The sequence below is a fragment of the Microchirus variegatus genome (genome assembly GCF_963457635.1).
Source record: "Microchirus variegatus genome assembly, chromosome: 1".
In the NCBI taxonomy this organism is placed as follows: domain Eukaryota; kingdom Metazoa; phylum Chordata; class Actinopteri; order Pleuronectiformes; family Soleidae; genus Microchirus; species Microchirus variegatus.
In genome coordinates, this window is record NC_139802.1 from 33,652,086 (window position 1) to 33,768,344 (window position 116,259).

The 116,259-nt window shown below is 40.5% G+C and overlaps 10 protein-coding genes across 12 annotated transcripts; 5 read left to right on the forward strand and 5 right to left on the reverse strand.

Annotated features, from left to right (window-relative positions):
* Positions 1–427: 427 nt before the first annotated feature.
* LOC310932122 (poly(rC)-binding protein 3-like) lies at positions 428–8,050 on the forward strand (the record flags this gene model as incomplete). 2 transcript variants are annotated; one of them, XM_083895414.1, is made up of 12 exons in its annotated part: positions 428–502; positions 614–637; positions 729–761; positions 857–973; positions 1,829–1,960; positions 2,540–2,668; positions 3,723–3,866; positions 5,040–5,081; positions 6,202–6,277; positions 6,750–6,802; positions 7,267–7,436; positions 7,996–8,050. In XM_083895414.1, 12 exons carry the CDS (start codon positions 428–430, stop codon positions 8,048–8,050), a joined length of 1,050 nt encoding a protein of 349 aa, XP_083751540.1. The 2 variants fall into 2 exon arrangements, with proteins under 2 accessions (XP_083751540.1, XP_083751541.1); XM_083895415.1 differs by having other exon boundaries at positions 3,723–3,797; positions 6,199–6,277.
* Positions 8,051–19,276: 11,226 nt separating this feature from the next.
* LOC310924492 (leucine-rich repeat-containing protein 3-like) lies at positions 19,277–20,065 on the forward strand (the record flags this gene model as incomplete). The annotated part of the gene is made up of 1 exon (XM_083886243.1): positions 19,277–20,065. One exon carries the CDS (start codon positions 19,277–19,279, stop codon positions 20,063–20,065), a length of 789 nt encoding a protein of 262 aa, XP_083742369.1.
* A 2,828-nt stretch (positions 20,066–22,893) lies between these two features.
* On the reverse strand, positions 22,894–36,498 carry atp7b (ATPase copper transporting beta; the record flags this gene model as incomplete). Its single annotated transcript, XM_083901467.1, is given in 22 exon segments — positions 22,894–23,094; positions 23,098–23,167; positions 23,237–23,339; positions 23,727–23,844; positions 23,918–24,121; positions 24,257–24,399; positions 24,481–24,621; positions 24,839–25,028; positions 25,119–25,301; positions 25,574–25,768; positions 25,844–25,978; positions 26,195–26,349; positions 26,576–26,703; positions 26,804–26,895; positions 27,343–27,576; positions 27,903–28,086; positions 29,138–29,211; positions 29,302–29,463; positions 29,551–29,714; positions 29,890–30,135; positions 32,109–32,880; positions 36,379–36,498. Coding segments are annotated over 22 exon segments (4,014 nt in total).
* Positions 36,499–37,612: 1,114 nt separating this feature from the next.
* eed (embryonic ectoderm development) lies at positions 37,613–42,038 on the reverse strand. Its single transcript, XM_083901279.1, has 12 exons — positions 41,913–42,038; positions 41,100–41,252; positions 40,921–41,013; positions 40,505–40,570; positions 40,096–40,221; positions 39,807–39,888; positions 39,438–39,529; positions 39,050–39,183; positions 38,844–38,949; positions 38,588–38,746; positions 38,352–38,425; positions 37,613–38,064 (listed from the first exon to the last, which is right to left on the reverse strand). Exons 1-12 carry the CDS (start codon positions 42,030–42,032, stop codon positions 37,938–37,940), a joined length of 1,332 nt encoding a protein of 443 aa, XP_083757405.1. The 5' UTR covers positions 42,033–42,038; the 3' UTR covers positions 37,613–37,937.
* Positions 42,039–42,451: 413 nt separating this feature from the next.
* pwp2h (PWP2 small subunit processome component) lies at positions 42,452–48,831 on the reverse strand (the record flags this gene model as incomplete). The annotated part of the gene is made up of 21 exons (XM_083901581.1): positions 42,452–42,620; positions 42,977–43,051; positions 43,145–43,295; positions 43,745–43,963; positions 44,048–44,113; positions 44,255–44,363; positions 44,654–44,801; positions 44,889–45,069; positions 45,158–45,308; positions 45,390–45,537; positions 45,632–45,780; positions 45,989–46,125; positions 46,288–46,358; positions 46,445–46,588; positions 46,732–46,958; positions 47,243–47,378; positions 47,475–47,618; positions 47,825–47,924; positions 48,016–48,110; positions 48,344–48,456; positions 48,814–48,831. 21 exons carry the CDS (start codon positions 48,829–48,831, stop codon positions 42,452–42,454), a joined length of 2,751 nt encoding a protein of 916 aa, XP_083757707.1.
* A 974-nt stretch (positions 48,832–49,805) lies between these two features.
* pjvk (pejvakin) lies at positions 49,806–53,603 on the reverse strand (the record flags this gene model as incomplete). Its single annotated transcript, XM_083889633.1, has 6 exons — positions 49,806–50,107; positions 50,187–50,330; positions 50,749–50,866; positions 51,529–51,670; positions 52,087–52,282; positions 53,393–53,603. 6 exons carry the CDS (start codon positions 53,601–53,603, stop codon positions 49,806–49,808), a joined length of 1,113 nt encoding a protein of 370 aa, XP_083745759.1.
* A 19,570-nt stretch (positions 53,604–73,173) lies between these two features.
* LOC310937429 (uncharacterized protein) lies at positions 73,174–78,915 on the forward strand (the record flags this gene model as incomplete). Its single annotated transcript, XM_083901702.1, has 22 exons — positions 73,174–73,194; positions 73,311–73,418; positions 73,522–73,575; positions 73,859–73,912; positions 74,046–74,099; positions 74,199–74,252; positions 74,363–74,470; positions 74,582–74,635; positions 74,738–74,791; positions 74,881–75,042; positions 75,124–75,231; positions 75,363–75,470; positions 75,688–75,741; positions 75,890–75,997; positions 76,076–76,129; positions 76,218–76,325; positions 76,407–76,460; positions 76,551–76,658; positions 76,893–77,244; positions 77,369–77,559; positions 77,664–77,906; positions 78,157–78,915. The coding sequence occupies 22 exons, from the start codon at positions 73,174–73,176 to the stop codon at positions 78,301–78,303; spliced, it is 2,358 nt and encodes a 785-aa protein (XP_083757828.1). The 3' UTR covers positions 78,304–78,915.
* Positions 78,916–86,893: 7,978 nt separating this feature from the next.
* Positions 86,894–96,403, reverse strand: LOC310929065 (calcitonin gene-related peptide type 1 receptor-like). Of its 2 annotated transcripts, XM_083891766.1 has the most exons (13): positions 96,340–96,403; positions 94,523–94,585; positions 93,006–93,144; positions 92,791–92,901; positions 92,105–92,223; positions 91,923–92,014; positions 90,357–90,483; positions 90,117–90,270; positions 89,698–89,758; positions 89,548–89,611; positions 89,170–89,388; positions 89,012–89,053; positions 86,894–88,735 (listed from the first exon to the last, which is right to left on the reverse strand). In XM_083891766.1, exons 2-13 carry the CDS (start codon positions 94,583–94,585, stop codon positions 88,547–88,549), a joined length of 1,380 nt encoding a protein of 459 aa, XP_083747892.1. In that variant the 5' UTR covers positions 96,340–96,403; the 3' UTR covers positions 86,894–88,546. The 2 variants fall into 2 exon arrangements, with proteins under 2 accessions (XP_083747892.1, XP_083747891.1); XM_083891765.1 differs by having other exon boundaries at positions 91,923–92,223.
* A 768-nt stretch (positions 96,404–97,171) lies between these two features.
* On the forward strand, positions 97,172–100,816 carry ccdc28a (coiled-coil domain containing 28A). Its single transcript, XM_083900596.1, has 5 exons — positions 97,172–97,409; positions 97,529–97,710; positions 98,003–98,157; positions 98,458–98,480; positions 99,081–100,816. The coding sequence occupies exons 1-5, from the start codon at positions 97,258–97,260 to the stop codon at positions 99,133–99,135; spliced, it is 567 nt and encodes a 188-aa protein (XP_083756722.1). The 5' UTR covers positions 97,172–97,257; the 3' UTR covers positions 99,136–100,816.
* Positions 100,817–102,006: 1,190 nt separating this feature from the next.
* ect2l (epithelial cell transforming 2 like) lies at positions 102,007–110,388 on the forward strand (the record flags this gene model as incomplete). The annotated part of the gene is made up of 21 exons (XM_083901815.1): positions 102,007–102,144; positions 103,033–103,145; positions 103,249–103,411; positions 103,489–103,747; positions 103,995–104,208; positions 104,427–104,562; positions 104,662–104,827; positions 104,950–105,078; positions 105,160–105,252; positions 105,862–106,068; positions 106,200–106,303; positions 106,728–106,865; positions 106,967–107,053; positions 107,255–107,364; positions 107,815–107,962; positions 108,076–108,149; positions 108,344–108,500; positions 109,694–109,759; positions 109,836–109,924; positions 110,005–110,177; positions 110,255–110,388. 21 exons carry the CDS (start codon positions 102,007–102,009, stop codon positions 110,386–110,388), a joined length of 2,898 nt encoding a protein of 965 aa, XP_083757941.1.
* Between the last annotated feature and the right edge of the window lie 5,871 nt (positions 110,389–116,259).

Sequence of the window (116,259 nt, forward strand, 5' to 3'; positions counted from 1 at the left end):
GGACAAAAGTATTGGGACGCCTGATCATTACACCTCCTTTTGCAGCTATAGGAGCTTCCACACTTCTAGGAAGACTTCCCTCAGAATTTTGAAATGTTTCTATGGGAATTTGCTTTGGATGTGTGTGATGTGTTTGGGGGCAGTCATGGTACCCAACCTCCATTGCTCCCCGGGCACCCGAGCGCTATATTTTGAAAAAGGGTTTGGCCATATCACCCTGCATAAAACCCACACTTTAGCGATTAAGGAGATTAAAATTTGATTCTGCCCTTGCACACTTAGCAGCTTATCAGACGTATCCGAGTTATTTTTTTAATTTTTTTTATCCATTTATTTAATCCTGCAGGTGATTGGCTGACTCCACCATCGCTTTCGCGGCGGCCCTTGAACTCTTCTCTCACGTGACCACGCCCCCTCATTCCTTCAAATGGAGCCCATCAAGGTCCAGTCAGAGGGTGGACTGAATGTGACCCTCACCATCAGGCTGCTGATGCATGGCAAGGTAACAGTGATCATAATAATAATAAAAATAGACACTGAAAACAGTTAAACTAAATGGGGGATTTAAAAAATAAAAAAATCCACCTTACTGTATCGTTTTGTGTTTCTGCAGGAGGTCGGAAGCATCATAGGAAAGGTATTTACCACCAATACAAGACAGACTGTGTAACGCATTATTAAAATCTGGAAATACAACTATCTGATTATGTATTTGCTTTTTCCTCCAGAAAGGAGAAACTGTGAAGAAAATGCGTGAGGACGTAAGTTAAACCACAAGTTTTGCACACATTCTATGTTTGTTATAGCTCTATTATTGCTCATAACGGTGTTCCATTTTGTTGTTTTATCCCAACAGAGCGGCGCTCGCATCAATATCTCTGAGGGGAACTGCCCTGAACGGATAGTCACCATCACCGGGCCAACAGATGCCATTTTCAAAGCCTTTGCAATGATCGCCTACAAGTTTGAGGAGGTAAAAATGTTATGTTTTAGATAAACTTTTTTTTTTTATTCCAATCAATCTTGTTCAGCACTTTTTAAACACATGAGGAAACAACCGACAGAGAAAGACTGATGAATCCATTTATAGAAAAATACCAATAAAAAAACAAAATAAAAGTAGGTGGCTTTTAAGGTTCAACTATGTTGGCACACATTGTTTTATTGTAATCTGACTGCTTTAGTGATTATCATCGTGTGTGTGCATGTATACTGTATATTCTATTTATTTGACCATGGGTTGCAGCTTTAGAAATACAATAACTTCTACTACTACCAATAATAATGAAAAATTAGAAAAAAAATTACATACAATTATGTACAATACCCCAAAGCAAAACAGACTAAAATATATAAAAACGCTGTAAAAATGTTCTATTACAACTTAAAATGTTATTATACTGTAATCACTATCAGGAACATGCATTTGATGGTGGTTGGTATATTTAGCTTTAGTGCAACAGCAACAAAACAAACTAAAAGTAAAGTGCAATTGAGCTAAAGTGCAGAAGCTGAGTAAATGCTTTCATTCCACAAATAGTGTGCTAAGCTTGCCTGCACTGACTCATTCCTACATGGAATACAAAGCAGGCTTGGCTCTGTTATGTAGGACAACAATGAGCTGATGTAACCTTGCAGTGTTTTTTTTTGAAAGTGGGCCAGTTGTGTGTTTTAATTTGGACGCTATATCAGTGTCAGGACAAAGCGAGCCAAAGTGTCTCCGAAACCACTACAAATTAAATGGTGCATATAGAGGCCAACACTACGAAAAGGCAAAAAAGTATGATGATCTGATGAAAATGTGGACTTTATCTCTTTATCAATTCAGGACATAATCAATTCCATGAGCAACAGCCCTGCCACCAGTAAACCCCCAGTCACCCTGCGGCTTGTTGTCCCAGCCAGCCAGTGTGGCTCACTCATCGGCAAAGGAGGATCCAAAATCAAAGAAATGAGAGAGGTAACATGAAAATAAATTATTCATGTGCTAAAACTGTAATCCTGCTTCTTTTATCCTCAATATTTACCATGCGAAATGGAATTATGTTGGATATAGTAAAGGCTTGGGCTCATAAGAGCACGTTGGGTGCCTTTGGCATTCTTGGTACTGGTAGACGCTTTAGTCACCCTCTTGTCCAACCAGTAAGAGGACTGTTTTCCCAGACTCCTCCCCCTTTTATAAACACCACATCTGTTGCTTCATCAGAGGCTCGATTCATAATGGTGTGAGATTTCACTACCAGACCATGACCCCTTGCACTGATCTGCACTCTCCCTCCCTCACCCCACTTCTTGGCATTTTTTTTCAAAATTAGGCATTGGGTGCAATAAGTTACCCTTTTGTATCATAAAATCAAATGAATATTATGACCATGCATATAGTTCCCATTCTAAATATCGGTCAATATACTGTAGTTTGCTTTAGTTACTTTTAAGTGTTTTTAATGCAAAACTCATTTTATACATGTTGAATTGATCCAAATTAGAAGGAAAGCAGGGTCAATAAAATGAACAATTCATGTCTTCTGCTCACCTCCAGTCCACAGGAGCTCAGGTCCAGGTTGCGGGTGACATGCTTCCCAACTCCACTGAGAGAGCAGTGACGATCTCAGGAGCTCCAGAAGCCATCATCCAGTGTGTCAAACAGATTTGTGTGGTGATGCTTGAGGTATAGTATGAAGGAAGGAAATGTCAATAACAATAAATGTGTTATGTAAGTGAAACCACAGGTACACTGATTTGCTTCTAGTGAGGCCTGGTGTTAATCTGTTATCTGTCCTGAAGGATCACAGCTCTATTAACGCTGCTGTGACATGGAACAGGATAGATGTTCATACCAAGTCTAAATGGGGACATTGTTGACTCATTTGGAGACAAAATACAACATAAGCAGCTGGAATTTGTCATTTTTAAATTGTTACTATACATTAATACTGCTTGACCGATTACTTAACAAATATCACAACAGAAGAGTAGGAGATGCATCATTATTGCTGTTGTATTGATGGCTTTCAATAACATTTAATAGAAATCCTATAATTTATCATATATTTTTTAATACACTGATCTTTGGGGTGACGTTGATTTACAGTATAAAAGAAAAATATAGCTAATGTGAGAAAATGTCACATTTGTCAAGGATCTGATTGTAAATACAATTCACCCATGAGATGAACACCCCAGGTGCTTAATTAGCCGTTTTTGACATCTGGGGTGTTGCTTTTCCCTCCCTACAGCTCTGTTATTGTGGAACTGCAGAAACCATCCTATTCTGTTTCTGGCTCCATGTCCACATTACGATGGATTTAATGAAATGGCTTTAAACTTTTCTAGTTGTCTCTCTCTCCGTCTTGCACCATTAATTTTAACTATCTGCACAGCCAGTTCTCCATTGGGCCTTCATGATGGCACCAACCATGGATGCTAGGACATGTGTGACGTGAGTGTAAGTCTCAAGAGTATTGATGATGTAAGTCATCATAATCCAGTTGAAAGTGATGTTTCAGCTCAATCCAAGATGATCTTGTCAGCATGAACACACGGCGAAGAGCACTTTTGTTTTGTTTTTTTGTCAGACTCTTTTCCCTAAGGCACAATTCCTTCTGGTCTCACTTTATGCAAAACACCGTTCTCTTTCTTTATATTCCTCTTTCTTTCTGCTCTAACACTTTTCTCCACATCTCCCCTACTTCTTCTGATCCCCCCCCCCCTTTATTCTCCAGTCCCCACCGAAAGGTGCCACCATCCCCTACCGCCCCAAGCCTGCCTCCACCCCTGTCATTTTTTCAGGTGGCCAGGTAAGAGCAGACCCACTGGGGGCGTCCACAGCCAACCTCAGCCTCTTACTGCAGCACCAACCACTGCCTGTTAGTGTCGCATCAGGTTTTACTCACTTGTTTTCCCCTCCCTTCCCTCACTCTCTTACAAACTCCCAAACCTGACGAGCATGAACCCATCCCTGCTGTTTACTGCCCCTTCACTGTTGTCCGTCACGCACAGCAGAACTGGGATAAATGACATTAGTTTGGGGTTATTTTGATATTCTGCTTCCCACTTCTTAAAGATGACAAAGTGTGCAGAAGGTAGTGACTAAATTACAGCCATATCTGTAACTACTTGTTTTCATTTTATTTCTTTTTTTTAATGACAAAACACAAGAAAGTCTTCCATGTCCCAAGTGATGGGGCATCACTGGGAAATAAACCAACTAACCTGTTAATTGAGGAAGACGGTGGTGGACAGATCCTCCAATGACAGAACATCATGTTAAACCTAAACAAAAAAGCTGAAAAAAAAAAAACATCTTTAACCTTCATTCTTAATATTGGGGTAGTATTGCATATACACATGAAGTACAGTGAATTTAAAAGTACTATACACTCTAATCTCTACTCTATAAAATTGACCAAAAATAATTATTTTAATAAGACTAAGAATAAGATTTGTTGACTCACACATGCAAATTCTGCATTGAGGGAAATTCAACAGGTAAACAAACAGTACAGAGCAGGTTTGGCTGAGGAGGCTAATAACACAATGGGGACATCTAGTGGGCTGGATGAGCATTACAGGAAGCAAGGCAGTTTCATTTGTATAGTACTTTTTTTTTACACAGACTGATAGACAATGAAATTTGTGACATGACAAAAACTCGGTCTCAGCTGATGGCATGACATTTAGCTCGGTTCTGAACTCTGTGGTGTTTAAAAGGTGAAGTCACATGACTCCTCCCTAGGCCACTCCCCCCCCCCCCTCCCCATCACTTCCTCACTGTCCGCGTTGTCCCTTATTGATTTTGTTCAACTGGATCTGACTGATAAATGTAGGGACTCTGTGGTGCATGACTCTCTTGTAATAAAATATTTTTAAAAAAAGACTATGATTGCTCTTGTAGACATGTTATTAATGCTAAATAAATAAAACATTTATTACATTACATGCTCTTACAGAGCATTTAGTTTCACCTAGACAGAATTAGATGTTTGTGTTGCAGAATTCATTTGCTTGATAACAATAACCTCTCCACCTCATGTTTTCAGGCTTATACCATTCAAGGACAGTACGCCATCCCTCATCCAGACGTGAGTGCTAACCTCGTGAGGCAGTCCACACTGCATCCCCATTTCTCTCTTCTGTCTAAGAGTTGCAGGCTTGTTTTCCTCACTCGTTCCTCCCTTATTAATATTGATTTTAATATTAATAAAAAAAACTCAATTTGATGTGTAATTCCTATATCTTCACTCGTTTGACTCTTGCCTCTCTGTCCTGTCATTTAAACCTCATGGGGCTTGGCCTGCTGGCGTAACAATCAAGTTCAGAACAGAAAACCGGCTTTAAATTGGGTACTGAATCACAGCAGGTGCTGGACTATGTTTATGGGCCACAAGTATTTGGAGATGATGTGCAGATGACCATACGTTAATGGGATGTTGCATGAGGTACTGACACATTATTAGCTCTGACTTAATCAATTGTGCTGAACTGGTCTGTGACACGTCACACTCATCACAATCTAAACCTGCTTTATCCTATACTATCTGAAGAATATGTTTGCCACTATCGCACCCTTCTCCGTCTAACCACTCACTCTCCTCTCTACTGCTGCCTGATTTGGTTAGTGTGTGCCACTATGATAAATCCAAATAAAGGATTATCAAGATTTGTCAGACGGAAGAAGCAGTGCATCAACAGCTCTCGTGGCTTTTAAAAAGTGAGCAGATTGCACAGTTCAGTTTCAGAAGTGAGTGGCCACATATTGTTATGTCATAGACTTGAGCAGGTATTGCATTCTTAGGTATGCCTTTTGTGCAGTGGTTAAGGTCAGCTTTTTCTTCAGTGTTATGAGTGAGTGTCCAGGCCCAAGGCTGGTTCAAAGAAACAGGCAAAGTCACTAATGATGATGCGAAAATATCTCATGGAATTGTATCTAACCTAACATGAGATGCAATCATGAGCACGCTTGGTAAACTATCTACAGTCAGAAATGAGCCAAGTCCTTCATGAGCTCCTCCTTATCATTCTTTTTTAAAAGTTCTCTCTTGATCTCCGTCTTCCTCCTTCATCTGTCTCTGTTGTTACATCTCCTCAGAGCCTCTCTTGTAGCATTTCGGACAGACCATGTGTGTGCGCGTGTTTCTGTGCGAGTGTGTTTTCAATGACGGCCTCATAGCTCTGCTGTCCTCCTCCTCCCCCCCTCAGCAGTTGAGCAAGCTCCACCAGTTGGCTATGCAGCAAACCCCCTTTACCCCCCTTGGACAGACCACCCCTGCCTTCCCCGGTACGTACCCACCTACACGACCACCCTTTATTTTCACCAAAAAGCTCCTTCTCTTGTTTTTACCTGTAGAGACAAACACTTTCTCTTCCTCCTCTTTCTCTCTCACTCTTCTTCTCCGGTCTCTGTCCTATCTCTCTCTCTTCTCGTCGTTCTCCTCCTATTGGTTTCTGTGGTGTACTGCCATTGACATGGCCTGCTGGTGGTCTGCTCTTGTTGATGTTGAGGTTTCTTTTTGTTCTTCTGTCGTGTTTTTTTTTTCCTTTCTTTCGAAACGTATTTTTACAGTCCAAGCTTAATTTTTGATTTGATATTGTCAGGTTTTTGAAGGCTCTGCTCAGTGCTGAGCCAGATGTTCCAGTGCCACATATATGCTACTGGCCAATAGACTAGAAGAGGGAAAAGTCCCAAACTCTATTTTATGTCCTTTCTTCCTTCCCTCCTCTCTCTGTCTGATTCCTGTGTTCAGCAGCAGGTCTGGATGCCAGTAACCAGGCCAGTACTCATGAACTCACCATTCCCAATGATGTGAGTACATTTGTCGGAATAACAACAAGGTTTCTGAGTGCTTGTGTATAATTAGTTCAATTTCCCCTTGAAGCAAATGGGACAAGAGTTTTTATATACACTGCCTGGCCAAAAAAAAAGGGTCAAACGGTGTTAATATTTTGTTGGACCACATTGAGCTTTGATTACGGCACTCATTCGCTGTGGCATTGTTTCAATAAGCTTCTGCAATGTCACAAGATTTATTTCCGTCCAGTGTTGCATTCATTTTTTTGAATCCTAGCATCATCATCTTGGAATATGCCTTTGCCATCGGGGAAGAACAAATTACAAACTGCAGCAACCCCAGACCATAGCACTGCTCCCACAGGCTTGTACAGTAGGCACAAGGCATGATGGGTGCAGGTGGCGACTGTTTTTTGACCAGGCAGTGTATAGCTCATGTATTCTAGCCATCCTAAGTCCAACCCACATTTTCTTCCCAGCTAATAGGCTGCATAATCGGACGCCAGGGAACCAAAATCAACGAGATCCGCCAGATGTCTGGGGCACAGATCAAAATTGCTAACGCCATGGAAGGGTCATCGGAGCGCCAGATCACCATCACAGGGACCCCCGCCAATATCAGCCTGGCCCAGTACCTCATCAATGCAAGGTCAGAAAATAGTGGTGTCTGTATTAGGCCTGGTTTAAAACAGTCGTGTTCCATGTGACATAAATGTTGTCATCCGTCCATGTCTGCAACAATGCCTGGAGAACATTCGTGGTACACACGAACGTCTACCTTTTATCCCACAGACTGTATGAAAGAGATAACAAAGAAGAAGGTAACCATGGTGGCTTGCATGTGCAACCCATTGCTCAAAGAAAACCGTTTCATACAAATGTGGTCAAACTCCTGGAGAGAAATTGCCTCGACTGAAATGGAAAGTGAGAGAGTTTGCAAAACATTGACCCATCCATCCATCTTCTACTGCTTTCATCTACTACTGCTCGCTATAGTGGCCTTCACAGACCAGAAATGATTTGTTTTAGCTACCGTCCTTAAATCTTGCTTCAAAGTGCAAAAGCACCCTCAAGCAGATTTGTAAGTTCGAGCTGCTGTAAAAACACGGAGCCACAAGATGGCAGGCTCCATACAACCCCATGTTGCCCCATGGGCATTTACTGTGAAAAGAGTTAGATCAACCTGATTCTTCACTATCCCCCTTTAGGTTCAGAGATGTGGCGGCAATGTGGAATGACCCATCATCCATGACCACATCCTAAAATCCCTGACTGGCTCCTCCATTCGGCCTTTTCCAATGACTGACCACCACGGACAACCCCGATACAGCCCTTCGGACTCTGGCTTTGGCTCTCTGAAAAACCTGATAACCTTCCTGTCCTGGGACAGTTGGGTGCTCATCTCTATTTTCAGGAAGCCAAAAGATATATATATATAAAAAAAAAAGAATTACAAAAAAAAAGAAATCTCTGTTGACTAGTTTTTTAGAGAACTGTTGAAGCATGTTGAATGTTTATTAGGAACAACTTATGTGTTCAGTTTCTTTCGTCTTTTTCTATCTATTACTTTCTCTTTCTCTCTGTCAGTGCTGCGTGATAGAACATCATTTTAAAGTATTACAATGTACTTACTCGTAAAAGGTTGAACTCTTTGTAGAACGTAGGTATTTGAATTTTACAGCTGCTCAGTGATGCTATCGGCAGAGTGTGTGGGGATGTTGCCAAACGATCGAATCTAATAATGTATTCTGGAGAGGAAAAAAAAAACCACATTTATGCGTTTGACCTAATTTACATCTTTGTCTACTTACAAATGTACCCAAGACTATTTGCTGCATCACATGACCCTTTTAAGCCAATGGTACCACTCCTCGAGCCTCCCACCTTCTTTACCTGTATTTACATTATTGCTTATACTGCATGTTGTTAAGTGTTGTGCCAGTGTGTATTTGAGGAAGCCTGGTCAGTGTACATGTTCCTTCAAATATTATTATATTTTTGTGCTCCTGTTCTTTTCCACAAACTTTTTCAACATTCTTGGCCATTCACGTCGAGTCCTACTCCTTTGCCCAGATGAAAAACTTTCCAACAAATAGCCTCCCTCCCTCAACATGGGATCAATAGTATATAGATGCATGAATGGGAATTAGTGAAAATCAGCAGTGAAAACACTGACTGGAATTTTTCAATGATTGTTTACTCGCTTAATATTATACTGTATTTGTTTTGTACAAGGACTATTGTGACTTGGCACATTAGTCAACTATGCGGCGCTCATGCAATAGACGATATACTAAACACTTTACTCTGGACTGCCTCTGAAGTGGGAGGAAGTGGTTGGATCCATACATTTCTGTTTCTTCCCCTTGAAAGTATTCACTATAGGTGACATGCAAAAAAAATAATAATAAACAAATAAGGAAGCTTTTGAGGGACAAAAACAAGGGGGAAAAGCCGAATTGTAATGACAAAGCGGCCTAAGAGTTTGGACAAAGGCGATTTTTTTGGGGCCATGGAATGTTCAGAGGTTCATTGGGGGAACCCATGGGGCCTGGGCGGACGTGATTAACTCAGTCTCTTCACGATTGTTTTTTTTTTTTTTTCGTTGTCATTCAGATGATTTGATGCTTTAGGTTTGAATGTCTTTTTATTGTCGCAACTTCATTGTTTTGTTGTTTTTTGAGAAAGGACAGGTTGGATGAGAATTCCTACTTTGCTGGGGAAAAAAACTAGCATGTATTTATTCATGGTGTGGTGATGCACATGTGACTTTTTGTTCATTGACCATGAAAGTTTAGTTGTGGTGTATTTCATTTGAGAGGGAGGAGTGGATGATATTTGGTGTGATTTCGTGTTCTACTCATGAGGATGCTCTATTGAACAAGCTTTCGGTGTTGACGCATACAAACAGCTGTTGAATGTTAAAGTCAAATCACATCTCGTGTCCAACACAGCAACACTTCCTTTACTTCATAGTTATTTTGTTTTATTTCAAAGAACCTATGCTGAACCTAAAGGCAAAGTCTGACATTTTGAGAGGGGTGCTTAGACTTGAGGGTAGGAGTTATATACGATACTCAGCCAGCAGCCACTATATTTACACCTGTGCCAAAATGTCAGGTTTTTCCTGTTTGGATTTGGTTTGTTGGCATAGATGTAATGATGTAAATGGATCAAATGCTGTATCAGTAAACTGAGCGAGGCATAATGATTATTCTGCAATAATTCTTACATTTTGATGTAAACTCAAGTAGTAGTTGATAGCAGTGTGCGTTTCTTTATAATTTCAGTTGTCATTGCTTGTACTTCAGTGGGAAAGGGCCGTCACTTTTTATACAAAGTTCAGATACGTTTGCACTTGGAGGGGAATTTAAAATGAAAATATTTTTAAAACCTGATCAATTAATAAATACAGCCTAGAAGAGCATGGACTGTCCCACATCGTCCAGCAGAGGGTGCTGCGAGCATAGCTTGGCCTTTGCACAGAAATGTTGCATTGTATTGCTGTGAAAATTGAAGACAATCTAAAATGTCCGACTGACAAATCCTGCACCTGTTAGAATTGCAGTGTCACATTATTTGTTCAAACATAACTTTGGGGGGAAAGTGACAGCCCTAATGGGAATGTCTACCTAATTAACTGATTTTTTATTTTTTTTAAAAAGGTAGCTAATGCCCAAGAGGGCTTTTTTTTTTCTGGAACAGAACATCCTCAAGGGTATTAAAGCTATTATACAACAGCTGTAGTGCATGTGTACCATTGAAATGTTTGCTTCAAAAAAAATGCAAATCAACAATTGCTAATTACTAATTAGCATGCGCATTCTGCAAATTGTTGTGGCGTAATGGGAATTTGATCACTAAGCAGGGATATTGAGTTGCAAGTGATGGCAGTGTGATTTTAATAACATCGATATTCATGTATTACTCAGTGTTTGAAACCTGTATTTACATTTGTGTAGGCTATACATGCCTGAGCATACTATGATTTTTTTTAACAACCTGCAACAAATGCAATAATAGGGTGCAATGTGCAATTGTGCAATTATTTATTTAATTAATTTAGTTACTAGCATAAGAGATGTGTAGCTTGCTGAAAAAAAATGCTATTTTTAACTTTACCACTTAACGTGTGGCAGCAACTGCAGGAAAAAAAAGGAACAACTAGAAATTTCTTTTTTTTCCATCTTTTGTTTGTGTGTGTTGCAGTTTGGAGGAACAAGTGCAAGTACTTTCACTTGATTTATTTGCTATGTGCAGATCTATATTAGTTGTGAGTAATAACATAGGTTTTTAATTTCAAAGTGTTAGTAAGTATAAAAAACTAATAAAGTTTCTTTTTTTTTTCTTTCTGTGACTTGGTTGTCTCTGGTGTGTATACTATCTAATTCATTCTACACAATAAAACAATTAACTACCATCCACTTCTGTAAGAATATTCCGTATTGGAAGCTTTCCATGGAAATTTAACTGGGAATATAGGGTAATGTAATCAAAATATATAATATGTGCATAAAAGCATAAATATAAGTACCAGGTGAAAATACACGTAAAATAAAGTCAGACTTAAATTGTACTAAATTTAATTTCTCAAAGTGAGTAGAAGTCAAGCCACCACTGGCTAATGTCCAGAAAAAATATCTTGTACACAGCAAAATAAGATCACAGTGTCAGTAACATTGCGAAATTCAGGCTTGTGCATTTTGGAGGTTGAAGGTTTGGAGGAGACCCATTTTATGCTCTGTCGGCTTAAAGAGTTGGATATTTTTTAAATTGATGGATGGCAGAAAGACACGGAATACACTTTAATGCTAAAAACTAGCTACATGTTAAACCGGAAACTGGCCAACTAATGAGCTGAAAGTGCATCACCATCCCCCGAGTGGAGCAGATGCAAAAACCAATTCATTCATCAATTCCCCATGAGTGCTTGTATGCTGTGTCAAGGGCAGCAGCAGAGTTGAGCGACGACAGCTTGATTGTGCATGTAAACACTGAAAGTTCTCGACGCTTCACAGCAGCAGACCGTATAGACAGTAGCGGGTCGTTTTCCTTATAGTCGCCCACAGCCACAAAATAAATGTCACTTTAAAATCACACACAGAGTGAAGGTAACAGCTAAAAGCCTCTGCAGTGATTTTACCACCTTGATATGAACTGACCCGCCTTTTACCTGCCAAGTACTTTTGCAAAGCACTTGGCAGGTAAAAGCAGTAAAAGAGTTGACAGCTCTCAGGAGAACTCTCTTTTGCATTATTAAGGTATGCATCCATGTGGGATTATTGAATTTTTTTTAAAGCTCACCCTCAGGAGATGTTTGGGGAAAACACGATGTTCGGTGCCTGGGTCACAGTAACCTCCGTCTGTCTTGACATAAAAGAAATCACTCCCTTTGTGTAGCATGGGAATGTCACAAGGCAACATAAGATCTAAATGCCATCATACAGAGAGTTGTGTTGCGCTGATCGGCCAGGAGATGTGAGCTTTCATACTGGAGATATCCAGGCTTGCTGTTTTGGTAAATATGGTCAGATTCTAGGGTGGATTCTTTTTTTTTCTTTTTTTTGATGAGTGTCAGTAAGCTGTCTGAGAAATTGGACGATAGGCAGGATAACATTGTTGGCTGAGGTCCAGTGTAGAGCTTTGCAGTGTGGCAGCAGAGTTCACTGGGTTACCACTGCAGCTGATTGCTAGCCTGAGTGAAGATGCAGACAAATAAAGGGATGTGGTGACACGCTCTCAAAAGCAGAACCTTTCACTTTTTTATGACATCAGTGTTGATGAGACTGGTGCACTTTGAAGGATTTCAGGATTTCCCGTGAGAGCAGGATGACACATGACTCTCAGACAGCACAATAAGCCTCAGCTGAACATTTTCAATAGTCAGAGGTGATGATAAATGAGTTTGGAACAGCCGGACAGTACATGATTATTTGCACTACTAGTTCGTAGCTCATAAAAAAATGTTTGACTCATTAAAATCTACTCCATATTGTATACATCATGTGACTTAATCTTCTACCTAAACCCAATTCTCACTGTACTGAATGGGTTTTTTGACCAGTGGGAAGGGTGTTTAATTGGCCTTTACTCTTAGGTCAAATGACTGTAATCAGTGTGGGTTTCAGTTGCACGTATATCGCTACGAAAGCTTGAAGCAACCCTTACTTACAACTTAAAAAATTAACCAACTTACTAAATTATAACCTTGATCTGCACCAAGGACATCAGCAAATCATGTGATGTATATGATGCACAGACGCTTCTGTCCTCACTCAGTTTACCTTGAGCTCTTCCAAAAATATGAAGTCATGCTCTGCGCTGGCTTGAAATTAAAGTTGGAGTGGATCCATGCTGTCACTCAGCATTGCTGTAAGCCTCCAACAGACAACCTTCCCTATAATGCAAAGGGCTAATGTCCAACAAAAAGGAGACAAATCTAAAAGCTGCTGCAAATGTCTTGAAGTAGCAAGTGCTTAGAGTCTTGTCAGATGATATTGCGGCCGCTGGATGTGCAGTGCTGCTGTTTCCTTGCTTATGAATGAACACAAGTGGAAACAAAATCCAATGTCAGAAGAAGTCTTTGCAGCATAAGAACATCATCAAATTGACTGAGTGGGGCTGTTTTCAGAAAGTCACTTTGCAAAAGTCACCTGAGGTAAAGAGGAAGACGACCCAGGTGGGACAGAATAATGAATCACAATGCTTTCCCTAAACTGGATGGAGCCATACGATTCTGAAGAGGAATCTGTTAAAGCAAAACTATGCAGCATTAGGATAAGGGTGGGTGATCTTAAAATGATATATCAATATTAGTGATGATATTTCACAGAACTTCACAATAAAAGTTTGTCGATATGGGTCTAGGGGACACGAGTTGAGACCTCTAATGTAGAGTGTTTAGTTAAAATACAGTTTAATACAAGTTGGAGAATAACAAATATTTGTTTGTTATAAGAAAAAACATCTGACTGTCAATAAAATAAATGATTCTGCAAAACTGGAAACTGCACACGGCTGCAATTTAATCGCACCAATGCTTTCGGGTGGACTTTGCACAAGTACACCTTCACAGGTCTTTTGTCACAGTGGGAGTAATGGGCTGCATATTTCAGTCCCCCATCAGGTTGCAGGACAGCAGTAATCAATGTATTTGAAGGACAGTGAGACAAGCGGGGACGCAGCATGAGAACCATTACTAAAATAGGATTCAGGACTTTGAGTTTCAGGTGTGTCCTTGAAGACAAAATGACCAGTCACAAGTTTTACACTTGTTAAATATTAGCATTCATATGGGGATGTATATACTATTATAGGCCTGCATTAATATAATTAGAAAATGTGCATGCTCACGAACATTACTATAAGTATACTGACAATTTAATAAAAACATTAAGGTGAGTTATGTTTTAATCTTGGCTGAACAGTTTTTTTTTTTTAGTTTAGACGACAATGCAATTATGATACAGCTGACTAAGATAAGTCTGAGTTTTGGAGGAGCACTCCATTCATTCAAGGTTTTCCTCCTCTTGAGAATAAGAGGGAGAAACAGGACACTTCCACTCACACACACACACACACACACACTGACAGACACTGCTGCTACAAAGCTGCACCGACGGGAGGTTTCATGCCAACGTTTAAGCGTTGGACACTGAACTGGCTTCTCTCTCTGTATTTTTACCGGAGACTCGCCTGTGTTTTACACAGGTTAAATCACCTGTGTGTTGACTTATTACTGGATGTCAGGTGGAACAAATTAATCTCCGTGGAGATGCACCGTTATGTGAACAGGACAGAGGGGAGCTCTGAGGTAAGTGTCACCTCAAATAATCTAACCTCACTTTTCTTTTTTACTCTTTATCTCACCAGGAGGGAGTTCAGTGATCTGTAAGCTAACACAGATTAAGGTCATTAATGTATATTACAAGAGGAACATTTGAACAAAGTAGTGTAAATGTGTTGTTTGGTTGATCTTCTACTGAAAATGCAACTTCTTACTAAAGAGCATTTATATTGATCAAGTATTGGAATGTGTGACAGTTGAAATTTGTGTGCCTAAGGGCAAAAATGTTGTGGTAAGCTGTGTTTACAGAGCACCAGACTCTAGAATAGAAGATTTCAGTGAATACATGGGGAGAAAGTTCTCAGACCTTAACCATAAGAGGGTGTTTATCTGTGGTGATGTAAATATTGACCTACTCAATCCAAAACAGAATATGGTAATTGATGACTTCACTAATACTATGTATGCGCTGGGCTTTCAACCTTTGATTACGAGGCCAAGCAGGATAACCACACACAGTGCTACCTTAATCGACAACATCTTCACGAATGCCATAGAGAACAACATAACTAAGGGAATCTTGGTCAATGACATAAGTGACCATTTGCCAATATTTGCAAATTACGACTGGAAACAAGCAGTGGGGCGGCCTCAGCTCAAAGACACTTATGTAAGGGTCAGGACTGAGGACAAAATTAATGAATTAAACAATGAACTACTTAACCAAAACTGGGACAATGTCTATAAGGAGAAAGAGATAAATGGTGCATATGACTGTTTTGTGAGAACATTTGCAATGCTGTATGACAAATTTTGCCCAGTGCTGAAAAGGCACACAAATCAAACACGGGGAAAGAATCCATGGATGACGAAATCTCTGATAAACGCTTGCAAGAAAAAAAACAATCTTTACAAGCAATTCATTCAGCAAAGGACTGATACCACTGAGAGGCGATACAAACTGTATAAAAACAAACTGAATGCCGTCCTTCGGGACTGCAAGAAGGAGTATTATGGAAAAGTACTGGCAGAAAACAGAAATTGCACTAAGAAACTGTGGGAGATTCTGAACAATGTAACTACGAATAAGAATGTTAAACAGGGCTATCCTGTGTATTTTAATGATAATGGTAAACAAGAAAGCAATATGGGAATCATAAGTCAAGAATTTAATAAGTTCTTTGTAAATGTGGGTGCAGAGTTAGCCAAGGCCATACCAAATTCTCAGCTACCCTGGAATCATTTAGATAAAGAAGCTAACAGGAACGTTAACTCCCTGTTCCTTTCGCCGGTGGACGAGACGGAGATACGACACCTGGTCGCTGGGTGCAAAGACAAAACATCCACTGATGTGAACAACTTCGATATGAAGCTTATCAAGAGAGTATTAGATGGAATAGTGGCTCCTCTAACGTATGTTTGTAATCTCTCCTTTCAAACAGGGAGATTTCCTGACAATATGAAAACTGCAAAAGTTTTGCCCCTGTTCAAAAAAGGTGACGTTCATGAGTTCACAAATTACCGACCAGTCTCAATATTACCACAACTTTCTAAAATTCTAGAGAAACTTTATAACAATAGGTTGGACAAATTCATCAACAAACACGGTCTGTTGGATGACAGCCAATATGGATTCAGAAGCAACCACTCGACTGCTCTGGCCTTGACCGAATCAATGGAAACAGTTACTGAAGCGATTGACCATAAATTGCATACCATAGGGATATTTATTGACCTGAAAAAAGCATTTGATACGATTAACCATGAGATCCTGATGGCAAAACTAGAGAGATATGGTATTAGAGGTATAGCACTAGAGTGGGTTAAGAGCTACTTAAGCAATAGATCCCAATACGTCAAGATAGGTGATGAAGTGTCGGACTGCTTGGACATAGTCTGTGGGGTTCCACAGGGATCAGTTCTGGGCCCAAAACTGTTTATACTATATATAAATGACATATGCAGAGTGTCTAATATTCTGAAATTAATATTGTTCGCTGATGACACAAATATCTTCTGCTCTGGGGATGATCTGAATCAACTAGTGGAAACAGTCAATAATGAAATGGCCAAACTTCAAGAATGGTTCAACATAAATAAATTATCACTGAACTTAGAGAAGACTAAATACATGTTATATGGGAAGAAAGGTCATAAGAAGAGTATCAATATTCATGTTAACGGGGTGGGAATTGAACGAGTTAAGGAACACAAAGTATTGGGCGTGATTATTGATGAAATGTTAAGTTGGAAACCGTATATCAGACAGTTGAAAACTAAACTAGCTAGGAGTGTGTCCATATTATGGAGGGTGCAGAAGCTCCTAAACCGTGATGCTCTCTACTTATTATACTGTACACTGATCTCTCCTCACCTACACTACTGTGCTGAAATTTGGGGTCACACATATAAAACGAGTACGCACCCACTGCTGATACTACAGAAAAGAGCTCTAAGAATTATACATTATGCCGGATACAGAGAACATACAAATCAACTATTTATCGAATCGAAAATACTGAAACTCGATGATATAATACGCTATCGTGATGCTCAGTTTATGTACAGGGCGGCTAACCATGGCCTCCCTCACAACCTTCAGATGCTTCTCCAAACCAGGGAGAGGGGACTCCACCTAAGGGGGAACTTAGTTTTCAGACAGAAAAAAGTGCGGACAACGCTAAGGTCTTTCACAATGTCGGTCTCTGGGGTTAAGCTGTGGAACAATCTTGATGATGAGGTCAAGACCTCAGCTACACTGAGAATGTTTAAAAAAAAGTATGTAAACATGATTGTGGCTGGGTACAGGGCGTCCCAACCAGACTGTGGATGAAGTCATGGTCAAATGTCTGTTGACACTATACTGAGATGTTATGATGAATGCCTTATGTAACTTGTGAAGTATAAAGCTGTGTTCCAAAACCGAACCGTTCAAACATTACAACGCTGCCCTAACTTGCAATGGAACTGCTGAGCTGGTCACTGAACGCAATTGACCGGATTTTTTCTACGCGAAAAGCGGGCTCTGATGAACCTGAATGTCCTGGAGGGACATTCCCGGCTGGTTACACTAGAGATGCATGGGGGAAATGGCAAATCTCATGCCTGGCTGCACTAGACATAGAGGATGTCGAAGATGTGTACATATTCACATTCATGATAATTGGAATGTTATCCTTGGCATGTGGAATGTACATCCAGATTCGGAGGCAGAGGAAGGCCTCCATGGAGCAGCTTGAGACGAGGGTGGACATCGCCACGATTAAGAATGCCGTGATGGGGTTGCGCACCGACAACTCCGCAATTCGAGACTGCGTGGTACAGATGGGAGTGGATGCAGCCAAACGAGATGAGCTGGTGAAACTAAGCGCGGTGAGAGCTATGCGAGAGAGGGATGAATAAATCGGCGGAACCGAGGCAACAACTTGAGACTGTGATCGCTCGTGATGGTTCGACAGGGACACATGTACGGCCGTGCATGTAGTCTGTTGACTGCCTTGAGATGAACTGCAGCCTTATGCTATTGTTGCTGCGACGTCCAAAATGTCGAAAGTTAACATGGAAAAAAAGAAAAAAAAAAAAGAAAAAGTAATAAAATTGTATGGGTAATGGGGGCGGGACTAGATAAGCTTTGCTTCTCCCGCTGTCCCTTTCGGTCATGTGTATGAATATAAATGATGATGTATGCAGATGTTGATTACTTGTCATGCCCGAAATAAACGATTCATTCATTCATTCATTCATTCATTCATTCATTCATTCATTTTTAAATAATAGCAATAAATAGTTGATTTCAGCACAAATATATTTACAATAGTCTCAATAATGAATTGTCCTCTTTTCCTGCAGTGGTGAAGTCAGACATTCATCTTTATCAGGAAGTTGCTCGTCAGCTGTTCTTTGGGTTGCTCTCCTCCATCATACTGTTATCTCACAGACTGCTTTTAAATTTGATTGCAAAATGCGGTTTCCAGATGAGCCCGCACCTTGTTAATGGTGTGTCATATTCACACCGGGACTAAAGGGAGCTCTACTATAGAAACACACCATTATTATGTTAAGGTTGAATTTTACTAAGGAAGACTGAGACAAGGGGAGGGTATAATGGGATTATAACTTAAAGCAGCAAATGCATGCAGCATAAAACGAAACAAAAACATTCCTCAATGTGAATACTTTGAGTTGACTTTCCATTTTCTTAATGTCACCAGGTTTCTTCAAACCGCAGTAAAACACTCCCTCCATTGCTGAAACCATGAATCAATCTGCTCTTTGGACACAGATACAAGCCTTTGGACTGCTGATGTGTTGGACGCTAGCTGAGCTTTCTATTACTGTTGATATCACAATCGAAGAATCATTTTCATGAGAATGATGGGAACGAGACTTTACTCCAAAACCTAAGCCCTGTATGACGCAGATGGATTTCTTCAGTACTTTTACAGGACATTGGAAAAACATGATGCGGTGGCGAGCTGAATTACTGTATGTACATGTTCAACTACACCCAAACTGGTTCAGTTCTTGTCCTCTGGCTTTTGACTTGAGGCTAGTGTGTTTTTGACTGACAAGGGAGGCAGAATTGGTAAATGGGGTTAAGTTCACCTCTATACTCATTCACTAAATTAACCAAGCTGCAGCTTGAAATTTACTTCCTAGACTGTGTCATGTCTCATCAAAACCTACAGCCTGAGCATCCACTAATGGGAGCCTCTCAGTGCTGTAGGTCACCCATGAAACCTCCCTCCTGTTCTCTGTTCTTTGTGGGAATTTTGTGGCTCCTGGCGACCATCATGACTGCATGTTCGTGCCCTACATCCTGTCACTGCACAGACAGAAATGGCGTGGTGGTGCAGTGCACCTCGCGCAACTTGGAGAACATTCCCCCCGACCTGCCCAAGGACACCGTCGTTCTGCTTCTCTCATCTAATCGCATCAGACACATCACGAAGGAGGCGTTCGCAGACCTCCACCTCCTCAAGGAGCTGGACTTATCTCACAATGCTATCGAGAGTGTGGAGGCTGGCGCCTTCCAGGGGATTTCAGAGGGACTACGCTCCTTGGATCTTTCAAACAACCACCTCACTAGCCTCCCCAAGGACGCATTCGTTAAGCTTCATGCTCCTGTCCGCCTCTCCCACAACCCCTGGCACTGTGAGTGCTCTTTGCAGGAGGTGCTGAGAGAGCTGAGGCTAGACCCAGAGACAGTCAACGAGGTCAGTTGCCACTCATCGGTGCAGGAGGAGTACGTGGGACAGAAGGTGATCCAGGTCCTGGACTCAGGCATCAACTTCTGCAACTTCCACCACAAGACGACAGATGTGGCCATGTTTGTGGCCATGTTCTGCTGGTTCTCCATGGTCACGGCTTACGTCATTTACTACATCAAGCACAACCAGGAGGAGGCCAGGAGGCACATGGAGTACCTGAAGTCACTGCCCAGTACCTCCTACATCAGCAAGGACTATGACACAGCCAGCAGTGTGTTCTAGACTGAGTTTGTGAAGAATTATTCCACAATAACAATGAATACAGTCGAACATGCACCTGTGAATACAGATGATGCACCATTGAATATGTTTACAGCATATAGGATGCACTGATAAGAGACATCTCTGCAGCAAGCGATAAAAACTTGCTCTGTGATAAATGCAGCACAAGGACTTTAGGAAGAGGTTTTGAAAAAAAAAATGTCATGAAGTACTGGATTAAAAGTCACAGCACACTTTGTAAAATTGTGAAATAAACTTTTAGCAATGTAACTCTAAATGTATAACCATGATTTTTCACTCCGTTAATATAATTAATTAATATTGATATAATTTGTATTATCAACCGTTTCTACTTACTCAGTCTCTGGTTGTTCACAGGTGCCAGTGCAGATAGACCACCATCACTCACTTCCTGTTTTGTTGATGAAACCTGAAAATTGGACAAATGGAGCCATTACAAGAGGTTTAAGAATGTGTCAATGTAAAGAAAGTGATGTAATAACAATTGATGCAATTAAAATGTTAATTTAATGTATGTTACAGTATTTTGAGAAAATGTTCCAACTTCTCTAGATTTTTTTACTTTTTTATTATTATTATTAGCCTTTGTGTGAGGTTCATTGGATTTGTGACCACGTCAGTTCATTATATGGACACAAAACTACGGCTTGTCTTGTCTTACTTGCATCTTCCCAGAGCAGAACTCTCAAACCTTTTGTGTGCTTCGTTTCTGAAGCTGACCTCGTCGTCTCAAAAACAAAACCTGTATTATTCCACTTGCCTGACATTCAGTACCTTAATTATGCACTGCAGTGTTTTGTCTTATAATGATTTGGTATCATTATAAGCTGCAAACAGCTGAGGTCAGTCCACAATGACACTTCATTATAACCTCTTACTGTTAAAGTCAGGATATAACATTCTCCAGTAACTAATTGGTTACTGCTCCACACCATCACTGCTTCATAATGAAGTCAATAGGACAGTTGCTTCATGTCAGTAAACTGTGGTTGTATTATTTTACATTCTTATACTAAAATGACATCTAGTGGCATTGGTTTATGAGGTTAATTTGTTCTCTTTTTCTATATAATGTTTTTGTAAGACACAGAAATGTACACAGACACGTTTTAGACACAGGGTGGCAGCACTGAGCCCTGTTAGGTTTTTTTTTTTTTTTTTACCGCGAAGTGCATTCTGGGTTGTTTATCGTCGTTTTTCCTTTTGCTGCAGGTGGCTAGAAAATTGCAAAGTTTGTAACGGACACTTTTTAAAGCAAAAGACTAAAAAATAAATAAATAAATAAAAACACACACACATGGTGAAAAATATTGTACACTGGAACTTACCTGCTTCTGAAGCGACCTGCGAACATGGTCATTGATAGAGAATGGAAATTTGTTTCAGGATGTAAACACGCTAGGCGTCAACCAAGGTTAGCAGCTAACTTCTGTTCCAAGTGAGGAAAACCCGTTTTTGTGTCCCTGTGTGTGTGTCAATTCCCGCTGACTAACTGAAGCCCACCTTCTGTATCTTCACTTACAACACGGACCCTTCGGTGAAATAGGAAACAAAAAGAGGCATAGTGTGTTTACATACGTACATAAAGAGTGAACACCAGCTGTAGCCAGTCAGGTTAATGACCCTTACATGGCTAATTAGTTCCATTTCTTAAAACCCATTGGGGTGGGTAAATGGGTTTTAAAAAAGGAGTTAGTAAAAGTAAAATTTAAATAGTTTAAAACAAGGGGTGTCAAATTATCGCGTTAATTGCGATTAATATTAACAAATTACAGTCATATTTAGCGCGTTATGTTTTTCTTGTTACTGTACAGTCAGCTAATAAAGCCGGATTCTCTTCAGCAAAAACGGCCTGTCATTTGTGTGCCACCACGTAAAAGTTAACACGAGCACAGCTCAACATACACGTGAGGTTTAAACATCCCGTCTTTACTTACATGAGAAGCTTTAATTGAAAATAAATATGTTTATCTTAGATGACATGACAGGTGTTTTTTTTAATCCCCCTTCCCTTTCAATTGTGTGGGAGAATCTCCGTCGCCTTCAGTATTTAAACTCAAATGTATAGTTTGTCAGTTGTGGTGGCCAACAATTACACTCGGCACATTTAAGAGACAATGCGCCACTTTACTTTCATGATACATACACTAAAAAAAGTGCATTTGTACAGCAGTAAATTAGAATTTGTGATAAGTAAAACCTACCTTTCACGGAGCTGTCGCTCATTCGTTGTGACATCAAAAAGCAACACGCTGTGAAACGGTGTCACGTTTTATAAAACGGATGGTAGATGGGCAAAAATAGTCTTTCATTATTTAAAATAATAATAATAATAAAAAAAAAAAAACTTCTGTGACAGCTTTACATCGTGTTACAGTATTTTCCGTATGGATTAGGGACTGAATACAGTGGAGATGCTGATAATTAAGCACAGGTGAATCTAATTACATATCAGGGACAGACACAGTGGAAGGCACAGGAAGTAAAGCTGGACATGGTGAACACACAAGGAAATATTACAAAATAAAACAGGATACAGAAAAACTAGAGGAAAAAGTTAAAACAGGAAATGTCCACATACAGAAAAGTGACCCAGGGCCCGTGTGAAAGTTCAGAGGTCATAATGACACACATATTATCAATGTTGAGTCCTCAGATTCATGAGCTGAAGATAGATGTGGGTGATGTCCCTGTGCACAATTATCCTTGTCTCTTTGCATAAATACATAGAAATATGACACAAATAGCCATTGCTGAATGTAAACATGAAGTGCAGGCAGAAACCACTTCTTCCCTTTTGCTCTTAGCTACACATTACAGTCCTCTGCAGTCTGGTGGTCCAAGAGGGAGCAGCTGTCCTGTTGCCCCTGGTGGACAGAGTTAATGGACGCCCCCTGCTTGGAGAGGGAAGGCGGTGTCCTGCTGCTTTGATTCAGCTGTTCCCGAGCTGAGCTGGTGGGGAGAGCTGGGCTCCGCCGCCGGCCCTCCAGCCCCAAGTACGTGCTGATCTAAGAGGACCTGAGGCTCTTCATCTGACCTCTCGCACGTACCTTATGCAGCTCCACAGAGGTTTTCTTATACCTGGAGGGAATCATATTCATTTATTCAGTGATTCTAATACAGAGACTGCTGTGATGTACACAAACTCACGTTCGTAGCAGCAAAGACGACAGAACGACAGAAACGGACGAGGCGGCCATCGCGGCCGAGCCCATCCAGGGTTGGAGCACCAGGCCAACAGGCATGAATACGCCTGCAATCAACAACAGGAAGCAACAGCCCTTTCATATTTGATTCAGTGGAAAGCCGTTAAAGCTGTAGTACATAACCTTTGGTGATTTTTGATGTTATTGATAGTTCTTTTACTATAAAGAGTTTTTTATTGTGTGAAGTACTTTGGGTTGCATTGCTTTGTATGAAAAGTGCTATAAAAAATCAAATTGGATTGATTGAGTGAAAGATTTAATGAGATAAATCCAATATTCTGTTTCCATTCGTACAAATGTACATCACCCACCTACAGTGGCCATCTGAGCTCAACACTTTGTAATAGATATCCTACACAGAATTCTTAATAGGCAGGAAATACAACAGTGCAGATGTTAAGTTGTGATAGTGGCAGAACATAATTGGTCTTTACCGGCAGCAATTGGTATCCCCAGGAGGTTGTAAATGAGAGCGAAGACAAAGTTGATCCTGATCCTCCGCACCGTTTTCTTCGACAGCTCGATACTCGCCACCACATCCAGCAGATCGCTCTGAACAGAAACCTTCGAGTGAGACACCTTGAAACACGTCACCGCATCGATGTGTCGACTCGGCGTCACTCACTCTGATCAGGACGATATCTGCCGCCTCTATAGCCACGTCTGTTCCCGTGCCGATGGCAATGCCGACATTGGCCTGCGCGAGCGCGGGCGAGTCGTTGACGCCGTCTCCCACCATGGCTACACGCAGGCCTTTTTCCTGCAGCTCCTGCACTTTAGCCACCTTGTGTGATGGCAGCACCTCTGCATACACCTTCTTGATCCCCACCTGAGATGAACCAAAAATTTTTAACCTTGTAACATAAATCTTTTCAGTATTTTATACATTTGCTAAAAACTAGGGCTGAAAGGTATTGATATAATTCTATTAAAAGACACCCTTCACTTCAATATTTAGTTTTACCTGTGCAGCAATGGCCTTAGCCGTGCGCCTGTTGTCCCCCGTGATCATCACCACCTCGATGCCCTTGCTGTTGAGCGTGTGCACCGCTAACGCTGCCTCTGCCTTCACCGTGTCAGCAATAGCGAACATGGCACACAGCACACCTGCAGAGAGAACACAGAGAAAACTTACTACGGGTCCAGAGAACGAGGGAGTGGATTTTTTCTGCAGGTTTGAATCCTCACCATCTATAGCCACCAAGATGGCTGTCTGCCCTTTCGTCTCATGGCTGCTCATGGCGGCGTCAATGTCTGCTCCAATGTGGTGACCGTTCCTCCTCATCCACTCTCTGTTCCCGATCAGGACTGAGTAGGAGAATGACTCATCTGTAAGCAAAAACACCAAAAACAAAATTTTGCAAGTCAAATATGTACAATAATGGAATTTCTTTTAAGTTTTTTCCATTCCATTCCATTATTTAAGCTACCAAGAAAAAAGATTCTTTGCATAACTGCAATATCTTGTATAAATCTTGTATAATTTATAAATTGGAATTATGTGCTTGACTGCAACCTGGAGATGGACAGAAACTGAGTAACTCACAGAGAGCTGTAGATGGCGACTCAACATTAGAGAAAAGGCTGCTTTCATCTGTGGTGGCTCCTGGAAGCAGAAAATGCTCCTCGCTCTGCTGCTGAAGAAGACGCTCCACGTTGGACACTCGGCAGCTGATCCCACAGCCGGGCACCGCCTGGAAGTCCTGGCAGTAGCCCAGCATGTCACAGCCCAGCTCCTGTCACGTGATGTCGCAACTGCGGTCATTGTGTCTGCTTTAGAAAGCACAGCATTGCTAAATACACCTTTAAAATGCGCAAAACATCACCTCTTTGCAGTGTTTAGCAACCGCCATGCCCAGCGGGTGCTCGCTGCTGGCCTCCGCAGTGCCGACCACTGCCAAGATCTTTCTCAGGGGCATGCGGGCCATCTCCCACAACACCAACACGCGGGTCACCTGCGGCACCCCGTTAGTGATGGTACCGGTCTTGTCAAACATCACCACACCAATCTGAGGGAGCAAGATTCATGGTTCCACCTTAATAATATACTAAATGTCTCATTAAATGTCCCATTAAAGATCCAGTTTTTTATAATAAACCAAGTGGCAACCGGTCATTATGTCACCCATAAGAACCTGAACGCCCGTTTTGAAGCATTGATGTTTGTTATATCATCAATTTACCTCTAAACGTCCGCACCATATTGATCCATTCATCCATTTAAGTACAAAAGCTGCTTTTAAAGGTAAAAATATTATTATTGGTATTTGGTAGCCACTACCTTATGGGCCATCTCCAGAGGCTCGCCTCCTTTAATGAGGATCCCGTTCTGAGCTCCAACTCCTGTGCCCACCATGACAGCAGTTGGGGTCGCCAAGCCCAGAGAGCAGGGGCAAGCAATGGACAGAACAGTGATGGATGCCTGGAAGGCGAAGCGGACGATGACTTCCGCCTTGGAGATGTTCTGGTTATAACCCTGCAGGGGAGAAATATTGCTCACACAGGAGAATTTGCATCGTTTGTGAGTATGTGTGTATGTGTGTGTTCATACCGGGAAGTTCTCCTTCACAATATCAAAATTGACAAATCCGATTGCAATCCAGGCCAAAAGTGTGAGCAGAGACACGAGAACAATGAAGGGGACAAAGAAGCCACTGATTCTGTCTGCAAACTGTTGGATGGGAGCCTGAGGGACCACAAGAGGGCAGTAGAGTTCACTGTAAATGTACAATCAAGCATCCACTGTAAGCACACTGATAATGTAATACATAATGAGGCATCACGGTCTTGTGTTTCAGTTAAAAATGTATGGAAAAGTGAAATTCTGCTCCCGATTCCACTCCCAGTTTCTATGTAAATGGAACGCAGCATAATAACATCATAAACAAAGCCTCTTTCTCACCTTGGAGGTTTGAGCCTCCTCCACCAGTTTGACAATTTGAGACAGAGTTGTGTCGTCACCGACATGCGTCGCCTCCACCATAAGAGCACCGTGAGCGTTGATGGAGCCGGCAATCACCAAACTCCCCACCTTCTTACTAACAGGCATGGGCTCACCTGGCAAAGAGGTAAAAAACAAAAAAGAACAGGTCTAGTAAGGGTACAAACACCCATCACATTTATTTGTATTATTATTATTATGGTATATTAAAGTACATCCTAATATTTTTTGTCCCTATTTCCTGTATTGCTGTGGTGTATGTCCTTACAATTGTACTCTTTAGTCTATTATCAAATCTACCATGGTGTATTTTAAAAAAATAAATAAATAACAGCTCCACACCTGTGATCAAGGACTCATCTGCCATGGAGCTCCCCTCAATCACTTTCCCATCTACAGGGAACTTCCCTCCTGGGCCGACCTTCACGATGTCGCCCCGCTGGACCAGCTCCACCACCACCTGCTCCTCCCTGACACATAAACACATTTCAACGCCAGTACAATGATGTGTTCATGTTTTGTTTTATTAAATACTGATGTTAATGTTATTTACTGTATCTTGTGTCTCACTTGATGATGGTGAGGTCAGGTCCCAGAGTCACCACTGTGGCATCAGTGGCCTGAAGTGACATGAGTTTGGCCAAAGCCTCGGAGGTTTTACTCTGCAAAAACAACAACAATACAAGTATTCACCCTTGTGCAGCCTTGGGCTCCTTTGAAGCTTTTTCACCTTGTACATTAATTGTAAAGTATGTTGTTCACCATACATATTTCAATAAACATATAGCACATATCGTTGCAATTTATTTTAGTTCAACTCACTTCTTGTTTAATTGTTGACTGTCACGTGTGTGGTTTGGAGTTCATACTGAACACAAAGCTATTTTGTCTCTATTTTCTGATTTATTCTAAAAAGGAGACTGAGAAATAATGTCATGTGACCATTACAGCATTGCTGAAACAACAGATCTATTGGTAGTTTAAGACTTTTTGCACAATATATATACAAAATAGATTAATTCAGAAACAGCCCTGATTTAAAATCATTTTAGAGAAATCCCTAAGCATTTGACAGGGTAAAATTAATGTGAATTTCAGTATATATATACCTTTGCAACATGCTCCAACCAGCGACCCAGAGCTATGAACACAAACAGCATGGGCGGAGTGTCAAAAAAGGTGACAGGGCTCTGGCTGGCTCGCTCAGCCATGGCTACAACGAGGACCACGCAGGAGTAGATGTAGGCGATGGACGTGGCTAACACGATGAGAACGTCCATGTTGGCGGTGCGGTGTTTTAACGAGCGGTACGCCTGAATGTAGAAGTAGCGTCCTCCGAAAATCTGGAGAGATGGAGAGAAAAACAGACTTGGACTTTAGGGCCCCTTGGGCATGATAGGCCCATTCGGTAATCCATCCTTGCGTGGAAACACAGTTATATGGAGCGCATTAATAAGGATTGTGTGAACATTTTATGTTCTGAAGTTACATACTACAGCTTTAAAGTCCAATCTTAAGACACTAAATGTCTCTCATGCTGAGCAAGGTCGTGCCAAGAAATCCAGTGTCAACTTACGTACAATCACAAGAAACAAAAGGGCCATTCATGCGTTCGAAAACCAACCTCTTAAAGAAAGTCATGTGACGCCAGGGTCACCTGTTCCCATACCTGCACAGGTGTACAGAGAAGAAAGAAGGCCAGGTTGAGGAGAGAGAGGCCCGGCAACAGGTTCTGATCCTCCGGCATGGAGCCTCCATGTTCCTGATGCTGACTGTCCATAATCATCATGTAGATCATCAGGCCCATGGCGGGCAGGCCAAAAACAAGGCTGAACAAGAAGGAGCTCTTCCATCTGCAACATATTACAACTGTCTTTTTTTCTGTTTTCTCCTTCTAATTGTTTTATTTTGTGTATATCATTGTTATTTTGTTTTATACACTATGTAAATGGATTCATTGGGATAAAGGGGTAGCGTAAATAATATTCTTATTCTTTCTGCTCCTTTTCATTCAAGACTTGGACAATTTTGTGTTTATATTAAATAGTTTTTTTTTTGTTTTATTTGTGAATTGAATGAAATAAATAAACTTAACTAAACCAGGTTGACTGCCTTTAAAAACAAGAAAATATAACCACTATTAGGGGAAAATTACTTGAAACAAGTCAAATTATCTTAAAGGGACACTGTGTAGTATTTATGGGTTTATATAACCCAAAATCCACTTTTTTATACATATTATGTGCTCCTGCATTGTCTAGTCGCTGTATAATAGTTTTTGTTTCATTTTCGTAGTGTTTCAAAAAGTCATGTAAAATAACATGGTCGCGGGCCGCGGTTGCATAGCCACTGTTAGCAGCGAGACGCCATGTTTCTATCGGAGCCTGTAAGGACAAACGCGAGAGTACAAATCAAGCGTCTCTTTACTTGTAGCGGAAGTCCCGCCTCCTCTCTCTCCGCTTCGTCGGCTACGGCCGCGGTAGCTCGCCCTCTCCCTCGCCTCACGAACCTCATCTGCTGACACGGAGAAAGGCGACGAGGACGACATTTGACCGGCTGCGGATACCGTAGCGCTCAGGGAAGGGAGGGGGTGAGCAGATTTTGTAAATTTCAGCCTCTCCTCTAGATGGCACTATAATCTACTTACTTCACCTTTAAGTATCTTCAGCCTTAATAAGTAAATATGTCCAAAAAACTGTGTGATTAGATAAATATACTGAATTCAAGTCATGCTTGACAGGATATGGCAGGTTTGAACGGTAAATTATACAACTTCTATCTATAACTATAAATCGGCAAGTTGAGATTACTTTTACTTTTTATGTTAGAAGGTGAGCTTTTAAGTTCAGTCAACGTATTATTCATAGCAGTGGTGAAAAGGTCACTTTTATGTGTTGTACTTGCTGTCTAATTTCTTCAGCGTGGTCGAGGTTGGTCTTGAAGCCCGCCTTCACCAGACTGGCCTCAAATCCAAGTCCCTAAAGTAAGAAACAAGATGTCACATGATGGGTTTTAAAACAAAAGGAGGCCTATGATTAAATCGTTTTTTTTTAAAACGTGAGAGTTACCTGAATGATCCTGATTATATCTCTAGCTCCAAGCACTTCTGGGTTAAACTGAATCTGTGCTTTTTTGGTGGCAAGCGCAACGCTGGCTCTGAGGATCCCTTCGGTTGTGGTGAGCTTGGACTCGATGTTGTGCACACACGATGCACATGTCATGCCTGTTACCTGGAAGCAAAAGAAGAATGAAAATGAAGTTGCTTGATTCATTTTTGGAACGCAGAAAATCAGCAAACAGATAATCCTCAGACTCACTTCAAGGTCGAGTTTCCCGTGTGTCACTGCATTGTCCTCCATCAGTTTGGCCCCAAAGCCCAAGTCTTCAATGAGCTGAGTCACAGTAGCAGCATCTGTGATGGCTGAGTCATATTTGACCTCTGCCTTTCCAGCCATTAGTGACACCAACACTGAAATGATTCCTACAGGAGAATGTGAGAGTGACAGTAAATGTAGCTTTGTTTCTTTGTTTCAATTGAGTTATGAGGAGAACCATCTCTGAACATGTGTGGAACCTTGAAGCAGATGCACTACAGCAGCAGAAGCCCACACTGGGAGCCACTCCTGCCTTTTTAAAGGTCATCAAATTAAACGTACCCTTGTGTTTGAGCAGGTTCCTCTCGATGTTGGACACACAGGAAGCACAGGTCATTCCCATGACACAAATGAAGCATTTTTGTACGCTGGCATCAGTGGAGTCATACTGCGAGCTTGCGGGCATCATCTGTGATCCAGTGCCGTTACTGACTCCAGCCTTAGTGGGTGACAGCAAATCAGGACGCTGAGATGGTCCAGAGCTTACAGGACTGGACTTTTCATGGTTCTGGAAACTCTTCACAGGTTCTGGAGAGACAAAAGGACATCCGCCGAAGAAAGACAAAACACAGGATTTTAAAACAGTCAAACGAGTTGATAAGTAACTCGATACGTGGGCTTTGATTCAATTCAGGAACAATACATTTAAGGTTGTGTGACGTCAGCTACCAGAGCTCTATATTGGAGTTGTGAGAGCTCAGACATTTTTTTCAGCTGATATTGAGCCTTTATCGAACATTACTATACTATCTAAAATCATTTGTGTTCACGATATTTCCTCATAAACAAAGACCTTCCATCCACATAAGCTGGTGTGAAATGCCTCCACATATCGAATGCTGTGGGTAGCATTTTTATTGTTAAATAAGATGGCAAATAATTTGAGTAAAAAACACAAATGTAACACAATGCACAGATATATAGATAGTTAGCTGAATAAATGGAATTGTATTCAAAATATTTAACAGGTGGCAGAAGAAATAGCATCATATTCAAGGTAGCTAGCCCCAAGATAAGCTAGCCTCTTCAATTGAATGGTGCTAGCTAGCTTACATGTAGCATATCTGGTTTGCCAGCTAGTTAGCTACTGTAAAACATGTTGATGTAATAGTTTCTTAAAGTGTAAAAGCTTAGTTTTAAATATCTACCTCATTATATCATAATACTTACTCGACTTTGTGTAGTATGTGGGCTCAGTATAGTGTAGCTTCATCTGTGATGTCATGTGATCAAGGAATGCACTACGGAAGCCCTAAAGGGTCATACATACTGTACACACATTGTATTTCCTTCGTTTTCCTGTGATAACGAGATAATATCCTACGTTTAAGGTGATAACAAGATTTTTTTCCTCCGTTTTCTCGTGATAACGAGATATTTTATAATGCGATATGTATTATCTCATTATCACAGGAAAACAGAGGAAAATGATCTAGTTATCATGAGAAAACAGAGGAAATAAAAATTCCATAATGCACAGTGTAGGTAGGGTAGTTTTTAATTTCATTTTAAATTGCTGTAAAATGTATAGATTTTAAGAAATCCTAATCTTGTGTGTTGAGGTTTAGGATGAGAACCTATGAGAAAACACCCACTTTTGTTTGATCAACAAACCTCAGTTTGAACTCCAGCACAGATTGTAGGTCAAACGTTAATATTTAATCAACTCATCCTGACCTTGACGTCTTAAATTGCACACGTCTTGGCAAGCTGCTACTGCTGTGAAGAGCCCTTCCAAGTCATGCTGGAGTGTATACTTGTCAGGTTTCCGTGGCAACCAGTGAGAAACTGAAGTGGCTTGCTTTACTGACTCACAGCAGTGTGCAGACCAAACACACGTGACTATTTATCTTTGCACGTGATTTTTACTCAACGCATTTTGTTTATTTACTCGTCCACGCGAGGTTAAAAAAGCTGTAGCACTCCTTATTGTGCGTTAAATAAAATAACATACAGGAATTAAGGGACACGTAATACATCAGATTAATGTTGACATCTGAGAGGGCAGCTAACAATGGCTGCTTTTTTTTATCTTGAGGCAAAGCTGAAAAACCAGTTCAGTACTTGTGTTTCTAAAATATACTCCATCTAATGATTTTCTTCTCAATCTATTCACAGTTCATCCCAAATCCTATAACTATAACACAAGGTCATTTGATAATCTTCACCTCAATTTTTTCAGAACCAAATTTCTCAGAGAAACTCAAAGCCAGTCATTGCGCCACCTAATGGCAACAGGAAGTACGCATTCAGTAGCAAACATTGACTAATTGACGTTTTCAGGGTGTGGTCTACATTTATTTAACTTTTTAAATGTAATAAGCCAACTGTTTATTAAAAAAAGGGTTTTGGGACATGATGCTATCCCATCCTCCCCAAGGAACTTATCTCTGCTATAGTTCAATTCAGTAAGTTCCCTCAAGGCATTAATAATGTATTTCTGATTCATATTCCCATTGACTAATTGTAACTAAAATCCAACCTTTCTGAAAGATGCCTACCTTGAAGCGAAGCGTCAAATCCCATGTCCTCAATTGCAGCTCTGAGCTTCTCCGCCTCTGTCAGATAGGGGTCAAAGGTGATCGTTCCCTTTTCCTGCTCCAGTGACACAGATATGGATTGGACACCGGCCAATTGAGAGATTCTCCCCTCTATGGACTGCACGCAGGACTTGCAGGTCATCCCTACAATCCAAACACTTACAGTCTGAGTTGACCTGGCCAAGGTGTCAATCTGCCAGCAGCTTACGTCCTCAGAGGACATGTCCTCGCTTAATAAACTGGTGTCAAACCCCATGTCCTCTATCTTTTCTCTCAGTGTCTGTTGTGTGATCAGAAGAGGCTGGAATACGATCAGTGCGACACAGTTCTGAAGAGAAACCTGAACGTGTGAGACTCCCGGCAGCTCAGCAACGCGCTCCTCGATGGAGCGTACGCAGGAGTGGCAGGTCATGCCGTCCACCTTAATCTGCACCGCTGCCTCCACACCGTGTCTCAGGTCCCGCAGCTGCGCGACGATCCCCGCGGTCGTGATGACCGAACCATCGTAGACCACTTTGGCTAATTGTCTGGGCAAAGACAAGCTGACGGCGTGAACTCCCTTCAGGATGGAGATTCTGGTCTCAACAGCTCGGGCCTGTGGCTCAGTGCTGAGTCCCAGGAGTCGTAATGTCACTCTGGAGGAAGCTTTGGGTGGAGGGCAGAGCTCACTCTGACTCCCATATTCGTAGGCCAAGTTGTTAAAGCCTTGTTTCTGAACATCAGTGCAATTACCCTTTAAAAAAAGAATAAAAAGTGTTAGTTTTAAGTCAAATTATATCTCAGGAAATGAATGATTTCCCCTTTACTTAGGGGGAAAACTGCAAATCCTCCTCACCATAAAACAACACAACAGTTTGTATTAAACAACAAATACATGTGTGTAAGGATAACGCTTCTGTTTTCGTCATAAGGGAATTAGTTTTAGTTGCAAAAACATGATATAAGTGAAGTCTCAGGTAGAGTTTTGCGATAATTCACTGTGTTGTATTAATATAATGTTTAGGCACCCTTTGACGTATAGGTCATTGTGTTAATATTAGACCAGAGGGGGTTATGGAAATATATATTTTACCAAAATGTAAATCCTCCAAATGTCAACACCAAAAATGTGCATGATAAATCTAAAGGGAAGCTCAGCAGCACCACTAAGATGAAAATTCAACCATTAAATAAACTAACAGAACATTTTTTGGAACCTCCCACCACTTAGTAAGAAGATGCTCAAGTATTTCATATTTGTACAGCATAAGAAAGTGGTTAGTTGGATTAAATTGGACGATTAAGTTCACAGAATCGAGAGAATTTTAGATGTTTCAGAACGAGAAAGCAGCATCCAGCGTGGCTGTTTTTCTTTCCATCGTGAGAACAAGCAGCAAATCACGGTTCAGCCTCTCGAGACAAGCTGCACTTGACCTCATTAAGCTACAAAAAGAGAGACGGTTGCATTTGAACGGTGTAAAAATCGAGCTTTGATGACTTGGCAGCGACTCCTTTTGAACCTAAACTGAGTCCAGAATTTGCCAGGGCCAGTTTGGGATTTAAAAACACACACACACACACACACACACACACACACACACACACACACACACACACACACACACACACACACACTCACACTCACACACACACACACACACACACACACATGACTCCATGTGACTCCACATAAGCCTCCCAACGTGACTCTTCAGTAAAAAAAAAAAAGTGTCCTGTACTCCAAAGAGCTGAGCTGATCTGAGTGCAGCAGATCTCAAAAGGAGCAAAAGAAGGTCATTTAAATAACGTGCCGTTAAAGAGCAAGAGTTTCTTAAAGAAATACAACAAAACTGTTAAATGTGTGTCATACAAAGAGAGTTCTGGTTACAGTGAGACAAACATCAATGCTGAGTTCATGATCTTTGCTCAACTGTTCAAAGTGCAACACTTCTCCTAAAAAAAAAAAAAAGCCGCTTCCGACTGTCCTCTGTTTCTGTTGTTTTCATAACTTCACTTTCTACTTTCTTTATCCTCCATGTGTGAGTGAAATTCATAACACACTTGGTCGGTCTTAAGCATAATCAACAAACAAAAGCCTGAAGGTCAAAGGTCGCATTTGGGACACTAAAACACAGCTCTAATACAGCTCTATCTAAAATAATGAAGAAAAACTGGGTGCGAAAGAGAAAGAAAACACATTTTTATTAAACAGTACAGTCCTGTCTGATATAAATGTTATTAAAACTTTACTACTACTACTACTAAAATACAAAATAAACATTTTATTATTGCGCTTAGATCTAATCTCCTTTGAGGGAGTTCATATTTAGATTTGTACAACAAACCAAAATGAGGAATTGGATTTGAAGTGGACCATTTTCTAATGTACAGATTACTAGATTATTAATAGATAACTAGATATTTTACATGTTACATGTTCACTGTTTATGGCGTTTAAATACAAGCAGCCCATTTTACTATTTACACACAAAAATCTATTCATTCATCGCCGATTGCTGCCCCTGGTTTGACAATGAGCTACCTTTTGTTGACTTAAGCTATTTTACACTAAACCAGTTTGACTTCACGTAACATCTTATGAGAAATAAAAATGAGGTTCCTTTGTGTGAATATACAAACTTGTTTTAATTTTAATCAACACTTCTTGTATATCTTTTTGGCAAATGTAAAATGTGTAAAATGTAAGTCAGAGATGATGATTTAAAAAAAAAAAAATTACAGCAAGAATAAACCTGACTTTTTTTAAAGGTTGATCTTCATGTATCTGGCGCCAAATAATTGAGTTTCATTGGGATTCACACGATTACATTATATCCATATGGATTTTGTGCAGACGAGCATAAACAAACAAGTGCCTTCACCCTTTGTACCCTGAGTTCAATACAAATGTCACATGAGTACCTGCGTACAACTGCCACATATATATATGTATATATACATATATATATACAAAAATGTGGATCATGAAGCACAAACATCAGCATATAATGTATAGAGGATTTTAGGGCTTAATTAAAGTGTGTATAGACAAATGAGTGACGAAACAGAGACTTGAATGTCACAATCATGGGTTATTTTGTGTGTCAAAACACGAGTATGATGACATTCTGGGATGTAGTAGTTCAACTTAGGGCTGTAAGAAAATATTGATTCACTAAAACATTGAATACATCATTGCGTGCTATTCTACCAATTATTATAAGTCATGTATGATGCATTTTTTAAATAATAATAAGTCATATATATGTAGAAACTAAATATAAAACACATGTAACCTTGTCTCCCCAGCAACCAGTTGTGACATCAACCATAACAACTTGATTTGATGAGTGCCATTTTCCCATAGAGTTTCATTCAAACAAAGTTTTAGCCCCCTGGTGGCAATTCAGCATATTGTTACTTCCGAGTTGGCTTCAGGGAGGGAGGAAACCAGATAACTACTTCAACTTCATCTTCAACCTTGTTATATTGTCTCCCAGGGGAACAATACAAACTGTAAGTGTACTGTGCTGTGTGTTAATATGATTTTAAAATGATAAGCATAAGCTGGTTTACTTGCTTAAGCTACTTTACACTAGGCTGGTTTGGTGTAAATAACACAACTATAACAATGTAATTTATAGTATTACATTTGTATCAATACTAGTAAAGTACTGACAACTCTGGTGGATTTAACATAGGGCCCTATAAAGGCTTGGGCCGGCCCTGGACGCATCATACAAATGACTTATGGCGCTTTTCTGCTACACAATTGTAGCACAACTTGACTCAGCTTGACTAAACTCAATTATTCTGCTTTTCCATGACTGACGGCATCTGGTACCTGGTAAAATGTGATGTCGATAGATTGCCGGGCCACTGATTGGTCGTCGCTGGAAGAGTTGTGATCGCGATGTGCGACGCAAAGAATAAAACCGAGCAAAGTCGAACAGAAGTGAGTTAAGCAGCCTTAAAACTCCTGAATTAATCTTTTTAATTCAATGATTCTAATGATTCAGTTAAACCAAAAACAAAGCAGAGCTGGGCTGAATCGTTCAAGACCAAACAGGTATTAAAAAAAGCATTAAAGACAACAGATCGCCTAAGTTACACATTGCAGCTTTAGGTCGGTCACAAAAAAATAATCTCAATATGACTTTTGTGCCATATTTTGCAGCTCTATAATCCAAACTGTATGCAGAGACGAGGCAAAGTAAAACTTCATAATAAGTTTGAGTCAGTCAGACTGTACCTGACAGAGACAGTCCTGCGCGCAGTGGAGTCCACAGGTGCGCTCCGGCTCACAGCAGCACTCCACCATGAGGATCTTCTCCCCGGAGGACGCATTTTTAGGAGACTTCGGTGAAAACATTGTTGGTGCAGCAGCAGCGACCGCTTTAGCGTCGTCTATTGGTTTATCTTGTCAAAAGTTAGAGGGACAAAGTCCGAGTGTGACACACGGAGAGTGGCACGGAACGAGTGCGCACTCCAGCCTCGCGCTCTCTCTCTCTCCGTCTGTGTGTGTGTGTATGGTCACCTTTTAGGGCCTCCTCTGTCATAAACACTGACCTTATCAAGACCAGTAGTCCTCATGGAGACCAAAACCTGGTCCTAATGAGACAGAACCTTTTTTCTGAGTTTGGATTTGGTGCCTCCCTTTCACCACCTGTGCTTCCAAAATGACATACAAAACAGACATTTTTTAAACTGTGTGTATTCTTTTGAATCACTTTTATTGTCGTTATAGCTTACTGCCTCAATATTCCAGAAAAATATTTTTTTTGTTGAAAAACAAGTATGTTAGTGTCTCCTCAATTTCTATATGACAAAAATGTTTGTTTTCTCTCCTTTTCCACACATTATCGGCTGCGGTGGTTAGGTTAAGGTCAGAGTTAAGCATTAACCGGTTATGTTAAAGGTTAGGGATTACACTTCCAGGGATATTCAGTTACAATCTCAGTTGGGCCACATTTTCAAACCAAGAAATTTAGCTCGATCAGACATTTCCAGACAAATCTATGTATGACACATCAAAATATGAGGCACTAGCAATAATATGTCCTACTTTGAAATCATAAATATGTACTTTAAAAAAATCCACTTTATTGACTTCACTTAAAAGACTTTCACTATTAACATTCAACAAATGAGGCAAGAACATGTGTCTGTAGTGGTGGGAGAAACCAAGCAAACACTGAGGTTGTTAAAAAAAAAGATGAATTGTGGAATGACTGACACAAATAAGTTAAAAAATAACTTATGCAACTTGAATGTGGCACATCTACATCGAAATCTGTCCTTTATGTTGCCAAAACCATAATTTAGCTTGTCAGAATATAACAATAAAAAAAACAACTATCATTTCATCCTCAGTTTAAAAACTAATTCCAACCAAAATGACAATAATCTGACTTTATTGATTAATTTACAAATGAGACAAGAAACTAGAAGGCACACAGAGGAGATGAAGCTCTGCTGATGCTGATTATTTCACCAACATGCTGTTACAATTCCTGTTCCTGAAAAGTACGGAAATTAAATGGAAATTATAACATTAAGTTTGATAAAAAAACTCAATTTTTCTTTATTTTTGTGGCTCGATAATGTTCATCTGAAGGGGGAAAAACTGTCGGATGGTGGCTGTCGTTTCATCAAACTTTTCCTTTAAATCTTCTTAGAAATTTGTGTTTTTGTTTGTAGGAAAAAAACCAGAAAATGAGATCCTGTACAACAGCGAAACACATCAGGTGGAGTAAAAACGGGAGAAGCAGCATTTTTTGTTTCTGTTTGTTTTCAGTCTAAAAGGCGTCGCTAGCGTTGTCGATCCCAGCGCCAGATGGAAGCGTCGTCGCACACGGCGATCAAAATACTGCTGTCGCGACTGAAGCTGGTTTGACGGATGGCCGACACACATTTAGGGAGGGTCAGCGTGATGCACCTGCAGACAAAAATACATGTCTTTAGTACTTTACAACCCTCTAGTGGACAACTTGAGAACCTTTTCCATCTATGGTCCCAGCTCGCCTCGCCTCGGCACAGTTTAGGTCGGATTTCCACTACAAAATAGTACCCACTCAACGTGGACGGAGTCATCACTGCACAGAAGTACTGTAGAGTTGCACTGTGTGGTTTTATTAAACCCTAACCCATAACAACATATTTAATGAAGAAATACACAGTTAAACTGAACTGAACAAATTACAGTAACTTTGTTATTGCACTTACTTTGCTTTGTGAGGATCTTCCACTTCGAGGTCCCACACGTAAAGCTTCCCCACCTGGTTTCCTAAAGCTAGCATCTGTAAATTAGCATCACAACAGAGAGGATGTCAGAAAAGTGGCTAAAAAAACAACAACCAAACACCTGATGTGAGAATTTTAGCATCATGACTGCACCTGAAAATATTTTAGTAAATGGAACAGGTGGAAAAGGTATTTGAGATAAGAACAGGTGATCTGACCTTCTGCCAGAAGTCCATGGAGAAGCGCATGTACCAGATGTCACACTGGCTGTACTCAAAGCGACCCAGAATCGTCACATTTGACTCATTTGGCTTAATGTGATCGATGTCGTCCTCCATTTTTCCCGGTTTCCAGCACACAATGGCATTTTCACAAGACTGCAGTGACAGGAAAGTAAAGACGATTACAGATAAGTACATGTTGGATTTGAATGAACACATTTTTTACACATAATTATAGTAATTAATAACTTGCCTTGGATAGAATAAGGTCTCCCAGCCACCGCACACAGTCCACATAGTTTCTATGGATGTCTCGTGTTGAGAAGTCAGGGAAGTGAATTTTCTCTGAGACAAAAGGCCTGCAGGGACAAAAAAAGAGACAAATTAAATCATGTTTTTTATTTTTTTAAATTTAGGAAGATTTTGTGAGCATTTCTACAGATGAGACTGGAAAAATACCTGTTGGTCTTTGAGGGGTTGTACTCGTACGACCCACGTATGGCTTTCTGCATTCTCTCCGAATTGATACGCCAAAGTTTGAGGGAGTGATCCATCCCACACGTCATTATCTTCTCACCAAGCAAATCAAAGTCCTAGAGTGGAATAGAAAAGAAACAAAAATAAAATGAGGAAGTGTGACAATTTGAAGGATTGTCTGTTTTGTTCTATAAAAGGTCATCATTTCATTTATTCACAGTGAAATAACTCTCATTCTGTTGTTCATGATACATTGACTGTTCAGAGTACAAGGTTCAGAGTGATGTTGAATCCTCCCTTGCTGAAGTTGCAGTTATTGTATGAAGTTTATAGACGTGGTTGATGCGAGGTTCGATTTCACAATACTGACCGCGCTCAGGACTTCGTCTCGATGACCCTCCACGCCACCGAATATCGCCACTAACGTGTCTGTCTGTATGTTCCATAGACGGAGGGCGTGGTCTGCGAGGAAAAGGGAACAAAATGACATCTTACAGTTAACATGGCCTTTATCAAAGACATAAATCATAATTAAGGAACCACATGACAATCACATGGTAATAAAAGCAGCTTTACAGTTACATTTTCACATGAACAAGTGGGACCTACTTCTTTCCTGCAATGAAGACGACCACTCATCATGCGTGATAGCATTTTTGTGGTGTTTAATAATAAAGTTGTCAAAGTCAGTGTTATATTAGAAAGCATGTTTAATTGCATTTGATGTGTTAAGTTTTACCTTTGCTGACGGACAGGAGGAGATTTGGATCCCGCGGGTGAAACTTGAGCTCATTGATGGCATTTCCATGTCCTACATAATGCTGGACAAGTCAATAAAAACTGTTATTATAGACATGGTCTTGATTTTGTCATTAAATTCTATGAAACGATAACAGCACCAGTGCAGAAATGGAGGGAATTCCAGTGTTTCTATCAAAATTGGTATTTAATTATGGTAAAAAGGCGAGTAAATTCTGAGATATCAGGAAAACAAACAATTAACTCTGAGAAAAACTGATTAAAAGTACCTTAATGCACTGCATTGTAATGTGGTTGATCACTCGGATGATGCCGCGGGATCCGGCTACAGCCAGCAGTGGGTGACTTGTGTTGGTGTCGTAGGTCCAGGCACACGTATAGAAGTTCTCCTCTGCCTTTTTGCGCACATGTAGTCAAAGAAATCAAAACAAAACGCTCCCTTTTGATGTTTTAAATAACTATAGAACATTTTTGCAAATTAACATAAATACACAAACCCATAGGCTTACGTCTACCAACAAAAGACTGACAGACTTACACGGCTGGTTGGCAATCATTGATTTTAGCTTAACAAGGAACGATATACAGGTTACATTGGTTTCTGGGTTATATAACAGCTGCTGTAAACTAAAATATATGTGACATGATAGAAGAGATTCCAAGCGAGTGAAAGGATACATCTGCATCGACGTACGACTGCAAGAGTCTGATTTCTCCCTGTGAGTGGCATTCATATAAAGTTACCTGATGAAGAGAAACCACAGGTTAGTTATGGAAAGATACAGATTTCTAATCAGAAAAAAATCCATGAGAAGCCGCACATTAAAGAGGAGGGGCACCTTCAATATTTTAAAGTAAAACTAAGAAATAACCTTAATCAAATAAATTAGTATGGAAAAACTTTTAGCGACAGCAGTATATATCAAATTATCAAAAATTGATCCGACTGAATAAATCACATTATGACATATAATAACAATAACATTTTGGTTATGCAGACAGCCCGTGCATGCAAAGCAGAATTTATGTGTTTTTATTTCGTAATTTAAAAAAAAAGAAGAAGAAAGAAACAAGTAGTGATAATGGGGCTGTACCCTGTTACTCCCAACTGTGGCAAATACCAGAGGGTCTCCCTCCTTACTGTGCCAGTTAAACTGGACTCCAAACAGCGGCTGACCATGATCCTCCTGTAAAAACAAAAACCCCTTTATGATGTCCACAGCAATGATGAGATGGAAAAGAAATGAACATACTGCTTTGTGGACACACATACCCTTAGGCTGTTGACACATTTAAAAGAGTATCTGCACTTTTTATACTTCCACTTGCCCTTGCCCCAGCTCTTCCTGCCCGGGGCATTGGCAGTGTTTGTGGGTGTGTCTGGGCGCTCAGTGTTGGTGCCACTCTCAACGCTGACAGCATCATCCTGCAGGGTTAAAAAAATAAAAATAAAAGTTTTTTTTGCAACTCAAAATACTACCTTATTTAAAGTATCCTATTCCACACTCAATACAGAGGACCTGTAGCTTTCCTGCTAAGTGCTTTGAAACTAATGACTGAGCTTATCAACAATTGATAAGTTATTTTTGACAATTGAATGTCTATACATGCACATTATTTAACATATCTTCCTATTTTTGCCTAAATACATTAATGTTTAGGTCCCACAGTTTCAAGAACGGAAATGAGGCACATTTGCCTGGCCACCATTAAATACACGCCTCTTCATCGTATTCATTTTTAATAAATCTGGCACAATGCACATTTCAATTAGCCCCTACTGCTAAAGCCAACTTGAGTTTACACGTGAAGTGTTGCTGTATGAACCGAACTGAAGCAACATTAACGCTTATACGTAAAATTAAATAAGCACATATATCGCCGTGTGAAGAGCACTCTGTCGAGATGTGTATAACTGGTTTAAGTAAAGTTTGAACAGCTGGCTGATATCTATAATGATGAACAAAGCTGCTAGCTTACCGCTTTAGCTAACCGGCTACCTGAGCACAATGCTAGCCGGCTAGCATGTATGTATGTATATATGGGACATTTGTCACTTGTAAAACAACAAGGGTTAATATCTTACATTCTCGTCTCCCGATAAATCTGGGTTACTGTTCTCGTCACTGCTTAGTTTTTGTTTTTTCGCTGGTATCTCTTTTCCCGCTTGAGAGGGGGACTCGGACATGTTCTTGTTTTCCCTCATTTTGGATCAAATTCCGCCTTTTCCGCTTTGCTGCCGCAATGATTGCTGGGTAGCGTAGTTTGACTAGATCTCAGTTGTAGTTCAGCTGAATCGGTCACATTCACGTAGAAATACCGTATACCTTCTTAAAAAACATTTATTATAAAAATTATATTATAATATTTATTGTGGGACACAGTAACTCCATTAAATAGTTTCCTATGTACTTAAATGGACCAAATTCCCAAGAAATTTACATTTTTACACTACTTGAGCACCATTTGCTTATACACGGTACTGTTTAAGTAAATAAAAAACAAACAAACACAAAAGTACATATATTTACATAAAAATTTATTTAAAAAAACAGACATTTTGTATCTTTTACAGTCCAACATTATTATTCTGGGATGATAAATGGGGTGGATGTCTCAGTGGCATCAGGACACAATCATTTCCGCATCCCCAAAGGAGGCTTCGCTCATCTCCTCAGAGACGAGTCCTTCATCATCATCCTCCTCCTCCACCTCCCCCTCAGCTGCTCTCTTTACACCCCTCTGCTTCGACAGGGCCACAGTGTAACGGATGTTGTACATATTGAAGTCACACCTGTACAGAGAAAATGAGAATTTACTACAAATCCAACAAGGCAAAAATCTTTCTTCAAGAGCATAGTGACAGAGTCTGAGGTGGACTTTCAATCTGATCAGTAATTTGAGCATTTTCCATTTCTCTACATGCTCCTAAAATACATTGACCTAGTCTACAGCTGTGTTTTTAATAAACATACTGATAAATCAACATCTAAATAGTGTAAAAAAAAAATCCCAATATTCTGTTCACAACATCTAAGGTGGTTTTAGACTTTGGTACACTCCACATACTGTAATTTAATATACATCTCTTTATTATTATTTAGGTTCAAATGAGACAATGCGGGTCAATGTTAAAATGTTGTTACTTACAGTTTGGTCAGGTTGTCATAGTGTCTCTGGATGCTCTTCTGCAGGGCCTGCAGTGTGGGCAGTATGGCTCCTGACCTGCACATCAATGCAAATATATGAATCACACTCAATACGACAGTATACAATACTTAGTGCAATGTGTCCCCTGGCCCTTGTGCATTTCCATACCTGTTCTTGAGTTTCTGTCCGTGAAGCATGAGAAGGTTCTGGGCCCAGGTCATGAAGAACTGCAGGTGACCCGACTTCTCCAGACACGCTGCCACAAACCCTAGCAGCTTTTCCACGTAAATGTCAGGAAGAGAGCTGCAGACCACCGGGACTGGAGGAACAACATGGGCCAATTTAGAGCTTTCAGGCATTTTCATCATCCAAGTTAAAACAATTCATGGATGTCACTTTTTTACCCAAGCAGAGGGCACTATGATTTCAGCTTGACTTGAGATAAATTTGAAAAAAAAAATACATTGATATTATGTTGTGATGGCCATCATATAGAAAATAGTCTATCAGTTTGCTGGGTGAGTCTCAGCCCAGGAAGTAAAAATGCATTGCATAGCCACCAAAGGGGAATGCCACTTGACATTTTAAACATTTTCCAAAATAGTTTATCATCTCAATCACTTGTTTCATAATATGTCATTTCATTATCAGATAGAAAAAGATGACTAAACACTGCAAATATGAGCAGACACTGTGAGTTACAGTATGCACCATCCAAAACAGTGACAGCCCTAATGCACATGTTGTTTGAAGGTTTGGTTCACTCACTCTGCTCGTGTGGCACCGCTTCCAGCACCTCCTGCTTCAGGGCCTTTTCATTGAGTCTGAAGGCCAAGACGATGGCTGACGCCCACTCCTGAAGGCGCAGCTGCTTGCGTATGCTCACCGGCGTCACATCCATGTCGAGATCGTAGGGGTCAAACACCATGGAGCCGTCGAGGGAGTAGACCAGCAGGCCCTCGGTGGTGGTGGCTGCCCAGCTGCGACCTGGGAGAAGATGGAGACGCTTTGTTAACAACTGAACTTTTCATCTCATTTGCAGGGGGTCAAGGTTGTAGCTCAGACACCTACCAGTTGGGGAGAACCGCAGCAAGCTGACTCTGATCTCTGGCTTGAAGTGACGAGAGCTCATGTCACCTTTACAGACCAGCAGAGAGAAATACATTCAAGTTATAAAGAGAAATCATGATCCACATGTATAGGTGCACTATTTCCTGTGTCACAGCCACAGAATCTTCCACGTGTGCCTGAAATAAGCAAATGAAGGTAGTGTCATACCTTTCCTGACTCCAGGGAGGCTAATGTTGATTCCGTCCCCGTCTCCAGCTCCCTCGTCCACCAGAGCCAGGCTGCCAAACGCAGTCATTTTCCGCCTGTCCAGGAACTCCTGGAGGGAAATAGAGACATGAGGTTTGAGACCAATCTTATTCCACTAAAAAACAAACGCTGTTGGAAAAACTTCAGCCTATTTTTCCATTGCTGTTTCTCATTAGTAGAATACTCTAAACGTAATCAGCTTCCTGTTTACAACAACCCATTGTTGGTTGTGTTTGTGTGGCTAGAGATGACATCTGATATGGAACTGAACAGCTCAGCTCGTCATTTTTATATAAATGTATTTAATAAAATATGGATGTTGCCTGACACTTCACATTGAACGAAAGCTAATGATTTTACCTCCATGGCATCGAAGGAGAGGTTGGAGGAGATTTCAAACTTCTTCGTGAGCATCTGCTCCTTGATGTTATAGATGCACACAAACTTGGACTGACCTCCGGCCAAGATGGACTCCCCGTCCGCAGAGTAGCACAGACACGTAAAGGACCTAAATAGAGGGGGGAACATAAATAAATCCAACGAGCGGAAACACGGAGATCAGGTGAGGACGGTTGGTGCGACCCTGTCCACTCACTTGCCCTTGGCGGACTGTTTGGCTGTGATTTTATCAGTCTCTTTGCGGCCCGTCTCCAGGTCGTGGCGTCCGACCACGGAGCTGGTTTGCGTGGCTGTGTGTGGGTTCCAGAAGGAGACCTCGCCGTTCAGAGTGGCCACGGCCAACTCCTGACCGTCAGGGCGGTAAGTCACGGACAGGCCTGGGACAAATGTCAATCTATATTCAAAGCTCTTCTAACAAGGTTTAATCCCAGTTGATTTGACCAGGAAGTACTGGGAGATATTTACCGTCAGCAGTTAGAGGAATTGTTTCCTTGACCTGCCAGCTGTCCAACATGTCCCAAAGCCGCACTGTTCGATCCCATGACACGCTGGCGAGGATTGACTGGACGGGACTGAAACACAGGCAGCTTACTGGACCCTCATGACCCCCAAGGACCTGATTAATCACAAGGCAATTACATACACTGTCCATTGACTTACAAGAGATGAAGATACGTAAAAATGAGTCTGTAAATACCTCCAGCAGTCTGCCTGTTTGCATGGACCAGAGGAAGATCTCAAACGAATCCTGGGCTCCTGCGCTCACCAGTTCTCCACTGTTGTCGACTGCCAGGGTGGAGAACTGTGCAGGGCGAGGAGAGGTGAATGTCCTGAAGTTTCGGTATCTAGAAATCAAGCAACGGCAAATCTCAGTATACCACAAATTTCTCTTTTTCTCAGCGTCGGGGAACAATCAAACCAAATCCGGCTTCAGCTCACCTGTGCAGGTCGTATGCTCTCACCGTGCCATCGAGTGAAGCGCTGACAATGACGAAACCGCTGGAGGTGAATGTGACGCTGGCGACGCTGCTGGTGTGCTCGGTAAAAGTGACGAAGCAAAGGCCGCTGTTGGTGTTCCACACTTTGATCTGAAGGGAATAAAAACAGTCAGACATCAGATATGAAGTGTTAGGTCACACATGTGCTGCTCCGTTTACTTTTATTATAAAAACACTATTATCGCATTTCCTTGTTCTAGTTGTCTGTTTGCAGAATTTGCGTCAGAATCTATGTATCAATAACTGGGCCTGAAATGAGCTTCCCCTTTCTCAAAGACAAGCAACCGCCACTGCTCACTTTGCCATCGTCTCCTCCTGTTACGATGTACTGTCCGTCCGGCGAGTAGGCCAACGAGGCCATGTTGTTGAAGTGTCCCTGTTGCTTGAAGACGTACGACTCGCTCTGCCACTCCCACACCAGCAGCTGACCCATGCCTGAAACAAATGCACCCACAACACGATAAAGCTGTGCCTGCTGCAATAGGAAACAATTTATCTAATGAAGTACAGAGCAAAAGAATATAATATATGTTTTCTGATTATGAACAGGAACATAGTCAGTGAGACAGTATTCAAGATCCAAAACCGACTTCTTACCTGAGCAGCCAAAGCCAATCCAGTCTCCAGAGCTGTTTATAGCCACCGAAGCAATTCTCTGGTCTGAAATACTAGAAGAAAAACATTCAGTAAAAAAAAAAAAAAAAAATTCCAGTCATTTTCTTCCTTCTCCGTCATCTGTGAACATTTCTCTCACCTGAGGGAATGAATCAGGTTGAATTCTGGAAGCTCGTGCAGGTGGAAAATGCCAGAGGCAAATCCAGTGACAAGGATGTGAGTAGGCTTGTGGAAGGCTGCGGAGGTCAAATGGTTAAAATCACCCTCCTTGTTGAAGAAATGTCTTAGAGAGCAGAGGCAAAAAAAGAGATATTTGTACATTTGTGTGATCACACAGGCCCCAAAGCTTTAATAAACAGAAAAAGACAATATGATGCATTTCAGTACAAATACCGACACTGCTATGAGAGTTGAGATGCTTCTTACTTGCTCAACTGCTTGTATCGCACATTCTTCGTCTTTTTCTCTTTGGGGAGTTCAGCTTTCCCTCTGATCACCTCTCCCTCCAGCTGCTCCTCTTCCTCCTCCTCTTCACCTTCATCACGCTGTCTCAGTGGCTCAGGTTTGTCCCGACTCCTGCTCAGGACAAGGCCATCCAGCTCAGTGTCGCTCTCCCAGATGCAAAGCGTCCCGTCCTGGCTCACCGTGTACAGCTAGAAATGCAGGTTAAATTCAGGCAGTCGGGGTCACTATATACGTATGTTTTGTAAGTATACTTACTAAAATTGAGCTAAAGGCTACATTCATACTATACTTCATTAAAAAAAAATTGATAAGCACAAACATCTCCAAACAGTGCATAGAAACAATCTGTATGCAGCTTTAAATCTCGATATATGTCGTATCTTGCTCAATTTAAATCTTAAAAAAAACAGAACAAACATTGAAAATGAAGTAGTATGAATCACAAAGTAGTGGAAGGAAGAAATTAACTCACATCCAGGCTGTCCTTCTCAAAGAAACAGCCCACAATCAGGTCCTTGTGTCCACCCAGGGAGTAGTAGATGAGGTTGGACCAGCGCTCTGCACCAAACACCCATGTCGACATGTCTTTGCTACCCACCACAAAACACCTGATGGAAAAAAAAATATTACACAACCATGATTTTCTCTCAGTTACAGGCTGAGACACAATATGCCACAACCTGCTTTTTTCAATTTTCACTCACTTGGAGTCATCTGTCCAGTCAATACAGGTGGTTTCATCATAGGGACCATAGTAGCTCTTGTCCAACACGAAGGCATTGTACTCCCGCTGCTTCCCGGGAGCATGGTACATCAGAGCCACATTCTCCTTTGTGACAACAAACTTCCTAAGAGGGATGAATACATAGACAAACAGCTGTGGTAAAGCATCTATAAACTAATTTATGTAACTTTGCATCACATCATCACTTAAACTTTAAATTATTATTTTGTGTTGTATTAACATAATTTTACATAAGAGTAACCACAGTGTATGGCTTTATTGAGCATTTATTTTACATGACGACACCAGTGCTGTGTAAACCCCACTCACCTGCCATCAGGTGAGAAGCGGACGCTGCTCACATGCTTGTGAAAGTGGAAATGATGAAGGGTGGCCCGGGTCAGGAGACTGATCAACAGGGCCGCGCCATCTGCATGGCACAAACACGACCACAAAGAAACACATTAGGGTTTTTGTTTTCATAAATACTTGAGGAAGCAGAAGTCAGTGGAAACGCTTACCTTCGTCAACAACTACTGCCAAGTTGCCATCTGGAGAGAGACCCACACATGTGATGTTCTTTGTAGTGGAGATGGGCAACGTCTCAGATGTGTTGCTTTAAGACAAATAAAAAATATATTAGGCTAGATGATGTTTTCCAGTCAACACAACTTTATTGAGTTGAGTGAACATCCTGGAAACATGTTCACAGGGAGACCATTAATGGGAACAACTGATCCGATTATATTCATGTTTTTGTAAAAACTAAGTGCACAACATTCACACGAAGCAAGAGCAATATATAAACTGCAATCAACACCTGTCATTACATTTATTTATTTTACTTACTTTTTCAAATCGAAGACAGAGACTCTGTTTCCAACCGGACTGATTACAGTGTTGCCATCTTTGGAGAAATTTAAATTTCCCTGACGATAGACTGCGCCGAGGAGATTGGAAAACTACAAACAAAACACAGTGGTATTCATTTTACGATCACTCAAAGCTGCCTATCATATACACAGATATTTTTCACAAACCCCAGTTGGAAAAGTAGGAATTCAGCTGAACGCCATCGTAGATTGAGATAGAGTTACGTATTAAAACACGAATGAAACTACCTCAAATTATATTTGTTATACATGACATAACAGAACTTCAGTATAGATGCTAATTCGTGACATTAATATTATACAGGTACTTTTTCTGTACATACATTAGCACTGTGCAATAACATAAGATTTTTGAATGAGTTGGCCTGACGCTTCCTCCCACACTCCAAGTTGAATGGCACCGCTAAGTAATAAAAGTGTACTCACCCTATAAGCGAACTTCATTTTAATATATATTCATTAAATTCGGTGCATTTATCTTCGTTTTAATCCTGTAAGCATCCAATATGAAGCAAGAATAGAAGGCTCCTGTGACACATGCCTCTTTTCCTCCACACGTGTTGTCGTTTTGTTGACACTCGACACTTCCGGGCTGAGTTGAGTGGAGAATAAAGCACTGCGCCCTCTGGTGGCATGGAGGAGAAATGAGTCGAAGTCATAAAAAGATCAAAATAAAACACATGTACACAGTATAGGTTCTTTAATTACTGTGGCTGAACAGTTTGTAACATTATATAGCACTGTTTATATATTATAAATTAGTATTTTCCTGCTTTATGACACCAAATATAGGTTAAAACAAAAAAATCAGATCAATATTAATAGCGTTGATTGTACATAATTGATAAAAACTAACAAACAAAATCAGTAATGTATATGGTGTTGCAACACCAAAATATGGTGTTGCTTGACAATTAGGCTGTGTAATATTTGGAAAATACAAGAACACAATGAAATATCAGTGAAAAGAAACAGAAATAATAACGTTTCTCAGTGTGCACACGCCTATTATATGCAATGAAACTCAACAACGGCCATCCAAAAATAAATGGCACACTTGGAAAGCAGAAAAAACAGGTCATCTTCTCTTATTGCTTTCTCGCTGGAGCATCACACGATCCCTCTCGTCCATTTTTAACACCGTCCCTCAATGAATAATTCATTGTCTGGCAGCTACAGTGCACACACAGCACACATGTGCAAATGTGCCAGTGCCAAAAAGAAACGGCAAACGATGACTGCAACGTACACCACAAAGGTCAGGGGGATAACACCACAAGTTTATAAGAACGTCTTTTACTGGAGGGGAAAAATGTTGGCTGTGACTGAAGGAAGAAGGTCGTTGATGCTTTTTATTTGAAGGAAAACAAGTTGCAAGGTAAACAGTTACAAGTGTAGCACCAGAGGCAACCTTTTTCTCACCGAAGTGTTTTGTGCCAAAGGTCAAAACAGGGCACCACATGCAGGCGGACATATTTTTGGCCTCCAGTTGAGCACTCCAAACAGCCGTAGACGGTTTCCCGCCTCTGGTTGCCCATGCCGCACAGCGAACACGGGCCCTTGGGGATGTTGTGTTTGAGGAGGTTGACCCGCGTGTGGGTGCTCTCCCTCAGATAGGCGGTGGACACGTCCGTCATGCTGGCGGCTTTCTCGTAGTAGTCCGTCACCACGTCGTCCATGTAGGTGTCGGAGTGGGTGAGCTCTTCGAACGTCCGGTCATCTGCACACACGGGAGGCGAACGAGGCTTGAGTACAATTTAGAGTGCCAATCGTGTGGTAGAGCTCGTCGTGAACCATACCTGCTCTGAAGGGGTTTCCGTAGATGATGCCAGACAGGAAGCGGCGCAGTCGGCCCATGGAGAAGCGCCCGATGATTCCGCCAAGCTGCTCCCTTATCTGCTCACGCTCAAATCCACCTTGGGACTCGGGAGCGACGCAGATATCTAAGAGGAGGGAATTTTCCTGAGTTAATGTTGGAAGAAAGTTGGAGAGATGTCACATCGTAGTTGACCTTTAATCAAGTACAGGGCTTGAACCCATGATCTTTGGCATTTCCGAGTTGTAAATCTGGCCTTAGAAGGTAGGAAGGTGTTTCGCTTAAGTATCTTTCTTATCAAAATCGTGTTATGGACAAGTGTGGGAGTCACATGCAAAGAAGAGCTTCTCCTGTACACACACTATTTCATGTGCGACACTGCTTTGATCCATCAAACCTTTAGTTTGAACCGTTTGATGGATCTTCTTCAGATTCTCGGTGAGCTTCTTCCTCTCAAAACTTCAGTCACCTTCATCTCTGCTTTGTTGCATCTTCAATGAAGCGAAACTTTTTTATGAGCACTCATTTGTGTGTGCCTTTCATACCGAGACGTCCGTCCAGTCGCATGAACAGCTCACAGATGCTGAAGGCGATTGTGGTGTGAGCCGGGATGACGATGGCCTTGTCTCGACCTCGGGGGTTCCTGCCGTCGTCGATCTGAAACTGCCAGCAGAGCAGGAAGCCGAGTGACTTAGTGATCTGTGACTTATTTGCTCTGAAAAACTCAAGATAAATTGCAATTCGACAATTTATTTTGACACTTTATATTTCACTTTTTCACTTTATCATATCTTTTTAGTTTAAGAATGACTTGAAGGGTTAATCCAAAGTTAGATCGCCTGAAAATACTTTTACTGATGATTAATTTCATTATGTGGGGATCAGTAAGGTCAGTTTTCTTTTTCAAAATAAAAGCTTCAAATGTAAGAAGTAACATTTTCTCTGAAAAACAAACTTCTGAAAAAATTTTGGACAATTTAGCTCACGTTTTCCTGTAATTTGAGACAAAAATGTATATATATATACAGATATATATATATATATTTTTTTTTCAAGTAAATCAATTAAGTTTTCTTTTTTTCGAAATTTTAATTTAGCATTCAGGTTGTTTTTTTGTTTTTGTTTTTTCAACATATGTACAATGATGACATGAATTTCTGTCTAAAATGACAGTATAATTTGCCATACCTGAACAAAAGGGAGCTAAATTGTGGAAAATACACAAGTGACACCAACATCTTTAATTTGAATGCACCATACCCCTAATAACTCCCCAATATATGAACTTTAATACCCCTTTTCATCCTTATTATTGTGTGTTTTACCCTCATGGTCGTCCCTCTCACACCAGCATGCACAGTCAGGGAGCACTGGCGCGTGGTGCGGATGCTTTCCACGACCACGCAAAGGACACTGCGTCCACTTTCCCGTGACTGACGCACCAGACAGTGATCCAGGTCCACTTTCCTGAGCGACAGGAAATAAACAAACACTTCATTCATTTTGTGAACAGTATATTAAACCCTGATTTAATGTTGTTCTCCATTCTTGTGGCCCCCACACAACAACACACCCCTTTAATGACCTGTCACTGTCAAACACCTCGGCCTGCAGTATTGTCTCTGTTTCATCGTCTTCTAAGGTTACATGATGATGATTTATTCACACATACAGGGAAACCCTCTTCTCACATTCCCTCTGTCACAAAGAGATTAGAGGTCACACATAGCTGTTCAATATTAAGATGCTTCTCTTCCCCAAAGGTAAAGATGATTTTATTTAATATATCATATCATCCAATTAGTCCTGAGTGGGATTATGATGATGATGATAATGATGGTGCTTTGACACCTGATAGAACTTTCAGGTGCATGCTGGGATACCTGGAGTTGAGTTCCCGCAGCAGCGTGGGCACCTCCAGCTCGTGCTTGGTCACGATGCCGAAAGACGCCTTGACGGCCACGGAGTCGGACCCACTGATGTTGAAGCCCACGTCGTTGATGACGTGGTTGCCCAGGCGACCGTTGAGGGCCACGTCTGATTTGTCCTCATAGTTGAGGAGCTGGTAAGAAGATACCCCTGTGTAAAAATGATGTAATGAGAATATTTGATCTGCATGTTGTGGAGGAGGACATGAGGACACAAAGCATAGCAGAACCCGGAAGATTATTTTGGTTTGTTTATTCTTGAAAAAGAAATTCATCATACAATTCTCAAAATCAGTTACTAGAAAAACAACTGGCTGAAGCTGAAGTCTTATTTTGATCAAACAACAAACAAAACAGTGCACAACAACCCTCAATTTACATGATTTAAATTTGATTTAAATGATAATTCTAATTCATTTTTGCTTTTTAAGGCCATTGTGAAATGTATCAGAGAACAAAAAACCTGTAATAATTCCATTAATAAACTATATATTATATAAAAAAAATAAATTAAAAAAATCAGTCGTTATATAACCTAAATACTACACTTTTTACTTTACTCAGTATTATTACTATGTATTTGAAGTATTTAGTGTGTTGTGTGACACACTACAGTGCAGTCTTAAACCTGGAGTGGAAAGCTAATTAATGCTACATGATAAAACCTGTGTTTATCCTCGATAAGGCAAGGTGACTTTATTTGTTTAACCTAATTATAATATATATGTATATGTATAAAAAGTATAGAGTATAGAAAAATAGAAGGAAAATGAGAAGTTAGACAAAACAAGAGCATATACTGTAGGATGTTATACTGCACCATTTTACTTTGAAATTATATATATATAAAAAAGACCGATTAACATTGAAAGTGCTTTATAAGAGCTAAAGCATACATGAGTTAAAGGTCCAGTGTGTAAAATCTAGGTGCAACTATACTCTTACTTGGTTTTAGAGGAGCCCATAAAGGACAAACATTGACGCTAACTGACGGCTATAACACACTTGGAAGTGAACGGCAACACGCAGCTTCAACAATAAATGTTGCTAATTTCACACGGCACCTTTAAAGTCATTGACCACTTACAGTGACATTATTCCAATCCAAATTTCAATGATCACATAATTTGACAGAAGCTACAAGACGTTACTTTAAAGTACGGGGGCCCGAATGAAACCCTGTGGTGGGCCATCTTTGGCCCCTGAAGCCAACTTTTAATCAAGCCTTCCTGCCACTCATTGGAGCTCTTAATCACCATACCTGCCGTGATCTCCTTCTCCCCGACCAGGATGTCTTTCAGCGAGAAAGGGGTCGAGGCGTACTTCTTCTTCTTCAGGAAACGCCTCTTCCTCTTCTTGGTCACCAGGCTGAGCGGCTGGTAGCGGTCGGCCTCGCTCAGGCTGGGCACGGGGATCAACCTGCCCGTGTCTCCCACCTGCTTCACGAAGTTCTTTGTGGCTGCGGCAAACATTTCCAGCGACTCATGTGTGTGTGTCAACAAAATGACTCTCACACACTGCTCTGAGTGAGGACGCTGCGTCGGGTGTGTTTCATTCAGACTTGTTACACAATGTTGAATAATGCAGCAGGTGTGAAAGGGAATATGGGACACTGTGTGTGTGTTGACCTGGTCACTGCAGACCTGCTACTTCCTGTCACATGATGATGAGGTTGCATCGATTGAAAATGGCAATTTGAACTAATTTGAATGCATTTAGCAAATTCTATTTTTTACATTTTCTATCAAGGAAAACAGAGAGAAAATGGTTGAAAAGATGATTGAAAAAGCTTTCTACAAAACCAGCTGTGGGTTTGTGTAACATCTAATGTTTTCTCATGTCTTGTTCGGACGCTTGGATAACGTCCACCTCTGCTGGGCGGCCTCCACTTGCAGTGTGTGTGTGCGACCGTGCGGCCCATCCCTCCTGTGGTTCCACTGCTGTCTGCTCCATACGTCCAGAAATAGCCAGTATGTTTTAAAACCCCACATGTAAGAGGTGCCGTTAGCACGGGATCTCAGGTTCGGCATTAACGCCGTGCACAAGTCACTCCCTGTCATTTACAAGAGGTCATGTACTGGAATTGACTGAAAGTATAACTCAGGGACAAAGAAACCGTGACTGCTGTTGGAAACATGATGATTTTCGACAGCGCATATATACTACTGTTCAAAAGTTTGGGCACGCTTAGAAATGTCCTTATTTTTGAAGGAAAAGCACTTTTTTTCAATGAATATAACATTCAATAAATCAGAAATACACTCTATACATTGTTAATGTGGTAAACGACTATTCTAGCTGCAAACGTCTGTTTTTTTAATGAAATATGTACATAGGTGTATACAGGCCCATTTCCAGCAACCATCTCTCCAGTGTTCTAATGGTTGTGTTTGCTAATGGCGTTAGAAGGCTATTGGATGATTAGAAAACCCTTGTACAATGATGTTAGCACAGCTGAAAACAGTCTTGCTGGTTCTTTGATGGCCACTGACACTTGCAATCTTCTCAAAAAGACACACGTTCTCCACCGGCCGGTTCATCACACCACATAAAACCTCAGTATGTGCAGACTCTGAAGTCTGATCTGATGGAGGAACTTCTTCACATCTGCCTCTGTGAGTTTCCTTGTCCCCCCTGTGACCACCTGACTGACTCCTTAATGGAAAAGCAAGCCTGTGCTTTTAAACACTTCCTGTATTGTTCTGCAAGGGAAACACCTGAAATCCACTCCACCGGGCTGCTACACTGTCACTTAAAGAGGCACCGGTGAGTAAAAACAAATCACTTTAAGAGGATGGCACTCTGATGGAGATGATGGCTAAAGAGTTGCTGTTGTTTTTGTTTTTGTTCGCCTCCTCCGGGACGTCGTCGCGGGGACCGACGGTCTGCTGGAAAACACATCAGATAAGCGTCACAGGCAGACGGAGAGGATGGAGAGCACAGATGTGGGTCAATGTTTCAGGTGGAGAGGAACAGAAACAGGAAAAAGAAAAGATATCCATTATTCTGCAATGACTGTGTAGTGGAAACTGAACATTATAAAGTACAAAGTCGTCATGACCCTATTTTGAACCAACTCAATATTCCTTGTGCTTCACGTGGCCTCTGCGGATTTATTGTGTTCCCTTTGCATTACGGTAATTACACGTCGGTTTGTGCAAAAATTCCAACGGCCTCCGAAAGCCGAGAAGTTGCACGTCAAAGCCAACAGGTGGTTATTACGGTAATTTCACTCACTAATTGTCAACTACTTTAATAATCGATTAATGGGCTTGAAGCTTTTTTCATGATTTCATTCATATTTAAGATGCTAAAGCAATCAGCAATCTTCAACAAAAACAATCAGTTTTAGCTTCTTAAATATGAATATTTTATGGTTTCTTTGCCCCACATAACAAAGAAAGTCTTAAAACTGAATCATTTTATTTTGTGGACAAAACAAGACATTCGAGAAAATTGTCATTTCCAGGTTTGACAAACACTGAGCAAAGTTTTATTTAACTTTTTCCAACATTTTATGGACCAATCGACAAATATTCATATTAATTGTATTCACATCAACATAGCTACACTCTTAGAAATAAGGGTTCCAAAAGTTCCTTCTATAAGGACTGAGGTTCTACCTAGAACCATTTGCTTCTGAAAAAACTCTTTCCCCAAGAAAGGCTTTTTCAAGGGTCCTTGGTAACACTAATGTTTCCATTAAGAACCATTTTGATCCAGAGAACCCTTTAAAACCCCTTTCCCTAATAAAGGGTTTTAAAAGGGTTCTTGGTGGAACCTTTATAAAAAGCTTCTACCTGGAACCAAAAAGGGTTCTCCTATGAGGACAAGCCGAAGAACCTTATATGGTTCTACTACGACTTTTATTTCTAAGAGTGTACCGTGAGTATGTGTGGAGTTCTCAGAACGTGGGCGCAGAAGAAAGAAAGAAATGCTTGACTTAAACTTTAAAAGAAGAGTCCTCATCATATAGAAGACCTTCTTTCATCAGCGTTTTTTTAGCTGCACACATTTAAAGCAGCCTTTAATTAACTGAATATTCTTTGGCATCTGAGAGAGAGACTCAGGAGGAGGAGGAGGAAGAGGAGGCTGGGCCTGAAATAAAGAAGAAAAAAATGATGAGAGAGGAGGAGGAGAGTGATGAGTGTGTGTGTGTTGGGGGGGCTGCTTGTTTCAGTTTGCAGTAATTGCTCATCCAGGAGCCTGTTCCTCTTAGGGATTTTTTTTCGGGGGGGATCTCTCAGTCTGGATGCTGTAGCCCAAGATCGGGCTCGCTCTGACTTCCTCCCTCGTCCGTTTGTGTGGACTTAGTGCGCGTCTGGCAACCAGACATGGGCCCCTCATTGCGCTCTAGGATTACCGTGTGCCTGGCCCTCACCTTGGCTCAGGTGATTGCTGTGAGCTGCCAAGAAGATAACAAAAATGGTGAGTGAAGATGTCCTCTGATTGTCTCCATGTTTGCAGGTTAAATACATACGTCCATAGAGCTGATGTGGTCATACTTGCACTACTGCACATATACATGATGTGCAGCATAATACACTTGACAGGATATGGTTTTTATGTTTGAGTTCTTGTTGCATTTGAGTGATTCATACTCCAGCAGATGAGTCCTGTGCAAACATTTACTTTGTGACATGTTTGTTTTTCCCATTATGTCCCTGGTTTATGGTTTTTCATTTATTTATTTTTTTTGAAAGAAAAAAAGAAAGAAAAATACAAGCTGTGGTATGGGAGTTTTTTTCCTCCTTCTTCTTCTTTGTTTTAGTGAAGAAGCAGATCTGCAGCTCGGCCTCCCCACACTGCCCGTGTGTGGTCGAGGAAGCTTCAAATCACAGCCTCCACCACCCGGGCTTATCCTGCCGTAATGAGACAGCTGTGTGCACTTTTGTCAGCTGATAAAAGCCGAGTCGTGATGATGTTGATGCGTGTGAACCGCTGACTTTTCAGGGATTGATTAAAAACCTCAGAGGTGACAAATAAAAAAACTAGATTTTTCATGCTGATTTCTCAACGATGCGGCTCCGTGTCTGCTAAAATAAACATTTTTTCACAGTCCCAGTGATGGAAGTGATTCAAGCTCAAAAATACCCTGCCAACCCCCCTCCATCCCCACCCCTCCTCCTCCTCCTCCTCGCAGCACCCAGCACAGCTACGACTGGCTCGGGCTATTTCAGTGCAAGGTCGAGGCTGAATGAAGGGGTTTCGAGCGCCACAGCTATAATGATGTGGCCTCGTTGGAAGGGACGGACAAAAGCAGGCCACTAATTTTGGTCAGACTTTGGGGGCCAAAGGCAGACGGGACACACCCATGGAGGGAGGGAGGGAGAGAGGGAGAGAGAGAGGGAGGGAGAGAGAGAGGGAGGGAGGTGTGCATCACCTCGACTGAAGCAGCAAGAAGGAAGAACTTTAAGATCTTTGCCATAATACTTAAATTATACTTAATTCTCACACCTAATTTAGAGTCCAATTTACGTAATCCCCATATAGCATGTTTTTGGACTGTGGGAACCCACACACACACACACAGGGAGAACATGCAAACTCCATGCAGAAAGGCCTTGTCCCTCGACCCTCATGTGGAGAATAAATGGATGGATTCCGATTCCGATGCTACTTTTGCAGTAAGAGTTCCATCACTGTGGAACAATGTCCACAAGTACAACAAATCCAACAATTTTTCACGGTTCAGCGTTGAGATTCTCTGACACTCGGTTAGTTCAAGATGGAGGAACAAAAATGTATCATCTCTGTGTGTTCACACCCGGAGATCTACATCACTGGAAGTTTCATCTGCATAGAAACTTGGAATAATGACAGTACTCTTAGGACACGTAGGAACACAAAAAGAGCACGAAATTCATGCAAATATCCCAATGTATAGTCTAAAAAAAGGTCTAATGGATGGATGGATTATGTCAAAGAGACAAAAAAAAAAAAAACTGCTTGGCTGCTTTAAGTCAACATTTGACCTCTTATTTGACCTTTATTATACTGTAAAGCAATTTAATGAATAGATAACAGGTTGCAAGGGGGGGTCTAAGCAGAAATGTTTAAATCAGAAGTCCCTCGCCTTTTGTGTACATGGTTCATTTTGAGTCACCTCTTTCATTTCTACAGTATGTCAAAATGATGGTGTTTTCTTCCGTGTGCTCATGACCTCGGGCCAATAATACGTTCTTTTATCGTCCCCAAAAAACATTCCTGCACTCGTGCTTCTCTGTGTTGTTCTTGTGTTGGAGTTTTGATTTGACGAGCGCAGTTCTGTGCCATGACTTTTGTTTTTCCCCGCTCCCGTTCGTTGCCGCTGTGAACCTTCTCGCTGCAGTTGAGTTTGGGAGCAAAGACGATCAGAAAATTGGCGTCGACAATGATTTAGTGCAGACAGACCTGCTTTTTCCAGAACACTGTGTTTCCCATGAGTGCAGCACCCGAGCCGTTACAGGTTCATTCACGCTTCTTCTTCCTCTTTTTCTGCTGTGAAGAGAAATATCAAACACTTTTGACTCAAGGAAATAAATGAATACAGCTTTTCCTTCTTTTTTTTTTATAAGAAAACATCTGAAGCAGTTATGTCAGCTGGTGTGAAGATTTACGATACTGGCTGACATCTTGGTTTTATGTGTGCACTCATGGCTTTTTGTGAGTGTTTGAGTGAGAAAGTGTCATCAGCGTTATTATAAATGTATTCTTATCTTTGTGGTTTTAATGTAATTGTAATAAATTAGACTTATGTGATCTCAATGATTGAAATCACACTATTTATATTAGTTGCTTTTTTTTTAAATCAGAATAAAAGTCCCATCACATGTCATAAAAAAGATTTTCATGCAACGAGACAGATTTTAATTTGCCCCAACATCATAAAACTGACCTGAAATACAGTTTATGTGGTTCAATTATAATAAAGAGCACCTACAGGGAGCTGTGTTTAAAAAGACGTCTCTGGAAATCTGAGTCATATTCACCTAAATTGAGGTCAACTGTGCTAAAAATAGCAGGTTTTTTTTGACTACAGCTTGGTCATTTATTTAAAAAGAGTCAAATCCATATCCTTATATCAATAAATATTAAATAAATAGAATTTGTTAAGGGTAAAAGGTTAAATATTCATAAAGTAGCAGTTGTAAAAACTGTAATAACTTGCACATGAGCTTCACATTCACAGCGTGAGCCTTCTCCCGGGTGTGGCAACTCACTGCTCTCCCAAATAAAGACAAACCACAAAGTTTGAGCAAAGCTACAGTGTATAATAGAGCCTCGGCGGTTTCCCTTGAAATAACTCTCGTTTTTGAAACGCAGCCTCTCTTGCGAGGAGAGGCCCCACCACATAATTGGCGCTTAGGGACGTCACTTTAAACTGGCTGCCTTTTAAAATACGCTCGCACAGACTGAGCCTGCAGCAGGTGGCCGTGTCTCTGTCGCTATTTTTTTTGTTTGGTTTATTTTTTTAGTACTTTCTCTCAGCATGGTTTTCATGTCATTTTTGTGTCAATAATGTGCAGTCGTTTCAGTGATTTCACCTCTAAATTGACTTTTATTTTGAAAATCAGACCAGACCAGTATCGTTTGATGATGTGTATCTTAATTTATCCAAATTTTAACTAACTAACTTTTATTTTTACGATAAAATACCCAGAAGTTGTTTAAAATGAGGAATTAAATAATACCATTATAATAATGCCTTTAAGGGAAAAGTACAATGCATAGTGAAATTTACAATTTAAGATGAATGAAAGCAGTAAAAGACAGTAAAAGGTGTAAAAAGTAAGTAAAAACGATTTATGTCTTAAAATTGTGACAGAAGTAAAACTAGGAAACACATAGAATCAGGTTTAAAAAGTAATAAAAAATAAAATTAATTGGAAAAAATGTAAATTCTTTCAAAGTTTGGCCTCAGTTTGTGTCTCAATCATGAAACACAAGCTCAATCACAGGCCAAACCTTTTGATTTTCTTAAAACCATCGGTGTCGTCTTTCATTTACAGACATAAACGAGTGCTTACTTGCAGACGAGACACATTTAAAGCGTTCATTTACAGCCAGGAGCTATTGAGCGGCAGAAAGATTATTCGAAAGTGTCTGTTTGAACATCTGACGCGTGACCACATGTTGGCTTCTGGTGTATAAATCACTGAGCTGTCATTTGTCCCCTTTACTTTGAATACTGTATATTTCCCTCTCCTTTTTTTATTATTTCTAAATGAGCACGTACAAAACTACAGCTGCACTTTTGCAGTCAGGTCATCAAACCTATGCTTTTGGTTTGATGACAAACCACTGAAACCTCAGTTGTTTTGCAGGAGACTGTTGCATTTAGCGGATTATTAATCTGTTGATTGTTATTTTTAATGCAGTGCCTTTCTTGTTATTTTATTGTATATTGACCGGATATATGTATTTTATTTATTATACATTGATTGGTAGTTGTCTTACTTTGAATCATGATTATTATTCTACTTTTTTCACTTTAAAAAGTGACTTTAATCATGACCTTAACCTGCTTCTATAAAGCATGTATCTATCTGGATACGGAAATAAAACAGGCTTAAAACTTTCCCATGATGCCACTCTGCCGCATCTTTTCATAGACTCTGCTTGTTCCACACCCGCAATTTAACATAGTTTGCCCCGTCATAAATGTGTAACATCGCTGGAGTTAAAGAGGCAAAGTGGCACTTTCTCATGATTGGTTTCACGGAATAAAAAACTCATGGAATTCCCCTTTAAATTAAGAGCCATAATTTCATACTGCTGAGTTTGTTGGCTTTCTGTGTAAAGTGCAACACGAGCTACATTCACATTCACATCGATGCAATACACATCAGACTTGATGGTTCATATTAATGTTACCGTTCAGTGGATTTTCATGCGATTGCAACAGTCCGCCATTTTGTTCAGGTCGAACACACCAACAAAAGTTGTTGTTTTAGCAACGTTTTTAAAAGGTGCATTATGTAATAAATCTAAAGCAACTGGCCATAAAATCCTCCTAATATGTCACAGAGACTCAGGAATAATATTCATATAACAAACTGAACTCACCAACAACAACAGCACACCCAAAATATTTGCATTAAAAAAAATATTTTTTTATTATTATTATTGTTAATATTTTGAAATCATGTTTTGGCATGTGGCGCCACCTACCGCCATCTACCAATCATTGCAGTCAGTAGAGTCTCAGCTGCCGAGCAACCACGGGTTGCCAGTTACGTCAGAAAATTAAACATAAAAGACCTCGGTATATTGAATATGAATGTAGTAACCGTTTTTGGCCACATTTTTTTTCATATGGCACCTTTAATGTCTGTCCAAATATTGAGAAAAAACATGATAAATGTGTACAGTAAAATGAAAATAAAGGAACAAAGTCAGGACAAAATTGCTTCCACAGTGATACAGTTATATTTTTCTCCTCAATTCAAGAAGAAAGTAATGTTAATTTACCACATAAATAATATGATTAGCTTTTCAAATATGAAGCCATATAGCTGGTACATGTATTTATAATGTCCAAATGGTCTTATGGTTGTTGAAATTGAGTGTAATGCTCAATTTATTAGATATGCACATGTGCAGAACTGTATATAATCAGACTTTATCAGGCTGCAACCTGCTGATATTTATTAAGCTACTTAATAATGAGTGCAACCTAGTGGCTAAAGGTGGTAAATACATTAGAATGCATCAGTGCACCCTTATACAGTAGTATTTTGTTATTTTCTGATATCAATAACGCTGTTTGAGTTCTTTAACACTCACTGAAGACGCGAGTTCACACAAGCACACCACATGTTCATCGCCGCTCTGCTCGACTCAGACAGCTGCGTGCACAGCGGACACCTCTACTCCAACAATCAGATATGGAGCCCAGGGCTGTGTCGATTGTGCGTGTGCGACGCGGGCACCGTGGTGTGTGAGGACGAGGTGTGCGAGGAGCTCAGTGGCTGCCAGACAGCTGTGGTTCCTGAGGGCGAGTGCTGCCCCGTGTGCTCCACTGCGGCGGCGCCAGCTCATGGTGCAGACACTGACGCAGGTAAAACTGCTGTTCCTTTCCTTTGTCAGCTCCAAAAAAAGAATCGCTGTAGGGGTCTACCATTTTAATCATTAGTCATATCAACAGATCTTACCTTGTTTGACGATATCCGATAATCTAAAGACACTTTAGATTAGGGAACACATATTCACTTGCTTACTAACAAAGTAGCATACTAACCCTTTATTAGTAATCATTAAGCACGTATTAGCACCTTATTCTACATAACCTTATTCTACGTCTATTACGACATGAATTAAGATTTTTCCAACATAAGGTGTAATCGTGCTTTATATTTACCAATAAAGAGCTAGTATGCTACTTATATGCATGTTAGTAAGCACCTAGTTCCATAATCTAAAGTGTTACTCGAATAATACGCCGTTAATATCACTATTAAGTGCATCCCTACTTTGTACAATAAAAACGCAGCAAGGAAACCCAGTATTAAAACAGTAGTGAGGAAGTGAAGAAGTGAGGAAAGGAAGTGAGGGAAAAAATGGAAAATGTATATTCTATATAAAAAACTCTAAATATATAGAGAGAGAGTTAGTAGTTTTGAGGCCGACAGAAATAAAACTTGAGAACAGTTTTGAGTATAGATGCTGACTTGAGGTTTAGGCTATTTCTGTGTTAGAATACATGCAAACAGAGGAAATGGTGGCAAATGCTTGTTTTTGCAAGCCATCCCAGCATTTATGTAGGAAGAATGAAGAGATAATTGTGATCTTTTTCTCTGGCTGTACGGTTGAACGCAGTATATATACAGAATAATGTAAGACGGCTGAGGAGTGGCTCACGCAGACTCTGTTGCTGTTCTGTTTCATGAAGATGCCTGCACAGAAAATGGCAAGACCTACTCCAACTATCAGATTTGGAGTCCAGAGCCGTGTCGAATCTGCATGTGCGACACAGGGACTGTGGTGTGTGAGGAAGTGGTGTGTGAAGAGCTGGGGCCCTGCCCAACAACTGAGGCCCCTGAGGGCGAGTGTTGCCCCGTGTGCTCCACAGCAGCAGCATCACCACCACCACCACCTCCTCCTTCTGCTAGCACGGACAATAAAACTGGTAATAATATTTAAGCACCGTTTATACGTCATGTTTGGAAGAAGAGGAAGAATGGACTTTTGTTCATGTGGATTTTTGTGCACATATCGTATGATGATGACAATTTCCGGCGCTCGGTCTCGATCTGCATTTAGTCAGCTTTTCTCTCAATTCACATCATCTTATTTGCATTTTGTTTGTCATAACCCGAACCCTACCACCAAAGATCCATCTGTTCCTTCACTTTTCTTTTGAATCAGTAATTTTCATTAATTAATTTCTGCAGTGTTGTCACAACAGGGGTGTTGTTGTTGGCAATATCGGTCCCGCAGGGTTTGTCCATGCTTTCCATGTTACTAAAACCATATGGGACCTGCATTGCATTTGCCCACTTTTGACCCCATACCCTTTCCAGGGTACCTGGTAAACACCAATGTACCAACCTTCTGAGGACCCATAATTGTTAGCCCAAATATAACTCTTCTGGGCCCAGAAACTTCTCTTCCAAGTGTGTAGGTTTGTCCATTGTGGGTTGTTGTAAAAACAATGATGGTCCAAAATGGCCGCCTCTGTAGAACTATAGATCCTGTATGAGAATAAAAGAGTCATTGTGGGCTAAATTTGACAAATTGCTGTAAAATCATGAACTGACAAACCCACACAGTGAAGTGTGAAAGTAATTTACAAATGCATCAATTATGGGATTAGACATCCAAGAAGTCAGATTTCCGTCATTTAGGAACAAGAAGTAATTTTTGTCTCAAAGTATCTCCGATATATCTTGCAAAAAAGACATGGAATTATACTTGGTCATCTTATCAGCTTTTAGAAACAATCTAAAAGCAAAAAGTTGCAGGATGAACAGAACTGTATGCTACAGCTAAGCTATTGTAATCCAGGGTTTTTGAGTCTAATTAACCTCTTTCTCATAAAGATTCCTGCACAGAAGACAGCAACGTCTACTCCAACAATGAGATATGGCACCCAGAACCATGTCGCGTCTGTATATGTGATACTGGGACAGTGGTTTGTGAGGACGTGGTGTGCGAGGACATAGGTGACTGCCGGACCACAGTGATCCCAGAGGGCGAGTGCTGCCCCGTGTGCTCCGCTGCGGCACAGCGCCCAAAAATTCCAGCTGGTAAACCAAAAGCCCAGAGGTCGTTTGTCACCTGCAGGTTTCCTGTGGTTGCATGTTGGGTTTAAGTGACTTTTCCATTCAACCTCAGCAGTCGGTCAAGCTTCCCATCAACTGCTGGTGCTCGGTTTTATCGTTTGTCTAAGCCTGAAACATTCGTCTTCAGGCTCCATTCCAACATTCAAAATGTTGTTTTGAATATAAATCATAGTGCAAGTTCACTTCTCAACCAACTTTTGTGCTGCCACTTTTACTGTCACATAAATGAGGTTGGGCAAGTAACTTATTAAGCAAATAAAGTGTCTACTCTGCTTTTTCTTTGGTGTTTTCAGTTGGCATCTGTAATGTAATGTTGCATTACTGCCTCCTTGGATCTTTACTGCTCCTTCACCTTATTCTCTGAGAAATTGTGCGTTGATCATTTCACTTAATATGCATTTTTAATGATGATGATGATGATGATGATGATGATTGCACTTTTATTGGTCTTTGCACTGCAAGTTGCTTTATTTTGTTGTTTACTGTTTTAAAGCTCCTATGTGAAAAAAACATGATAATAATAGTCATTTTAATAGTCATAAAAAACATAGGGCTTTGAAACACAGAGGTTTTTTATTACCTTTTTGTGAAGGTGTTGCGCATGTTAGCATTCAAGATGTAAGGGAAAAGTTTGACATTTCATGAAGCATGCAAGTTAGAGACACCAAATATGAAGCTATACTTGTGGCGACCAGTTAGCTTAGCATGGGGAAAATAGCTCGTCAAGCTCCACTTATATCATGTTCATCTGAAGCTGTTTAATTTACACATAAATAGCTGTTTATGCCGTCAACCAAATCCCTTCTCATTCACTTTGAATGGAAAGTGTTGCCAAACTGAGTCAGTACCTCCAGTTAGCTTACTTTAAAAGTGTTTAAAGTTGACAAAGTGTTCAACTTTCAAGACGTTAGCCAACACAATCATCTTTAAGTCGTATGTGGTCAGTTCAAACACTCCAAGCTCTCGGACAAAGTTGTTCTCCCTTTTTTTACTGGACGACAAAAAGCACCAAACAAATGTGGAAACACGTCAATTAACTTTAGCAACATTAGCAACTTGTGCTACTTAGTCAGCCATGACAGGTACTGCTCTGCTAACCTCCAATAGCAGCCTCTATCGCTAAGCTTTAGGCGCACAAACTGCCGAACGTTACCCGTTATGTTATGCTATGCTAAGCTAACCGGCCTCACTTGTAGCTTCAAAGATGGTGCCCAGACACGACATGAAAGTGGCAATTTCTCACCAAAACCCATTAACTAAGTGAATTCGCTGTTTTGTTTTCACTGAAGAAACCTGCACAGAAAAAGGAAAAGTCTACGCCAACAACGACATGTGGAACCCGGAGCCTTGTCGGATCTGCGTGTGTGACATGGGGACCGCCGTATGTGAGGAGGTGATTTGCGAGGACCTCGGTGACTGTCAGAAAACCGTGACCCCAGACGACGAGTGCTGCCCCGTGTGTTTGACCGCGGCCTCGTCATCCACTCCCAGCACTGACGCCACACCAGGTAAGTGTTATCTCCGCCACTTTATTGGCGTTTTGAGTCGCGATGAAAATGCTGTAGCCTACCTGCTTGTTTCTGTCGCAGCTGCAGATGAAAGTAATGGGGAAAGCTGCACCGTGGAGGAGGAGGTCCACCAGCACAATGACATCTGGAAACCAGAGCCCTGTCGTGTCTGTGTCTGTGACAATGGCGTCACCATCTGTGACGAGGTGAAGTGCGAAGTTCTGTCAAATTGCCAGAAGGTCACGACCCCTGAGGGAGAGTGCTGCCCCGTGTGTGACAGCTTCGCCAGTGCAACCAGAATGATTGGTGAGATGCTATCCTGATCGAACCCTTTAAATATGTATTATTTTTGATTTAATAGTTCAGTTGCTGTTGTTACAATACTTTTTACAATGTGGTAGTTAAGAGCTGTACAAAAACACAAAATTACATGAATACTCTGGGTTAATGGTAACTTTCTTCTTTCATTAAAGAAATAATGGGCTTCAAGGTAATTACACTTAATTCACAAAAAATATATATTTAAAAAAAGTATAAATAATCGTTCTAATGACTGAAACTTAAAAGTTTACTTAATGTCTTTTTAGGGACAGAAAGGCGAACCGGGAGATATTCCATATGTAAGTTATCAGTTATCAGTGTTTGTTTTAATTTATAGTTTTTTTCACTTTGTTTTTCTTTAATTATTTTTTATTTTTTAGGTGGTCGGGCACCCTGGAGCTCAAGGACCATCGGTGGGTTTTTCTGGTCTTCTTGCTGTTTTTTTTGTTGTTGTTGCTGTGTATAGCAATGAGCAATTTTAAACTGTGTATTTTGGAAAATAAGGTGTGTGATCCACCAGCACATTTTTAGTTTTGATTTCAATGCACTGCATTTGACACTAGAGGGTGCAAAAATGTCACACGGTCCTGAGTCAAACAGTGTTTTAATTACATGCTACAGAATATGATAGTTGGCAGTTGTGTGATGTGTTGATCAAGCAGAGACACAGACTGTAATTATGGCCTTTGTGCAGGCAGATTATATGCCTGCTCATAAATTGTTCATACAGAAAAATGTGTATACGGTGTGTTATGTCATATCATTTCATGGTTAAATCATTTGAAAATAATATTATACCTGTGCTTATGGTTGATGTTTGTGGTTCAGGGTCCTCCGGGAGGTCAGGGTCCCACTGGGCCAAGAGGCTTTAAAGGCAGACGGGTAAGTTTGAGGGACAATTTTATTTTTTATTTATTTTTCAAATTAGTTTTCCAGCAAAACCAGCATGGCATTTTTACTTCAGACATGATTTTGGATTGTGAAATGTTGCCCAGGAAAATAAAAACAAACTACAGCACATGAGATCTAGTGAGTATTATGTGGCTCCACTGCATGTTTAGGTAAGAGGAACAGCTACAAGATGCATTCAATATACCTCATAAGTGTCATCCCCTCTGCAAATGCTGCTGTTTCCACCTTGTGGTAATAGATGCAGAACATATTCTGAAGTACTTATGTCACTGCACAAGTGTTAGTATGTTAAATATTACTCTGTAATGTTAGCGTCAGGAGAATATTTGTTATTGTTTGGAAATGGGATTTTAGAAAAGATAAACTGTGATTAACTGTCAAATTAATTATGGACAAATTAAATATGGACAATCACATGTTTAATAATGATAGAATTTGTGTACAACATTGCTTCATTGTTGATGTTTCCTTACAACATATAGGGATTCCAGGGGCCTCCGGGATATGACGGAGAGCCTGGTATTCCAGGAAATCCAGGTCAAGCAGGACCCCCAGGCCAGGTGGCACCCCCTGGGGTGAGTTTTTCTCACACTGCTGATTTGTATTTTATTAAATTACTCCTATGACAAATGTAATAATGTATTTTTGAATGAATATCTACTCAACAGGGAAACCTAGCGTCACAAATGGCTTTAGGCTTCAATGAGAAGTCTAGTCTGGCTGGCATGGTGTCAGGAACCAGGGTGAGTGACGCAGAGTTACATAACATTTATTTTATTAAATGAATATGTTTGTTTTTGTGATACATTCAAACAGTTGTGTGTTTATCATGCATGTTTCAGGGAGAATCAGGAGCACGAGGACCTTCAGGGCAGTCGGGACCACCAGTAAGTTCATAATAACTGTACATGAGTTGGTCTTGGACTGACCAACCTGTAGCATGGGCCTTTAATGTCTTGTTACATAGTGACATCTAGTGGTCAAATTACACCACTCAACCCTTTCATTGAAATTGTAAATTGAGGTGTGTTGAAGCAGGGAAACATCTAAAACATACAGATCAGTGGCTCTCCAGGACCAGGAGAGTGAAACCCAGATCTAAGGCTACAAAAACAAAACTATTTTTCTTTATTTTAAATTTTAAGCTCATACATGGGATGTACTGTATATTTAAAGGTGCCATATGTAAGAATGTGGCCAAAACAGTTCAATTCAAAATACTGAGGTCTTTTAGGTTTCGTTTTCTGACGTAACTGGCAACCCGTGGTTGCTCGGCAGCTGAGACTCTACTGACTGCAATGATTGGTAGATGGCGGTAGGTAGCGCCACATGCCAAAACATAAACATGATTTGCAGTCTGCAAAATATTTTTTTTAATTCAAATATTTTGGCTGTACTGTTGGTGAGTTTGAATATTATTCCTGAGTCTCTGTGACATATTAGGAGGATTTAATGGCCAGTTGATTTAGATTTATTACATAATGCACTTTTAAAGTCTGCCAATAAACCATCATATTCAGTTTGACTTCATTTCATATGTTATTTATAGCCTCTATATCATTCTTCTTGTTTAGGGTCCAACTGGTGGTCAGGGAATTCCAGGAGATGTTGGAGAACCAGGACAAATGGTAGGAAAACATCAATTGCGTGCTCATACCAACCATGTGATTTTATTTATTTTATTTTATTTAAAAAGAACTGCAACAGTTACTTGTGTTTGTCCGCAGGGAGAACCGGGTCATCGAGGACCTGACGGGCAACCAGGAAAACCTGGACATGACGTGAGTCAAGCACTCAAAAATCCATGAAGAGTGTTATAATTATTATTATTATGGAGAGGAGTCAGGGAAGGAGAGAGGGAGGAGTCAGGTCGAGAGGGGGAGGAGATTAAGAGGATGCCATTATCGACACAATTTTTCTCAGTACTGATATTATTATTGGTACAACTACTTTAATTTTTCCACTCAGGGAGAATCTGGACCTGCAGGCGCTACAGGAGAACCAGGATTCGCAGGATCTGTGGTAACTATTTATTTCCCAGCATTCAATCCAATACATCAATCATAATAACATAATGTATTATAAACCAGTGATACAAAGGATGTATTTCCATATATATATATATATAATATATAAGTAAGTATATATACTGTATATTGAAAACATTTAAATAACTTATTAATAACAAAAATGTATTGAATTGCTTAATTACTTCAGGGTGCCAGAGGATTCCCAGGACTACCTGGTCTTCCAGGTCTAAAAGGACACAAGGTCAGTTATGTGTACTTCAAATCAGCCTGCACTCATTAATTATAGTAATATCAGCAACTGGACTAAATTGGGAATTTAAAATTTTTCAACAGGGGAATTCTGGTCCTCCTGGGTTGAAAGGGGAGACTGGATCCGTTGGAACCAAGGTATGAAAACGTCACTTCATGTGCATCTCAGTTACATCGTAATTTCATGAAACTTAGAACATAAGTTCAAACAAATGTTCAAAAATAACATAATTTACAGATCAAAATATACAGGTGTGTTAATTTCAAACCTGCTGTTGTGTTTTTCCAGGGTGCTTCAGGAGGTGGTGGTGCCATGGGTGCTCCTGGTCCACAGGTAGGCAACCGAAAAAAAACCTGTCAGGTTTAAATGTACAGTGTTTTTTTGATACAGACTCAGATACTGAGCCAGTCGTCTGTTTCAGGGGCCACCTGGTCTGCAGGGAGAACGAGGCAGAGGCGGCGCAACTGGACCTGTGGTAAAAAATAAACATCATCTATGGAGCATGGTCCATTTGAAAAAAGGAAAGAAAAATAATGTTGCACGACTGAGTTATTATTTCTTTCTCTTGTTCTTGTAGGGAAAACGTGGCACACCTGGTGATGCTGGCAAACCTGGTCCTCTGGTAAGTGTGATTTATAAACTCTGTATATTAGATTGAGTCTAAATCGCACAAATGATAGAACACAGGAACTGAGCTATGGGCTGCAAATGTACATATGCTTTCTTTCTCTAATTACAGGGTCCCATTGGAATCCCTGGTATATCAGGATTTCCTGGTAACCCAGGAATGAAGGTAAGAAGTCACCAAGTCATTACTTGGTGATTATGACAGAAATAAGATGCTATTAACGCTTTATAACTTGTGATGATTTGACCTCGATTTGACCTTGAATTCAGCCTGAGTATGTTCTCTGCAGGGTGAGGCAGGGCCAACTGGGGTGAGAGGAAGTCCAGGACAACAGGGAGCCAGAGGGGATTCAGGACATGTAGGACCAGCTGGAGCAACAGGACAGCAGGTGAGTTCATAAATCATAAATCTGTCTCAGACTTGTTTTGGCATTTGAGCTAAATATGATTATTATTTCATGTTTTGCTTTATAACAGGGTGCAGCAGGAACTGATGGAGGTCCAGGTGCACGTGGACAAGCAGTGAGTTTTGAAAATAACATGTCATCTTTAAAACGTGGGGGTATGAAAAGTTTGGAAAACATTAGCATAAAACATGGATTATTAAAGCTGCAGTGTGATTTTTTCACATTCTACCTTCATCTGAAAGCAGGCTCTGTCAAGCAATACTATCAGACCTGACTTACTGTCAGCGGGCCTGGAAATACCAATCAATTACAATGCTCTTCATGGTATTTTACACAAACAGCATCGCAACATGTTCATGATTAAAATTTGAACAGTAATTATGTGTACAACATAAAGTACGACATAGGTGCTATTGAGGGTAGTGTTTGTGTGTTGGCAGCCATCTTGGAATCCCACGACAAATGGAAGGCACCAACAGAATGTTCTTTCAAAACAGTCCCTTTCACTATTTTGGGGGAATTTGGTTGTTTTCACCTATCACTAACCCTGTGACTGCGTGCTTGTCCTCATCCTCAGGGTCTGGCAGGTGTTCAAGGTCCAGCAGGTGTGCAAGGTCCGATAGGTGCCCCTGGTCCCCAGGGAACCACAGGAGCACATGGACCAAAGGGCCAACTGGTATGAGCTCTCATTTCATTGTGACAATTCTTAGTAAAAAAAAAATTTTCTCACAGTTATTTCACTGAAATTTAGTACACGTTCACTGTGAGTTTTAATGTTTCGATTTGTTCTTCAAGGGCGATGTAGGAGTGCCTGGATACAAAGGAGAAGCTGGATTCAAGGGAGAAAGAGTTAGTGAAGTTTTTTTTGTACTGGTTAACCGACAGTTGACTCATTTTTGTCAAGAGACAGCTCGAATAATTGTTACTGGTTATTGATTTCTGTTGCAACCATAGGGCGACCATGGTGTTCCAGGTCCATTAGGTCCGATGGGAGAGGACGGGAAGCGTGGACCACGAGGTGATGCCGGAACCATTGGGCCTCTAGGACCTTCAGGAGAGACAGTGAGTCAACTTTAACTCCATCCAAACAAAACTATTCTAGCAATCCTATAACGGTTCAGTGTGTTAGTGACATCTTCGCAAAGAAAGAAGATTTTATTTATTAAGAATGATCCTTTGTTTGTTGTAGGGAGCTCCAGGAAATCGAGGTTTCCCAGGTGCAGATGGTTTACCAGGCCAAAAGGTGATTTGACGTCATATAAAACACATCTGATATAGTTCCAAAAACGATTTAACTACCACCATAAATGATGATAATTCTTGACTCTGACTGATTTTATTTTCCTGAACAGGGAGCCGTGGGTGAACGTGGGCTGCAAGGGTCAGGTGGTGCCAAAGGCTTATCTGGAGATGTGGGACGCCCTGGAGAGTCAGGTTTAACAGGAGCTCGGGTAACTCAGACTCAGATTAATATCCATCTATGTTGCCATTAATTATTTTAAAACTTCAAACGAAATTCCCAATGCCAAACTATTTGTTTTTTCTTCGGAGATTTAATATCATAATTAACCCTTTTTTCTCAGGGTTTGTCCGGACCCCTCGGTGCTCAAGGAGCAGAGGGGAAACTAGGACCTGGGGTACGTAAATTTAAACATTTTATCACTATCAACACACAGATAAGCCTTCAGCACAGGACGTTTGAAGCATGATTTTAATTTTCTTTCTGTCTTTTCAGGGCTTGGCAGGAGAGGACGGCAAACAAGGCTCAGCTGGTTCAACGGGAACCAGAGGTGCTTCTGGACCAATGGGCCTGCCAGGACCTAAAGGCTTTGCTGTTAGTATGAATGCCTTTGGCAAACCGTCTGACAAATATGACTAATATAATAAAACATTTTGATAAGAAAATATCAACAACAAATACCTGTTTAGGGCGATGCTGGAAAGATCGGAGAGGCTGGAAGTTCTGGACCCCCAGGTCCAAGGGTAACTATTTTTTATTAATGTTTTATCTCATTGTGGATTTTATATGTTTTTATTTATTTTTTTAAACTGACACATTTTGGACTTTTAACTGTTTTCCAGGGACTGAATGGAAAAGATGGAGAGGAAGGTGCTGCTGGATCAACTGGTCCAGCTGTGGGTATCCCTCTTCTGTTAATAACATCATCAGTTATCTAATACCATTATGTTTGAGGAATATTAAATCAGATTTTTTCCCCAGGGTTCTGCAGGAAAAAGAGGAGAGCAGGGGCCACAGGGAATGAATGGTTTCCAGGTAAATCCTACCCTTTAATTATTATTTTCAAAAAAATCTTGATAACGCGTTATACTCTTCATGTATTGCCGTTACAAACGTGGGTTGGTGTGTTTTAGGGTTTGCCCGGAACGTCAGGCCCACCTGGAGAGTCAGGAAAACCAGGCAATGAGGTGCAATACAAAAAAAGACCAAACTAACAACTCATATAACGTTGTCCCATATTCTGTTGTGTCAAGTATAATATATAATATATATGTAATATGTTGTCAGGGTCTCGCTGGAGAGGCAGGGACTGTTGGAGGTACTGGTCCACGGGTAGGTCCTTGAGTCACATGATTGAATCTTCCTCCTTCTTTTTACTTTTTAAAACAATAAGGTGATGATGATGATGCCTGCCTTTATTTCATGTATTCACTTTTAGGGGGAGAGAGGCTCTCCTGGAGAAAGGGGTGATGTTGGTCCCAATGGACTGCAAGGACCCAAAGGTAGTCCAGGTGGACCAGGACCAGATGGACCAAAGGTATCGTAACTGTAGGAAAACTATCAGCAAGATTTTAAAGTGGTTCCATGCAGATCCATTGTACTTATCTGTGTATTTTAGGGTAGTGCTGGACCAACGGGTGGTGTTGGTGAGCCAGGTGGTCCAGGACTTCAGGGGATGCCAGGGGAGAGGGGCATAACGGGAACTTCAGGCCCAAAGGGAGACTCTGTAAGTTAAGGATTATATCATTTGTAAAAGAAATGGAGGAACCATGATCCAGAGGAGCTCAAAATATCTGCAACTGTCATCAGAAATACTTTGTTCCTAACAGGGTTCTGTTGGAGACAAAGGACCAGAGGGTAAAGCCGGAGCTGATGGTGCTCGGGTAAGTTGTGTCAACATGAGGACTGATATAAGTGGTAAACAGGAGGGCCTAAACAGCCTAACAAACAGCAACAGTTATTTGCAATAACAGACTGGACTCAATGAGTAGAATGGAGTGCTGAAACAAAAAAACAGCACGGGGTGTCACACCCATTTTAGTTCAGGGGCCACATGGAGCACAATTTTATCTCAAGTGTGCCAGACCAGTAAAATAATAGCGTAATAACTTGTAAACAACATATAATAGAAATATGGTTAATCATATTTGTTGGCTTCATTAAAAGGGACTTCCTGGCTCTGTTGGACCTGTTGGTTCTGGTGGACCCAATGGAGATAAGGTGAGTTACGGTTAAGTTTCTGAAAAAAATACAAGCACACGTACAGAAATAAGAACTTTGAGCTTGAAATGTAAGCCTGGAAAAGTGTGAATGGGATAGACGCACGTTAGACTTTACTGTTCTTTCATTTCAGGGTGAATCAGGCCCACCAGGCCCTACGGGACGCAGAGGATCTCGAGGAATTGCTGTCAGTAAAAATGCCGTCTTTTCCAATTGCAATTACAAAATTGACAGGAAGTTGTCATAGTTTTTCCTGACGATTATTTGTCTGTCGATGACGTTACAGGGTTCTACTGGTGAGCCTGGTCCAACTGGTGCTGTTGGATTCCCTGGATCTCCTGTAAGTGGTCACTGAAGACTGAAGAAACTTAGCGAAGGGCATGTTCACTTTCAGAGAGTAACATGAATTACAGGGGCACGTGATATAACATAATGCATGTTCTGCTCCAGGGTCTCGATGGTCAGCCTGGAGTCAAAGGTGAAACAGGTGAGGCAGGTCTGAAGGGAGAAATAGGACCACCTGGAGCACAGGGGACAGCTGGAAAACCCGGATTACAGGTATATATTAGACACACCTCGAAATCATGTGATGGTAGAAAGCTTGTGTAGGCTTAAAACACTATAAATAATAACACGATAATAATAATGATTGTGTGTGGTTTATATTAGGGACCTGTTGGTGTAACTGGACTCAAAGGTGCTAGAGGAACACAGGGTCAATCGGTGAGACGTTCAAAGCCTTTGTGGTGTCAAAGTCCCATGCTTTTAGTGTGTTACACCTCAACAAGTATATTCAAGTTGTTGAAAGTGTGTCTCTTCTCACAGGGATCTGCTGGTTTCCCTGGGCTGTCTGGTGGAGTTGGCCCTGCTGGTTCTCCTGTGAGTACATCTCGTTGCATTCAATGAGTTTCACCACTGAGCATGCATAAAATTTAGATAAATTTGGAGATTGTGTGCATTTTCTTCAGGGTGCTGTTGGGGCAGATGGACCCATAGGTGATACAGGAAAGCAGGGCCCGTCTGGGATTCAAGGAGAGAACGGAGCTGTGGGACGTCAAGGAGAGAGGGGACCCTCGGGATTAACGGGCACCCCTGGCGAGAAGGGAGACTCCGGAGAGGATGGTCCTCCGGTCAGAGAGATTTTCGAACTTCAGATAACCATTCAGATTGAATGGTTCAACTGAATCCCCATTCTTGTGTTTGTCTGACAGGGGCCTGATGGGCCTCCAGGACCAGCTGGTACTGCAGGACAGCGAGGTATTGTGGGTCAGCCTGGACTCAGAGGAGAGAGAGGCTTGCTGGGACTGCCAGGTCCAGGGGTATGTAATCCTGCTGCTTATGAAGGCGACATTACATTTTAAATCTCCTACTTTACAGATAGACTTGTCTTGTGGGGATTGTATGATAACCGGACCTCTGAATCACTTTTTAAACGTCACCTGTTCTTTAGGGTCAACCAGGGAAACCTGGAACCTCTGGAACACAGGGAGGCGTCGGGCCTGCTGGTGGTGTTGGGTTACCAGGAGCCACTGGACCAAGAGGAGACCCCGGCCCAGAGGTTTGTCCTATACAGCTTTTATTGTAGGTGCTAAGGTGATATCTGTGAAGGTTCTCAGTCATTCAGGTAATTGCATCTTCAGGAGTGTAAAAAAGAAACTGTACTTGCTTGAGTTTACTCTTATCCAAGAGGTTTCTTCAGTTCGAACTTCAAACCTCTTTGGGAGACGATTGACAAATTCATTTTTGTATTAATTTCATTTTTATTTATTATTTAGGGTATTGTTGGAGCAGAGGGTTCTCCTGGGAAAGATGGTCTCCTAGGACAAAGGGTAAGATTAAAAAGAAGATACATCATATTTGGTATTAAACTCAAAACATTATACATTATACACATACTATAACACATTGCTGCAATCACTTTGTGTGTGTGTGTGTGTGTGTGTGTGTGTGTGTGTGTATATGTGTGTGTGTTTCCAGGGTGACAGGGGAGATGCTGGTCCTGAGGGTCTGGCCGGTGCTGCAGGTTCTCCTGGAACTGAGGGTCCAGTGGGACTCACCGGCGGTCCTGGACTAATTGGCGAAGCTGTGAGTTTCAAAAAGAGTAACTACTGCATAATACATCTGTTAGCCACATATCACTCATGCCACTTGTTTTGAGTTTAGGGTGCCAACGGTGGTGCTGGAGCAGCAGGACAACCAGGAGTACGGGGGAAAGTGGTAAATATATTTTTTTCCACCCGATTTCGCTATTTGAAGTCAACAAAAGCAACAAGGTCCAAATACCGTCTACTGTGTCTGCTTCTAGGGACCTCAAGGACCTCAAGGAGAGAAGGGGACTGCTGGAGACCAAGGAGAGAGGGGTCAGAAAGGTCACAGAGGTTTCACCGGTCTCGATGGCCTCCCTGGAATCACAGTAAGCTATCAATCTGTCTGTCATTCTTGGATTGTTCATCAAATGATACAAAAACAGCTAAACTCACAGATCTTTTTTTAGGGTGCCACAGGTGACCCAGGAGCTATTGGTATCGTTGGACCAGCAGGACCAAGGGTATGTTCATGATCTCAATTCACAGACTAGTTCAAGATACATGGTATAATATACATATTTACAGTTTTATATTTACCCTTATCTATTTAGGGTCCTCCGGGAGTTTCAGGTCCTCCAGGAAAAGAAGGAAACATTGGCCAGTCTGGACCGATGGGTGCTCCTGGAAGCAGAGGAGCCAGCGGGGAACTTGGAACACAGGTGACACTTCTGGTTTCAAATCTGAGGCGTCAAAATGGGAGTTAGTTTACAACCAGATGACTCATGGAAACAACATTTTCAGAACCTTTTTGAACCTTATAGATTTGAGTAGACTCATAATAACCATATCAGACAAATATCTTGATCTAGACAAACGTTTTAAATGGTTGTTTTTGTCAATGAGCTTGCAAAATAGCACAACAAAAATGAATCAGTTTGTCATTTATTTGACAGGGTCCATCTGGTGAAACTGGACCTCCTGGCCTTCCAGGCCCCCCTGGACCTCCCATTGCAGTGATGGGAGACCTCTTTGCTGCCCCAGAGGATTATGACATGAATGGCTTTGTGCCACATGCTGAGGAATTTGTTGAGGACGACGTGGCAGCCGCTGCTCCTCCACTTCCGGAGTTCAACAAAGACGAAGCCCTTCCCAATAAGAACATCCTCCGTGCAGACACCGGTGTCCAGGCCACGCTCAAGACCCTGAGTGGACATTTGCAGAACCTGCGCAGTCCTGACGGCAGCAAGATGAACCCTGCCAAAACCTGCCAGGACATCAAGCAGTGTTACCCCCAGAAAAAGAGCGGTGAGCAGTTTTTCCTTGTTATTATGTACCTTTATCTCTCCTTCATGTGTATTTACACAGGTATCACACATGCACAGTGGTGATCTAACTCCTTTGAATCAATTTCCTTGTACTTCTGTTACAGGTAATTACTGGATCGATCCAAATCAAGGTAGTACCAAAGATTCCATCAGGGTCTTCTGTAATATGGACAACGGTGAAACATGCATCTCTGCCAATCCTGCAAACATTCCCCTCAAAAAGTGGTGGACAAAATCCATTCCCACTGCCAACAAACCCGTCTGGTTTGGAGCCAACATGAATGCTGGAACTAAAGTAAGAAACCAAGAGCTTGGATGTGATGCTTTCACTTATAACATAATTGATGAGGGTTTCGATTTTGTGTCTAATAATTGTGTCAAATCGACATCTGATTTCAGTTCCTCTACGGGAATAAGGAGGAGCAACCTAATGCAGTGGCTGTTCAGATCAAGCTGCTGCAGCTTTTGTCCAAGGAATCGCACCAGAACGTTACATACCACTGCAGAAATAGTGTGGCCTATAAGGACGCAAAGAGCGGCAACCTGAAAAAGGCTCTGGTGCTCAAAGGCGCCAACGGCCAGGAACTGAGAGCACAGGGCAACAACCGCCTGCGATACTCTGTCATTGAGGATGGCTGCTTGGTACGTTGACAGAAACTTTAATCTTTACTCCAATTTTCCTTAATCCCTCTGTTGTAACAGGTGCATTTTAGGATTCTACCTCCTAGTGGCTAACATATTTCAGGCTTCTGAGCACCTAATATCGAAATCTTAAAAGTGATCATTTTGTGTAGATGGTGTGGAGGATATCATGAGGTCTTGAGGCAAATAGATGAAGAACATCATATTTGTGATTTTTGACTCCATACTTTGTCTCCTTCTGTCCTTGAAGCAACCAAATGGAAACTGGGGCAAGACAGTGATCGAGTACAGGACTCAAACTTCAACGAGGCTGCCCATTGTGGACTTGGCCCCGATGGACATTGGACAGCCTGAGCAGGAGTTTGGCGTGGACATCGGCCCTGTGTGCTTCTCATAAAACAAAATAAACATCCCGATGCTCTTAAATGGCCCTTTGTAGAGGAGAAACATCGTCACCAGGAATTAATAAACATGGACTCCTCTTTGTGTGAGCATTCAAGTCAATAAAGCTTCTTCACATGTGGCTGCATTGCCCACATACTGGCCACTAGTGTCCCTACTGTTTCTGCACATGTGGGACAGGTGGGACGCTGACGTAATTTATTCACCCTGTCAGTAAATTTACAATGCACATGGATGGGTGGAGGTGAAAAAAAGAAAGGAATAGAGTGGGGTTTGAATTGACTGTAAACGTGCATGAACTGGAAAAACAGCCAGTCATATTAAACGTTAAAGAGACATGATGTCTTCATTCAGAGGATAATGTCTTAGGAGTGAAGATTTACTTTATTTTATTAAATAAACAATGACTTTTTTTCCAGTAAGTGCATGTACAGTACAGAGGTCTGGACAGGGCAGAGATTATATATCAATGACTGTAGTTGTTAATTTTAATGGAATAAAATAAATGAAAATCGTGCTTGAACCTAAATTATTCAGCTCTGCGCAGGAACAACGTCTCTTTCAACATGAAACCTTTGTTTTTTGTATTTTTTTTTATTGTAAAACTTTCGAGTGTAAATGCAACGTATGGCTGTAAATTGCAACAAAAAAACAAACATCTTTATTGTTGACTGTGGAATAAACGTCTTTCTGTGGAACAACTGTGCACTTACCGACGGGCAGCAAAAGTTTGCTTCTGAATGTGGATTGGGGACATGAAACAAAGAATACCACCTCACCACTAGGGGGTGACATTACTTTTTCTAACAAGCATAAAAAGAAATCACACTGACAGCGTTCACCTGAGATAACAGGTGTTTCTCAGGCATAAAAGACAGCAGTGAACAGGGGTTATAAACAAACAAGTCAGTGTTTTCTCTCAGGGTTTAATTATCAGGTTTTTGCAGTGCTTGTAGATGAGCTGACATCTGAAATCCCCCTTTATAGTTAATGAATAGTGCCAGCTTATGTTTGAAACAACTTTTTTTCAACCATTTCATATAAAATGTTAATTTCTTGCAATTTCACCACACTTCTTTGTGAATAACCATGCCCTTATACCCCGTGTTCCAGTGTGTATATGGGTGTGTGAGCGAGCAAAAAAAAAAAAACTGAAAAGAAAATAAAGACCAGAGTGAAAGAGAGCAAGAAGGCGCCCTTACAGGAAGAGAAAGAGTCAGAGTTCAGGCAGCACATGTTTCTGGGTCGACCTCTCCTCTCAGTGCTCAGTGAAAGACGTGACACTCTCACCGTTTCCTACAGCGCAGGCCTTGCTTCCACATCTGTTGAGGTGGTCATTTTTAGCCGGGGCTGCTATTTTCATTTCAGCACACGGAAAAAAATGGTCAGAGAGGTAAAAGCATGGGGTGAACTTTTATTGTGATCTCGACCTGGAATATGCACAACTTAAGTTTGATGTATTAACAGCTGCTCAGGAAAAACACACACAAAAAACCCTCAACGACTTAAAGCAGAAAATCAGTGTTTTAGTGCAGGTTTTTAGACTAAAATTTCACTGTCAAGGTACATAGAGCAAATGTTCTGAGAAGTTGTAGATAAAGTCAACATGAGTAGTTTAGAGAATAAAAGGACAGGTCAATGAAGCAGCATGATCAGTGCAATTGTCAGAAGTGGAATAAAATAGAAATGGGCTGGCAGTATAAGGTGGAAAGAGTACTGAAATATTCTTCTCAAGTAAACGTAGGACTAATTTGTCCAAGTACAAGTAAAATGACTGTTCTAAAAATGTACTCAAATAAAAGCAAAACACTTACTTGTTTGTTTAAAACAAATACAATAGTGGACAAAGACCAGTTTGACATTACTTTGTTAGACTGTGTATAATAAGATGTGCTTAAAGCACCTGCTGCATTTAAGACAGTTGAGATATTTTCATTATAGTGTGACATGCCCGGAAAACCAGGCACGCTCTTCATTTTTAAATAGTTTTCGTCCCCATTGAAAAACTGTATTTGTGCATGCATGTGAAAGGTCACTCAAAGATGTAAGGCGACTCTACTGGACTGATATTAGCATCAGTGGATACTCAAAATTGTGATATTAAACCCAGCCCATTCTGCTCTGCAGATTTGTCTGATGGTAAAGATGCCAATTAGGGGGAAAAAGGAAACCAATCACAAATGAGTTTTCTCCCCCGGTGCTCGACAGGTGAGCTTAACGCAACGATGACATCGAAGCGACCTGTAGCACCTTTTATATACATCTAACGTGACGGCCACTGAAGAGCATCTGTCTTTCGATTTGACCGTTTATTCCATTGTAAGCTAAATTACTTTGACGCCATTACTAGATAGCCATCGCTTGTGGAAAAGCGAAGAGTTTGTTGACATGTTTTCCATCGCTCCACATACACTATCATTTGTTGCACTCAAATTGCGTACAATCCCATTGGCCACGCCTCTTGGAAGTGGGCAGTGTCTACACGCTTTCCAGACTCATACTCTTATCTCAACTTAGATGGCGATAGTCTGACGTTAGCCAGGCTATGAAAAAGTGGTATCAATCCCTAGTTATTATGACAAAAGGTCATCATGGAGGCGCTGTCTGAGCCACAGAAACAGACTGTTCACCTTCAATTAGCCTCCTGTCCTGTCAGAGAGAAACACAAGTGTTCTGTCATTTCCTGAGGAAATCTACTCTGTAGTCCAGAGGCTGAATTCTCCTCTGGTTTGCATGTTATCTTCTAACTCTCTCTGTCTCTCTCTCAAGTAGAATCTGTCAGATTCTCCAAACGGCCAGCTCTGCTCCCTTCAAAGTGTTTATGACGGCATCACTCAAACGCGGACCGCTGAAGCGAGCGACCCTGAGATGACTTGGCAGCGACGCCCTGGGTTGTCTCTTGTTCGCCGAGGAGCCTCTATGAGATTTCCCAGCTACTCCTTTTCCTTCCTGTGCCCCCTCCAACCCCCACCTCGCTGACGCCCCTCCAAAACACTTAAAGAAGACTGTGGAAGGATCATGAGAAAGGATCTGAGTGTTGAACTGAATTACTCTCACTGGATATGAGATGGTACAATAGCAACTGATCATACATTCGTAGGGTTTGCAGTCATCAGTTTATTGGGGGGAGATTTTAAACAATTTCTCAACTTACATTTTGCCTACTTTAAAATAATGAAACTGTCATGCAATACTCTACCAGCGACAGCATTTTAATTCATGTATTGAAGATTTGTTGAAGAATTATGTCTAAAATTAAAATGAAAACTGTGTCGTTTCAATATCATTCTTCTTCTTCTTATTATTATTATTATTACTATTATTATTATTAATACTACTACTAATAATAATACTACTACTACTACTAATAATAATAATAATAATAGTAATAATAATCATGCATTATATTTGAAGGCGCCTTTCAAGACACTCAAGGTAGCCGATCAGCAGATACTCAAGTTTGTGATGTCGGTACACTCTTATAAAATTAAAGTGCCAAGTAGAACCATAGAAGGTTCTTCGGCTTGTCCTGATGTGAGAACCCTTTTTGGCTCCAGGTGGAACCTTTACAAAAAGGTCAAATATGGTTCCACCAAGACCTCTTTTAAAACTCTTTATTCAGGAAAGGGGTTTTAAAAGGTTCTCTGGATTAAAATGGTTCTTACTGGAACCATTAGTGTTGCTAAGAACCCTTGAAAATCCCTTTCTTCAGGAGTGTTTTTCAGAAGCAAATGTTTCCAGGTAGAAGGACCGTTTTGGAACCCTTATTTCTAAGAGTGTATCAGACCCAAAAAAGTAGTATTTTGCCATCCATATCCAAAAGTGGCAATAGATGGTGGCAGCGTAGGACTTCCATGTTCGCTTTCACTACATAAGAACAGAGAAGAACCATACTTTTCCCGTAGATTTGCAGAGCTTGTGAGTTTCAGCTCATTGTTTGTCGACCAAGAAGACTGGTGTTTGTAGAAGTGTTTGTTCTAAGTCGAAAATAAATACACATACTTACCTGCCACCTCATCTTCTCAAGGTTTGACATATTATATTTCAGAGATGATCCACATCGAACCTTGGCTGTAACAAGTGTTTATTTGAGTAACTGTTGCCTTTCAATCATTTCAAACCAATCTGGCATCAACAAGTAATTTTTTATTAACATAAAAGCAGACAGCAACGATCTTTACATTTTTAAAAGGTGTAAACTTGACTTGGAACTGTCTGGTAGGAGGGAAAAGAAGAAGACCACAGAGAAGGTTCATGGATGCAGTGATGGAGGACATGAGGGACAGGACCAGATGGAGGCAGATGATCCGCTGTTGCGACCCAGAAATGAAAAAACTAATTTATGGCCACAAAACACTATGGAAACGTACTGAATCACATGAAGCAATGCTTTAAAAAGGATAGTTAAACCCTTTGTGCTATCTCCCTCCCTCCCTCTCCACACACACACACACACACACACACACACACACACACACACACACACACACACACACACACACACACACAGACAATGATATACCCCTCCTCCACCGGCTGAGGTCGTAGCTGATCGAAAAGGAAATGGGCCGCTGTAACATCCCACCTTTTCCCAGATCCTGGGAAGAGCCTGCATGTGCCTGGTGGCAGCGAGGAGGACAATGGCAGGAAGCTGGGAGCGGTAGAGGGAGTTCCTGTTGGCAGGATGATGCTAAAGACAAGAGCAGCGACGCGCCTCACATAAGTGGACACTGGCCCGCGGCCCTGGACATGAGGAACTGGGCTCTTTAAAAATTTGTAATAAGCACATTGTTTCAGATGTTTTAGATGGGCTGATTTCACATGTCATCATCATTTGATGGGAAGGAGTTTTTCAATGGGAAGGGACAGAGGGCATTTCCCTGCAAGAAGGCTTTTGAGTTCTCCTTGTGTCTATATGTGGTTTGTGTCTATAAAGTGTAACTGACTGTGCATCCAATGTCAGTGTGTTTGATTTGCTTCATGCCGCTGTTCGCTTTACATCAGAAATCGGAACTCAGAACCCAAAAGTTTGAAATAACTTCTTAACTACACCCCTGGCTAACTCTGTGGAAATGGACTTTCTCCATGATGTAGTCACATGTTTGATCGCAATGTGCCGTCATGAAACACCAAAGTACACAGAACCACACCACACAAGTGTCTGCTTGAGATAATTCATGACCCTGCTGCACTCTGAAAAAAAAAGAAAAAATAAAGGGCTGTGCACGGCGAGCTGCAGATTTCCTGCGATCCCACCCAGGCCCCGGGTCACACACACACATCCATACATACATACATACCTACACCCGGGCCACATTGCTCACCCCAACCCCTTCTTCTTCTTCTTTGGTGCACCCTCCACACCCTCAAGTCATTCCATTGTTCTCACAAGTGAACCATCCTCACGCACGAGTGGCCACATATCACACCGTTTACCAGATGTGTGTCTGGTATGTGCGTAAGAGCAATGTTTTGCCACAAGAGTCTGCGAAGACGCAGATTTCCTTTTGAAGTGGAGATGGATAAAGCACATTATTGTTTTAAAAATGTCTTTCATGTTGATGAGTTGTTGGTGTTTTTTTGTCAGCTGTTGCATGTTTCTAATAAAAAGCCAACAATGCACAAGAGGACGTGATTTTTTTGTTGTTCAAGTCACAGTCCCAAACTAAAAGTGGGGTGTAAATTAAAAACAGATTAATGATGGATCAGTTCTATTTAGCTGCCACAGCATCCTTGTTTGTCTGTTGTGTAAAAGGCTTGTCCATCAATGCCACATGTCATATGATTTTCCGACACTTTTACACCTCACAAATTTGACCTTGTCTGCATTCCCTTACATAATCTCCTCTGTTGATGTTGCTGGGAAGGGAAAGTGCATCATTCTCCACAGTAATGAACCTTCACTCATCACAATCGGGAAATAGGAACTCTCCTTTTTCAGGGAAGGGGAACATCTATTCAGAAACTTACCGGATAACATCTCGATACCGACTGAAGTTTCAGTTTAGTATTCAATGTCTTTACCATTGTGTGTCTACGGGAAAATGTCAAGAGAAGTTGAGTGAATCGAGGCTCTACTTCAGCTGCTGTAACATGAAATTAGATTATGTATGTATTGATAATAATAACAGTGGAATAAAAGTGGAATTTTGCCAGTCTATATAATTGTTATCGCCTTTACAGTATAGTATACAGTATATATTTATATTTTTGTTGGGATTTTTCTCTGCACCTACGTCTTTTCAGGACGGTGCCGGGCTGCACATGTGCCACCTCTGCCTCCCACATCCTGTGGAAACGTCCTTGACAAAACACTGGGAGCCACTACCAACCTGTCTGCACACAACACATCGGCTAAATCCTTTAAGTTTCAGCGGAGGTATGCGGAAGTTAAGGCTGTAAACAAGTGTTGGTCATGATACCGAGGAAGTGTTTACTACCACACACACACACACACACATTAGAGAGAGAGCCGACGGAGCAAGAGTTCAATGGAAATGTATTCTTAGAAACAGGAAGCCTGCAATGCATCCACTGCTCTGATTTCCACTGAGGTAAATGCAGGGAGGTGTTTTGCTTTTCTTTCTTCAAGTGGTCGTTTTGATCTCTACAACAAAAATATCTACACATGTGCCACACATCATATATGTTAATTATAGCGTGTTCTGTTCAGGATTGTTATAGTTATATAAAAACCGTCATAGTAATTAAAAAAAAGAGCAGAAATGCTCTGTGCTCTAAGGGTTAAAACATATACACAAATATATATTCAATCAAAAGGTTGAGAAAATTATATAAAATATGTTTTGGGACCCTAAACAATCCACATCTGTGGGTCCTAACCCAGTGTTTGGGAACCACTGCTCTCCATGTTGGTTCCATATTATGTTCAAACACTGAGAAACAATGGCATTCACCTGCTTTGGTCCCCACTAAAGCTTCTATGTGTATATTTGTCATCTCTTTAGGACCTTTTTCTGGCACAAACACTGACCTTGCCAGGACCAGTAGTCGTCATGGAGACCATAACTTGGGCCACCTGGGTGGTTAGAGATAAAGCTTTTGTTCAGTTGTCTGGATGAATGGAAGTCAATACATGTCCTTTAAAGGGCCCATAGAATGGAAGTTCTAATTAACGCTGTTTTTTGGTGTGTATCTGCGCTATTACCTCATTTATGAAGCCCTAAACAAACAGTTCAGCCACTGCTGAGAACGCTGGGTTTTATTGTATTCTCAGGCTCTGCAAGAGCTCTGAGAAGCCTGGAATCGTGATGCAAGGATCCCATCTCCTCAACAGATCCTCCTGCTCAGGGCACATCCGGTTGCATAAATTGAACCGCAGAAGAAGATGAACGTCCGTTGTGGAGGTGTTTCACTTGAGATAGTGTCTTCTGACTCTGGATCCGACTCTGGGTCAATGTCATAAAAAAAGGGACTGCGGCGGGGAGTTTGTGACGAAGCCCCCCGAAGAGGGGGAGCTGCACTTCTGAGAGCTGTAATTACGTCACTTCCAGGTGCCTAGCCAATCACAAGACAGTTGAGAAAGCTCTCGTTGGCTGGCCAATCACAGCACAGTCCATCTTCTGAGGGTGAGATTTCAGTCTGAATCAGCGAGGCTGACGAGAGCTTCAGTGAGGAGAGATTTTGATCGGCTCGTTTTGACCATAAAAAACAAGTTAATGTATGTAAGTAAACCTCCATAACGCACATATACGTGCGATAGAACCACTCTATGGGAGCTTTAAGATGCTCAGTAAGACATTTTCCTGTGAGGTGACAAGAGATATTTAATCACTCTATACTCCTTACTGGAAATATGTGGCTTTCCAAATCTCACAGAACACTCTCGCAACTGCTCTCCTATTGATGCAAGAGAGGATGCAAGTTAACAGCGTGGCTTTGAGATGTGCACTGTCCTCTGCAAAATAACATGGGAGGGGACGGTCTCATGATTATTGTGTCAATGCTCCGAGCGCCGTCCAAACCCACAGACACCAGAGTCGCCAGCGGGTTGAGGTCATGACTACGACAGGCGTGCAAGTAGCTCGTAAATATTACGTGCAGTGATGCACACATGCTTGTGATCATGGGTGTTTTGTGTGCCAGCTGGAAAAAAAAACACACAACTTCGTTCTCCCGCGGCTTCTCTGTTTTCGAGCTTGATAAATGATGCGCTAAAATGCACAGAGACAGCATTTTTCCTCTGGGACTTCCTCATTGTACCTGTTCACATATAGGCTTTGGACGAGGAACAGACACCAAGAACACACCCTGCTTTGTCTGGAAACAATATTCATTTCAGTGGGAAACATTTTTAGGGTCAGAGAAGGAAATCCCACCCTTAATTAAATATGGTGGAGGGGGGAAAGTGTATTTTCTTCCCTTTGTCTTTGTGGAGAAGGAAACAGATTAATTTCAGAAGTGATCCTTGAAGAAAAACACAGTTTGTAACACGAACAACACGAATATACTCTGTACCGAAATGGCTTTCAGTCAAAAACACATTATCTTTTATTTACAACATTATTAAAAGTATCATCACAGTGACGTAAAAGTCTGTGTTTTACATACACTTCACATCAGGGTTTACTCAGTTTTCACCTGGGGAGATTATACTGTAGATCCATGTGTTTAAGACAGCAGTGGATGAAAGGTTAAGAGCTTAAGAGAAACTGAAATGTTTAAGCAACAATGACTGAGGATCTCAGATGCAGAACATTGCAATAGCATCGTCTTAGAGCGAAGCTAAGCTAACCAGCTAATTTCCGCACACAACATACAATTTGTAGAAGAAATCAATGTAGAAATCGTCCAATTTTTGTACATCATACGTACAGTGGTATTTTGCCATTTTGGACAATAAGTCATAATTCACCTTGCAAGAAAATGAAAAAGTGTGTTTCCCAAACTCCTGTTTCCTATATCTGGTGATTTACAGTGTTACAAGTAATTAATGCCTGCTGATGAAAATGTCAAACTGTCATTTCTGTACATGAAGGCCGAAACCAGCAGCTCTTCACCTGGAAACACACTTGGTCACACACATTATGGGATAGTTGCGTTAGTGTAATAATCACCGGTAAATCAATATAAGTCAGTTCCTGCTGAATTGGTTTGTAATATATTTGTAGAATCCGTCTAAAAGCATGGCATAGGAACACAGTCATGTGTCTCATAATCATGCACAACACAAACATGCACTTTCCACTTCCTGTTGTTTCCTTTCCTCAGACAAGAAACAACCGCTGCACCGTTAATCCAGACAATATAAGCTTATGTTTCTGACAAATTTGTACAAAAGTTTTTTTAAGCAAATCACTTCAAAAAGTGGCCAAAACAGAAAGAGTTTTAAGGCACTGTTCACACCTGGCATTAAAACACATCATGGATGTGTTTCCAGTGACCCCACCTTTTATTCAAATATAAACTGACATCAGATTCTTGTTACCAAGAACAAATGTACGTGTGAACATCTTTGAAGTGAATTATAGCTCTACTCACGCTGCTGTAACATGAAATAAGTTACATGTCAATGAGTGTTAATGTTGTAGCAGTGGCTGCATATATTTGTGCAGATTAGTGTAAACCTGTCCTGGGAACGAGTTACATGTTACATTCATGTTTAGGAATGTGGAGTGTAATCCAAATACTCGGGACGGATGTTATTACCAGATCTGAACGGGGTATATGATGACAATCTTACAATACTTGTGCGTTTACAGTCACACAAATCTCCTATCGACAGATGTTGTCCGACAAAACAAAAAGAAATGACCTATAGATACATTTTAAAAGCTTTTTCATAAAGTTTACAGGACACAGAGTATATGAATTCATGGTGAATCATTCCTTTACCTTCCCAAAGTTGGTGCTGTTGGTCAAGCTTCTTCTTCTTCTGTCCCCTCTGAAGAGTCTCAGTTACAGACGTATGAACTGTAAATCATATCTTCTACGTCTGCAGGTTTGTGTCCGTCACGTGACTCAGAACAGCTCTTCAAGTTTACTCCACATGATGCAGAAAAGCGTTAATTCCCCACACACAGTCACGTTTGGCAACTTCTGTGGAATCTGTGGTTTCAAACTCCTTTTTGTTTGTTTAATATTTGGTGAAAAAGACTAATAAAGACGAATAAAATTTGCGTGAGTAATCAATCACAATAAACAGTAGCACAATCAAAAAAAAATCTTCGTAGCATCTCGGGAGGAGTTAAAAAAACCAAAAAACTGAAGCGCTGTCTTCACACAAAAGGGCTGTCCGATCTGAATATGTCCGAGTAGCTTTTGCTGTTCATGTGCTCGGTGTGGCTATCGATGCTGTAGCAGCGGTGAACCTCCGTGAGTGACGATGCCACATAGGAGGCCGAGCGGAAGAAGTCGGCATACTGCATCCGCTGCTGATTCCAGTGTCTCCTCAGGACGCTCTGGACCTAAAGGCCAAAATACACGAAAAAAACCACCAGATTGTTCATATTTTACAGCAGTTAGCATTTCGAAAAAAAGCCATAATTTGCCGACTCTATCATATATAAAATGTATCCACTGGACACGTAAATCCTCTGAGGCTGGAAGTTTGTGTAGAACTCTGTGCTGCACTGTGCAGCCAAGAATAGAACACTTTGCGCCACCCTCATGTGGAGGATAATGCAGTAGAAGATGTCATCAGTCATAGAACTCTTAATAATTTTTTTTTTTTTTTTGCTCACCTCTCCGTTGAAGAAGCAGAATATTGTAGAGACCAAAAGACCCTGCATGTGAGGAGAAAGATGCATGAGAAAATGGACACTGAAATTGCATAACTAATTATAAGTAATTGAATAATGCCGAGCAAGTGTTTTTGAATGTGAACTCTGTTTACACTGACCTGGTAATGTATGAGGATCTCCATGATGTACATGAAGATCTCAATGGACCAGTGCTCCTCAGGCTTGTAGGGGACGAGGACAATCTGGATGCCGAGCAGAGGGATGAGGATGAGCGTGGCCCTCACCGCTCGCATGTAGAGGCTGGACTCGGCCTGGTGTGTCACTCGCAGCTTGGTGATGAGGACTCGCACGATGTTCAGAAGGAAGAAGAGGTTCACCTGGAGTGAATCAGAAAATACAAAGATATATGCATATGTTTTTACTGCATATATATATACAAAAATACTGTGTAGGAAAATTTGCAGCCTTGTTCCAGACCCCTTATGTACCATTTAACCAAATAGCATAGTGGTTTCCCACATGGGTTAAGTGCTTACCACCAGTGCGGCGCACATGGGGCCGTGGGTTATGTACAGCAAGCAATTAGGACGGACCCAACATCTGTGAAAGCAGGGATCACATTATGACTTCATGGCAGTACAGTGTGGAAATGTTTCCTGGATCCAAACGTTATCTGTGACACTCACTTGTCATTGTAGTAGAAGTGGCGTGCTATGGCGTAGATCACCACTGGCACGAGAGGAAAGCCTTCGAAATCAAAGGGGAACATTAATGCATTAAAACAGACAGGGGCATTAGGACAGCTCAGGCAAATGCAAGAGGGTCCACAGGAACATCAAGTTTGTAAGAACTCTTTTAAATGTTACAATTAGCAGATCGACATTTTTTAAATAATTGACAAATGTAAATAAAGACAAATCTAACATTGTAAAAATGCCATGAATGAAAACACGTTATACTAAATGCTCTAATGTCTAGTGTCAAGCACTGACAGGTCACGGCAGCACTGTCACTGTTAAATGTTTGGGTGGAGCCTTAACCCCAGGCCCCTAAAATCTCTTGAAACACCCCTGTTCCATGCACATTTACATGGAAGCTTACTCACCCCATCCCAGCAGGTAATACCATATAAGGTGTAGTTTCTCAGCAAACACAGCCACAACAATGAGAGTGTGCAGGTAGATTCCCTCACAAAGCATCCAGAAGTAGTTACAGCTCATTAGGTACATGTGGACGAGCATGACCAGTTTACAGCTCACCTGCAGGGAGGAAGCAGAATTGAAATCCTGTCTTTTCTTACCAGACAAAAAAAAAGATTGCTCAAACAGAGAGTTGTATCACTCACAGAATCCCGACTGCTGTGTCCCTGTTTCTCCTTGACTGTGTTTAGCAAGACCACAGTGATGACCGAGTTCAGCACGAATGACATAAAGAGGTTTTTATGGAGAGTAACTCTCTGGCAGCTCAGACTCCTGAGGGCAGCAGTGGCAGAGGGGGAGGCACGAGAGAGACATTTTTAAATCACAAATCAGTTTTTAACAAGCTTCATCAGTCACAGATTTGTGAAGAAATTCACAACACAGCATGTGGCTTCATGTGTTTAAGGCCCAGTGTTTAAGAATAAGCTCTTTCTCAAGCAAAATCCAACTTATTCACAAAATATAGACCAGATTTTACTTATCAAGAGAGAAATCTTGTGTCCATGTGTAGAGTAAACTTTATCATAGTCGCCGGTTAAAAACACTTTACAGCAGAGGTGTCAAATTCGAGGCACTTGTGGCCCCCCCAATTAATGGAGCCCACCACTTAATATGAATCATTCCTGTATGATTTTTTAAAAATTATTTATTCGCAGATTCATTTTATATTTATATTTAAATGGTTTTGGTTGTGAACTATATGGACACTAGTCCTGGGCGTGTTATCAGCGTCAACATTTGACACGTTTCCATGACGAGTGACTGGTTTACGTGAATCCCGATTGTTAAAATGAGTCTCTTTAAACTTTAAAGGTGCCATATGTAAAAATGTGGCCAAAAACAGTTACTACATACTCAGGTCTTTTAGGTTTAGTTTTCTGACGTAACTGGCAACCCGTGTTTGCTCGCCAGCTGAGACTCTACTGACTGCAATGATTGGTAGATGGCAGTAGGTGGAGCCACATGCCAAAACATGATTTCAAATGATTGATGATGATTTGCAGTTTGCAAAAAAAAATTTTAATGCAAATATTTTGGCTGTACTGTTTTTGTTGGTGAGTTCAGTTTGTTACATGAACATTATTCCTGAGTCTCTGTGACATAGGAGGATTTTATGGCCAGTTGCTTTAGATTTATTACACAATGCACCTTTAAAAACAGAGGCACACATACGCAGTACACAGGTACGCTGGTTATTTGTAGCGTTGCTCTTTCCGTTTAATAAACAGACTGCTCCAGTTGAACTGTAGGCACGCTAATGATGCTAAAGGAGCTAACACGTAAACCAGGGGTCACCAACGTGGTGCCCGCGGGCACCTGGTAGCCCGCAGGCAGCCAATACGGTGCCCGCGGGCTCACTTCACTTCACCTCACTTGCATGTATCCGTATTATCGCTCAGTAAAATATCTTTGATATTGTTTATAAAAACTGGTAATCGTTAGGAGTAAGCACTGGAATGAATGTGTATGCAGTTTAATGCATAATATTAATCATTTAAATGGTAAACAAAAAAAATAAAATGTTAATGTGGTAGCCCTCCATATTATTTTTTACCCTTAAGGTAGCTCTCATCTCAAAAAGGTTGGTGACCCCTGACGTAAACGGTGCCTGGAATCCAGTCCCGTGGCATGCGTCAACGTAAATTCTTTGAAGACGTTGTACGTTTGAAAACAAAAACACATAGCAAAATACATATAAGTGCTCCACTTACTTAAAATAGAAGAATATTCCTAATGATATGAGCAAAGACACCAGAGACAGTCCTTGACCAATCATAACCAAGTAGAAGTGAGACATGGCTGCCTGCAACAAAATGAACACGTCACATGGGTGGTAAAAAAAATAAAATACATTAATTGTATAGACTCTTTTTCTCCATTTATTCCTCCTTACTGCTGTGTGATGTGTCGTGTTGCCTCGGTGAGGGCAGTTGGTGAAGTCCGTCCATGTGCGATTGCTTGTTGGGTGACGCCCCCACTCGCCCGTCTCTGTGCAGACTTTGATCGCCATCACTATAAAAAAAACAAAAAAACAATTTATATTAGCAAAGTAAAAAAATTAAATGTACAACATTAGATATCTAATAAATGGTTTAACCCTTTTTGGTTGAATATCAACATGGTTGGTTTATGGTTTTATGCATTTTACGCAACACTTGAAGGCAAATTAGCTTAAAAGGGCTAGAAGCTAGCGATGGCTAATGGCATTTTCTTTTTGGCCAATACAATCCATATATCAGTGTATACCAATACCAATATCGGTTCAGTAAAGTCTTTTAACCCTTTTAAACAACTAAGTTGTTATATTATAAGTATATTTCACAGTGAAATAAGTGGGTATATGCATGGTTGTTTTTTTTTTAACCAGAGTGAACCTGCTACAGCGTCATTAGCATTGCCATTGGTAGTGGTTGTTCTGCCCTATGTGCAAAGATGCGATGTTAAATACTGATGTAGCCCTGTATAAAATCATTTAGGGTACAATGATGAATTAATCTAAAACAAAATACAATAAAATGTATTAACCAATATTTGCCCTAGTGATTTTGGCCAGAAAGGAAACAAGACAGAGCAAATCACCATTTGAGTCAAAATCTGTAAAATAGTCCGGACAGCTTTGCTCTACTTTGAGGCCTGCTTCAGTTTCATCCCAGCACAGCCATCCATCCCATGTCGTGTTGCATACTGGCCCTGCTGACGGCAAAGGAAGCACAGAGAGACATTCCTCAGAAATGGTATGCATGGAAAATAGTAGGAAAAAAACAACAACACGACCTTTGACCTGCACTCCTGACCTATTGTTTTTGATGGCCGGTGTGACTCTTTTATGATCCGCTGGAAACACTCGTACTGGGCTATGGTGATCTGGTTCTGAGACAGATGTTCGCCTCGGTGGTTACCGTGGTAATCTTCAGGGTTTGCCAGCACCAGCAGCTGAGATTGTGAGGGATTAAAATACAGCATGAAAACACACAGATACACAGACTGAATGATGCAGTGACAGTAATTGTAGTAAAATAGACATTTATTAATAAAGTAAAGGGTATAGGTTATTTTAATGGTAACATTATGACCTTCAAATATGAGTATTTGGTCGAAATATTCATCATGTCTTCCAGAAAATTGTCAAAATATTGCTTACTAATTTTACAAGCACGTCTATACCATTAATTGATTACTTATTAGAGGTCTAGTGTGCAATATTTAGAACGTTTTTTTTGTAGAAATTGAATAATACTACCCATAAGTATGTTAATATAATAATAATGATGATAATAATAAATAATATAAATATGTATAGCTTTGGACTGGATGGTTTCTAGGCAAGTGAATACAAAAATCAAAGGTTTCTTATTCTTGATAAGTATATAATATAGTATATAGTTCCATAATAACCTTTGTATATGAATATTTTGCCAATTCATTTGATTAATTTCAGAATTTTAAAATAATGAAATGACTTATTAAAGGTCCAGTGTGTAACATTTTGGCAGATTTGTTGGAAGAAATTGAATATACAACAGATATGTGTTTCTTTAAGTGTATAATCGCTTCAAAATGCAAATTGTTTGGTGTTTCCTAGCCTCAGAATAAGCCATTGATATCTACATTAAATTCTATCTGCAGCAGCCCAACAAGAATAAGACATAGCATGCTATTTACGAAGCCTTGAAGTAGGAGCTTTCTGGTACACGAGGGCCACCGTAGTTACTACTAAGCGAGTCCTCGCTTTGCTGCAATCTGCAGTCTCACCATTAGATGTCTCTAATTCTTTCAAGCTGAACCTTAACCCTAGAACACCATTGCCGGGTGAATTAATACATTTAGCAGCAAATAAATGCATGTTATTTTCATGAAAACCAAGTTTTCATCTTCATTATCATAATTTTTTTTTTGAAATTTTTTGTTCCCAAATTCCTAATTTTCCAGTAATTCTGGAGCATTTTTATATGGTCCCCTCATGATGCTTTTCTTTCATTTTGTTAGACATGACAGTTTAAAATTTGAGCGATAGTGTTCTAGGGTTAAAAGTTTTTTGTTTGCAACACATTATAGCCTTACATAAAGTCTACCGTGTCTGAGTCACAAGGAGAAGAAAAATAACTGCAGCTGGATCTGAAGGTCAGTGAATATCACACGTGGACATTTACAGGACTGGACAGTCTTTAGACACCATCTGTTGCATTATGTGACATTTGGGAGTTGGATTTTTCACACATAACGCTCATGACAGTACATGCAAAGTTGTGGATATATGATGAAAACAGCATATATGAGGCTAAAAACTATACATTTCACATGCAGCATTTACCGTATTGAAGGAGCACAGCACCAGCAGGAACACGGCACAGCTCAGGTCCATCTGGGATCTCATCTTCGTGGCGAGTTTGCAGCGAGGAAAAAAAAAGGAATGGATACTGTTTTAACCTCTGCCTTTACAGGAAAACATACCAACAGAGAAGCTGAGGATGCAGCACTCACTCGCACCAAGTCCAGCTGTTATTTTTACGTTTCCCTGGGTGTTATTTTTACACGATTTGCAGAAACGGGTAAAACATTTCAGCGCCTCTCCTAAATAGCTTTCCCTCCAGGGCCCGATAAGAATAATGTTTCCTGACTCGCAGCAGCTGCTAACATGGTCCAGCACTCGCTGTGTTGACAGGACTTGGATTCAGCCTCGACAAGTTCACGTGCTCTGCACAGTCACACCCACACAATCTGAAAACTATTTATTTATTCAAAATGTTTCAATCCGACACATGACATGTGACCAAAAGGAAATTAAGGAATTAAATAAATTACTTTTTTAATACTTAGTTCATTACATTGATGCCGACATTGAATCTACACCTCCTTTGACCTTTGCCTCCATGCTCACAAGCCCATGTTTTTAATATGAAGAGGTGGTTCTCCCCTTTTTTTGTTGGTACATTTGAGGTCAAACATGTGGCCTTGTACTTCCTCTGTTCTCCACAGCTTCCTTCCTGCGTGCTTATTATGCATGTTAAGCAAGTTTAGCCAAGGGTGTAGCCAGAAGATGCCAAATCAATAATAATATCTAAAATGTATATTCACATATGATATAATAACTGTGTTATCGGTAGAAATATCAAATAAAAAGTTGGTAAATAGTGAGTTTGACTTTTCCAATCGCTTTTGTGAGCTCATCTTTCCACACTTGTCCTGATTTGTCTGAACAAGGGAAGTTTGTCAACATTTAATTGCTTAATTGTATTTTATGGTTTTTCTAGTCATATTTGCCAGTTGACATACAGAATTTGGGACAAATGTTGACCTTTTGCTTGCCACTTTTATTAAAAACATGCGATTTGAGTAATTAAATCTAATTCCTCTGCCTTTCTGACACACTTTAAAGTCTAATTGGTTTCAATGTAAAAAATAATAATAATTGTGCAATTGCATATGATTTTATTGCAGGAGGCGGTTGTGATTAAAACATTGTTCAATAAAACATGATTGAAAGTGAAGTTTGATGAATTTAATAACCCTTGTCCCCGATGAGTTTACAAGTTTGTTTCCAAGTCATTTCTACAACACAAACATTTCCAGTTAATTCAATTGAGCCTCCTCCTCTAAAAATGGACTGGAAGTCATGCATGGTCAACACATCCTGAGTTGTTCATTTGAGATAAAACAACTGTCCCTGAAATTTGGCTCTTGGAAATCGATTTTATGCAGTGTCTGCTCGCCATGTGAGTGAGAACATTAACATTTAAACGATTACACTTTGTTTTTTGTGACCGATTTTCTTCAAGTGGGATGAGTATAATTAGGATATTAGAAAAATGTTTTGTCCTTTACTGGTGATTATATAATCCATATAAGGTATGTACTGTATATATAATGTAAAGTGACAATGCATTTATTAATATCTCAATCGGCTAATAATATAAAAGGCAAGGATGTTATTGCCTTTATTAAAGATCTACTGTTTTCTGTGTATCTTTTTGCATAAACATGCTCTTTAAGAGTAAAGTACTCTAAATAACATGCTGTTTTACCATTAATTTATCACAAATCTGTTTAATCTGTAATCTGTTTTCAGCAGTGCAATGCTCAAACACTTACCACATGGCCTGAAAAACTGTCAAATGTTAATAAACCTACCTCTACAGGACAGGAGGAGCAAAAAAACCCAAAGATGATCAAACACAGTCTTGACCAGTTGAAGTGTAATCCTTTCAGCTTTCAGATGGTAAATAATAGTCGTGCAACACTGTCTTTGGTGGTTTCCTTCAGAGTAAAGAGTGTGTTGCACTGCAGTCAGGAGCCAAACTGAGCTGTGACTGTCCTGATAGAAACTGACTGACGCTGTGGTGACATCACTTGCATGTCCTCTATGGGACATTCCCACAGTAGAGTGAACATCACAGAGTATAACAGGGTAGAGCCTATAGATGGTACACATTTTGATTAATATTAGTAATATTAATAGTAATATTAAGTTTCATTGTGTTTGCATTCAAAATGTTGTCAAGACATAGATGAGGGAACAATAACAAGTCGTATTAGTTCACAAGTTGTATCCCAGACACTGAATAAATACACATAAATACATGGGTAATACTTGAACTGGACCAGTCACCTCAAATGATCCACTTCATAGCAATGGCGCCCCCTGCAGACACAAAGCCATTATTTGTGTCAGAGTTTTGCATCAGTGGTGGATTACTAATAATAAACACAGGGAAACAATCTAAAAAAAAAGCAAAATTCATTTAAAATGTCAACATTTAACAGAAGCCTGACTTTTAATCAATTATATCCCAAACAAATCGGAATTCGATATTTTCATTCGGCGATAGCAGTGATACATACTCCATGCCAGTTAGTGGCGGTAATGCACCAACAATTGTTGTTACTGACACCGAGAAGAAAAAGATAGCCGCTTGTTACTCTCGCGAGATCTGAAAACACTCCTGTTACTACGGTGACTTCAGCTGAAGTCTTTAGCCGACTGTCACTGTGAGCTGTTTGTGTTTTACGTGCTGTTTAGCTCACCTGGTACCACCGTAACATGAAGTTATGGAGGAGAGAAAGCTAAAGAGAAAGAGTCCCAGGAACTCTACCAGCACGGCGCCTCCAACTGGAGGCTCGAGCCGGAAAAACACTGCGTCTACCGGGGTACGTCAGGTCGGCTCCAGCCACAACTCCAGCCAAAAGAGCAAAAACAGGAAGTAGGCTATCTACAACAACTATTTTATATTACAATGTCTGTGTTACACCGTGTTATATGTTGCATATGCCTGTCAGGGTCAGCTTTTCACGAAACTCCTTTGTGACTTGTTTTTTCGAGGGGAGCCCGGGATAAACCCAGGTACCAGGCAAGTACAGGTGTCAAAGCGAATCCGAACCAGAGCCAGTCAGCTCCCAGCATCCAGCACTCCTTTCTCACGGATGTCTCCGATGTGCAGGAGATGGAGAAGGGCCTGCTCAGTCTCCTCAACGACTTCCACTCAGGGAAACTAGAAGCATTTGGTGAGATAAAAAAATGAAAAATATTAACAGCACATTGCTTACAAACCTTTTAAATAGGGAGCCACTTTTTAAAGATGACAAAACTGACACAACCCTATCACTATTTAAACTAGGGCTACACAATATTAGGATGATATGAATATATTCTATTGAATTCTGTACATATATGACTTGCATGTAGTAAACAAACAAGTTGTGAAGTTGGGAATGCTGAGTCACATGTTCTTTTTTGTTTGGAGATGGTTTTCTTAGCTTTTTCGTGTGTCAACTGTTCTTATTTTCTTTGTCCAAGGCAACGAGTGCTCCATTGGTCAGATGGAGCATGTGAGGGAGATGCAGGAGAAGCTGGCCCGATTACAGTTTGACCTGTACGGCGAGGTCGATGAAATGCCCGAGGACCAGCGGAAAACGGCATGTGACGCCAACATGGACAAGCTACTCCTTAACGTAAGAAAACACCTGTGTTTGTAATGGAGTAGAAGCATTTTAAGATATCAAAATATGGCAGTTTTGCTGAATAACTACACAGAAATACACATCAGGAACATATAAGATGTAGAAATACTTGTCGTACAACTCATTACACTCACATTATCTGGATTAAACTATTCATTGGTGCGGTGTTAGCTACCCAGGAGCTAACAGTTAAGTTCTTGCTGCATATTCAACAGAAAACATGTTTTAACATTTACGTTCCTAGTACTAATGTGTTTACTAAAATGAAAAAAAAATCTAATTTCTTCACAGCTTGAGGAGCTGAGTTCATCAATGTATCCTTTTTTGATATTTAATTAACCAGCCAGGTAAAAAAAAACATGCCTGCTGATGGCAGGTTGGTTTAATTAATTAATTAATTAATTAATTAATTAATTAATTAATATTTAAGAAACTCAGGTTTCTTTGTTGACATGATCATCAAATGATTCCTAAATAAACAATTATGGCCTCTTGCCATTAGATTTGACTTCTCACACCAAGGTTTGCCATCATTAAGTAAGTGTCAAGTTTGGTCAAAAAGCCCATTAACCTGTTGTTAATATGTGCTATGTCGCCTTCATTTTTTGCATTGTCATACATTTTGACATCATTTCGTTTTCAACGCTCGCATTGATCTTCTGACGGTTAGCTTAGCTGTTAGCCATGACTTTTTTTTTAATCCAACTTGGGATTGCACTCGGTATTTTCTATTTCATTTCGATCAATGAAAAGAAAGAAAACTTTCCAGTGTCTTGGGGGGGCGGTGCTTTGATGAGAGGACCCTTATCAAGTGGGTGGAATGTATCTTCTATTTGTTTGTTTTCCCCACAATTGCATGCTCTAGCAAATCAGTTTGTGCCTGTTCATTTTTTCCTTGACGCCGCTTCTCTCAGTCAGAAACTGAATCTAGCCGACAGTCAAGAGATTCCAAGGACTGCCAGCATGTGATATGTTTGTATTTTTTTCTCTCAATCTCATCTGCCTTATTATAGTTTTATGCGACACAAGAGAGGCTGCATCAAATGAGGTGGAAAGCGTCTTTGTCGTAGGGCTGTTTCTCTGAAGTGCTGATGGCAGAAAAAACGGCCGCCAAGCTGTTCACCAGCGTCCCCCTGTCCACACAGAGGCATGAATGTATTGCAAGATTGCAAACTCTGAGCGCTGAACACAGTGGCAGTTATAGTTTCACAGACATTCATGATCAATTATTTTCTATCGCAGCTTATTTAAAATGACGTCAGTTCAGTCATTTCTAAACTTCTAACGTTGCAATACATCGTGAACCAAAGTGATAACGACAGAACATCTCACTTTCTTTTTGACCTCAAACACACATTCAGCTTCATCGAATTTAGAACCGACGGCACACTTTACGCACTCACTTGCACTTTTCGTAGCAACATGGATTTAGCATGGTAATAGTTTTGTATTTGGATGTTATCATTTAATAATACCACGTTATTTCTAATTAAATGTTCATGTAGTAGCTTATAGCAGCATAAGACATGGTAAATGTGTGGTAATAAGGCGGTGATATTTAGGTTATTTATGACTGGATGGATTTCAACCTGATAGCATGGTAATTACAAAACTCCAAAAATATATCGCAATGATCTTTGTCGTGCCATTATTAGTAGAAGCTATTAGAAAAAAATAATATACAATATGAGAAAAAATTATATGGTATTACTGTAATATTTCCTGAAGCAGTTTGGAGTTATCATGGGAATAGTTTGGTACAGTAATACCACATTATTTCCAATGAAATTATCTTGTATTAGCATGTAGAAATGGAAAATGGGCAAAGGTTATTATAGCATGGCAATTACAAACACTTTAACTTATTAATTTATTACCTACCTATTACTTGGATATTACTTCAGAGATAACGTGGCGTTTATTGTCTTTATTAGCATTTTAGTGTATTATAAATAACAAAATATTACATTAGAAAAAAGACTGTAACAAGATACATTGTCTATAGTCTCATAATCGTGTTATATGAGCCCATGACGACTATATTTACCATACTATTACTGTGTTGTTATCGAACTCGAATGTTAAGTGTTATTGTCACTGTCATCTGTTGTCTTGTCACAGGTCAATCAGTATAGTATAACGTCACAAACAAAAACAGAGCAGAAATATTGCCTTCAGTATTCATTCGCTATCTGCAGATAATATGTTTTGTAGAACTTTAAACACGTGTTATCTGTAAATATGATAATCTACCTGAAATCAGCTTAAATCACAGTCGATTCTGACAAACAAAAACTCATCTCTGTTATAAAAGAATCATATTTTCTGTTATGTGGCCTGATTTGACCTCCAGCTCTCTGCTCAGTGTTGAACATATTTGCACATAATCCACGCAGCATGCAGCACACACATTCATTACCTGAGGTGTGTGCGTTTGATGCTGGAGAAAAACAAACTCCACTATTTTTCCAAATGTTGACACAATCACAAACATGCCTTAATTAATATCTTCTAATTTAATCATTATTGCCTATTGTTTTTTTTTGTTTTTTTTTAATCTATTCTATTGAATTTCATGTTGATTTTAGGTTAAATGTAATCATATATGATGCTTTTGTCACTTCATAGTTTAACCAGTATTGTTGGCGGATGTGGGATCATTCTGAAGTGTCTGATTGTTTTAATTGATTGATTTAATAAATGGGTCACCTGACTCTGTTGGAGTCAGGTCAAAGTCAACATCATTTTGCTGTATTTATTTGAACATTTCTTTATATGAAAGGTGAAAAATATGCTGGTGTTTCACCAATAAATATGCATATCATAAAGGTCTGCAGGCTGTGATCCGTTGGAACCAGACGTGTCAGAGGGAGCTGTATCATCGTTCTCTTCTTCTTTGGTAGGAATGCGTCCTATTCCCTGTGTCCAGTCTTGCACCATTGCCTCCTTTCAAGGCCACCGTAGTTCGTAAGTGAGGGGGTGAATAGATTCTGCAGTTTCCCAATAGGTGTCATTACTTCTTACACTCGGAACCTTTAATTCACAAACTGAAAGGATGGAATTTGCCTTCATATATTGCAACGATTAGAAATCGATAAAATGTCAACTAATTTGTGTGAGTGTTTTTTTTTTTTGTATTAAAAAATAAATACCATTTCTCTTGGGTTTTTTTAATCTTAAATATGAATATTTTCTGGGGGGGGTTTTTTCCCGCCACATAACAAATGAAACAAATTGAATATTTTTACTTTCGCCCTCATTTCAAGGTTTAGGAAACACCGATTTTTCAAAATTTTCTGACATTTTATGGACTAAACGATAATGGATTCAATGAAAATATTCAACAGATTAGTCAATTAAGAAAAATACTTAACAGTAATAAACATAGTAACAAGTAAAAAGAATAAAGTTTAAAGCAAATTAAATTAAGAATTTAATCCATCTGATGTGTTGTTATGGTAATGACTAGTGTAATAAAATTAAAATTAAATTAATGTCAATGTAATCAATTAAATTGACATTTTGAACAAATAAAGTACAAAGTAACTGTATGACTGATTGTCATGAATTTGTTTTTGTCCTGTCGTATTTGCATGAGCTCATCTGTGTGAAGGAATGTGTTTTTGTTGATGCGTCTCCATGGTTACCGCAGAGCAGCAGCAGCACAGTGGCAGCTTCTCACTGCAGCCAAATCAGGTTTTGATTGAACCTGGTGTGTGTTTTTTTTTTTTATTATACACCGCCCTTCTGGCCAGCATTCGTTTACTTCATCAAACAAATTAGCAGAGCACGCAGGTGTGTCTCATAACTGAGTATTTCGTCCCACAGTGAACAGCTTTCATGGATACACAGGTGACATCAGCTCCTCACTCGGTGAAGCGCTGGCAGCTCAGTGGAACAGACTACGAGCCGCCGCTGCGGCCTGGGACCCTCCTCAGCTCCTGGACGCCACTGACCAACAGTCAGAGCAACCTGCAGGTCAGAATGGAACATGAAATGGATTTGAATTTTTATTGTGTCGATAACCACTAAATGTCAGAAACAAACAAAGTTAAGGCTGCATTATATTGTATTTGCTCGACTGCTTTCCTTTCCACGGTTAGGATCCTGAGGCTTTAATCTCTAGTTATTCTTTATAGTTATTCTGCAACAATAATACTGTGGTAAATGCACAATTATATTGTTTTTATAAGTGACAGACGGCATGATGGTCAAAGTTCATTGTAAGTTGCATTTGCATAATGCTACTTTTTAATAATATCCACTGTCTAAAGTTCTTTGCAATAAAATAACTGGCAACCAGTCATTATCCACAAAATTCGTACTCCTATTGGACGATATATCTATTTCCCTCTAATCGGGAACATCATTTACAACACAGACATTGTGTTCTCGTGAAGATAACCTGAAATTAACAATTCAGACCATCAGGAAAGTTCTTTTTGGCCCCTGGTGGTTATCTAATATCTTTATTGCTCCCCCCCCAAAAAAAAACTTTAAGGATAGTGTTTTTACCTCACATTACACACTGAATGATAACAGAGGGAGTGAATGTTTACATTCATTATTCATATAGGATTAATATTTATCTTATTCTGTAGGTCAAATATATGATACATTTATTAATGGTCTCATCAGACCTAAATTTTTTAACCATTATCTCACCATTAGTCTTCATTTCCATGTGTTTTTCGAATCTATCTGGACGTTTGCCACCCACATGGTGCTCATTAGAGTTTTGGAAGCCAGACTCTTACGAAACAAGGTGCAGCCATGTTTGCTGCAGTTGTGTGTGTGTGTGTTTTTTAAGCCTATATTATAGGCTTAAAAAACACAATATTATTAGTGTCTCCATTTTGTTTTCAGCTATTCGAGGAGAGGACAAATCTTGTGCTGCACTGGTTTGATCTGTGGACGGACAAACAGAGGAAGCACCTGCTGCAGTGTTTGCTCACACGCTGCACAAAGTCACAGCTCAAGTACATCCATTCTTATTATTTAAATCATAATCATAATGTTGTATTCATCTCCTCCCACAAGTTTCTCAGATTTAAAATGAAAATCATCTCACAATCTGAGCAGGTACTGCCGGGATCTGCTGATTGAGACAGTTCCTGTTGCTCGAGTGGACTTTACATCCGTGCTGCCTCGCTTTCTGTCCCTGTATGTGCTGTCCTTCCTGTCCCCTCGTGATCTCTGTGCGGCTGCTCAAGTCAGCTGGCACTGGAGGTTCCTGGCTGAACAGGTGAGGAGCCCAAACTGTGGACAAATGAGCAGGTTTTTATATAAACACTGTAACCTTCTTCTCTTTCTCCTCCTCAGGACTGCATCTGGACGGGTCGATGCACCCGAAGAGGCTGGTTCCTTCCCTACACTCCTGATTCGAAAGAGTTTGGAGCGTGGAAGAAGCACTACGTGTCCTGCGTTTCCACACTGGACTGGCTCACTTCTCGGGAGGCGGCCGAGCGATACGGGCCCCTAATTCAGCAAAAGGGGAATGTGACAGAGGAGGAGGAGGAAGAGAGGAGGAAGGGGAGGAGGCTGAGGCAGATGATCAGGGAGAAGCTTCAGGAGGAGAAGAGTAAGAACAAGACTTTATCTCACTGTAAGACAGCCTCTGGAAACTGAATTTTCACAAAACCCCATAGAGAAAATCTGCAATTTCAGCTTGCTGTAACAAAGGAGCTTCTCGTCTACTGCTGCCTCATTTGATATATTTGTGTCACTTGTGTAAATCTGAAAAAAAGGATTTCAAACTCTGTTGTTAAGTGGCTAAAAAGTGGTTTAGTGCTGGGTGATAATGTGCCAATAATCTGTGACTTTTGCAGGACTATCTATGAGAACCAGGAGAGTGTGGGGCAGCTCCACAAAGCAAGGAGGAGTCCGAGGTGGAAGTGCCCACACTGGGAGACCTAACTCTGGGTTACATTTCAGTTCATGGCCTTCCCTAAAAAAGATGACATCATCGGGCCTCCATCTTAGCCAGGATGAGGGACAGTTCATGAATGCAACTCAGAGTGTGGAGGCCTCCAATTCATTCAGGTGATTGTCTACAACAAGATTTAATAATAAAACATTCAGGAAAGTTAATGTAACATAAATATTTTTTCTATTTCTATGTTTGTTTCCGAAATTTTTTTCCACTTCATCGTCAAAACAAATGCCTTAATCCTTTAGAATTTATTATCTCCATGTTGTCAATTAACCACATATCTCCAGTTCCTAATTTGAAGTGAATCAAACCATATCTCATGTTTTAGTGGAAGACTGAACAAAGCCTGTGGAGCACTGGCCTCCTTCACCTTCAGACCTGAAGAGTCACAAATCTTTTCACCCATTCATTGCACCACGACTACTCTCTTACTGCTCATCTCCAACCGAGTCCCAGCTTATGAGGTAAGAGGGAAAATACAGTCCGTCATCAGCTAAATCCTGAATGCTGGAATTAGAGTCGCCCACTTCCAATTTCTCTCTTTCTCCCAATGCTCGATCCAGTTGTTGCTGAGCGGCGTGAAGGCCGGAGTGACTGTGGTTGTGTACGACCACAGAGGGACCCTCTCCACTCTGTTAACCCAGGTGGAGGGGACCCTAAGTGGGCAGAGAGTTCGGAGGATAGGCGCGTTAGCCCCGGCAGGAACAGAAGAAATCCATCTGCTTCAAAGTGAGAATGAATAATCTGTGTGGAAACACATCTTTGTTGGACAGAATCACATAAAAACATACATAGATTTTACACATTCAGATGATTTCTGAATCTACATTGTTTTACCTTTGACCCCTCAGGCAGTACCCTCTCAGAGAGGACTTTGCTGACCACTGAATATCAAGAATTCTGGGAAAAAATCTGTGCCCGAGTGGTGCCATCTGAGGATGGGAGAGGAATTGACATCTTCTCCCCACTGGCTGCCTCTGGTCGGTGTACACAAATACTGTTCTGTCGTCTGTGTTTCTGAGTCTGTGTTTCTGATTCTCAGTTCCTCTTTTCTCCCACAGCATCAGGAGTGACCCTCATGCAGACTCTCTCGACTCTAACTGGTCTGGAGGTTTGTGCCCCGATGGGTCTTGTCACAGGAAGTTTCCAGAACAGTGAGTGCACAGACCTTTGATCGAATTACATATTATTTTCATCAATGGTGACGGCTTTATATTTTCTCTCTTTACACTACACTTTATTGTGAATAAGCCACAGTAAAAGCAGCAAGAATTTGTTATTAAGTCATAACAGTTATTTTTTTTTTTAATTTAACCAGGAAACGACTTATATGAATCATACCGCAATTGTTATTACAGATAAACATTTATAGCAAAAGTATTATTTGAATAATCAATGAATCGAATATAACCAACGCATTAGAGCAAGTGAAAGTAATGCAGGATTAAGAGTGTTGCTGAGCTACAAGGAGCTGCTTATGAGATGCATTCAAAGACCCTGGTGACTTTCATCAGTTCTGCACACTCTATTGCATGTTGAGCTCAAATGAACAGTTTTAAGATGCCTTCAAGAACCACTACAAATTAAGCCGTCACTGGAATTGTTTTTATAAATGCAATCATTGATAAATCATTTTTATTGCCTCTTTTTATTATGTTTTATGAAAAGTCAAAGCAACTGATCAAGTGAATAATCGATTACATATTTTAAAAGAATCTCAATATGATAGCTGAAGTTTTGAACTTGAACTTCCCTTCTCCTAGTCCTGGGTGAGTGGTCGGACAGTAGTTTGTGCAGCGGCGTATTGAAGCAGCACCCAGCAACCCCAGCGCTCCAGTATGTGTGGGAGAGCACGCTTCAGGGCTGGTGCCGACAGGCTGAGTGGATGGAGGAAGCTCTGGGGAAACTGAGGCTCCACCTGGGGCCACAGCTACAAAGGGTCAGCCTCCAGGCTGGAGGCCGAGCTCTGGGTGCGTGTCTCGCACTCACAAGACGCAGATACTTCTACACATCTCTGTGCCTGGAGCAAGTTGAAACACATCCGTTGCATAATCTGTGCCCTGTAAACCCTCTGAAGAATCTCTTAAAAATGTATCTACAGGTCATTTTTTATGGGAGAAAATCTGCCTGGAGGAGATTTGTGTGTCGAAAGAACTCAGCAAGGCTCTGACTGAGGGACTCACTGCTCTGACCAGACAGGAGGAGGTGGGGGATGACTTTAAAAGTAAAACTGTACACAAGTACTCAGAACTGGCACTAACATTCACACTCCGATCATGTCCAGATCATCAGGCCTGAGTTCCTCATTTGTTATTAGACATCCCCATGTGGTTTGAGGATGCATGTAACAACATTCCTCTTCTCAGGACACAAGAGAGACCACCTGAGTTAATTTTCATGCAGCCACATTATCTCACACTGTCATATATTTGCTTTTAAGATGGTTAAATTTCATGTTACAGCAGCATGAGTAGAGCTCGGATTCTCTCTCTTTTTCTCTCTCTTTCTGTCATACACACAGAGGCCAGGTGTGAATAGTCACTATGCACATGCGAATGGTTCATTGATGTTTATAGCAGGTCTGAACGGGGCCATGAATGAGTCTATTAATTTAAAATTTCTCATCCAGACAAGACCTTTAGAGTTTATCTCTCAGTTCCTGATGAGATGGAGTGAGAAAGAGGAGGGAGAAGAGAGTCCTCTTGATGAAGATCATTCCTCACCAGCATCACATAGTTCTCTGAGATCTCTACCTGAGCTACCACAAGTGTGTGCGACTTTGATTTCCCTTAATAATCCAACCAGAGAAGGTTAAATCCACTTAATTTATATATATATATATATATATATTTTTAAATCTTTCATCAGACAGTGTTGGACTGGAGAGGTGTTGTGGTCAGAGAGCTGCACCACAGCGAGGGTCTTTATCTGGGGAGACTGAGGGCCGTGCTGAAGGTACATCCTCTATTTTTATGTGAATGCAACACAAAAATAAGATAAATAATATGGGAATAAAAGGTCATACATGGTTGCCGATTTGTCTAATTAATTAAAGTCTGATCTTTGGTGGTGTCTGGCATTTCTGGGTTTATTACCTCCTTATTTAGGTTCTTACATTCTTTTTAAAATAATTAAATGATGGCCTTATATCTGCAGGTCTATCAGGAGCCTCTGACAGCAGCTCTGAACTCTAACAGGGCCATTCTCAGATACGCAGACATCCAGATCATCTTCAGTCCTGTGACAAAATTACTCGAGCTCAACAGGTAAATGCGCACAGACTCTCACACACTTTTGCGCTTCATCCATCATAAGGACAATCATAGACAAAATGCATTTTCCAGCCCCTTACCCTGACTTTTTTGATTTTTTTTTTTTTACTATAGTTCAGTTCAGATTTACCACTAATTTCACTGACTTGTATATGCAGAATGACAATATAGATAAAGGCTTTCTATTCTATTATTTTATATCATATATTCTTAGGACTCCTCATTGACTTCTATGCATTTGTAACCATAGCTAAAGCCATAGCAGCAACATTAACATAACCAGTTAATGACCCTGACCTTATCCTAAACTGTTCTTTCAGAAATTAGATTCTTCCTCTCTAGGACCAAGTTTTAGTCTCCATGAGGAATACTGGTCCTGACAAGATCAGGGTTAATACAAAAAATATCCCAAAAAGAGAACACGATTGACTATGTGTGTTGCAGTGTGTTTCAGGTAGATCTTCAGGCGAGGCTGCAGCACTGGGGTCCAGAGCAGTGTGTCGGAGACGTGTTCGTGAAACTGTGCTCAAGTCTCAGAGTCTACACCAACTACCTGAACAATTACATCACAGCACTGAGCACTATTGACAAGGTAAACCTGAATAATATAATAACATACGCACATCCATCTGAGACAGAAAGACAGACAGACAGATAGTGTATGAAGTGTATGAATAAAGGTAATGAAATACATGTGTATGTCAGGGCAGGGAGACGAAACCTGCATTCCGGGCCTTCCTGAAGAGAGTAGACAGAACTCTAGCAACACACATGCTGAGGTACCAACACTGTCCATGCATTTAACCACAATACAGTAAATCCAGTGTGTATCCAAACATGACTGTATACCTGTGTGTGTGTGTGTGTGTGTGTGTGTGTGTGTGTGTGTGTGTGTGTGTGTGTGTGTGTGTGTGTGTGTGTGTGTGTGTGTGTGTGTGTGTGTGTGTGTGTGTGTGTGTGTGTGTGTGTGAAGCCTCCAGGAACTGTTGCTGTGTCCAGCATGGAGAATCCAGGAGTATGTTACTCTACTTCAAGCTCTGTGTCTGCACACGCTCTCCAGTCACCCTGACTACACACACCTCTGCGCTGCCCTCAACACGCTGCTCCGCTACAGAGAATTCATCCAAAAGGTACGACAACAACGACACGTGATACAGATACAAACAGGGAAAAAAAATTCCAGTCTTTTACCTGTTAAATCTGTTTACCTGATTTTTATGGCATTTACCATTATATACTGCCTTTCCAATGCACATCGAGGAACTACGTGGTCTTCATGTGACCAGACGCTATCAACGAGCACATCAAGCTGTCTATCAACTCAAGATGTTGCCATAGATAATAATAATAATAATAGATCAGCCTTGTTTCCTTAAACTATAAATACCATGTGCATACTGTGTATATTCTGCAGACCGGTTATAATGTACATTCATTTTTAAACCTATTTTTATAGTCAGTGTTAATATATTTATATATTGTACTTTATATATTCTATCTCTTTTTGGTAATGCATGTTTATTATTTATTATCCTTATCTTTATTGTCTTGCTGCTGTAACACTGTAAATTTCCCCACTGCGGGACGAATAAAGGACTATCTTATCTTAGATACAGATGTTTTAAAGTATTATTTATTTTAGGTCATGATCATGAAAATTAATGGATGGGATCGGAATTCCTCATTTGTGTTGCGAGATTCTGTTTCAGAACAGTTTGCAAGTTATTTCAGTGTGTTTTAGAGTCATTTAAGAGTGTAAGTCCGGTAGAAATGTAATATATTACCCATTAGTATGTTTATATAAGTCTAGCATTAGTTTAAAATCCTTTTTTTTTTGTTTTTGGATCCTTAGAATATGCTTTTTTTGTCACTTTATCTATTAGAATGTCATTAGGTGATGGAGACAACACTTTGCAGTCTCATTATTGGATGTCACTCATTCTCACACGCAAGACCTTTAAATTATATTTGTACCACGATTAGTTATAGTATTGTGAAACCTTTTTTTTTTACATAATGTCACAGTGTGGCATCTTATAGCTCACTTCCATGCACAGTACCTCTACCCTACCCTACTCCACTCCACTCTACTCTACTGTACTACACACTATTCTACTGTATGCTATACTTTTCGGCACGACTCCTACTGTACTCTACTGTACTGTACTCTACACTACACTACTCTCCGCTACACTTCTCATTACTACTCTACATTCTCTACTCTATACTACCCCTACTCTATCTTCACTACTATTACTCTACTCTACATGGTTCTACTCTTCTTCACTTTATCCAATAACATATTTTTTTGTCTATTTTTCAGTTAAAACGTAACACAGAGAGTGACAGACTGATTGTGGAAACACAGCACATGATCCAAGGCTGTCCAGTAAGTAGAAACCCAACTTCCTATATTTTAAAACTTTACAGATAAATATGCAGACCAACAAAATCTGTGTGTGCAGAACCTCAGTGAAGGAAACAGGCAGCTGATCATCACTCAGGAAGCTGCTTTGCTCAGGAGTCCTGATGAACTGATTCCTGACTCTCTCAGGTACCTACCTACAAGTTATATTTACATTTTCCTTTATTCATGACCTTCATTGTGTATTTTGTGTTTACATACATGAACAGGACCTATGAGCAGGTGTCTGACCTGGGCCTCTTCATTTTTAATGATGCTCTGGTGCTGACACGGAGGAGCGTGCACCATACACCGTTCACACTGGCGCCTCGGAGCACACACACCTTCCTGGCGTCAGTGGCCCTCACCAGCCTGGCTGTCCGAGAGATCACGCACACTCGCTGTATGTTCCGCTACACCATGAAGAATTGCTGCTACAGAATCATGTGATCTTTGACCCTTGAACCTCTGTCTCTGCAGATGTGCGCCACGCCTTCGTCTTGGAGGGTCCGTGTCGTTCCTGGGTGTGTGCCACGGAGAGAGGCGAGGAGCGAGGTCACTTCCTGTCTGCGCTGCGTTCGGCCATCCACTCTGCTCTGACGGCACATCAGTGACGAGATGTGGGCAACACACACGAGGTATGAACACAGGGCATTGCACCCATGCCACTGATTACATGACAGATTACAGTTAATCCTTATGATAACCTATTTTTGGGATATTTAAAAGTAATTAGAAAACAGTATTACATAAACAGTATGTTACATTTAGCTGAATTTGAACATATTTATTGGCAAATTTAAGCTTTATATAACAATAAGCTAAATGCACCACATATCATTTGAAGTTAAAGGTAACAACAGTGTTAAAGGTGCCATATGTAAGAATGTGGCCAATAACGGTTACTGCACTCAAATTCAAAACACAGAGCTCTTTTTGGTTTCGTTTTCTCCGCCACTGTGGCTCAGACGTAACTGGCAACCCGTGGTTGCTCGGCAGCTGAGACTATATAGACTGCAATGATTGGTAGATGGCGGTAGGTGGCGCCACATGCCAAAACATGATTTCAAAACATAAACATGATTTGCGGTCCGCAAATAATTTTTTTTATTCAAATATTTTGGCTGTACTGTTGTTGTTGTTGTTGTTGAGTTCAGTTTGTTATATGAATATTATTCCTGAGACTGTGAAATATTAGGAGGATTTTATGGCCAGTTGCTTTAGATTTATTACATAATGCGCCTTTAACTATGTAATACAGATCATAAACTAGTAGAATAGAGAAAATTCCTTTATTGGGAACAATGTGTCCAGTTTATATTACTAACGATTATAATCCAGTCATTATTTCTTGGACTGGAAACAAGTTATAATCTGGCTTTAAATAGCACTGGTTTTATGTAGTAAATTGATGCTTCTATGGCAGTGGACACAAATAAGTTTTTGTTCCGTCTCTGTTGTGTGTGTACAAAGTACAGCAGATTTTACTCATTTTTAAGTTAAAAAACGATTTTTCTCTATGGACTTGGACTATGGACTAGGCATGGAAGAGTGTGTGGTTTACAAACAGCTAAGACACATTAAAGAAAAAGAAAAAAAACATTTATATGTATATAATTTGTATTAACTACAGTGGATATACTCAGGTCAGAGACATTACTCTTGTTGGAAGTATAAAAAGTATTTATTGATAACCAAAAAATAACACAAATGTCACATTTTAAAACGTTATTACTATAATCAACGAGCTGCATTACATCATATCAGCGATACATTTATGTACAGTATTGCCACTCGAGTAGTTGAGCTGAAAGAACCGCTTCAATAACTGTATCTTACAACAGAGGTGAACACAAATGCTACACACAGCTGCGACTGTAAATAATCTCATTTATTTAATGGAGTCACATTTAAAGCTATTCTCCAAAACTGCATTTTCTTCAATTTGTGTTTTGCGTTCACCTTGACATTGACATAATTGACAGAGCGCCACAGGTGAGGGAGAAGGAACAGCTCCTTAATTAAAAAAAAGCAATTACTTATGCAAAACAATTACAAAACTTTTTTTCGTATTTTGTCTGAGCTATTTATAACCCAGAAAATTCATTCAATGTCACAGTTTGCGGTTGACTAGATTGGGGTTGTTGTGCGACTGACTCTTGCTCTGCGCTCCTGGGTTTCCCGACGCAGCGTTTGTCCCTTTCTGTGAGCCGTAGCTCTTGGGTTTGGGGATTCTCGTGGGTCCTGCTCGTCGGAAAACTTCTGGAGGTGTCTGTGGGGGATAAAATAAATTTAAAATAGATAAGGTGCTGTTCATTTACATTATGTTTGTGAAATATAACAGAGATGGCAATGAGGAAGTGATGAAGAGGGGGACTGGAAGGAGAGGCTTGTATCCAGGTTTCGGGTGAAATATGTAATTGTGATTCCTCAAACATCTATTGTGATTAGATTAGATTATAGACTAGACTATTATTATATATTATAGACTATATGATTTTTCATCCCTATACTGTAGCTGTGTGCACACAAAGTACATTTGAAATTATGATTTTTGGACCTGATCCTCACTGGCTGAGTGGCTGAGATTTGCAGTGCAATACAGATTATAACCACTAGATGATATCAGACTATAAAATTTGAACCGTCAAGGAGCACGACTGCTGCTGTACTTTGACTTTTTCCCCTAAAATAACACACAACTTGAAAAAAATAATAATAATTGACAATAATTAGCCATATCTATATATTTATATCTGTTTCTTGTGTAATTTCACAGCATAATACTGATGTTTCATCAGCTTTGCTGATATATCCATATAAGAATGTTGCATAGTGCAGTGACAGTGCTTGGCATAATGCTATACAGTACATTATTTTCTGCTTTTACATACATTTGTCCAGTAAACACCAAGACCAAATCAACTGTAGCTACAGCAAATAATCGAAGAAATGCAAATTTATTGAAATTTATTCTGATGATTAATAAATTATTGACAGTTTTCTAATATTTTATAGCCAGTTGGATTAAATAATGACGTGTGAAGAGCAGTCAGAGAAGAAAATAATCACCCAGGTGATTAAAAAAAACTTTATAGGTTGTTGAATCTCAGTTTATTCTAATATTAATATCAATAATAGTGTTACTGTTTCCTAGAAACTAGTGTTTGGCTGTTTATGTGGCATGACCTGCAAACAAGAAAAAAAAAAAGGGGGGGGGGGGATAATGATGGATGACACAGCATTTCTGGGATTCTTTAAACAACTCACTGCTCCGCTTACTGTGCAATCAGGTTTTAATCACCGTGTTTACGTGTGCAGCCGTGTGCCAGGACACTGAGGCGCATCATCATATTCTTTTTTCTTTTTTTTTTTTTTTTTGGATCGGTGCAGAAACCATTTCCTGTTTACAGTAACCGTGATAAGATGTTTCCACAGTCAGGAGGAAACCTCTGCTCGTCCGCTGCTCGGTCATTTGCAGCACGCGCGGCGCTGAGCGCAAAACACGGATTTATATATGTGACGTGTCCGTTAGCAAATGGCCAAAGCACTTTGTGTTGAACCATTTTGGTCTGTTGGATGTTCTATGAAGAAAATGCAATTTTTTCTCCCCCTGATGCATGTTAATGATAAATCACAAATTCAGCCATTTCAATAATATTTAAAATCTCTATGTCCATGACAAGAGTCGTGGTTTTCAAAGTGACCAATTGCACATTATTTTTTCAATCGAGATTCTCTTATACTGAAATCCTTGAAAAGTGTTTTTCTTTTTTTAGTTAAAGTGCTTGATAATGCTTGAGATTGTCACTATATTCTTTCACACAAAGCTGAACAATGAATTTACATTTTATTGTAATAATAATATGGCCTCGTGCAATTTTCAAATACCAGATACCAGAAAGATTAAATTCTGTCATATTCTACTGACAAAGTAAGATGTTCATTCAAAATCATTTGGTTTATTAGATCAATTTAAAATAAGTGTTACTACTACAACTACTACAAAACTTTCAATTTTCCATAATATATAAATGTAATATATATATATATATATATATATATATATTTTTAATCAATCTCTTATTACAGAAAACTAATTTGTTTGCTTATGGCATTATACTGTGTTTTAATTGGCAAGTGAAACAATAATTTTGAGTATTACCAAAGCTGCAAAGTGCTGAAAAACTTTGAAAGGGACATTTAAAGTGCCAGAAAAAAATAGAATTTGCAGTATAAACCTAACTCAGGTACAGTTGATGTTGTGTATATTCCCAGGATTCCCACAGTCATGAAAAGTTCTTAAATCAGAAAAAAAAAAAAATCCTTTTTGGAAATAGTTTGGAGTTAAGTTAAATTAAGTTTTAAATTAGGAATGGCCCAATAAAGACTCCAAGCTCTGTGAACGTCAATGTCCACTTGCGAGTGAAGTGAGAAGGATGTTAATGTGCAGACATTGAAGAAAAAGCCTGTGATAGAGCTAGTGCATCAAAGTGATAGTGGGCCTTATGGTCACTACTTAAAGGTCCAGTGTGTTGTCTTTCATCACCTCAGAGATTTTACAATTGGCCTCACTGAACAAGCTAAACATGTTTTGAGTGTTGATGACTTGCAGCCACCTATTTTCTCCAACGAAAGATGCAACTTTGCTTATAAATATTGCCAATCTACCTTTTAAACTGAGTATGCCTCAGTCCTGATCCAAATGTGTCTCGTTTGCAGCTACAAAGTGAAAATATACCAGTATTTCCATGTTGTTTCATCATAATACTGACTTTATTCCCACGTACAAAAAAAAAATCAAACCCCCTCACTCTGACTTCAGAGAAGCACTCTGGCATGCAGAGGTTTTGAGAATTAACCAAATTCCACTGTGAACTCTATCCTTAAATATCCATCCTGGGTATTAAGAATTCAGAGTAAGTATAGAGAATGTGCCTCAGCAGCGCTAATGGGCCAGAAAATGTGTCCGGGCAGCGCGTCATACATCGGGAGTGTTGTTGATTTTTACATGGAAAGAGACTTTAATGTGCGGCTTTGTTCTCTCTTATATCAGCGCTGCAGCAGGAGTTCAACTAAGTACTTCCTCTGTTATAAAAAAAAAAAGAAGAAAAAGTGGCGGGGCTGTCGCCGTAGCAACCAAACAAGGGGTTTGTTTTGGTGCTGAGGGAGAGAGGCTGTGTTTCACAGTGTGTCTACACACTTGCACACAGTTTGAAGCCTTTTGTTTGGAGAATGACCCGTCCCCCCCCGTCTCCCGTCCCCCTCATGCCACAGTTCATTCTCTCGCCTGTCGGTCAAGGTGAGCAAATTCCTTTACAATTATCCACTAAAACAAGGAAATCTGCCCTCACACTTTGTCTATCTGCCATGTCGTTGTTTGATTGTTGGACTTTCTTTCCCTTTTTTTTTGGATTTACATCAGTAGCAGCTTGTTTCAAATCACTCCAGCATGTTTGCTGTTGTTCTGATGTTTTACTTAACTGTATGGCTTCTTCAGTCAAAAAGGCCCTATGGAGCATCAAATGTGTGTCACTTGATTCTTATTTTATCAGTCTGGCATGGACGCACGTTCCCCCATGTGTGCACGAATCGACAAAGTTGAAAGTGAGTGAGTCCGTGGCAGGGAGGAGGGGTGTGCAGGGTAATTGAGGTCACAGACGGAGATCCCAGCTGCTGGATGCTTTTTTTTTTTTTTTTTAAAGTGGCAATTTAATGAATAGCATCTTGTTTAGCCGCTGCATCACTTTATCACACCCAGACTGATTTGGATCCGGTTTCTCCAGCTGTGCTCCTTCCCACTCATTCAATTTAATGCTTGATTTAATCATCTCCTCGTTGTCACACTGGGCTCTGTGTGTGTGTGTGTGTGTGTGTGTGTGTGTGTGTGTTTGGGTTTGCCACTTTTCCTGCAACAGTTGTCTTTCTCTATCTAAAGCCTCTCTCACAATAAAATGTGCTGCCATAGGCAGTTGTGACTATTTTGTGGGGGATTTTTTACTCTGGCCTCTTAAACCCTAACTGTAACCTTTTGACCTGTGGGAACAGTTATTTGCTCTCAGTTCTGTCCACTGCAAGATAGCCTGTCTGGTTGTTATTTAAAGAAGGAAACATGACAACAAATTACATTTTTTTAATAATGTTTTGAAAATGTAGGAATTTAAAGGAGGAATTATTAAGGAAGCACCTGGTTGAGTTGAAGTTTTGGCTTTTTATTTTTCATTCAAATGTGGCTCCTGTTCCTGGAAAATGTATTTGTTAGCCAACATTTTGTGTTTTTGTGTTGCCACTAAAGCCAATTTACCTGAGGATGGAGGCGATAACATTGCTTGCATGACTAAAGAAAGGAATAACAGCTCTACCAGCGAGAACAAGTTCTGTTTCCAGCGTCTGTAAACATAAACTTAGTTCATCAATAAGCTCCAGTTTCAAAGCTGTAATTGTTTGCATATTTGTATGCAAAGTAGATACTATACCCATTTTTA

What these genes read in the sequence shown, in the direction of transcription:
- LOC310929065 (XM_083891765.1), bottom strand. Translation starts at nt 94,585, where the DNA reads ATGAGATCCCAGATGGACCTGAGCTGTGCCGTGTTCCTGCTGGTGCTG. An exon ending in GACACAGCAGTCGGGATTCT is followed by an intron (nt 90,271 to 90,356) that starts GTGAGTGATACA and finishes TCCTCCCTGCAG; the next exon opens with GTGAGCTGTAAACTGGTCAT. An exon ending in GTATTACCTGCTGGGATGGG is followed by an intron (nt 89,759 to 90,116) that starts GTGAGTAAGCTT and finishes TTGATTTCGAAG; the next exon opens with GCTTTCCTCTCGTGCCAGTG.
- eed (XM_083901279.1), bottom strand. Translation starts at nt 42,032, where the DNA reads ATGAGGGAAAACAAGAACATGTCCGAGTCCCCCTCTCAAGCGGGAAAA. An exon ending in AATGTGTCAACAGCCTAAGG is followed by an intron (nt 41,014 to 41,099) that starts GTATGTGTGTCC and finishes TTGTTTTTACAG; the next exon opens with GAGGATCATGGTCAGCCGCT. An exon ending in AACCCCTCAAAGACCAACAG is followed by an intron (nt 38,950 to 39,049) that starts GTATTTTTCCAG and finishes TTGTCCCTGCAG; the next exon opens with GCCTTTTGTCTCAGAGAAAA.
- ccdc28a (XM_083900596.1), top strand. Translation starts at nt 97,258, where the DNA reads ATGGAGGAGAGAAAGCTAAAGAGAAAGAGTCCCAGGAACTCTACCAGC. An exon ending in CAAAAGAGCAAAAACAGGAA is followed by an intron (nt 97,410 to 97,528) that starts GTAGGCTATCTA and finishes TGTTTTTTCGAG; the next exon opens with GGGAGCCCGGGATAAACCCA. An exon ending in TGGACAAGCTACTCCTTAAC is followed by an intron (nt 98,158 to 98,457) that starts GTAAGAAAACAC and finishes ATTTCTTCACAG; the next exon opens with CTTGAGGAGCTGAGTTCATC.